At 36.7% G+C, this 114,739-nt stretch overlaps 8 protein-coding genes, 1 long non-coding RNA gene and 2 pseudogenes across 18 annotated transcripts in view; 4 read left to right on the top strand and 7 right to left on the bottom strand.

The window, feature by feature from the left end:
* Window positions 1-8,635: 8,635 nt before the first annotated feature.
* PEX12 (peroxin-12) lies at window positions 8,636-16,650 on the top strand. Its single transcript, XM_023691177.2, has 10 exons — window positions 8,636-8,882; window positions 9,725-9,830; window positions 9,933-10,081; window positions 10,491-10,737; window positions 13,655-13,764; window positions 14,182-14,256; window positions 14,560-14,646; window positions 14,765-14,851; window positions 15,030-15,167; window positions 16,247-16,650. Exons 1-10 carry the CDS (start codon window positions 8,775-8,777, stop codon window positions 16,316-16,318), a joined length of 1,179 nt encoding a protein of 392 aa, XP_023546945.2. The 5' UTR covers window positions 8,636-8,774; the 3' UTR covers window positions 16,319-16,650.
* Window positions 16,651-17,910: 1,260 nt separating this feature from the next.
* Window positions 17,911-24,832, top strand: LOC111805889 (disease resistance protein At4g27190). The gene is made up of 5 exons (XM_087128746.1): window positions 17,911-17,962; window positions 19,421-22,304; window positions 22,488-22,772; window positions 23,366-24,082; window positions 24,551-24,832. Exons 2-5 carry the CDS (start codon window positions 19,455-19,457, stop codon window positions 24,782-24,784), a joined length of 4,086 nt encoding a protein of 1,361 aa, XP_086984872.1. The 5' UTR covers window positions 17,911-17,962; window positions 19,421-19,454; the 3' UTR covers window positions 24,785-24,832.
* An 11,667-nt stretch (window positions 24,833-36,499) lies between these two features.
* LOC111805694 (uncharacterized) lies at window positions 36,500-38,913 on the bottom strand. The gene is made up of 4 exons (XM_023690872.2): window positions 38,609-38,913; window positions 38,398-38,486; window positions 36,924-37,938; window positions 36,500-36,848 (listed from the first exon to the last, which is right to left on the bottom strand). The coding sequence occupies exons 1-4, from the start codon at window positions 38,690-38,692 to the stop codon at window positions 36,768-36,770; spliced, it is 1,269 nt and encodes a 422-aa protein (XP_023546640.2). The 5' UTR covers window positions 38,693-38,913; the 3' UTR covers window positions 36,500-36,767.
* A 1,094-nt stretch (window positions 38,914-40,007) lies between these two features.
* LOC111805319 (uncharacterized) lies at window positions 40,008-44,213 on the bottom strand. 3 transcript variants are annotated; one of them, XM_087128598.1, is made up of 3 exons: window positions 43,932-44,213; window positions 41,642-43,629; window positions 40,008-40,744 (listed from the first exon to the last, which is right to left on the bottom strand). In XM_087128598.1, the coding sequence occupies exons 2-3, from the start codon at window positions 43,235-43,237 to the stop codon at window positions 40,358-40,360; spliced, it is 1,983 nt and encodes a 660-aa protein (XP_086984724.1). In that variant the 5' UTR covers window positions 43,238-43,629; window positions 43,932-44,213; the 3' UTR covers window positions 40,008-40,357. The 3 variants fall into 3 exon arrangements, with proteins under 3 accessions (XP_086984724.1, XP_023546099.2, XP_023546100.2); XM_023690331.2 differs by having other exon boundaries at window positions 41,642-43,564; XM_023690332.2 differs by having other exon boundaries at window positions 41,642-43,561.
* Window positions 44,214-53,103: 8,890 nt separating this feature from the next.
* Window positions 53,104-63,476, bottom strand: LOC111805374 (serine/threonine protein phosphatase 2A regulatory subunit B''beta). Of its 4 annotated transcripts, none has more exons than XM_023690433.2 (14): window positions 63,220-63,475; window positions 62,914-63,148; window positions 62,408-62,650; window positions 62,127-62,232; window positions 61,960-62,059; window positions 59,068-59,173; window positions 58,659-58,749; window positions 56,365-56,506; window positions 55,474-55,621; window positions 55,183-55,292; window positions 54,614-54,770; window positions 54,313-54,438; window positions 54,079-54,228; window positions 53,104-53,750 (listed from the first exon to the last, which is right to left on the bottom strand). In XM_023690433.2, the coding sequence occupies exons 2-13, from the start codon at window positions 63,061-63,063 to the stop codon at window positions 54,088-54,090; spliced, it is 1,620 nt and encodes a 539-aa protein (XP_023546201.2). In that variant the 5' UTR covers window positions 63,064-63,148; window positions 63,220-63,475; the 3' UTR covers window positions 53,104-53,750; window positions 54,079-54,087. The 4 variants fall into 4 exon arrangements, with proteins under 4 accessions (XP_023546201.2, XP_023546202.2, XP_023546203.2 ...); XM_023690434.2 differs by having other exon boundaries at window positions 62,914-63,091; XM_023690435.2 differs by having other exon boundaries at window positions 54,088-54,228; window positions 62,914-63,476.
* Window positions 63,477-72,754: 9,278 nt separating this feature from the next.
* On the bottom strand, window positions 72,755-79,728 carry LOC111805166 (uncharacterized). The gene is made up of 6 exons (XM_023690090.2): window positions 79,394-79,728; window positions 79,028-79,205; window positions 75,471-75,568; window positions 73,903-73,999; window positions 73,191-73,276; window positions 72,755-73,097 (listed from the first exon to the last, which is right to left on the bottom strand). The coding sequence occupies exons 1-6, from the start codon at window positions 79,655-79,657 to the stop codon at window positions 73,044-73,046; spliced, it is 777 nt and encodes a 258-aa protein (XP_023545858.2). The 5' UTR covers window positions 79,658-79,728; the 3' UTR covers window positions 72,755-73,043.
* On the bottom strand, window positions 76,042-77,126 carry LOC147790117 (uncharacterized). The gene is made up of 2 exons (XR_015422959.1): window positions 76,445-77,126; window positions 76,042-76,357 (listed from the first exon to the last, which is right to left on the bottom strand). It is a non-coding gene; the product is annotated as an uncharacterized LOC147790117 (long non-coding RNA).
* A 6,903-nt stretch (window positions 79,729-86,631) lies between the features above and the next one.
* LOC147790116 (zinc finger BED domain-containing protein RICESLEEPER 2-like) lies at window positions 86,632-87,202 on the bottom strand (annotated as a pseudogene).
* Window positions 87,203-94,062: 6,860 nt separating this feature from the next.
* LOC147790115 (uncharacterized) lies at window positions 94,063-96,623 on the top strand (annotated as a pseudogene).
* Window positions 96,624-101,223: 4,600 nt separating this feature from the next.
* Window positions 101,224-109,310, top strand: LOC111805164 (putative lysine-specific demethylase JMJ16). 4 transcript variants are annotated; one of them, XM_023690089.2, is made up of 13 exons: window positions 101,225-101,661; window positions 102,433-102,489; window positions 102,595-102,907; window positions 102,993-103,064; window positions 103,299-103,376; window positions 103,497-104,021; window positions 105,157-105,384; window positions 105,598-105,759; window positions 105,958-106,326; window positions 106,555-107,809; window positions 107,890-107,993; window positions 108,340-108,537; window positions 108,698-109,310. In XM_023690089.2, the coding sequence occupies exons 3-13, from the start codon at window positions 102,599-102,601 to the stop codon at window positions 109,007-109,009; spliced, it is 3,612 nt and encodes a 1,203-aa protein (XP_023545857.2). In that variant the 5' UTR covers window positions 101,225-101,661; window positions 102,433-102,489; window positions 102,595-102,598; the 3' UTR covers window positions 109,010-109,310. The 4 variants fall into 4 exon arrangements, with proteins under 4 accessions (XP_086984616.1, XP_086984615.1, XP_023545857.2 ...); XM_087128490.1 differs by lacking the exon at window positions 102,433-102,489 and having other exon boundaries at window positions 101,224-101,661; XM_087128489.1 differs by lacking the exon at window positions 102,433-102,489 and having other exon boundaries at window positions 101,224-101,661; window positions 102,490-102,907.
* Window positions 109,311-111,951: 2,641 nt separating this feature from the next.
* Window positions 111,952-114,739, bottom strand: part of LOC111805754 (isopentenyl-diphosphate Delta-isomerase I) — a 6,310-nt gene continuing 3,522 nt past the window's right edge. For both annotated transcript variants that reach the window (XM_087128517.1, XM_023690973.2), the window contains 2 exons: window positions 112,766-112,903; window positions 111,952-112,369 (listed from right to left, as the gene is read on the bottom strand). In XM_087128517.1, coding sequence (XP_086984643.1) covers window positions 112,116-112,369; window positions 112,766-112,903 — 392 coding nt within the window. In that variant the 3' untranslated portion in view covers window positions 111,952-112,115. The remainder of the gene's footprint in view (window positions 112,370-112,765; window positions 112,904-114,739) is intronic.

Raw genomic sequence — 114,739 nt, 5'->3', positions numbered from 1 at the left:
ATGTTAGTACTGTGTAGCGAGTATGTTGTGTTATAAAACTTACCACTTGTCACAATCGCACTTTGATGGCAGCAGACTTGCGGTTGTGCAGCACTCACTTCTCAGCAACAAGTGAGTTAAGTCTATTCGTTCTTGCGTCGTCTACGGTCAAGCGACGTATGTTCAAACCTCTGGCCCCAGGTCAAGAAGAAAGTTTTAGAAAACGGGGGCAGAGAGATTTCGAAGGAGAGTTTTGAAAGCAAGATTTAAGAAATTGAAATGTGTGTTATATGGAAATGTAAGCAAAAGACAACAACAACGGCTTACTGCATATAACCATCGGATAGGGCGAAGTTGACAATATGTTATGTTATGAAATATCATGTTGACACTTTATGCCATTGAAAATTGTGCTATGTTATGAAAGTGTTATACCATGTTATACTCTACGTTATGAGATGAAATAAAATGATTATGTTAAGAATGAAATGAACAAAGAAATAACTTGCATCATAGCTACATGTCATGATTCTAAATTATGGGGACTCATGCATATTGTATGTTCACGTGCATCGGGATACTTTCCCGCTATGATTAGTATGGATACGTACACTACAATATTATGATACGGTATCATGTACAACATGATACTATGTGTGCTCCATTCGCTCCATGGTATACCAATAGCGTGAATGTACGCTAGTCGAAGGCTAGGTCCAGAGGTACATTTACAAGCTCGTCCAGGGTCCATGTGCGCACATGTGAGCTATGTGTAGAGAAGTACTATACATCCAGTTATGCTCGTAAATAGAGACTACGGTCATAGGATTGGATTTCTTGACCTCAGTAGTGGGGTTACTTAGTATTTCTTAAAATACAAACCACATGCTAGACACTTATGTAAGAATGATAACGACGCTACACTGATGACCACGGGACTGAAGTTAGGATAGATGCATTCATGTTATTTGTAGCACCTAGATTAGATGATGATATTCTTCTTTTATTTAAAAATTCACAGTATTTGTTCTTTGTTATATTGTTTAAAGATTTTATTACAAACATGCAAGTTCATGGCATCATTTATGAAATATTAGTAGACTCAACAAAGAACTCTTTGTCTTTGTCCGGAACTGTTGTAAGAGGGTCAAGCTACTAGTCTCTATTAGAGGAACCTCGTCAATGGCCATTTAGCTATTCTCGAACAAGAGAAAGCAGTCTTCAAATCTCAATCAATACACAAACAAACAAACTACCGTATTTCTGTTCTTCTGCAATCCTAAGGCTCTACAGTGAGCTCTCATTGGTTCTTTCAACTTACACTGAAGAGGAAGTGAAGCTAAGCTCATTCATTCACCTATCCGTTCATCGCCCTTTGGTCGAGCGGTTTCACCCCTCTCCCTTTGGTCGAGCTCTTTCACCCCTCCCCTGACGAGAATGAAAGGAAAGAAGGTAAAGAAGGTCTCTCTTCCAAGTCTTTTTGCTTTTTCTCCCCCTTTTCTCGTCGATGTAGTAAGAATCAAATAGCTCTAAGAGATCGTAGTCTTTATATCTAGCGCTTTCCTCGCTGAGCATATGATTGCCCCGCCCACTTTGCCACCAGGAATTGCCAAGCAAGCCCTAAATGAGTAAAGCCAAAGACCCCAAGAGAGAGTAGTCCCCACGTCAAGGGTTGCCCTCTCCAGAGGCTTGCCGTAAGGTTTCCGCCCGAGACGAGTAGCTAGTTTGTTTGTCAAAGAAAGGCTATAAACTCCTGTTTTGGCTAATTCAATGTAACCCCATATAAACGCCATATAGATCAGACATATGACCTTCACCCCGGGAAGGACATGATCCATTGAATAGAGAGAACTCCCAGGATACAACATATTGAAATCAAGGAATCGGTGTATCTCTCCCATCAGCCAGATCAAGGGCACCGGGCATGGGATACACAGGCAGGAGAGCTGATTTGACCGGGCATACCAGATGAGCGAGATTGATTGAAAGCGAAAGCGCCAACTTGCGTACAAGATTGATATATGGATTTGAGACTCTAGGCAAATCCTCTTCAACAGTCTTTTCGTACAAGCTATTCAACAAGGTCTATTGGCTTTCTTGCTTATGCGGTACTTGGCTAAGCCTCGCTTATGCACCAAGAAAGATCGTCGATAGGAAAGCTCTGTTACCCTCGAGCATGTTATCTTCCTATTTTGGATTTGGTTTATTCGGCAGCAGCAGTAAAGCGTAAGTCAACACTACTGCGACAAAATGAAAACCTCGAGCTAGAGGGCGAAGTTATCCCACGACCCACTTGTTCTATAACTATTGTATTGAAAGATAGACTTTTGTCTTTTCTTCAGACAAGTTGAAAAGATACCAATACAACACATATTAGACCAAAACAAACCTGATAGATGGAGAACGAAAGAAAAGTACCCAGCCAGATTTGACGTCTTATGACATGTATAAGAATGGGTGGGGGATTATGGGACAAAAAGGAAATCAACTCGGTTTTAGACTTGGTGTAACCCAAGGGCATCATTCTCTTTGGTTTGCGCACCCCAAGATTCCGAAGGTTTACAAGAAGATCAAAAAATACGAGATTGTATCTGAAATTGAGTACAAAAAAACATGACAAGAGTCTCGAGAATTGCCACGTATCGAAATGCAAAAAAGAATTGATCTTATATTCAAGTGATAATCTTTATGGGATTCCCAAAGTTATTAATAGAAGGTGTGTCTCGAAAAAGAAATAGAAGAATTACAGATGGATGAATGTACAAAAAGAATGAAATTCTGTGAACCGAGAAAACTCAACAGTGCTTTTACAAGAATAGCAAACCCTTATGGACACCCTAATATTCTCGCAGAATTGTTGAGGCCTATGTTGTATGTCCCATATAGAACGACCATTCTTGCCATATAAGGATAAATAATTTGGTACTTGAATCTTTCGGGAAATGAATTCAATTGGAGTATGAGTATGATATAGCGAAGAGCTTCAGTTCGCACGGGATTTAGGTTACCATAGAATTACTCTTAAAGGATATTTGTTTGAGGATCAGTCAAGTACTTTCGAAGGTCTCATCTACGACCTCTATGAAATCAGACTAGAAACTAAGAAAAGAAGTCATGAGCCTATGACATTTGTTTACAAGCTATTAATGAACTCGCTCTATGGTAGATTTGGTATGAATCCAGAAAGTACAGTAACCGAAATCCGCAATCTAAATCAATACGAGGATTTGATGAAGATGGAGAATTTTCAAGCTCAAGCCAGGAATCAGATTCTTTCACCAAGCCAAGTGGGATTCAAGTAAAGAAAAGGGGAAATCACATTCTTCAACCCAAAACTGCCTGCCCTAGATCAAATTACTCTTCTCGCTTCTTCTCCAAGCCAACCATCTGATCAAGCAGGAGTTGAATAACCAGTACAAAAAAGATGTTCTCATCCCAGGGAAGGTGAATATGCAGTGGGTCAAGAGTAGGTCGGTCAGTCTTCCGGAATCATGGAGGAAGAGAAGCAAAGACAGACTCAAAACAATAATGTCAGACTCAAAGCTCTCTCTTGAACAACCAGCTCTTGAATTAAGGAGAGGCGAGACTTGAACCACGGGCGGGCTTACCCATTTATTAGTAGTAGTAGATCATGCCTCTATCTCCGTAGTTTTTGGTATTTCAGCCTGCCATTTCCCATTTCTCTGTGACTGAAGGAACGAATGAATGGGATTTCTACATCTCCAACTTGACTAGAATCAAGGAGGGTCGGCTGGCCTGTAGCCCGATAGCTATTCCTATGCCCCTTTCTAACTCTGACGTAGCTCAGTTACGAATAAACATCCTATATTTAATGCTTGATTGATCTCTTATTACACTATAGAGTAGATGAAGAAGAAAGTGACGGTGATGCAAATTCAATTACGTGGAATGAGATGAAGAAAGATCATGCTTTGAACAAGTTCTTACAGAATGACCCTTTGATTCTACACACGGAGCATTTCTACTCAATTCCCCTTTGAGGAACAAGGACAAGAGCGCCGGAAAGGTGTAGACAAGAAGTCAGCCAAACTGTGAGAACTAAAAGAATGTGAGATCACTAAGTTCTTTGAAAGCATTCAGCTCTCAAATCATTCTGTAGGAGCATGGTGACAAGACAAGACGGCTCAGATTATTACAGGGATTACTTCCGAATTAGATAGAGAGAGTCATTGGGCTTGGGATAAGCGCGGACCCTACTTATTTGCTTTTGGAAAAGAATACCAGTAATGGGTGCTAGGGGGGTGGTCATCCCTTACACTCAGTTATACTATACTCGACGTGGCTACATACGGTAGAAAAAAGAGAGTTGCGGGACAAAGGAAACCTCCTTTCGGCAAACTCGAGTAAGAACAAAAAGAGATTTCTCAAGGGGGAAGAGAGTATAAGGAGTGTTTGAAGGTCATATCGGTTCAGGCAGAAGAGAAGAAGAAAATGAAAGAAGGTGAATGAGCTGATCTTTCTTTCATTTCGATAGTCTTGACTTCCGACAATGAATAGCTGAATAAATAGGTTAAGAAGTTAAGTCGAATGAATCTCTTCTCTTACAGTTCAATAGGAGTGAACTCTCATTAATAGGAGTAAGTAGCGAGACCGATAGGCAGAGGGGCGAACGAAGCAGCGAGACGAGAAGAGGGACAAGCAAGAAGGCGAAGCAGCGAGACTCGAAAAGGGAAGATTTCATTCATTTACTCGACTACTGTAAAGTGTCATATCGGTGAAGGAGCAGAGCAATGAGACCCAGAGGGAGATGAGCAGAGCAATGAGACTAGAAAGAATAAGCTCAGGAGCTTGACCTCATTCTCATCCTAATTACCTAAAAAATAGCCCTAAAAATAAGGGAGAGATAGAGTTTGATCCCAAAAAATAGGGTAAAGATAGAATGAATCTTGAGAATCAGAGAAAGAGGAAGAAGGAATCGAGAGGAGAAGATCAAGATCAAGAAGGAATCTTTCGGATTTACTTACAGTTAAGTCGAATTGATTCTTCGATAGGATTGACTTTTACTTATTAATTACCTCGGCCCTAAATACCTCTCTTTTATCCCTCAAAATACGGGGAGGATAGAATTTCTTTTCTTTCAGCTGCTTTCCTTAGAGAAAAAGCTATTACAAGGTTTTACAGTTACATGAGATAGAATTTTTTTTATTGAAGCTGCTTTTGTTAAGGAAAAACCGATTACGAACTTTTACAGTTATATGGGGATAGAATTTATTCATTAATGGTCCTAACAGGAAAAAGAGTGAACGAAGTAGGAGTCTTTGTCTTTGTTTCGTCTCCCTTTATTCTTGAACTGTAAAGGAGATCTTGTCTTGCTTTCGTCTTGACTGACAGTGAGCTCTAACGAATAAGTCGTGTTTACTGTTTCATTCATCTTTCGTCTTTCCTTTCAACACTTTCAAGTTCAGTAGTTCACTCTCATTCATAAGTCGTCTTTCTTGCTTGAGTCTTTCAAAGCAGCTAATTCATTCTTTCACTGTTCTGTCTCATTCCTCTTGAGTTTCGTCTTTCCTTCCAGTTCACTCTCATTCATCTTTCGTGTCGTCTCCCTTCATTCAAAGACTATAATATCGGTTCCAGTTCAGGTTTTCTCTTTCGTCTTTCCTGACAGTGGACTCGACTGTAAATTAATGTTTCGGCCTTCCTTAATAATGAATTACCTTGACTCTCTTTTATCCCTCAAAATAGGGTAAAGATAGACTTTTTCATCCTCAAAATAAGGGAGAAAGAATCTTGTCTGTCTTGCTTCAGTCTTTCAATTCTCTTTTCTTTACTATCCTATAAAGGTGATTGAGCTTAGCTTCTCTTTCTTTCTCGTCAGGTTACGGTTTAGGGCAAGGAGTGAAAGAAGGTTCATCAGTCATAGTCCAGGAGTTTACTGTAATAACAAACAAGAAAGGTGATCTCGGTTCAGTAGCTCAGAGAATATTGGTTCAGCGGAGTGAAGCTCGTAAACAACTCTTGAGTCTTGTTTACATTGAAGGGAAAGAAAAGCAAAGCAAAGATTCTTCACCGAGGTTACAGTTTAAGAAGGGAAAGAAAAGAGAAGAGACTGAGTGTTTGAGTTCAATCTGGTAGAGGAGGAGAAAGAATCAATCAATAGGTGAATGAGCTTTCCCTTGTAAAAGAGTGAAATGCCCTATAAATGTTTTCGCACTTAAATAGTCATGTCATGCATGTGTGATTTTATTGTAGTAGAAAAATAGGGTTGTTACATGTTTGGCCATACACGTTACGTAGACCTGTATGTTCACTCTTTTGCGACTCTAGTAGACTTACCTTTGCCATATGCATATGCATATACATATACCAATCGCACTTTTAAAGACAGCGGACTTGCGATTGTGCAGCACTCGCTTTCCAACGACAAGTGAGCTAAGCCAATTCGTTCTTGCGTCGCCTACGGCCAAGCGACGTATGCTCGAGCCTCTGGCCTCGGTTTTAAGAGATGGTTTTAGAAAGCGAGGGCAGAGAGAGATTTTTGAAAGAGACGTTATATAAGCAAGCAAGAGAAAAATAACAACGGCTTACCGTATATAACCTTGGGAAGTGGAAGTTGATATATATATATATAATTTTAAATATATGTTGAAAATATATTTATATTGAGTGGGGTGAGGGATGAGGATGAGAATGACGATGAAAAATATAATTCCGTCCCCGGTCCCATTTGTCCAGCGAGAAAAAAAAAACGTTTCGTACTTCCTCCCTTATTCTCTATCTAAATGCGAATCCCTACCCCGTTCGAGGTGGGTCTTCGGTCTCATGGGTAAACTAAATATCTCTACTAGGAGCCCTACCTAACGGACCCTATCTCTTACACTTTTGAAACCATCGTTGCTTTTAATCTCGCATATGCCTGAGCTAGCTTGGCTATCACATAACTCGATGGAGCTTGTGCACGATTTTCATCACCATCGTTTTTTAATCCAATTTTAGTCTAGGGTTTGTGTTCGTTCTTTGGTTTTTGACTACGGGTGTTCCACGTCTCTTATCATAAGACTTTTCCCTTTAAGGAGATCATGAACAACGTTTCATCTAGTCATGATTTTCTCAATTTTGATATGCACACGTTGATCACACTCATATAAAATTTGGATACAAAAATATGTTTAACTTGATTCAACCAAATAGAGAAAACTACTTATTGGAATGAATTAAAAGATAATCGAAAAATCGGTAGCACTTGAGGCCCCTAAAGAAAGAAGGAAAGACAGAATCTTACGAGAAGGAAGAAGCAAGAAGTGGAAACAAGTCATCCTAAGACAATTCGTTCTTCAAGGCTTATTGAGAGGTTTGCTTTCAGTGATTGTATCCGATACTGCTGATAGATTAGAAAGTAGAACATTGAGTGACGATGGGACTAAGACTGCTTTATGATCTCCTAGAAGACAAAAAGTAGGGGTGTACATGGTCCAGGTTGGGTTGGGTGGAAGGATTTTTTTTTACCAAACCCAAAAGTTTGAGTTGGTTGGATTAGTAACCCAACCCGAAAATTTTCACAACCCAACCCTCTATTTTCGGGTTGGGTTGTCGAGTTGTTATTTTTTTTTTTGTTAAGTTTTAAAATTTTATAATTATTCGGATAGAATGTTAGATAAAATTATTAAAAAGTTCACAAACAAACACAAATCGATCTATAATTATTCACATAAAAAAATCAATAAAAAACAATAAGGAAAAATTTGTAACTATTAACATAGTTCAACATTGTCATAAAATAAAACTAAAAACAGTTAAATAGGAAGTTTATTGAAAATTGGTTAGAATAAGAAAAATATGAGAATAAATCTTCCAATTAAATAAACAATAAAAATAATTAGTTTAAATAAGAAAAATATGAGAATAAATCATCAAATTAAGATGTTGTATATAACAAAAAAAAAAAAAAACAAATTAAATAAACAATAAAAATGATTAGTTTAAATACGATGTATGTAACAAAAATAAAAATATTATAAAATATTTTAATTGCTATATGGTGTGACGTAGTGCTAGACTAAACAAAATAAAAAATAAAAAATAATATAAAAGAAATTAAACAAAATAATAACAAAAAAAAAATATCCCTCGAGTAGGTATTGTTAGAGAGGTTGAGGCACCAACAAACCTATTAATACGGAAAGGTTCGTAACATAATTTATATATTTTTATTTTGCTCGGGTCAACCTGAAGGTTTTATCTACGAACTCGAAACTGAACCGATTTAGTTCGGGTTCAGAAAAATGAACCCAACCCTACCCGAAATGCTAATCCAACTCAACCCAACCCAACCCAACCTTTATAGTTCGGATTGGATTGGTCCGAGTTGAATATACACTCCTAATAAGAAGACTAGAAGGCTAGTTCTTATAAGACATCACATTTCCGTGCTCGAGAGAAGTTACCATAATAGAGTTAGCAATAATTTATTTTTAAGGAGAATAACACAAGATTTCTCTTTTTTTTTTTTTTAATTGCGAATTTATTTTTATTTTTAGTTTTAAAAAAACATTATTTTTACTATAAATTTATATGCTTTTATTTCCGTTAATAATTATAAAAAAAAAAAAAAAAAAAAATTTAAATTTTTAATTAGAATTAAAAAAAAAAAAGAAAAAGAAAAAGACGTCAATGGATAAAGGCATCAAATTTATGATTACAATTTGCAACTCATCAAAATCGGATTCCATCGATGTTTTGTGCGAACAGTCTGCCATTTTCGCTTCACGAGCTCTACTTTTTGCTAGGAAGCACCGCGTTCCATCACAGCCTCCATTGAAAGAAATTCCACAACCATGTTGTTTCAGGTTGGAGGGCAAGGGACTCGTCCCACCTTCTTCGAGATGGCCGCCGCTCAGCAGCTCCCTGCTAGCCTTCGTGCTGCTCTCACTTACTCCATCGGCGTATGATTCTCTCTCTCTCTCTTTTCAAACCATCTCTTCATTAACTTCCATTTTGTGTATGCGTTCGTCGGAGACTAGTCAATCGTGAATTTTGACCTGCCATTTCTGTGGCAGTTTTGGTGTTGTTCTCTATTCTTTGCGAATTTGGACTTCTTCTTGGTAGTTGCAAGTTATCTGCGGTTTTGTGTTGTTGTGTATTGATTCGAGACAAGTGGGGTTCTATTTTGTTGAGAATGGCTCATTGAATTTCCCCATTTCGTGCTCTTGTAATGTTCTTCTCTTAATTTGGAATAGGGTATAGGGTTGAAAATTTCGTTGTAATTTGTGTGCTTAAGGCTCTTGGCAGAGGACGTATGGCTTGTGTCAAAAGTGATTTTTGATAGAGGATATCTTGTTTCTTTAACCATTTACAACTGGTTAATTACCATCAACGATTTTTTGATAAGAAACTATTTGGTTGAAAGTATGGGCATACGAAAAGGAGAGGAGGAAAGCTGCAGACCAAGTTATGTTAACACAAAGGAGAAGGCTAGGATTTAATATCCTACAAAGTTACCCTTTGCAACCTAATATATACGGTCACATAGTTGCATCGTAAGAATAGTGAAGATACGCAAGTTGGCATGAATACTCACGGATTTCCTGGAAAAAAAAAAAGTTAACACAAGGAGAAACTAACCCATAGTTACAAAATTGAAATGTATTGATCAGTCTCCTACTGAATTCATGATTGTGCATGTTATTTGTACTTTCATGCGTCTGTACACCATTCCTCACTGTAATATTGTTATGTTGTTTAGTCCTATTGCTTAAATTCTTCTGGGTTCGTTAAATTTTTTCAGGTTTTAGCTCTAAGAAGACCATTCTTTCATAGGGTGTTAGACTATGAAGATGAGTTCTTTTCTTTGCTAATGCTGGTTCTAGAAACACACAGCTTACGAACTACAGGTGAATGATGGCTATATCCATAAAGCACAAGATTTTAATTTGAACATTGGTGTTCCAGTTTCTATTTACCTAATTATTATTTATTTTCTACATATTCTTCAGATGCTTCGTTTTCTGAATCTCTTTATGGCTTAAGAAGAAGAGGTGTAAATGTAAAAGTAAAGAAGGAAGATTCTCGTTCAGTCTCTGGAGATGGTACTCAACATAGAGGATTGGCAAAACATCAAAAAGTTCTTTCTGTTGTTTTCTTGGTATGATCTGATTCTGGCTTTTTTTTTTCTTTGTGCTTTTGACATTTAGTTCTTGTTTATCTGCTTGGAAAATTTGATCTTTTGTACACTAAGCTCTCTCTCTATCTCTCTCTATATATAACCTAGTTGGTCTATGAGTATGTTAATTACTACCCATATTCTCTCAGCCTTTTGTGCATACATCTCTCACTAAACAAGGGCATTGACTCTAAATGTGAGATACTAAAGATTGTTTTGTAGCATATTGCCCCCATAGAGATTTCAGAATGGTTTTTTTTTTTTGTGTATAACTAATAAGTTTTCATGAACATAAGTTTAAAATGAACAGTATTTCATGTGGATTCAGACTAGACTTCCTTGCAACACACTGCATTTTGAACGACTAATACAATGAATATATAATTTTCAGGTTGTATTGCCTTATTTCAAGTCAAAGTTGCACGCAATTTACAATAAGGAAAGGGAGGCTAGGCTTCAAGCAAGTTTATGGGGTGATGATAATGAAAGGTTTAATGATGCTGAAATTTATGATGTAAGAGGTGATCTTGTTCCTACTAGAACTTCGAGAGTTGAAGCATCAGTAAGAGAACGGGTGATGAACAAATTTCAGAAAATTGTCGGTGCTTGTTACCCATGGCTTCATGCAAGTAGTGAAGGTAATAAATACATTGCACCAACAACATGAAGTTATTGTGGTATTTTCATACTTTGAGCAAACAAGTGTTCAGAAAATTTGTGATCCCAGTTATAGCTTTGATTGTCATAGATCAGTTGTAAAATTTAAATCTGATTAACAATTGATTGGTTCAGTTTGGAAAAAAAATGTATGGGATTATTATTTGTTTTTCTAGTTTTTAGTCATCTGTGGGGTGGAAGATCAAGCTAGAAGGGCATGGAACCTGACAAGAGTCGGCTATTTTCTATTAAGTTTCTTTTTGCTGCCCTTTGAGTAGGTTCATATGTCCTTCCCCAGCTTTCAAAGTCCCTTTGGAAGCTCAAGATGCCTAAGGTTTTCGTGTGGCTTGCTATCCTAGGAGGTCTCATCATGATGGCGTAAGTCAAGAAACACAATCCCTCCATGGCTCCTAAATCAAATCGGTAATCTTTATGCAGATGTGATCGGAATGCATGCCCAATCATTGTTTTGCTCTTGCCCATTTGTTTCCTCCTCTGGTTCAAGCTTCTGGAAGCATTTGATATGAATTGGGTTCAGTGTTTTTTCAAATCTTCAGCGGTTAACCAAACCGCCATTAAAGATGCAACATTGATTGAACCCCACAGCAAATGCCTCTTAATTCTTGCACTCTTTCTGACAGTTCTTTGGGTGATATGGAGATAACATTTACAAAAAGGATTTTTTTCATCGATCAAAAGACCCCTCTGCATGTAGGTCTCCTCCACATCATTGTTTGGATGACTCTGATGTGGCATTAGTAGTTCGCGAGAGCAGTGTGGAACTAGATTTCCATCCTGTGGAAAATGTTTTTGTTCTTAATCTTTAGGATTCAGTTGCAGACGCTTTTGGGTTAACTTTACAAGATGAAGGTCAAGAGTCTCCTTTATTAATTCCTCCCACCTCTTTTTCAGTTGATTATCCGTTCTCTTCAAGTTCCATTCCCATCAAATTTTTATTTCTCATTGAGACATGTGATCTTCAGTTACAAGATATCTATTCATTTACAGAGAAGAATCGTGCATCCATTTGAAGTTTCTTATTTAAGTGATTCGAAGTTTTTTCATGATTAATGAGATAGACTTTTTACTTAGGGGTCTTTCAAGTTTCCTCCATGCATGCGTCACTTTATTTTCTACTCTTTCTGCAGTGGTTAAAGTTGTCCTTTGAAGCTTGCTTTTTATTTGTTCTAGTTTTATTGCATTTTAAAGTGTTTGTGGCTGCCTTAATTCACTCAATTCCAGGACTGTGAAGCATTATGTCAGCATTAATTTTGATGAGGCTTTGGCCTTTGACGTTTGTTTATGAGAAAAATTTTAAGCTCTTTAATATTTAATTGTCCTTTCATTGTTTGAAGTTGCCTTTATTAGGTATTTTTACGACATTAAATTTCAGTCCAACTTTTATTCTCCAGCCAACCTAAGTTTCAAGTTGGTTCGGTTTTCAACATTATGCATAAGGATGAAACTTTTATTCTCTTTGTTTATTAAAATTCTCTTTGTTCTAGGTTGCATTAGTATGCACGAGGAGTGGAATATTAAGTTTAAAGTTTTGAAGTTGTTTCCTTTCCAATAAAACTTTTGACTGTCTTCATTCAAGATTGCACTAAGTTCTTGTATGACAACATTAAATTTGAATTTGGATTTTATTCTCCATGGAGCCCAAGTTTCAAGTTGTTCTGGTTTTCAACATTGTTCATGAAAATGAAACTTTTGTTCTCCTTATTTATTAAATAAGTTCTCTTTGTTCAAGGTTGTATTAATATGCACTTGGAGTGAAACATGAAGTTTCAAGTTTTTATAGTTTTTTTTTTCAAGAAGACTTTCCGTTGTCTTCATTCAAGAGCTGCCAATTTTGCACTAATTCTTTGGAAGTTTAATGGTCATTCATTCACATATTTATTCATTTAGGAGCTACATGAAGTGCAAAGTAAAAGTTATAGCGAAAGATTTAGAAGACCTTCCCTAGTTTTCTCAAGTTTCTCAAAATGGTAGCAAAAGTCAATAATAGAGTCTCATTTCTGATAGGGGGCATATTTTGTTAGGTCTACAAAAAGTTCTTGTTCTCTATATAGTCGTCTTTGCTATTTTTTTATTTTTCTTTTTCACTCCCTTTGGGAGTTTGTTTCCTTGAACTTTTGATCATTTTCATTATATCAATGAGAAGTTGTTTATTGTTTTAAAAAAAATCTTCAAGGGTTAAGATTCCCGTTCCTTGAAGAAGGAGAACACTATGGATCGTTTGGTCATAAAGGAATTGAGCGAGTTTATTAAAATGATGAGAAGACTAGTGATCAATTTTGGTTTAATACGATTTCGTGTCTTTTTGGGCTCTTGTATATGCATGTGCACAAGGCGCTCCGAACAACTAGTAGGCAATGAGGCTCAGGGAATAAAAAAAAAGATTGTCCAGGAAGAACGTCGTATGGCAGGAGCTGGAGCTTGTAATCACTAGTCTTTTATCTGTGGGGAGTGTCCATGTCCATTCTTGCTGTTATTAGGAGAGTCAATATGTCCTATTCTGCCACCAGACTTACGATTTATCTCAAAATATGCAAATATGTTAGTCATATTTTTAGAGAGTTAAATGTGCTCAGTATTTGGAATATAGTCAATATGAAAGATTCGCTTTGGATTTCCCATTCAAAATATTTTTGGAATGTTAGTGATTGGAGGAATTATGGTTCATTTAATATCCAATCCCTTGAATGATTTCATATCTCTTATCAAAGTACTTCGTTTCATATAAGAGAAAAGTACTTTGTATTTATTTTCTGTAATGGTACTTCTTCAAGTTTTATTTGGAGTCAAATACTATTACGGTTATCTATATTTCTTAATCTTTGTTTTATGAACTCCTGAACGTCATTTTTAAGGACTATCTTTATGATGATGATGCAGGTCTATCGTTCACTTATCAGCTGTTATATTTGTTGGATGCTACTGGATTCTATTCACTAGGACTGCAGGTCATTGGAGTTCATGTCTGTCGAGCTACAGGACAAGAGTTGGTAATTCGTTGACTATTTACTGTTAGTTTTTTAAGGTCGTAACTCCTTTCAATAGAAATAATTATTCTACTTTGTTTCATACAAATCAAATACCCTTCTTTATATAGTTTCACACATTATAGAATCATGGATGCTTTATAATTCAGTTATTTTATTCTGCAGTCTTTGTGTGGCACCTGGTGAACATGCATGTATATGATTAGTTTGTTAATGAATTCTGACAACTACTGGGATTTAATTTTTATAATTTATGAGAACATTAAGCAAAATAGTTGATGCATTTTAAATGTTTGTTCTGTTATTAGATTGAATGTATCACACATTTGCATCCTTGTCACTTTTTAGTTCTACTAGATTCTTTTTTTCCCATTCTTTGTATTCATTGTTTTCTTTACCCTTTTTGTGACATCAAGGTAGATGGACACATCATCTAGAATTTCGAAGATACGAAGCCACGAGCGTGAGAGACTACGTGGCCCTCCTTGGTTGAAGGTATAACTTCTTTGATAATTGTTGAAAGTAGAGTATATTGCTCAGGGAAAAAGAGATCAATTATTGCATCCAAAATGATTATACTTGTTTGGTTTGAATTTTGGCATCAGCCAACTCCTGAGTAAAGAGGCTGGTCGACTAGTTTTGATGGCTAATCTGCATGTATTAGTCTCTGGATTTTCTCATTGTTAGTTTAACAGTGTTTCTTTTCAACTTGTAGAGTAAATTTCTTTTTTTACTCTTCAATCTGTTATGCTTGAAGGGTACTTTATTCATACCAACATATTACATGGTTTGACACAGGCAATACAAGGAGGAATCCTCACTTGTATGTACACGATGCTAGATTATGCGCAGACCGGGCTAATTGCAGCAGTGTTTTTCTTCAAAGTGAGTGCTTACTAATCCAATATTGTATGTTTTGCTTTAAATATTTGTTTTATAGTCTAATAATATGATAACCTCTTATTTTTACATTGCATAATGACATGTGACACTATCTGATTAGATGATGGAGTGGTGGTACCAATCTGCTGAGGAACGAATGTCTGCACCAACGGTATATCCCCCACCACCACCTCCTCCTCCTCCAAAGGTAATTACTTTTCGCTTAATTGAACTCTGTATCACAGGGTTTTGTGCTCTTTTATGAAAAAAGTATATTTGTATTTATGTGTGAGGGTGTATGTGTATAAAATTGTTACATATGCATACATGTATATAAGTATGTATTGCCCATTCAAATACGAGGTCTGAAGTGTTGTTACGAACAGGTAGCTAAGGAAGGGATTCCACTGCCGCCCAACAGAACAATTTGCCCTTTGTGCTCAGAGAAACGAGCTAATCCATCAGTTGTTACTGTTTCTGGCTTTGTCTTTTGTTACACTTGCATCTTCAAGTATGTTTCACAGGTAAGCCCGTAACTACTGTCAACTCTAACATGTATTTAACTCTTCTTTTCTCTTTACTTTTACCTTTTCATATATGAATCTTATTTGAGTAATTTGACTGCTGAGTAAGGAGGTAGAAAATAGAGTTTTTGAGGAGTTTATATATACTTGCATGAATTCTCCGGTGGAATTGAGGTATTGATTAGATTACCCACCTAAGAACATGGAGCATACAAATGAGGGAGCGGCACCTATTATAATTGCGAGATCCTATCACTCTTCTCATAGAAGGATGAAATGGAGAAGCTCTTCTTTTAGGAGATATTGATTTTGGGAATTAGTTGGCTAATTGTGAGCACTTTTTGTAGTCTGAAAGTGTAACGGCCCAAGCCCACCACTTGCAGATATTGCCCTTTTTGGACTTTCCCTTTCGGGTTTCCCCTTAAGGTTTTAAAACGCGTCTACTATGGAGAGGGTCTAACCCTTCCCCGACCAGTGACCGGCTCTGATACCATTTATAATAACCAAAGCTCACTACTAGCAGATATTGTCCTCTTTGGGCTTTCCTGCAAGATTTTTTTTAAAACGTGTGTGCTAGGGAGAGATTTTCACATCCTTATAAGCAATACTTCGTTCTCCTCTTCTACTATAGTGTGCTAAACAAGGAGATAGCAAGTGATAAATTTTCCTCTCCGGTCATCGGGGAGCTATTGTTTAAGCTAGCTCTTTAGATTGCCACCAAACTAGAGAGCTCACATTTGAGACATCCCTGGTTAGTTCAGATAAACTTTCAAGTGTTGGTTTGATAACATTTTCATTTTTCATTTCTGTTGTAAACAACCCTTTTACTAACATTTTATTTGTTCTCTTCTAATATCACTTACAATTTGGATATTACGGAACATAATAGACAAAACTGTTATCAAACGAAATTTAAGAAAGTGAAGGGAAATTGATTCCATAATATGAGATGAACGCTTTGTATGCCTTCTTGTTTGAGCAAATGTTGATCGAGCTTTTAGCGACATTACTCGTGTAATCTTGTTTGAAATCGCATCTAATGGTTGTAATCTTGTGTTGTTCATGTTGCATTGGACCAGTACAAGCGCTGCCCAATCACATTAATGCCTGCAAATGTTGATCACATCAGGAGGCTCTTCCATGATATGTGAAGAACCTTAGGGACACAATAATGCAAGGATTAATGGCTGCCATCCTCTCCAGGATTCAGGGGGGCTTCTTCTTCTTGTCAAATCTGCAAACTTGAAGAAATAATTTGTTGTTATAATGTTCTTGATGGTTGAAAATGTGTAGATCATAGGGATATAAAATCACTGGTTATAGTCACTAGTAATATGGTATTTAGGATTATAATCAAGGTTACCAAATTTTGAGAATTATTGATGAATATGTCAATAGATCAGATATTCTAAAGAAATTATGGAAACCAAGAAACATCGATCCATCAGTTCAAGCAATTTGAATATGGATAAGATTTGATCAATTGTTATACATATATATTCTCTTACTTAAAGGTTTTTAGGGATTGGTCACACCTTGGCCTTGACTTCCTCGACCCTGACCGACCCATGGTTACACTTTCCCAAGGCTCTAGTTAAGCCTCGGGTCTTGTTTCCTGGGCTCGTGTGCTGGTTAGGCTACTCTACCTTGATCTTCTTCTTCTAGATTCAATGTTGTTAAACTAAAATAAATAAATGTGTTTGTGTACGTTAGAATCATATAATATATAAATAGACTTCAAGCAATATTATTCTTATTTGCCATATTAAATCAATAATTGAAGAGTTGGTTTCGTGAAAGTTTTGAAGTCCATTTTTTAAATTTCAAAATCATAACATGTCATCTCGTCTTCGTGTACGTTAGATATTTTAAATTTAAAAAATGAAAATTTCGTGGCGACGTGAATGAAACGGGAGTGGAGCCAAAGGCGAGAAATTCATCCCGTTCTACTCCATGAACATCCTATCCAAATATAAATTAAAAGTTTAAAATTACTATAATATTTAGATATTAAATATGTTTGTCAACGAAAATCAAAATTTGAGAACCGACGATTGCATTCCATATTGATTCTTTTTATTTTATAATTTTTTTAAGCTTATTTCTCTTTGTTCAATTATTTGTGTTTTGCATGTAGTTCGTAGTTTCCTTTTTCATTATTTCTTTATTTATTTATTTTTATTATCAATTTGAGAGAAAAAAAACAAAGGAAAAATGATAATAAATTAAAATAATTGTATTTTACGTTGAATTTTTAAAATATAACGTATAATTAATTCTTCAATTTAATTATTAAAAATAATCATATTCAATAAAAATAAATTAATTAACCATAATTAATTATTTAAAATATCTTAATATTATTATTATATTTCTCAAAATTGTCAATCTCCACAAATTATTAGAAACGCGTCATAAATATAATTTAAAAATTTCAACACGGGACTAAATTGAAACTCGAATATTCCACAGAAACTTAACTAAAGAAAAGATCGGGTACGCCACATATTATTTAATTTAATTTAATGTATTTAAAAATAAAATGCAATATCAATTGTTGAGGGAGAATGGTTCAAATTTGACGAGTCCCAAACAATCTAGATTTAATTTTTCTTGAACAACAAGAACCCTAATTAAATTATTAATTTCTTTGAAATTTCCTTTGTGCCTTTCTCTCTCTATAAATAGAGCTAAGCTTATGATTATTATGGCCTTCTATTTTTTTTATTCTTTTTAGAGAGAGACAGAGTCCAAAAAGAGGAGAGAGAAGGAAGCTATCATATCTCAAAATTAAGGTATGCCTAATTTTTCTATTATTTATTATTATATATTTTCTTGTGATATTCCATAGAAAAATAAAATATTAGTAAAAGGGTAGTTTGGTAAATTTTCGAATAATAATTTAGAGTTTGGATTTTTTTTTTTTTTTTTTTTTTAGCATTTTAAAAATTAAAGTTATTTTATCATTACAACATCATAATAATATTACGATTAAATTGTAATTAAAATTATGCTCGAAAGGTTGAATCTAACAAAAAATTGACTATTTTTTTTAATAAGTCGTTTGAATTTTTAATCTAATAATATTATTCTTTATAAAAATAAAATTAGACGATATTTAAGTATTTAAGTCTTGTATTTATGTAACGATATGAATATGAGTTTAATTAATCCATTTAATTGAATTAAAGAAAAAAAAAAGAAAAAAAAAAAAAAAGAGGTAGTGGTTGTCATAATTTGAAGTGGCCTGTAGGGGAAAGGGTTGAAAGACTTGAGAGTCAACTCATTTAGCCGCCACCATTACTATCGCTTGCTTGGAATTTATTTATTTATTAATTAATGGATAAAATATTGCATTTTTTTTTTAATTTTTTTTAATTTTTTAAAAATGTATTTAAAAGTTTTTTTTTTTTTTTTTTTTTTTTTTTTTTTTTTTTATAAAAAAATGTATTTCAAATTTTCAAGACTATTTCTTGTTTGATTTTTTTTTTTTTTTTTTTTTAAATTTTGAGGAATTTTATATTTTATTGAAAATCATGATATTTGAAATATGAAAATGTATTTTCGAAAAAATTATTATAAATAATTATAAACACTCGGACAGAAATGTGTGTAGACATAAAAAATCACACAGTCTTTCATTCTCTATCTCCACGAAATTTACAAAAATTTATGGGGATCGAGTTATTACATGATTTAAAAAAAAAACATAATTTTATAATATAGTTCTTATTAAAAAAATGTCAATAAAAATTGTAATATAATGTTTACAATAAAAAAAAAAAAAATATATAATAGTTACCAACAAAAGATTTAAATTTTTCTTTTTTTAATATTATAACGTTTTTTACCTTAAAAGAAAGTTTTAACTTAAATATTTATTATATTATAGTCAGTAACTAATAATATTTATAAATAACTCGATATTTGGTGTTTTGATTTTAATTCGACAATAAAGTATATTAGATTCGAGAAAGTTATAAAAATGTAAATGTAAAATAAAAATATTAAAAAAAAAATTAATTAATTTTTATGTGTAAGAAGGTGAATTACAGTAAAAAGATATTTATTTTATTATTTATTTTATTATTATTATTATTATTATTTGGAGATAGACACGTAGGTACGTTTACCTTGTTGTGTTGTGATATTTTAATGGTCAAATTCAAAATTTCCGCGCTTGATTGATAGCGTGAACGCTAACAACGCTACGATGAACTGCGTCTTCTCAATTCTCACGCATTTCTCTGCAGAGCCGAGGAAGACGACGACGAAGAAGAAGGAAAAATGGAGATTTGTTCTGCCGCCATTGTTGGTCCAATCGGGGAAAAAATCACCAACTGCACCGTGGATCCAGTTTTCCGGCAGCTGGATTATTTGGTCCACTTTAGAAGCAATGTGAATAATCTCAGTGATCAGCGAAAGAAGCTGGTAGAAACCAGAGATTTTGTTCAACACGCTGTCGATTCTGCCAAAAGCAATGGAGATGAAATCGAAGGTATGGTTGTCGAATGGTTGAGCATTACTAAAAAATTTAGTGATGAAGTCGATAGGTTTTTCAATGAAGCGAACGGCCGAAGTCTTCGATGGTGGAATATGCTATCGCGACATCGATTTAGTAGAAGAGCCACGAAGATGGCTATGGAGGTTGTTAAGACTATCGAAGAGGGGAGATTCGAGAGGGTTGCGTATCGTATACCTCCACAGGGGATTATGATGCTAAACAATAGTAAGAAGTTCGAAGCCTTTGAATCCAGGGTTCTGATTCTGAAGGAGATAATTGAAGCGCTTGCTGATGCTAATGCGAGCGTGATTGTGGTTCACGGGATGGGGGGAGTGGGGAAAACAACTCTAGTTGAAGAAATTGCAAGATTAGTCATCGAGGGAAAGCTTTTCGATGCTTTAGCAATGACGACTGTAACGCAGATTCCAAATGTCAAGAGAATACAGGGGGAGATTGCCGATCAGTTAGGGTTGAAATTTGAGGAGGAAAAGGATCGAGTGAGAGCCGATAGACTACGTCGAAGATTAGAGATGGAGAAGAAGGTGTTAGTGATTTTGGATGATGTCTGGGCTAAGCTTGATCTGGAAGACGTTGGAATTTCTAGCCATCACAAGGGATGCAAGATTCTTGTGACTTCTAGAAAGGATGATTTGTATTTCGGTGATTTTGGTACTCAGAAAAATATCAAGATCGATGTTCTGGCAAAAAAGGAAGCAAGGAATTTTTTCAACAAGATGGCATGTGATTTTGTTGAATCTTCTAACGATTCTGATCCTGAAATGGAAGCTGTTGCTACTGAATTGGCAGATGAATGTGCAGGATTGCCGCTTGCTCTTGCCACTGTTGCACAAGCCTTGAAAGGTAAAGGGCGGCCAATTTGGAACGACGCCCTGCATGAATTGAAGTTTCCTAGCCAACCCAATAACTACGGGGTGAACAAAGAGGCATATTCTTCATTGAAATTGAGTTATAAATCTCTAAACAGAGACGAAGCCAGGTCATTATTCTTACTATGTAGCTTATTTCCACAAGATTATCAGATTAACATCAAATACTTGTTGATGTATGCCATGGGTTTGGGGTTATTAAATGGAATGAATTCTCTAGCAGCAGCAAAATGGAGAATACTTTCTTTGGTTGATGAACTCAAGACTTCTTACTTGTTGCTTGATGGGGTTGATAGCGATTTCGTGAAAATGCACGATATAGTTCGAGATACCGCAATTTTGATTGCGTCTAAAATGAAGTCCAAGTATTTGGTAAGACATGGTGCTGGAGAGAGTCTGTGGCCTCCAATGGACGAGTTCAAAGATTACACTGCAATCTCATTAGGATGCAGTGATCACTCTGAACTCCCAGAGTTTATCTGTCCACAGCTTAGGTTCCTATTATTGGTGGGGAAAAGAACATCCCTACGTTTACCTGAAAAGTTTTTTGCAGGTATGCAGGAACTAAGAGTTTTGGACTTGACTAGCTTATGTATTCAGCAACTTCCATCATCAATCGACCAACTGGTAAACCTTCACACATTATGTCTAGATGATTGTGTTTTGCCTGACATGTCTATAGTTGGTGAATTGAAAAAGCTTGAAATTCTTAGCTTGAGAGCATCTGATATTATTGCACTCCCTAGAGTAATCGGGGAATTGACCAATTTGAAGGTTTTGAACTTGTCCAATTGTTTCAAACTCAAGGTGATCCCTGCTAACCTGTTATCCAAGTTGACAGGATTGTCTGAATTGTACATGGACAATAGTTTTAAACATTGGAATGTAGGACATATGAATGAGGGAAATATTAATGCAAGGATTTCTGAATTAAACTACCTGCCACGGTTGACCACTCTACATGTACACATTCCAAATCCCACCCTGCTACCGAACGCCTCGGTTTTCGGGAACTTGAGTGGTTATAGAATACTAATTGGAGATGGATGGGATTGGTCTGGAAAGTTTGAAACTTCAAAGACTCTAAAACTCAAGCTTGAGAGAGGCATTCAGAGAGAGGATGCAATTCAAGCACTACTAGAGAATACTGAAAATCTATATCTAGATGAATTAGGAAGTGCGAGTGCGAGGGATATTCTATATAGTTTAGACCATAAGGGCTTTCCGAAATTGAAGTGTTTGCGTGTCAAAAACAATTCTGAGATTGTGAGTGTTGTCAACTCAGATGGTATGCAGCATCTACACAGTGCCTTTCCATTGTTGGAGTCCTTGTTTCTGAAAAATTTAGATGAACTTGGAAGCATTTGTCGTGGAAGACTTCCACAAATGTCCTTCCGAAACTTGAAAATAGTGAAAGTTGAAAGCTGTAACAGATTGAAATTTGTTTTCCCATCTTTCATGGGTAGAGGCCTTATACATCTTCAAAAGCTGGAAATTAGTGAATGTCGAGCCATGGAAACAATAGTTTCCAAAGGCATTGAGACACAAATGCAAATCAATGGTGATAAGTGGGATGAGAAGAACAAGATTGAGTTCCCTGAATTGCGTTCTCTGATTCTCCAACATCTGCCGGAGCTTATGAGTTTCTACAGTTATGATAGCTTAGCAGTGCCTTCAACTAAACGGGATTCAGATCAAATAATTTCTGCCATTAAGACTGGTTTTCATCCACTTCTCAACCACCAGGTACGCAATGTTCCAATCTTCTGATAACTCACCAATTATCGTGTCAGGACATTTTGAACATTTTAAGACAGTTCGATTCGTGTTTGCTTCTGGATGGATGTTTCTCATACTCATTCTCTTAATTCTTTATTGAGAAACAAATTGTTAAAAGCTGTTTTGTTTAACTTGTTGAATGTCTTGCAGGTTTCCTTCCCCAAATTGGAAACATTAAAATTACACGCTTTGAATGCGGGAAAGATATGGCAGGATCAAGTTCCTTCTAGCTTTTCTGGCGTTAAAAATCTAACTTCTCTGAGTGTGGTGGATTGTGCTTCAATAAAGTATTTAATGACAATCACTGTAGCACAGAGCCTTGTGAATCTTGAACGCCTTGAAATAAACAACTGTAAGATGATGCAAGCTATAATCATTTCAGAAGATAAAGATCTGGACAACAATCACCCTTCCAAATCGATTTTGCAGAACCAGGTACATTTCTTAAATTTAGTTTCTAAATTTTTGAGCATATTGTTCTTCTTCCAAAGATTTCAATTAGTTATGCATCTATATTTAGTTTCTATTGTCAACATGAGCAACAAAATGCTAATACAACATTCATATTAGATATAACATCGTTTTCTTTAGCATAAGATAATGAACAAATGGTAAATACAAGTGATCGGACGCAGTTAGTTCAGTAAACTTATTATGTTTGTACCAACTTTTGCTAAGATATGCCAAATCATCTAGGTTGAAATAGCGTTTTGGTTCATGCAGATTGGTTTTCATTTCATTTTAGTCCATGTACTTTCATATGTATTAGTTTAGTCTATATACTTTCAGTGAATCTTAAAAACAGTCGTGTCTTTACAAATTTTGTTGAAAGTACAATGACTAAATTTAAGATTTATTGAAAGCATGTGAACCATAGGAAAGACCAAAATTGTATTTCAACTAATCATCTAATATTTTTATAATCATGCCATATCAATATTCTATAGAAGGAATACATGGTTATATTAGTGTTAAACAATCAGAGCCTTCAATGGATAGAATATGATTGAGACAAATGCTGAATGCAGAATGTTTTTCCGAGCCTGGAGTCCCTTGTAGTCTCTCGCATGGATGCTTTGGAGACATTATGGGACAAGGAAGCTACTTCAGGATCCTTCACAAAGTTAAAAAAAGTGGACATTAGACATTGCAAAAAACTGGAGACGGTCTTTCCGAATTACATGCTCAACAGACTGACAAATCTCGAGCGATTAAACGTTACAGATTGTAGTTCCGTAGTGGAGATATTTGAAGTGAAAGTGCCTGTTATCAATGGAAAACAAGTAGCAGCCATTGCAGCAAACCATTTGAAAGAGTTGAAGCTGCTTCGTCTACCTAAACTAAAGCACATATGGAGTACAGACCCACAAAGATTCTTAAGCTATCCATCTCTGCAACTTGTGCATACAATTCATTGTCAAAGCCTTTTGAATATCTTCCCAGTATCCATAGCTAAGGATCTCTTTCAACTTGAAGAGCTTAAAATACAGTTCTGTGGAGTTGAGGAAATTGTTGCAAAAGGAGGAGCTGAAGGAGATGGAGATGAATATGAAGATGCGTCGTTCGTGTTGAGTGGGTTGACATCGTTGTCTCTTTGGAATTTGTTCGAGTTTAAGAGGTTTTATCCAGGGAAATATACTTTGGATTGCCCATCATTGACATTGCTAGATGTACGCCATTGCAAATCATTCAAGTTGATGGAAGGAACTTCAGAAAGTTCAACGCTCTCCTCCGCTCTTGAAAAGGTATTTACATTCTCTAATTCTTATACAGTTTAGTGTCCTTTTTCTGATATGCCGACTCAAAAGGATCATGCAGGATTGATATCAAACTTATTTAGTTATCTATAATAGTGAAAATGTTCAACCACATTTCAAATTATAAAAAACACATTAAACAACCACAACAACAATATTTTAAAAAGGAAGGAGATGTCTCTATCCTCGTTTAGCTTATGTGGATTCTTTTTTCTTCCCCTCCCTCGTTGATATAAGGCCTTTTGGGTAAACCAAAAACAAAACCTTGAGCGCTTATGCTCAAAGTTGATAATATCATATAATTGTGGAGAGTCGTGGTTCCTAACAGTCTCTTGATCTCTTTAATATCAACATATGTCAAATCTTTCCCTTCTTTTTGACATCACGACTGTTCATTATTAAAGTAGTCGAATAGGGGTGATTGATTTGGATTCATGGTTCCAATAATAATAATAGGTTGAAGATGATGAATCCACCCAGAGAGGGAAGATAGAAAGAAGAGAAGCAGATGTGTTGAAGGAGGAGACATCCACGAGAAAAGAAGAAATAACGACGACAGTGCAAGATAATGTTGAAGCTGAGTTAATTGAGATAAGAGCTCAATTGCAAGCTCTTGTGGTGGGTCAAAATCAAATGATGGAACACTTGGCCCAACTTACAACAATTGCTCGTGAGGGTATCTCAAAGTGATTCCTAATGAATGCTTGGATAATGTTCCTATTTCTGGTTTTTTCTTTTTTTTTTTTTTTTTTTTTTTTAATAAAATAATATAACTTCAATAATTAAGGTCTGTTTGAATAAAAGAATCATTATTTTTTTTATTTTTTATTTTTATTTTTGTTATGGAATGTAATGGTAATCCCACTTCAGTTTTCAAATTTCTTAGTCAAATTTTAAGAACAAAAATAAGTTTTTGAAAATTAGCTTTTGTAGTTTTTAAAATTTTAGTTACTTCATATATATATTTATTGATATGAGCATATGTGGAATGAATATATTTCTATTAGAGAGTACTCTTCCACATGGTTTCTTTCAACATTACATAAAAAGAAAAAGAAAATCTGATCTTATTGTGAAGAAGAAACGTCATTTAAGGAGGCAAACCGATAAGTTTTTCTCCGATCTGTTCTCAGAAAGAAGGGAGAAAATGACGCAATATCTACCACTCAAAAGTGTGCATAGATATGAAAATATTATTACTCAACGAAAGAATACAGATTTAAGAATGAGAAAAAGAATTGGGATCGAATGTTCAATCTTCATTGATATTCACAACCTTTAAATAGGATACAAGATACTAAATAATATCTACAAAGAAAATATAAACTAACTAAATCCTGATAATAGAATAAAATATACTACTATTCAAATTTAACGGATTACGAATATCTAAGATATATTTCCTAACTAATATATTCTTCAAGATTACGAATATTATATATTCTATAACTAATTCAAACTAAAATAAGTTGCACTAAATTGTGACAGAAAAATCGTAAAAAGGAAAAAGGATAGATTGGAGAAGAAGATAGATTCCGAAGGTAGGAGATCATGAAGTCATCTTGATCATTATAGATTGGTTCTCGAAGTATGCCACCGTTGTACCCATCTAAACAATGTTAAGCTAAATTGACTTTTCAATTCTTCTTCAAACACATCGTGAAGTTGTGGGGGATTCTAACAAGTATCATTAGGGATAGAGATAACTATTCAAGTATCATTATTACTCGAGCCTATCTAGAAAAAGCTTCTAACACATGAACTAGGTGGAAAGGAAGCGTCGTCCCCTTGAGTTTCAAGCTAGAGATCAAGTTCACATCGAACTTATACTAGAACAGATTATGATCTTGTATAAAAAAAAGATTAAGTAATCCATGTGAGTAACATAAGGTCCTACAATCCTAGAAAAATCTCCCTATAGAGGAGACAAGCTGCCCATATCGAAGACCTGAAATCAACCGCAATCTACATTGCGGAATTCGAGCATCATCAATTGATAGGGATGTTAACTAATTAGGTAGGAGAGGATGTCACGGTCATGTTTGTCTAGGGCATGTTGTATGTGGTCACATGCCCATGACATGTCAAAACCTTGATTTTCCCAAGGCTACTTGTTCACTAGGTTAGAACAAGTGTCACACAATTGTTGTTTTATTGTCAAAATAGTGCGATTGTGACACTGTGCACCTTAGTAATGGTGGTTGAGAGAGGCTACTTAGTTACTACTTCTATCTTTGCGAGGTTTATGGAGACACCGGATGACGAAACCACATGTTCAGGAAGGTCCCTTGCAAGCCAAAACTCACATTTGGAGAACTTAGCATACAACCTATTTGTCTTTAGGCTTGTCAATACACTTCTATTGTGATCCTCATGCTCCTCGTCTATTTTGGAATAGACTAAAATATCGTCAATGAATACAATCACGAAATGTTATCAAAAACTCTTTAAACACAATATTCATTAGACCCATTGGAAATAGATAGCGCATTAGTCAACGCAAACGATATCACAATAAACTTGTAATGTCTATACTTGGTTCTAACAACTATTTAGGAAACGTCACTTTCATTTATTCAGTTAGGCCATTCAAATTTCGTTGGGCCATTCAATATGAAGTCTTGAAATAGAGGTTGTTCCTAGCTCGAATGTTAGGAATCACGATCCACCACAATGGTATGTATGATATTGTCCACTTTGAGCATAAGCTCTCATGGCTTTACTTTTGGCTTCCCCAAAAGGCCACATACCAATAGAGATGTATTCGTTACTTATAAACCCATGATCATCCTCTTAATTAGCTAATGTGGAACTCCCTCCCAACAATGTTCACTATTGTAATTAATGATCGTGATGGAAGATTCACTTGAACTTTTGGATTGAAATGTTTAACCAGTTACCACCAGAAGAGTGGAGAAAACTCTCCGAGGTAGCTCGTGCTTACAAAAAGCATCAAAACAAATGAAGAAATTGGTCGATTTGAAACACAAGCCAACTAGAATTTCAAATTAGGAACAAGTTCCGATCAAAATGAGACTAGAACAATTATGATTTCGAGGCAACAATGATCATTGACTAGTAAATATTTTGAAGGACTACACGAAGTCATTTAGATGGTAGGGAAGAGATCATACAAGATTCAATCGACTTCATGGATGAATATTCACTCTGATCCAGACGCAGCTAAGGTAACATATCTCTCGTCATGATGAAGAATATTGTAAAAAAAAAGAAGTTTAAGAGATCCCAACTTAAAAGGACGCTACGAGTCGGCAAGCCAAAAGAGATGTGCACGAGTTCCTTGAAAAGTGGAAAAGAGTCGAAGTCAATCATTGTTCACAATGTTGAGTTCGAGCAGAGTTGGTTTATAGGGACATCGACCAATTAAGTGGAGGGGATGTCACACTCATGCTTGTCTATGGTGTGTTGTCCATGATCGTATGCCCATTTCAAACCCTTTTATCTTGCCTTTTATTGTATATGCTTCATTCTAGCGTATAGCGATGTCTACACCTGCCAAATTCAATTTGCCTCACAATATACAATAGAAGGATGCTACTGGTTGTCAAATCTTCCTACCTAGATTATATATTATCAATGTTGTTAAACCCCATCTTCTAAACCATTTTTCAAGAATGTGGTGGTTTTAGCAAATATTCTCACTTACAAAATCACGGTGAAGAATGAAATTTTTAGTCTATGTGATTTTAGTATACATCAAGGATATGCCTCCTTACGAAGGAGGAACTAGTATTCCCAGGGAGTCGGAAAGACCTACTAGAGTTCAATGATTGTGTAGCAATTACTCTTGCCCTCGAGTAAAGTTAACTAACCAAGTTTTTGTAGTTAATAGCCGTTAGTAAGTGAAATGAAATTTTTATCATGTCCTTAATTATAGTTTACCATATATATCATATTTGATCTTTTATTTTGACTTCTATTAGACTTACCATATTCTTTGTCCTTTTAATATAGGTAAAGCAAATATAGGTAAATATATTGTATCCATTTATTGTTCTTTCCATATCTTTTATAATTTATATGATTCTCTAAATGATTATAAATAGAGAACTTTCACGAGGTTAAAAGTCACCCGAGGGGGAAATAGATAATTTTGTCCCTCCAGCCGCTAAAGGGGTCCAAATGGAACTCTAGCAATTGTGTGACAAAAGAGGAAAAGTGAGGAAGAGAGAGTTGAGGGAAAACCTATTGCCATAAGTCGCCGCCAGCCACGATATAATGGCAAGGACTTCTTCTTGGAAGGAAGAAGAAGATGTTGGCGTTCAGAGTCACATTTTTCGTCAAGAGATCGAGAAAATCCACAGCGTAAGATCTTGAACGTTTTTCTTAGATCTACGATTTTCCTTTGTGAATCAAGATTTGAAATCTTGATATATTCATCTAGGAACAACTCTCCACAGGGTCTGTGAATAAGTTTGGCTGAAACCTCGATCTGAAGGCGAAAATTCGAGAACCGTCCAAGAACGGAGAGAGAAGAAATTTCGGCAGCCACGTGTCGACGGTGGGCAGCGATACGCTGCTGGGTAGGTAGGGGACATGTGTCGAGCGTCGGTTGGAGCCACGCAGCTCCAGCGAGACGACGACACGTGTTGCCTTCAAACCTAAACCAGCCGCGGCCCACATGAGCAAATCGACCCATTGACTCGCCGAGCGAACCGACCCGAACCAGACCGCGACTACGCAGGAAGAGCGCGTGGTACTCGCGCGTGAAACTCACGAGTAGACCTTCTCCCAGCGCGTGGTGGCGACGCGTGGAAGCGCATGAGGGTTAGTTTTTGGCCCGTTCGACTTCTGTTTGCCCGATTTCTGTCCCAATTCCAATTCTAACGATCTTTTTATGCAAATAGGGACCTAATTGAGGAAAATCAGTATTTTTTAACAACTTACGAGCATAGAAACACTAGTGAAAGGGCACACGTCAACCAAGTAAGTCACCACCTGGTATTTAGGAAGAAATACTTGTATGATTTGCTTGGATTGCATGCATGCTAGTATATTTGCCTGCTTTCCATGAATGAGATTAGGCAGGTCGATTGTTATGGGTGTATTGGGGAGAATTATTTGGGTGTTGCTGGTATGTTTTAAGCTTCCGCTATACGTATGCATATGTTTAATTCATGTCGAAATTGTGAACTCTGCGTTCCGAGCGCCCGAGGGATGACGTCGCCCCCTGAGCGCGAACTCCGTGTTTCGGGTGCTTGACGGAGGCCATCGTCTCGTGACGCATGCGTGTCTAGTTTGCATGAGTTATGTATGATGATGTTAGTCGACGGTTGCATGTTATGTTCCATGACCCATTACTATGATAAGCCTAGGGATTTATAGTTAGGAGCAACAAGTCACTCAGTCTTCCCCTAGGAACCTAACAGATTACCACGACGAAGAAGTACCTGAAGTGTTCTTAGACTACTAGTTGTCTGAACGGCCTCTATGGCTTTGTGGGGGGAACTAGAGGTTCATGACCACTTCTTACTGCTCCTAGCCGTTTCGCATGGGAAATGTGTCCCCCACGTCGTACAACCTGTTAGTTGCACGAGAACGGGTTGGGTCGCGCCCCCCCCCCCCCCCCCCCCCCCCCCATGGGACTGTCATGGGCTAGGTACTCAGCACACCCCTAGGCTAGATACCATGTAGTCTCAAATAGCCATGCAGAGGTAGCGCCTCATAGAGAGACGCCGGTCAAGTCAGCTTAGCATAAGGGACTCTTAAGTACCAAATGAAAGGACAGAGAACTAGTGGAGCTCCACAGAGCAAGTCCCAAGGGGCGAACCCCAAAGGGACTAAGACCAGAACCGTGGGGATTCTGTTAAGTTAGGATGCGATGAGAGTCTACAAGTAGGTGGCTTACTGAGTATAATTTTTATACTCATCCCATTTTTCCTTTTTTTTTTTTTTTTCAAGTGTTCGTAGGCTGCCGGTCGAGGTAGAGGAGCGTTCAAGAGCTGTACGGACACAGAGGGGTCGTTCTGGTGCATCAGTCCCTTTTCGATCTGTTGGAGTCTAACTTCTCTGTCTTTGGTTTTAAGTCTTTAATGGATTTGCCTCTTTTATTTCCTTTCGTTTCTTTTAAATTCTTTATTTTTAGTTGAGTCGTGACGAATTGGTATCGGAGCCATTGGGTTTTAGATTTTGTAGATTTTTTTTAGGATAGAGAGTTGTACACCTTTGTGACTCAGCTCGACGACATGCCTTGCCGCAACCAGGTATGTAGTCTAACTCTGTTTAGTAGGCTATGATATGTTGTAAGTTTGTAATAACTTGATGGTAACTATGGTTACGCCTTAGGGTGTTTATAGTTAATGTTCACTCAATTACTGTCGGTGCTAGATTTGAGTTATTGTGAGGCCGAGAGGGCTCACGTTATAGCTTACTAGCCTTAGGAAGATAAAGGGGTGACTCTGCAGATTGCATGACGTCCAACCCGTAGAGAGATGTACATCAGAATTTCTAAGGTCTAGTAAGAGATGGTATACCTATGGCTCAGCCTCCCATGACCATAATTCTAGATGTCAAGCATGCCTCCGTTGTGACCACGTTGTAGGCCTAGACAGTATAGAACATGCCTTAGGGCAAACCACATGGTAGACCTTACTGACAAGGGCGACCCTATAGGAGTTATGCACCCCCAAGCAAACCAATTTCACAAGTGAGTTTGATTAAGTTGGAGGTTGAGGAATAAGATTTACCAACATTGAGAGTGAAGCTAATGGAGGTCATGGCTTCAAGGTCGGTTGGAATCTTCACGAGCTAAGTTTCAGTTATGGACTTCCAAAAGCATGATGTGCACTTTGTGCCACTAATGAGATATGGGGTGTAGGATATTCCTATTGATGGATCACCTAATAGATAACAAGTCACTTTAGACCTTGGTGGAGAGAACTAAGTCCAAATGTAACACGTGGTTGTTAAGACCATGAAACCGAGTTCTAATATATCCCTTGGTTAGGACAGGCATGCTCACAAAGTAAAGGACGTAGAATTGTCAAGGTATTCCAGTGAACCTCGGGGTTGAAAATAGCAGGAAAAGAGGTCAAGCTATGGCCACGCTATCATCGTCTAGAGAGAGAAAGTCCAGATGCGTGTTAGTAAGAACCTACCCTCGTATAAGTCACCTGGATTGCAAAGAGTAGGATTCTAGTTACACACAAGAGTGTGACGCCATATTTGTGAAGCATTCAAAGACAAAGGTAGAACTCCAAGACAACGTGTTGCTGAAGACCACCTGAGGGGCAATGAAATGGTGACTTGTAAACAAGTAAGACTAGTAGGGACATGATAAGTCTTAGAGGAAACACTGGACATAGGGGAAGCATCCTTAAAGTTGAGGGAGGCTAGCTACCAAACAGGACTTTTCAGAGAGTTCCCTAGGATCCTGTATAAGAACTCGAAAGGTTCACATGCTCGAAAAGGTAGTGATAAAATATCACTAGGAGAGGAGTTGTGACTAGCTCAGTCATAAAAGATCCTATAAGAGCTAGCCTAGGTGAATTTAGAGAACTTATACAAGGATCCCTTATTTCCAAAAGAGCCCGTACGTAGTAGCTTAGATGAGTATTAGTACTCAAGCGAACTACGTGACGGGGCGTCTCACCATGAGGGAATACCTGTGTTACCCAAATGAGATGCAATTACAAAGCCCTTTTTGGTGAAGAAGTAAGGACTGTAAGGATCTCAACAAGGTCAGGATACCTCCTATGAGGATCAAAGAGAGGGACATGTCGAGGACTGCCTTCAAGAGTCATGAGGAAGACGAATTTACTGATAAGCCCTTTCGACCTGATCATTGCCTTGTGTAAGTTTAAGTTTAGACAAATCGAAGGTTCGTGAGACTTTCTTGCTATTATCATTGTAGTCGCCTTTGACGATATGACAGTGGACACTTGAGTGAGGTTTTGGTGGTGTCATGAACACATCAATCATACGCTAAGTTCTCCCAAGTGCCAGTATTGGCTGTCTAAGATGACATTTGAGGTGTTATGTGGTGTCAAGCAGAGGGTTCATAATGTACATCGCTAAGATTGAAGCAGTTATGAGGTGGCCAAAATTGACCACAATCACTAAGGTACAAAGTTTCTAGAAATCTTTCGAAAGACTCGTACATGATATTTCCAAGATCTCTGCAGACCTACACGGTTAACCAAGGAGGGCAAGCCCTTCGATTAGATACCAGTAGGCGAACGGAATTTCCAAGAACTTAAGTAAAGGTTGGTGACTATATCAGTTCTAAATGAGCCAGACAACCTTGTAACGTATAGAGACGCCTCATGTAAGGGCTTAGGGTGTGTGCTTATGCAGAAGGATAAGACAGTAGCTTATGCTTCAAGACATCTAAAAGAGCACAAACAAAATTACCCTACCCATGACCTTGAATTAGCAGCAGTTGTGCTTGCCATGGAGATGTGACAACACTACGAGCATGGAGAAAAGTGCAAGCATACACCGATTAAAGAGCCCCGAGTACCTATGCAAATGGAATGACATATATGATAGTGAATATGGTCGAAATTGATAAAGACATCGTGATTCTATATCATAAGGCCAAACACTGTAGCTGATGCATAAAGCAGGAAGACCATTCATACTTCTGCATTGACTACCAAGCAAGGGAAGTTACAAGAGGAGAGAATGTTAAAATCTAGGTTATTGTTGAAGGTGGTACTGCTAAGATAGCCATCGACCGAGAGACCAGTGGAGTGTCCCATCTCCTCATACGGGGGTTTGCTAGCAAAACCACCTGTGTATTCCCCAAGACGAAGAAATCCTAAAAGCCATTATAGCTAAAGCCCACAATACATCTGGTACGTTCCACCTAGAAAGTAGGAAGATATCTGAAGGGATGCTATGGGTGGCCAGGGATGAAGAGAGACATGGCGAATTTCGTAAGACGATACTTGACCTGTCACCAGGGGAAGGCCCCGAGACCGATGAGATCAGTTATATGTCAAAGAGGTAGTATGCCTATACAAGTACAAGTCTCTATTGTGTCGGACCGTGACAATAGGCGCTTGCGCAACGAACTGACTCCCTTAGTAAAAGTCTAACGGCGTACCACTGTGATAAAGAGGTGATCTGGAAACAAGTAGAAGACAGGAGGAAGTCCATCCCGAGCTTTTCCAAGAGATGCCAACTTTTAGGGGCGAAAGTTTCTAAAGAGGGAAGAGTTTGTAACACTCGAAAGAAAAAAAAAAAAAGAAAAGAAAAAAAGGGTTAAAAGTCACCTGAGGGCAAATAGGTAATTTTGTCCCTCCAGCCACTAAAGGGGTCCAAATGGAACCCTAGCAATTGCGTGACAAAAGAAGAAAAGTGAGAAAGAAAGAGTTGAGAGAAAACCTAGAGAGAGAAGGAAGAAAGAACCATCCGAAAACTCATCGGACCACCGTCAGAAGTCGCCACCAGCCACGATTTAATGACAAGGACCGTTCTTGGAAGGAAAAAGAAAAAGGGTATGTGAATAAGTTTGGCTATAACCTCGATCTGAAGGTGGAAATTCGAGAATCGTCCAAGAACGGAGAGAGAAGAAATTCCGGCAGCCAGATGTCAACAGCGGGCAATGAGACGCGGTTGGGCAGGCAGGGGACAGGTGCCGAGTGTCGGCCAGAGCCACGTGCCGAGTGTCACAACCTTACTATGAAGAGAGTAGGTTGTGACCCTCACGCCATGACAAGCAAAGGGGTGTCCCTCAAGAGACGCCCATCCGGCCATATGCGGGCCAACGTAGAAGAATGCCATGATGCGATCGAGGAGGACGATGCATCATCCAACACACCACCACGCAAAGTGGGTATTGAAGACATGTTGAGACACAAGCATAACAGAGACATCAGCATAGACATGAAGGACAAGATAGGCTTGTCGAAGGGCCGGGTAGGGCCCCGGGCCTTAACCTCAAAAGTCGAGGTTTTGGAAGGAATTTGGTCATGCGGTTCGGGAGTTAAGTCCGTCCATATAAAATATGAATGCTCGCCAAGTTTGGTGTCAATCGGACATTGGACGGACAATGCACGACACCGTATGACACCTCACGAAAATCATGTCTACTCCTGGTAGAATGAAAATGGCTCAAAATGTACTATAGGGGGTACCATGGTGTTAGCTCTCCACCACCCCTGGGCCCTGTGGCCTAAGTGAGCTACCCTGTGGCACATACGTGTGTCACAGTGTGGGCGAGCGTGCCGAGACGAGTGTCTCGGGCGACTTCCTTTGAAATGGGTTTTTGAAGGACAGTACCGGACGGCACGGGTGTGCCGGTATTGCGCCCTAGCCCGCGTGTTGGAGGTTGCTACATGCACCCGCTATCCGGTACGGTATCCGTAAATGACTCGGCATGGGCACGGGAGGGCCTATGCCTCGATAGAACCCGGATGGATGGATGTTCGGGAAGCCCCGATGAGATGAACGACACGCGGGCCCATTCTCGATGGCACGACTGAACGAGTTATGATGGACGACGACATCCCGAGACTCGGGATGGCGTCAAGACATATGGACCCCGTCGATGGGGATCGAGATGGCAAGATGAGATGCGACGTTGTATTGAGAGACCTTGGCCCGAGTAGAGGCAAGGTCGAGCCGAATGAGTTGGCCTAGCGTAGAGGCAAGTCGGATGTGTCGCAGACGATTGAACATACACGCGCAGGCGGCGTGTGTGGTTGAACAAGCTTGGATTCCGCACAAGCGATGTTCGATTGGCGAAGGCAAACCTCGCCTAAGGTCCGACGAAGCCACAAAGCCGGGGCGAAAAATATATGGGGCTTAGTCCCCCTTAAGGCTGGTCGTGAGCGTGTATCGGTCACGACGCCGCACGGTCAAGAATGTTGGACCGTGACACCGAGCGTCGGCTGGAGCCATGCAGCTCCAGCAAGACGACGACACGTATCGCCTTCAAACCCAAACTAGCTGCGACCCACACAAGCGAACCGACCTGCTAACTCACCGAGCGAACTGACCCGAACAAGACTGCGACTACGCAGGAAGCGCGCACGTGGTACTCGCGCGTGAAACTCGTGAATAGACCTCTCGACTTGTGGCGGTGTGTGGAAGCACGTGAGGTTAGTTTCCGACCCGTTCGACTTTTGTTTTCCCGATTTCTATCCCGATTCCAATTCTAATGATGTTTTTATGTGAATAGGGACCTAATCGAGGAAAATCAGTATTTTTAGACAACTTACGGGGCATAGGTGCTAGCGAAAAGGCACACGTCAATCAAGTAAGTCACCACCCGGTATTTTGGAAAAAATACTTGTATGATTCGCTTGGATTGCATGCATGCTAGTATATGAACTCTGCATTCCGGGTGCCCGAGGGATGACGTCGCCCCCTGAGCGCGAACTCCGCGTTCCAGGTGCTTGACGGAGGGCATCGTCCCGTGACGCATGCGTGTCTAAGGATTTGTAGTCAGGAGCAACAAGTCACTTAGTCTAGATACCTTCCCCCTAGGAACCTAACAGATTACCACGGTGAAGAAGTACCTTAAGTGTTCTTAGACTGCTAGTTGTCTGAACGGCCTCTATAGCTTCGTGGGAGGAACTAGAGGTTCCTGACTAGTTCTTACTGCTCCTAGCCGTTTTGCATGGAAAATGTGTCCCTACGTCGTACAGGTCGTTAGCTGCACGGGAACGGGTTGGGTCACGCCCCCTAGGGGACTGTCGTGGGCTTAGGAGATACTCAGCACACCCCTAGACTAGATACCATGTAGTCTCATAAAGCCATGCAAAGGTAGCGTGCCTCATAGAGAGACGACGGTCATGTCAGCTTAGTATAAGGGATCCTTAAGTACCAAATGAAAGGACGGAGAACCAGTGGAGCTCCATAGAGCAAGTCCTAAGGGGCGAGCCCCAAAGGGACAAGACCAGAACCAGACGTCCTAAAGCCAATTAGAAGACCGTGGGGATTCTGTTAAGTTAGGATGCGATAAGAGCCTACGTAGATGGTTTACTGAGTATAATTTTTATACTCATCTCATTTTTCCTATTTTTTCAGGTGTTCGTAGGCTGTCGGTCGAGGTAAAAGAGCGTTCGAGAGTTGTACGGTCATAGAGGGGGTCGTTCTAGAGCGTCACTCCCTTTTTGGTCTTTTGGAGTCTTATAAATTTCTTTTATATTTATATTTTCTCTTATGTTTTAAATTTGAATCTTCTTTTTAAATATTTGAAAATTATCCTTCTCCTCCTATTTTAATTTTATTGGATTTTCGTTTTTTATCTTTTACTCTTCTTTTCTCTTTCTTTAGGTTTGTTTTCAATTTTGTCTTTTGGGTCAGGGTCCGAATTTTGAAGCCTTGAAAATCGGGTCGTGACAATGCAATGCATGTCATTCTCAATTAAAAACTAAAAAAAACATCTGAGGGTCAATTCTCAATAATATGTATGTATGAGCCTTCATAAGATTTACTCCAACGGCTGACACCCAATCATCAGTAAAACTGACTCACTTCGAAAGACAGACATGCCTTAGAACATGTCATGTTTGTGAACAAAGCAAACAACAGAAGAAGGAACCTTATACTTATTGTATAACATACTATGAACTTATTTTTCTAATAGCTTTTTACATCTAAAGAAAAGGTCTCAGTTCTCCAAGACAAAACTGAAATGACAAAAGACAGTATATATAAAGCAAGATCACACACACACAATGTTCTAGTAAGAGACATACTAAACTTCAGGAGAGTTTGATGCCAAAGCCGTGTCCAACCTTTCTAGAAATGGGGTCGAATTGCAGTTGACCCTCTCATCCTGAAACCACAAACAAACAAACAAGTTAATATCACCACTGGAAGATGGATACATTTGGAAGGATATCAAAAATACCTCTCTGAGTTTCTTCTTCGTTTTCGTCGATCCCGAACAAGAGGAGCGTGCAATGGAATCTGCATACTCTTCCGTATGACTCCAGTACCTCCCAACAGTGCCTATAATGGGGATCTCCTCAGGACTCCGACTCCTATATTGCGCCCGAGTCGAAAATGCAGAGAACTGTCTAAGCTCTTCAAGAGTCAATGCTCCTAAAATTGGCCTATCTTCATAGCTTCTGGCTGAACTTGACCACATAGGTGAGTTTCCAATAGAGCTAGAATTACCAACGGATTTTGGTGTGGTTTCAGATTCAACCAACCAGTTTGAAAGGCTGGTATTGACCGTAATCTTGCCCTCGACGTGCTTTCTATTGCTACCGTCTTCTTTCAACTTTCTCATTGAACAAAAAGTAGGTTCCGGACTGATGAGAACATCAGAATCTTTGTCTAAATGATTAGTATTCTCCTTTTCTGGATGATCAACTGGAGGTTGTGCCATCACTTTTGCAGCATTCAAAGAACGAGTATCATTCTCAATTGGGTTACGAACAAAATCACCATTCTCGTCCAATGAAGCATTGTCAGGTCGAATATTAGAACAACGGCTTGGAACCGGACTGTAAACCTCATTCTCTCCAGCTTCAGATGCAAGAAAGTATCTTGTTGAACCCATTGACAAAGAAAAGAGAGAATCTGAAGATACTTGCTTACTTAATAACTTAATTTTTCTATTCCCATCACCAGCATCATGTTTTCGTTCTTTTTCATCTAAACAGCCCCCATTTACTACATATTCTTCATCATCACTGTTTTGGTAATTTGAATACCTATGATTGAGAGGTAAGGAAAATGCATTTGATATAGTTGAGCTTCTTCTTGATTCATCATATTCCATTCCACTCTTCTCCTTTTTCTTAATCTTATCCAAATTATTTTCAACATTCTTAGTACGAACCACTTTTACATTCTCAACAATTGGGTGTACTTTTTCAGTTGTGTGACGCAGATCAATCTGCTCTTCACGTTTCTCTCTGTTTATTAAAGAACATCTCCAACAAAATTAGAACCACACCCCAAAAACTTTACTCCAAGAACACACAAGGATGATGATTGAGGTGAAAATCCTTTTAGAAACTGACCATATTGTAACTCACATGCAAGAGCAGGATTTCATAGAATTAGGAAATAACCTACTTATTTGATATCGAACCTTAATTTTCTATTGATAAGTCAATAGAAAAACTTAATTTCATTCATTTTAAATCTCTCTAGTTCCAAACAAGACAGAGAACTTGAAATTATTCTTGGATTTCAGATCATTTCTTTAACTTTCTGTACTCTGAAACTAAATTCGAAGAACAAAAAATGAATCTCAAAGAACAAAAAGTATACATAAGTGCAAAGGAGAATCAAACTGAAAATCGATATGGAAACTAAACAGAGAATCAACAAAATTCAGTACATGCTAAAAGAATCTCCAAAAATCTTACAGAGAATTCTTATTTAGGTTAATCAACGAAGCATCAGCCACTTCCTTCGCTTTTTCCGATTCACGAACACCTTCAGAAGCATTAACAATCTACAAAAACACTCGACAAAAGATAGAAAAACAAATACACCGATCAGTAAGAAACAAAAACAAAAACAAAAACAAAATTAAAAAAAAAAAAAAAAAAAAAAAAACAAATCAAAAGCGATTACATGATTTGGAGGGGAAATTCCGACGGCAGACTTTCTCGGTTTTCGGCGCTTCAATCGACCAAAACAAGATCGAAAGCAGCGCATGATTAGGCGATGAAGAGAGGCGAAAAGTGGAAATCAAATAATACAAAAGTAAAAAGAATGGATGAAAGAGGAAGAAGAGAAGAAGAGGATTGGATTGAATGGGAGTGGAGTTTGGGTTTAAAGGGAAGAGGAAATGAAACGGCCATTGATGGTTTTGATGAATCTCTATGGAGAAATACGACCGTTGGGAGGGTTGGAAAGGGCTTTTTTAGGGAGTTTTTTTGGGTTTCATTCATTGATCCTAAATTTTTTTAATAGTTTGTTTTTTCACTCTTAATTTTTTTTTAATTTTATTTTATTACGGTTTTACTTTCAGAACGTTCCATTTTAATCTATACAAATGTTTCTAAAATAGGGTTATTTAAAATTAAAATTTTATCGAATTATTATAAATTCATACTAAAATAATTCATTATATCAATTTAATATTTGACTAAGATTAAATTTATTTTTTGATACATTTTTACTGCTTGAAATGTTAAAATAGGATATAATTAGACTAATTTTACTGGAACTATTAGTAACACGTTTAAATTATTTAAAAATAGATAAAATGGGCAGAAGAAACGTTTAAGTTATTTAGAGAGTGATTTCGTTTTTGGTGTATTAACATTAAAAAAATTATTCAAAAAAAATATATATTAATAATTAATAAATATATATATATATATATATATATATATTGTTGATTATAATTTTGAATGCTATTCTCCCTTAGTCCCAAATGATTTAAATCTCAAATTTATTTTTATAAAAATATTTAACACGTATTAAAATTCTATTTATAAATATTTTTTTCATGAAAAATAATTTTAGATCTCTGTACCAATTACATGTTCCAAATGTCTTACTAAACGGGCACTTCCAAGAAGTTTACATGAGTCCTACACCCGTTGTGTAAGGGACAAGAGAACAAGTGAGGTCGACTGTAGTAGAAGTCAAATAACAAGGCAAGTTGAAACTTGTCGGACTATGTTTTCGTATCATACCATCGCAGTACTAGAAAATTTCTCGATACTCAAATATTGAACAAAAAGTATCAAATAACACTCATTTTCTCGATACTCAAATATTGAACAAAAAGTATCAGATAACACCCATTTTCTCGATACTCAAATATTGAACAAAAAGTATCAGATAACACCCATTTTCTCGATACTCAAATATTGAACAAAAAGTATCTGATAACACCCATTTTCTCGATACTCAAATATTGAACAAAAAGTATCAAATAACACCCATTTTCTCGATACTCAAATATTGAACAAAAAGTATCAAATAACACCCATTCTCAAAATTTTACGGCGCACACACATGAAGCGACTAGTACTATATTCATGTCAAGGGGTCCATAAGAGTTTCTCTTAAAGGAGTCTTAGTTTTTTTTTCAAAACAAAGAAAACGTAAAATTTATACTTGGTGATGATCTGGTACAAAGATTGGGGTCTAATTTTGACTTGCACAACCAATCTATAATTGAAAATCAAAAATAGGAAATAAGCTACAAAAGAAGAAGAGAGTGCTAAAACCAGTGGATCCTCTATGCTCATATGATCTTTCAATGTGAAAAATAGAGACAAATACAAATAGGAGATAAGCTTACCTCCTTGATCTGTTGCAGGAGGATCTCAAAGTGGCAAGGCTGCAGAAATCACCTATAAAAGATTACTCTTCTACGTTCTCACTCATTTGAATTCCTCCATTTCCGCCCCTAGCAGCTTGTTTCTTAGGCTTCTTGTTCTTTGCTTTCTTTGCTTTCATGCGGCGTTTCTTCTCGTTGGCATCGACCCATGTGTAATCGGATGGTATGTGAAATGGGTCGATTTCATCTTTATATCGATTGCTGTCGCTGTCGCTGGATTGCCCGCCTCGGCTTCCTTTCATCCATGAAATCCATGATGATGATGAGGATCCCTCTGATTCCTTGGACTTGGCATCCTGGAAATGTGCTGGACTTGACAGTGGGGTTGCAAATTCTTCAACCGGATGAAGCTCCTCAAATTTTGTGAAAGTAACAAGTACTCTAATAGTTGGGACAATGGGAATGGCAACCTACAGAATGAAGCATATTGCTTTGTTGTTATTATTTAATACGAATCCAATTTTGTTGATAAGAATTAAGATGGGAACAAAAGGATGGGGAACACTTTTTCCTAGTGTGTAGTGTTGTCAAGAGCTGACCCTTTTTTGTTTCTAGGAGTTTCATATGACAAGGTCAGATCTGAACTTATTAAGAACAGGAAAGAAATGATGTTACTTAAATAGGATTAATGGGGTTTTTTCCATTTAGTTAATGGACCAAGCTAACTTTTAATCTCTCAACAAGATACGTTAACACTTCTTTTACGGGAATTCAAAAAAATGTCTCAAAGAAAACAGACCCTTGAGATCCCACATCGGCTGAGGAGGAGAACGAAGCATTCTTTATAAGGGTGTGGAAACCTCTCCCTAGTAGACGCGTTTTAAAAATCTTGAGGGGAAGCTCGAAAGGGAAAGCCCAAAGAGGATAATATTTGCTAGCGGTGGGCTTAGGTCGTTACAAATGGTATCGAGCTTAACACTGGGTGATGTGCCAGCGAGAATGCTGGGCCCTGAAGGGGGATGGATTGTGAGATCCCACATCGGTTGGGAGGAGAACGGAGTATTCTTTATAAGGGTGTGGAAACCTCTCTCTAACAGATGCGTTTTAAAAATCATGAGGAGAAGCCCAAAAGAGAAAGCTCAAAGAGGACAATATCGGCTAGCGGTGAGATTGAGCTGTTACATACCCTAACTAACATTTTCCCGACGCAATGAACCTTTTTGGGTAAAGAATAAAGGAGCATGTAATCTCATGGAGTGGTTCACATCACAGAATAATAGAGAATTAAAGCAATGAAAGAAAATGATAAAAAGAACATACGTGATGAGGAATTGAAACCTTAGCACGAAAATCTTAAATTAAGTTACCTTCACTGGAAATGTGCCATGAGGCAGTTTGGTTGTTAAAAGCTCTCTTAGTCTCCTGATAGCTTTTACCTTGTTGGCTAGGATGTCAAGAACAGGCAGAAGCTCATCTGTTTTTAAGGTAAAATCTGGTGTCAACCATAAGACTGGTCTTAAACCCTTTTTATACTCACTTTCATGCTTAGATTCATTGGTGATTCCTTTCTTCTTTTTCTTCTTATTGCTTTTATCTTTTCCCTTCTTTGCATCCCCCATATCTTCTGAGGATAATTCAGAACCCAATTTTTTAGGATCAACTACTTTTTGATTGGCACCTTCCGGAGCTGATTTTGAAACTTTCTTCAAAATCTTTGGATCATCAAGATCATCGTTACTTCCCTTGCCACTCTTCTTGTTCCAACCAAACCAACTCTTCTTCTCCTTAGTAGCACCATTTGGGTCAGAGTTTGTATATGAACTTACTGAACCATTTTCTTGGCTTTCACAGGCAGCATGTTCCTCATCCTCACCCACATCATCAGAGTTTCCCATTCGAAGCGCGGAATCCAACTGCATTTTCTCTTCTGCAGTCAATACATCATCAAACTCATCATTTTCAACACCATTGGCTAACCTTTCTTCGTCATCACCAGCAAATAGCTCCTCATCGGTCATAGCTCCAGGTACCCGCCTTGACTTCACACTCACCATCACATGAGGCATATCGTATATTTTCGCCTTCCAATTTCCGACCATCTCAGTCCTCTCCTGGCGTCTCCAATTTAGATGGGGAACAAGCTCTGCTTGAGTAACATCAATGCCTGGCCTATACATATTTGTCTGCGACATAAGGGTCACTTCATGGGCAACTTCTGCTTCTGTTGGTTGAACACCAGCTCCTTCTAAAGCATTTGTAATTTCCTTCTCCTTATGAGCAAGAACAATCAATGAACCTGGAGATAGCTTCACATTACCATCCTCTGAACTGTAACCCTCACCTAGAAAGAGAAATGTTTGATCAGAACGCTGAATTCGAAAACCATCGAAACCAGCAAGGGTCATATCAGCTCGGAGATTAGAACCACGCTTCCAAATGCGGTAAGTATCTGATGGGGCGATTCGTCCAATAAAAGGAATAACAGAACTCTCGAAATGAAAAGTTATCTCCATGTAAAATTCACGAATTCGGGCAGCAGAAGCAATAATACGAGGAAGCCTACGACACCATTTTGCCCAAGCCAGAGGCTGGTAGTGTCTAGCAATTATCATCGCTATTGTTTCTTCTCTTGTACAGACTGCTTCCTGGAGAGCATTCCAACCATACTCATTCTGAAGGCTCCAATCAGCACCGGCTCCCATCAAAATTTCAGCTGAAATCGGGTCTCGAAGCCGTACTGCAAGGTGAAGAGGGGTCTCCCGACCAGGAACATCACGGCGATCAATAGCAGCAGAGACAGCATCAGCTTGGAGCTCAGCAGAAAGAGATTCCTCTTCTGTATTAACCTCACCGGCCTTCGCTAGCCGAGGTAGGGATGCAACAATGCACTGGAGAGAGGCATAATCTCGACGAATAACAGCTAGATGAGCTGGACTATGCGAGTATTTCGAAAAGTCTTCCATGATGTTCGGCTCTTGTATATCACTAACTTTGATTCCTAAATCACCACTGCTCTCATTCTTGGGAGAAACTCAAATTCAGATGTCGAGCTAGTTCCTAGCTCGAGATGCACAAGCAATTTCTAGAACTTAACTCAAAAACCAGCAGACATTAGGCATTTTCCAGCTACAGATTCTCTGAGAATCTCCTCTGCCCGTAGCTAGACAACAGAAAGAACCTAAAATCAGATTGCTCACATACCCTCGTCGTCCTCAAATCTCGACCATTTTAGCAGCGAACTGAACTGACAGATACCACTCAAACAGCCTGATCTCGAACTCTGCTGCCTACTGCCACACAGTGAAGCAATCACAAAACGAAATCCATTCGTTTGATGAGCAAGACACAATACAAGCTTCAATTCCATTGACAAACATTTCATTATCAAAAAACAGGATTAAAAAAACACTCCACCAAAACTCAACAGAACAACAAACAAACTGGCACCAACAGTGAGTTCCATTCAAAATCTCCGAACCAAAAAGCAAAAAAACAACAGAAAAGAGAACAAAACAGTTCCACAATCTTCCACATCGACTTCCGCAACAATCAATCAAACAAACAAACAAGAAAAAACACAATTATCCCTGGAAATATCTGAAGAAATTAAAGGAGAAAGCAAGAGCAGTAAAGTAGAGTAAGAAGAAGAAAACAGACCGCAAGAAAATCGGGAAATTGGAGGCGGATGAGTGTGGGGTGGTCAGTGTGGTTGCGTGGCTATCTCTCTCCTCTCCATTGGATTGAGCTCCGTGAGCTCATGAGTAAACGAAACAAACCTAAAGAGAGCGAATGAATCGGACGATTTGGATCTGAGAGAGAGAGTTTGGGTCCGGACCTTCTTCGCCATTTATGTTCACAAGTACTACGTTTTGGTGCGCAAAGCGATCCCCCTCTAGCTCAGATCCCCCCCTCCCTCTCTCTCTCTCTCTCTCTCTCTCTCTCTCTCTCTCCTGCTTTCAGAGAGATGGTTACACAGTTGACCTTTATATCTCCGCATTTTACGAATATGCCACTAAGTCTAACTAAAATTGGATACATACTACTCCTTCCTTCTCCATGCATGATTCACACATCTGCCCATCGAACTCACTATGCACCATGTCGGGGTTACGTTCATGCTATTAGAAACCAACCAAAGGGAAAGAGCACATCATGTCGGGGTCCAAACAAAATGTACTAGGGAAGTATTCCGTGTTCGTGACATACAATATGAATGAGGTCTTGCATTTTCAAATCATGGTACATGGTTATGATGCACGTAATACTTCTATACTTTTCATGATAGAACACGTACATGGTATATCATTCGTTCTTAACATACATAGTTCATCAAGCGTCTCATAACGTGGACATGGTATCATAGCATACATGGATTGACATACTGGAAATATATGCATATCATAAAAAGTTCACGTAGAAAAAAATAAACTTTTGTCCTCGAAAGTTCCTCATACTTGAAATAAGTCAGATTGCTTCGGCATCATCTCGTTCTCGTTCTCTCGTTCCCATGTAGCTTCCTCCATCTATTGGCTTTGTCACGGTACCTTGGAAAAAGTTATTCCTTTGGAATGTAGGGTCTTTACTTCTCGAGCTACAACTCTTACCGTTTTTCTTTATAGTTCAGGCTCTTGTTCTTTATAGCTGAGCGGTCTAGAGTTTTGTTTTTTTTTTTTTTTTAATTTTCCCTTTTCGGGCCTTCACACTTTGACTTTTTTAGTCACGGTCGAAATTCAAAACTTCAAAAATATCAGGTCGTGACATTTCTAAACTCTTCTCCTCCAATCTATTGAAATTTTCTTTCAAGAGACTCCCATAAACCTTGACTTTGTGTTCGAGTCACAGTGATGAAGACCGTATTAAAGAGATTCAACCATTGGAGAAACGGGAAAAAGTAGATTAAAGATTCCCACCAAAACTTTTTCCATATTTTTTAAAATAAGTTTACCTGACCTTTTCGTTTCGTTTAAACCTATGCGTGAAAGAAACATTCATTCCCAAGAGAGTTTGCTTAACCTTGATCGTTTGGTTCGCTTTCATGATAAATGTTTGTCAACACAAGTAATATTTCCTCTAATCCAGCTTTCTTTATAAGTGTATCTGAAAAATTAAGACGTTTAAACAAGTATTTTTCAACACTTATCAACCGTCGGTGAAATGTCTCAAGCTAGGTGCATTTTTATCCACCGAAATGTCTCAAGCTGAGTCTTTCTGATATGTGGAAATCACTACAAGGGGAGTAAGATTCGAATTACCTTCTTGATCGAATATCTCAAGACAAGAACATTGTTTGAGATTCGAATCACTCCACAAGCAAGATCGATCATGTCTAGCTTGAATGATTCTTGTTGATCAAATATCTCACCGCAAGAACACTTGTTTGAGATTCGAATCACTCCACAAGCAAGATTGATCATGTCGAGCTTGAATGATTCTACATGCAACCTAAACTACATAGAATTGCAAAAAAACTTAGCCATTGGCTAAATAAGAGCACAAGTGCTTCTTTTAGTACATTTTTACAAGTCTACTTACAAATACAACAGACATGGCTTTATATAGCCTCAAAATGAAACTATTAAAGGCATTTCAATAGTTGTAACCTTCATACTTTATGGCCATAATTAAGCCTTAGGTAATTGTAACCTAAAGTAAATAAAGTCTTAAAATACATTAATAAAATACAATAACTCTAAATTGAAATCCACCCAAAATTTATAACATGAAACTTCATTCTTTTTCAATGTGGCATGAATTGAAATATCTTTTGATAATTTCAACAATATTTTCTTCACATCTTCGTTGAAGCATATTGTATGATTGATGTCTCTTGGTTCATATCACTTTCTTTAATAAGATTGTTATATCAAATTTACAAAAGTTGCAATCATCTAGGATGAAATCATCTTGATTTGAGGGTTTTATCCTTTGTGATTTAGGGGTTCGGATATCCAGGTTCACGAGCGTTCTTAAATTTAATTGGTTAGAGTTTTTAGGAAATTTTTTAGTCGGAGATCCCACGTCGATTAGAGAAAGGGGATTGAAGCATTCTTTATAAGTGTGTGGAAACCTCTCCCTAACAGACTCGTTTTAAAAACCCCGAGGGATAGCTCGAAAGGGAAAGTCTAAAGAAGATAATATCTATTAGCGGTGGACTTGAGTCGTTAGAGTCGAGCAGTCCCGTTTGTAAGGCATATGTCCTTAAGTTTGTAAGGCATATATCCTCCATCTTATTCAAAGGTCCACATCGATTAGAGAGGGGAACATAACATTCTTTACGAGGGTGTGGAAACCTCTCCCTAATAGGCTCGTTTTAAAAACCTTGAGGGAAAGCTCGAAAGGAAAAGTCTAAAAAAGATAATATTTGTTAGCGGTGGACTTGAGTTGTTACAGTCGAGCAGTCCCGTTTGTAAGACATATGTCCTCCATCTTATTCAAAGACCCACATCGATTAGAGAAACATTCTTTTATAAGGGTGTGGAAACCTCTTCCTAACAGACTCGTTTTTAAAATCTCGAGAAAAAGCTCGATAGAAAAAAAATCTAAAGAAGATAACATCTATTAGCGGTAGACTTGAAACGTTACATTCAATTAGTAATCGCATGTGTCTCCCCTAAGTTTGTAAGGCATATGTCCTCCATAGGCCCACCAATGCCATCATTTCCGATGCCACAAGGCCTACATTCTGGCAGCCTGTCTTACAGCAGTCCTCCAATCAGCCCCCTCTGACAGCGGCAAGGTCTATCCTATCCCCTGTTCTACTAAACACGCTTAATTTTGATAATTTTTTTTTTATTATTATTGTAGTTAATAAATAGTTATAAATTTAAAATTATTGAGACAAAATTATTAAATATTAGAAATTTGATAGTATGATTAAATTGGGGTAAATTAAACTTTTAAAATGTGGTTTATTAACAAATTTAATGTTTTTCTTCCAAATTAAATTGTTATTATTTTCTATTAACATACGAACATATTCGGAGAGTTAGGTTTTAGCGTAGGGACGTGAGGATGTCATTTTCTAAAATTCTTTGTCCCGTTACGATCACGACATTAATAACTAAGATGTGACCTCGAATGATGAATTTTGTACTTTTTTTTCTTTAACGATTGTGGAAAGGAAGATCGATGAAATAATATTTACAGTAAATGCTCGTACAATAAATATTTCATTATTTTAAGTAAATTTTGGTTCAAATAGAAAAAATATTAATTTTAACAAAAATTGAATTTTATTCGTGTGACCAATTCACTACACATTTTTGATAGTTTGATTTTTTTATTTTTGTCTCTGAAAATATGTGAGAGTATTCTTTGATTATACACTCAGGATCATTCCCTAAATTAGCCGATGTGAGACTTCATCATCCAACACCTCCCCTTGAACAAAGTACGCCTCTCCTTAATCGAGGCTCGACTCCTTTTTCTTTTGGAGTCTTAGTCATTTTTTACTATGCCTTGGAGTCGGCTCGACTCCTTTTCTTTTGGAGTCCTTTATTCGACATTTGAGAACTTACCAATCTATTGGCACCACTAAGTTTAGGGCATGTCTCTGGTACCATACTTTGCACAATAGTAAGATATTGTCCACTCTGAGCATAAGCTCTCATGGCTTTACCCTGCGCTTCCCTAAAAGGCCTCAAGCCAATGGGAAAAGTATTATTTGGTTATAAACCCATGATCATTCCCTAAATTAGTCGATGTAGGACTTTCATCATCCAATACCTCCACTCGAACAAAGTACGTCTCCTCTTAATCGAGGCTCAACTCCTTTTTCTTTTGGAGTCTTAGTCATTTTTTACTATGCCTTCGAGTCGGCTCGACTCCTTTCCTTTTGGAGTCCTTTATTCGACATTTGAGGATTTACCAATTCATTGTCTCTGATACCATGTTAGATGAACACAACTCTGCACAATAGTAAGATATTCTCCACTCTGAACATAAACTCTCGTAGCTTTGCTCTGGGCTTCTCCAAAAGGCCTTAAGTCAATGAGTAAAGTATTATTTGATTATAAAATCATGATCATTCCTTAAATTAGCTGACGTGAGACTTTCATCATCCAACAAAAAAAAAAAAAAAAATGACGGTAAAAACGAAACATTATGCAAAAGAAAATGGTTTTGAAGGATAAAAAAAAGGGTATTGGTTTCACCCCTTTAGGGTAACAAAAGAAGCAAAGAAATAAAGTTTTGGTGTATTGTTGGTGTTTTATGCAATGGTGAGGCCCATCCCATTTCATTGTTATCAACAAATATGCCCATACCTTGTCCCCTCCTTTTTTGCTTTTCAATTCATAATCACTTTGAGTTTGCTCCCCATTTTGCCTTACTTCTTATTCTCTTTTTGCCTTTTCCTCTCTTTTGTATGCCGATTACTCGTGTCTTTTTCTTAACGTAGAGACCCATTTTGTTGAACACACCTGTCTGTGGGAAACACTCGCACACTTTATTAAGACCAATCGAGAAGAAATACTACTTAGAAACTACTACTTTGTATTGTTTGGAGTTTTTGGGATGATGAATAGGGTCGAGCTGTAGATATAGTAGGCCATCTATTCCTAAAATTTCTCAACCTTTTCTTTTCTAAAATATCTAAATCATTTTCTTAACCTAAATAAAATTACTGATACAATGGTTCGGCTTAACCTTATTGGGCTAGTAATGATATTTTAACACTCCCCTCAGCACTAGTTCTGGAGAGTCGTGATTATTAACATTGTTTGGGTTGGGTTGGATTCAAATAAATGAATGTTTTATAGATTCAGTCAGTTCATGGGTTCCATTCAAACTAGATTGAGTTAAACTAAACTAACTCGAATTTATTATTAATTTTAAAATATACATTTTTGCTTACCATATTTATTAATTTATTAATTATTTTTATTTTTTAAAATAATTTTTAACTATTTAAAACTTCTCAAAATATATATTCAAAATTGAGTTGCAAATTTTAATTAAATGTTTTTGTAAAGGTGTAAATAGATATTTTATAAATTACGGTTTTACTCTTATTAAAAATAAAAATTTGAATAAATGGTCCGAATCAACCCAACTAAAAAAAATTAAAATTTAGTTAATTATTTAATAAGGGTGGTTTGGATTTAAAAAAAATTAAAACTAAGAACAATTGGATTGAGTCTCTTAACCTGATCTAACCCAACTCACGAACATCCTTAATCTTGATAATGTTTCAATCATTTGCGTGACATCAAAACAATTATACGAAGAACAATGTAAATTGTGAGAGCCCACGATCCCACATTGGTTGGGGGAGAACGAAAGACCTTTTATAAGGGTGTGAAAATCTTCCTATAGCAGACGAGGGTAAGCTCAAAAGGGAAAGTCAAAAGAGGACAATATCTGCTAGCGGTGAACTTGGACCGTTACAAACATTCGGGAGAAAGTTGACTCGTACCCCGTCCATTTATCTAAAAAGAGGAGAAAGGGATGGATTCAATGATTTGAAAGATTAATGAGTGGTAAAGTAAGTTTTTAGGTTATAAAATTGAAATTTTGTTTGTGGAGAAAATTGAAGGGTAAAGTGGTAAAAAACCATTGCTTTGAACATTGTTAGTGAGGGGACATTATTTATCAACCATAATTACTCTCACTAATCTTCACTTCCTTTCTAAGGAAATGGGCAATAATTTTGAGGAAAGTAAGAGACTAATTAATGAAGCAACTAAATTTATTTATTTATTTATTTTACGTGTTAAGGATTTCCGCTAGGGGTGTACATGGTTCGGGTTAAGTTGGATTGAGAGATTTTTTTGACCCAACGCAAAAGGTGAGTTGGTTGGATTGGTAACCCAACACAACCCTCTGTATTTATTTATTTATTTTTACTTATGAAGGGATTTCCGCTAGGGGTGTATAGGTTCGGGTTGAGTTGGATTGTGAGATTTTTTTGACCCAATCCAAAAGTTCGAGTTGGTTGGATTGGTAACCTAACCCAACCCTCTATTTTCAGGTCGGATTCCGGTTGGGTTGTCAGTGGTCAAATTTTTTCTTTTTAAGTTTTATTTATCCACAATTTATGAATAAAATCTTACATAAAATATATTAAAAGTTTACAAACAAACACAAATTGATCTATAATTATTCACGTAAAAAAATAAATAAATAACACCAAGAGAAATTTGTAATGGCGTGGATATCCTTAGAGAGGACGAGGTACCACTCTGACAAACTTATTAATACGAAAAAATTCTTAATATAATTTATATGTTTTTATTTGGCTCGGTCAACCCGAAGGTTTTATCCACGAACCAATGCAGTTTGGGTCCAAAAAAAATGAACCCAACCCTCCCTGAAATGCTAATCCAATCCAACCAACTCTTATAGTTCGGGTTGGGTTGGTCCAGGTTGTCGGGTTGAATGTACACTCCTAATTTTCGCCTTTCTATTCTTTCCTTCTCAATCATCTTTGTCTTAAGAATGTGTGCTATAAATATTATGACTTGATTGTCCGGAGGTTGAATATCGTTATGAAAGTAGACGAATAAAAAAATAAAATAAAAGCAATAAAAATACAATAAATTTTGTGAAAATTAATCCAAAATCCAAAACTTGAAAACACATGTTCTTCAAGTGGTTTTGGAGAACAAGAATGGGATACAAAAGTGTATAAAAGATAACCCATGAAAATACAGACTACACTTACGTCTTAGGTCGACACCTCTCTATAACAGCGCAGTTCTTGAGCACTACCCCGGGTAACTTATGGCCACCTGAAGAATAAAGAAGGGGGAAGAGGTGAGTATAAAAATATTCGGTAAGCAATCTATTTGTAGGCTCTCACCACGTCCAATTCCTAATAGGTTTTCATGTGCTTTATTTAGGATCAACGAACTCAGTAAGCATTCTGAGCTTCTATGTAGGTCTTAAAGTTCTAGGAACAACCAACCTGATTTAACTATTGTGTAGTCCCGAATCTCTCTTCAAGACTGATTTACAGAATCACAACATCAATCGAGATTTCTCTTCGAAATTGGTTTACAAAATCGCAATATCAGCATTGATCCATTTCTACACACAATAGAAACATTTGTTGAGGATTATTGGGAGTGAGTCCCACATTGGTTAATTTAGTGGAAGATCATGGATTTATAAGCGAGGAATACTATCTCCATTGGTATGGGGCCTTTTGGGGAAGCCCAGAGCAAAGCCATGAGAGCTTATGCTCAAAGTGGACAATATCATACCATTGTGGACTTGGTATGAGGCCGTTTCTATACACAAAGAAGAGCTAGCTACCTATGTGGTCTCACGTCCCTCTTCAGGATCGATTTACGGAATCGCAACATCAGCCTTGATTCGTCTCCACACACAATAGTAACACATATTTTTTTTTTTTTTGATGTCTAGGCAGCTTAAATCTCGCCTTTCATTCCCCGGACGTTTGGGACTAACACCTTGGGGTTAATCCAACTTCTGGGTGCTCTTAGATCTATACCCCTAATCGTCACCTAGAATTACCTAGAATTCTATGGTGCTAAATCTACTAGAAATGTATTATCCTCGATCAAATTGAAAAATCGCTTTAGCTCTAGCACATGGATCATATTTAAAACATTCATGCACGCTTAATAGAGAGATATTCCTATCAACGACTTGAGCACAAAATTTATCACCTAGAAACATACAAACGTACTCAACAAGAAGATAACATCCATTAAACACTCAGAGCATAAATTACAGTATCTCATCCTTCATTATCATAGTAGAAAGCATTGAAGTAGAGATTCAAGAACTGACTCAGTACCTAAGTGAATTCATCACTCATCAACAATTTTCAAACACAGAAAAGGAACAAAATTCATCTTGTGAAATCATATTCCTAACTCCCATTTGATTATTTCGTTCCTAAAATGTTAGGTTTATTTGACTTATGTAGCTATAACCGTTTCTCCTTCGGGATCGAACTCACGTACATTATTGTCACTATTGCCCCATATAAGTAATGAATACCATCAAAACTCACTTATAATGGAGGTCAACTTTAATGGGCAACAATGATTATCATAGTCTAATATTATATAATTAACAATGGTCTATCATATTGTCACCTTCATGTTCAAATACAATAATAATACATGATAGCGTAGATTATAAAACTGTCTCTAACTTTCACAAAACGAGCAACGAGTAACATTACTAATATGTTTGAAGTAAATTATTATGGTAAAGACATGCCACCTTCTTTCATATATTACATTATATTAATTATTTTTCTTGGGAACATGAATCGAATTCAACTTTAGAATCTAATATAGTAGATAGAATTTTAGTAGGTTGAGACAAACACAATGATATTTCTAGTCATTTAATTACAAAAATTAGAAGATTTATTATATGACCCAAATTTCTAACTATTAAACAAATGACTAATAATACGAATATTAACTGATTAATACAAGCTAGTGGCATTACTGTTTCCACGAATTCAAAACAATTTGAAAGTGAATTTCTTCATTATGATTTAATAAAAACTCATAAATAATCTATATGATTTGATAAAACACAAAATAAATTCCTACTTAGGAACCAAATTTATAATGACGTAAACTTACCAAAACTTCAATATAAAAATGGTAACTCTAACAATTTTTTTGTCCTCAACGCCTCTAAATTTTCAAGATAAACAGTTCGTTATTACAGGTAATTCCTACAAAGGATCAGACTAATGACGTATACAATACTTGAATTCTCAATGTAGATGCTAGATAGTTGGTTCTCATCATTTAGAGACTACGAGTGTAATAGAAACATCCGTCGACAAAAGGATCATCACGGAGCATAAAAAATACGTCTTGATACAAAGACGGGATAAAGAAGAGTGCTTATCTAATGCTTCTTTAACGTCATGAGAGTAATGTTTTATTACATGAACTTGTAAAAGGGAGAAAAGTTGAAATGAATATTCATAAATAACAAAAATTCCCAGCTCTTACACAGAAAAAGGATATAGAGACTGAATGACTGACTGACTGAGCTGCCCATTCACTCAAAAAGAAAAGTCATACAATGAAAAGCATCACAGAACCACACCCAAGTCACAATTAGGGGAAAGGATATATATTTTTTCTTTTTCATTTTGAGAAACAGAATAGAATTACAAACCAAAAAAAGGGGCTTAGATGACGATGATGATGATGATCATATCTATCTCTATATAAATAGGCTTAAATTGAAGGTGGGGAAAAAGGGGAAGGCAGCATATTATGAACTAAATAATAAATGGCCTTGAATTATTGACCTGTGCCAAGCAGACAACACTTACAGAATGTTGTTGTATCAGTACAATCTACAGGGATGTTCCACGCAAATAGTAGCATTTGGTCAAAGCAGCGATCGGAGACCTGCGATTCGTGTTCGAGAAAGCACCACTCTGCATTCTCGTTCTTAAGAAACTGCTCCGTCCGTACACATTTCTTCATCTGGTGGCCAATTTTAAAACGTTACTTTTCAAGCTCCCTGAAAAAAAACAAAAGAAAGGCAGAATGGAATTATCAAGAACTCTGTCTAAGTCGAGAATAGTAGTACTCGTGCTATTCATCGATACAGTAATCGTACGATCATGTCTGTCCAATGGCGTGCCATTTTGCTATTGATCGAAGGAAGCATCATAAAAATTAGGTGCATAAACAGAACCAAGCATCCCTTGTTTCGTCTCTGTCCAAAAAGTTCGACCTCAAAAATGACATTATCACGTTCAGCCTTAATTAACTATTCGACCTCGTTAAGATTTGAACTGAATCTCGACTAATGGGTATTAATACAGAAATAAATTGTCCTAGCTTACCCAACTCACTCAGAATGGGGCTTCAAGAGACTCATCCCAAACTTCTGCACTTCCATTAGAGGCATCTTCCACATCTTCTTCCATTGAAAGCCTAATATATTCTCTATGCGCAAAACGATCCCACTCTGTCAAAGTAGGATTCTCGCGCTCCTGCAAGCCACAAGCTCAAAATTATCACTCACCTGGCATAGCCGATCGCAATGCAATGGCCATGTAAAATAAAAGCTCACGTACCTGGCGGATAAGAAATGGATCACGTGTTTCAAAGGCCATAAACTTATTCAGATTAAAAAGAATATTAAAAACACTTCCAGAAAGCTTGCAGCCTTTCAGATCCCGTAGAGTGATATAACTTTCATTCTGCAAGAAGGAAGACATTGTGTAAAGCAAAACAATACCCTTTAGTTCACAACGTTTTGGAGAACCTTTCAAAGATGATAATACCAATGGATATCTTTTAATGATATTTTTCGAGAACTTTGGACACACATCGTAACACAGGAGAACAAAACTATTAAAGGAGTAGAAGATGAACCTCAGGTCCAATCATATCAATTATCTGGCACAAAATATCCTCAAAAAGCACAGGTTCTTGAGCCATGCATTCCATACGATGTAATTGCTCCTCATAAAAGAATTGCAATTCATTCCGTGTTAAAATTCCATTACCATCCAAATCTATGCACTTGAACCTAGGAAAAACCACAAGGCATCATCATCACAATAGGCTGATTGTCACAAACTTGGTCAAGAAATAGAAAACTGGAGAAGACAAACCAAAGTAAATAAACAACAAATCATACCGGCTGCAACTCATAATATAATGACTAATTCTCAAGTATTTTGTCAATGATGCCTAAAAAGAGCCTACACTCTTGTTACCAATTGGAGAAGTATTTTGTCATTCCTTTGGTTTGGAATTTTTTTTCCCCTCTTTTACAATTTCATACATCAACAAAATTGTTTATCATCAAAGATAATGATGATACTAATAATGCCTGAAAGCTTGAGCCATCTTACAAACAATTTATATGACCTGGTAAAAAAATATCAGGAAACGCCAATATTCACTTAAAAATTAGAGAAAATGAGGACATAACATACCAATACTCAAGGCTAGGCTCAGATGATTTATCTTCCTCAGACAATATAAAATAAACAAAATCTTCGTATCCCATCCTACCTTCAACTTTACTAGTAAACTTTCTTGGAACCTAGAATCACATGAAATCATTTAGAGAAGTTAATGCCAGTACTCACTTTATAAATGAAATAAACAAAGCAATAGAAATGGAATAAAATCTTGGGGATTCTAAGGAAGTTCCATTTAAAACTGAAACCTGGAATCAACTTAAATCAATTCTAACAAAGCAATGTCCCAGATGATTCACAAACCTGAGAGAATATTCTATCAACAATACGGTAGGTAAGCGCATGATTTCCATATTTGATAAGGTTCTCCTTGTCAATCAAGAAGTCGTGGTCCGTGTCCAGCTCCCAAAATTTGCAGTATATTACATAAAAATGCTCATAAGAAAAGTACCTACAATTAACAATTATTGCACATTGAACGACAATCAATAGGATACCTTCGTAAGAATACATACGATCATAACATAAAAATCCAATTTGGAAGTAACATATGTAAGAAAGAAATATAATTAAGAGGTTCAAATTGATCTACTTTTTCTTCTTATGCCAACATTATAATAAATAAGACTAAATCCTTAGGCCATCTCCTCTATCTCTTGCATTTTTTTAGTCTGCATCTAGAGAGAGAAAAAAGGGGGATTCATATCGGTAGGATCTGTTTTGATGGTTGGACCCAACAAAATCTGGCACAAAATAGAGATACAGTTCCCGAATTGCAACCAATGCAGAGATCACCATCAAATTCGTACACTCTCCTTCGTTGGGGATACTAGCAAGACTAAAACCCTTCTTTCTCCTTTTTAAGAAACCATTTATTAAGTATTAGCTCAAAAGTTACAAGAACGGCTAGAATGAAAATCCACCATGAACCAATCGCTTATGGGAGCTCATGGAGAACTCTTCGATGGATTAAAATAAAAAAGTAAAAAGAAATTACGAAAAAGAAGGCTTCCTTTTGACAAAAACTGAAAAAAGAATGATAAAACCATGAGGGAGATACGATAGAAGAAAGAAAGAGGTTAAGCATAAAAGGGAAGATGAAAATGATAATGCAGAGTCAATGAGTTAGGTCTGGGACTGATTTATGAATTGAACTCATGAAGACAACAAATAAGTCTTCAGTCAAAAACCTACCTCAAAACTTTGTTGATGTCCTCTTCTTCATCAGCATGTTGCATTGCATCAATCAAATTACCACGTTTGAGCTCCCTAAGCGAAAGCTGACCATTTCCAGCTCTATTTATGTAGAAATATATCCTATATGTTACTGTTTCAGCTGGTTTACAAAATAAAAGTTCATTAAAAAAATGAACAACAAATTATAAAGTGCTGTAGTCTAATTTCATGATAAAAGGTAAATTTAAAAAGAATCTAGAATCAAGCAGGTTTACGATGATTTATCATAGCAAGAAGCCTTGAGGGAACCCAGTATCAAGCCCCTGCCTGAAACTCAAATTGCTTACAACAGCAGGCATCTAACATGGACTGCAAGGTCAATTCCAATGCACACCAGTGCCTAACCAACAATGCTAATGTCAACTCAACAGATGCAATTAAAAAGGCCAACAATCTGTACAACTAGATGAACTACACCGCAAGACCATGGCAAACTAGTGCCATATGCTTTCAGAAAAAATAAACTGCATTGCAACCAAAGAAGAATGCAAGACAGAGGAGAGGATAAAAGGCCCCACTCTAGTGCCATATTCTTTCAGATAAATAAACGACCACATTGCAAATGAAGAAGAACACTAGACAAAGAGGAAAGAGTAAAGGGCCCCACTATAGCTGATGGACAAATGGTCTAGCAATATTAAAGAGCCTCCAACTACTCAATTACAAAACCTTTTGTACCGGAAAACCATTTAGAAACATAAAGATTCAAATCCTACATGTCATCAAGCTCTCAGCCGTCAACCTTTTAAAACACTATACATTCAAAAGAGGAGCAACGGATATAATAACCATTGCCAAAAGAGGTAATATTGAGAGCATTGATGGGCCTTGAGCCTGGATGATTTTAACGTCAGGTTTCTTTTTATAAAGGTTGAAACACTCTCAAAGAAGAGGAAACTGCGGAGGTGTTCCCAATGCTTTCTCAGAATGCTATATACATTGGCAACCAAAACTGAAACCAATTTAATGGTACACTAAGAAGTTGTTAATCTCATCCATGACATGATCATGGACTATGCCCTATCCATGAGGATTTTGCACGCCAGAAACCTTCCCCACTCCTTCGAAATACCTGCAAGATTCTACTGTTTCTCTCTACCCATATATTGCATAAGATTTCCTCTACAGCAAGATTCCACAAAACCTCAACCTTTCCCTTGAAGAACGTACCATATAATAGCCACATCATATTCTCCTTCAACTAGCAAGGAAACACATAATTCAAACCAAACTACAGGGCTAAAGACCACAATTTCCAGATGAGAGCTTACAAGGAAAACAAGTGATGCACGTTTTCACATTCATTAAAACAGAGCACACACTAAGAGACTAGAGAACCATTGAAGGACATCTTTCATGTACTTTTTCTCCACTGTATTCAGAGTTTCTATACAAGCTGACCATAAGAACGCTTTCACTTTTTTTGGACAACATCCTGTCAAACAGCTCTGTACACCTCTTTTCTAAAGCTTCATCTGAATCTTTTGAAAGTCTGACCAGGGAACTAACAGAAAATTGTCCTGAATAATCCAGTACCCAAATTCTTTTAATGACCTCCCCAATTAGCTCGAGTCTTCAATAAATCCAGGAGCAACCTGTTCTTCTTCATCTCTTAAATTCCTTCTCGAAAAAAATGTTTTATCCCCCACAATTGAAGCCCACACCTCCTTAGTAATCTTATTCTTTAGACTTCAATGTCATTGTCTTTGTTGGTTGTATCCCTCATAAGGCAGAAAGCGTAGTGGGTGTTTAATGAATTTTATTATGTCTTATGGAATGGTTTTTGAGTTTTTACTATATTTTAGAATTTTATTGTTCGACTAGTTATATTGTACTAATGGAAGTTGTCACTTCAGTAATTTTTCGTTTTATCAGCAAAAAAATTGTCCTTTGTCAAAAAGTAGGTTCCAATGTTAAGTCGGTAGGCTCTTTTTCTTTTGTTCTATTTTGTTTGTAATGTGAAGGAGCAATTATTAAGATTGTTCTATTTTGAGGATGCCTCATCCTCCCCCACAAACTTCCTAGTGATCCTTTCATATATCAGTAAAGTTCTGGTTTTGTTCGTAAGGAAAACAAATATATTATATTTTATATAAATATCATGATGAAAGAGATTTGATAGCTCAAAAATTAAAGAAAGAAGTTAGTTAAATTAACCAAAGAAAAACATGATTATTACGAAAAACAAAATACAAAGCAAACCAGGAATACCCATCAAATTAAAGCAGGAAAATTCAGACAAAGGCACCAACCATATCTTTCCTGAAATTCTGGAGTGCTCTGAAGGAATTCTAGCCCTGGGTGCGTTGCTAAGAGTTCTCGAAGCACAGGTTTGAAGTCATCCTGTCATAAAATTATAATACTCAACTTCACCGAGATGTGGTTACTTCAGATGATATCAATTTCATTTAACCATTTACTAAATATAATCTTTGGGTTACAATAAAATATGTAGGAAATAACACAAGGTAATTCATAGAAAACAGCTTGTCATTCATGGTGCTATATTAACACTAAAAATACCTTTTTTTTCTTAGAAACAATAGTCTAAAGAATACTAAAATTTTGATAAATATAATAATCGACATTTATTTTTTCAATACAATGATCAGGACTCAAAGAAGAAGAAAAGAAAGGAAACAATTAAAAATAGAAGGAAACCTGAGTCAGATACTTGAGATCCGGCTGCTTTAAAATCCTAAAAATTTGGGTTGCTATATCCAGTGTCAACATGTTTCCATTGATCCAATACTCAATAAAAGCATCCCTGAAACATAATAACGATGATCATTTTTTTTTTTTTTTTTTTTTTTTTGATAAATGATGATGATGATGATGATAAAAAATCTTGAGAAGAATATTAGACACATGCTGAGTAGAGAAACCAAGTTTATTTTTTCTAATCATCAAGTGTTTAGGTTTGTTTGTGTGTGTTTTAACTAATATCACGAGACAACCAATAGGCCTCTAAAAATCATATTATTCATCTCAATCAAAAGGATGGAAAGAAAAAAGCGTTGCATCATCTCCCAGAGGATGGATTTTGTGTAAAACATAGGAGGATTATCATTTGCATTTCTTTATGCTATTCCCCAATGCTCCTGTGCTCGTTAGTCAAATCTCTTCAAAGCATTTGGCTAGAGCTGCCGCTGACCAACGATTATTAATGTTGCAGTTTTCTAACTTATTAATGGAAGCCCTTACTTGGTCAAGCTGGAAGAATTTGGTCAACGCTATGCTTGATTTTTTTTCTTTTCTTTTTTATTTTTTTTTTGGAGATTGTGGCTTGAGAGAAAGCTGAAAACTTTGAAAACGACTGATTCTAGTTGGAAGAGTTCCTGGGACAATGTTTCACTCAAAGGTATACTCAGCTCCTTAACCAACTCTAAAGAAATGAAAATGTGCATTACGCCTATCCACGAATACAACCATGTCTTAATATGCCAGTTTCTCTCACACTTTCATTCATCCTGATGTTTCCTCTTCCATTCTTTGCATTACTATTCCATCATCTCCAATGCCGCTATTATCATAAAAATCATGCACCGCCATGACTAGCAGTTTTTTCTTTTTGGAAGGAAGGTCAAATCAAATACTTTTGTCCCTTGTCAAGCTTTGTTTTGTTTTATTGGGAGTCTTCTGTCATGATCGAAACAGAAGGAAAAAAAAAACAAAAAGTGGACCATCTTACTTTGGTATGATGTGTAACCAGATCGAGTGATAATGGACCACGTTGCTGCCACCTTGTAGCTAAGGAACTTGGAGTTTGGAGAGGAGTTTAGCATCCAAGGCCACATTGTTTCCTTCAATTCTTCAGGCAGCTTTGCATTCTTGTCCTCAATTCCTTACGTTGTTTCCATTTGCTACACCTCTCAACAAATCCCATAGTTCAACCTAGACCACCTCTATCAACTCAAGTTCATTAAAATTCCTTCTAGAATCAAGCCTCCAATACTAACTTAAAAGCATTCCAGCACTAACATACCAAAAGCCTCTTACTTCCAATCCGACCAATGTTTTAAAGGTTACTGAGGGTTATGCCTTGAGGCAAGGCAATAACTTTTTAACCTTGAGAGTTACGCCTCCTTTGAACCATAAGAGGCTTGTGTCACTATGAAAACACGTTGAGGTTTAAAATATCTACACCTAATGTAATGAGAAGAATAATATTAATGTCTCATTCTTCCAAAATATAAAAATTTGAGTTGTGACAATTCGAACTATTACTACTTTCGCCAATGTGACTTTAAAAGCATTGAAGACAATTTATAGAATAAGTCAATCCTATTAATGATAGTTGTAGAGAGGTTAAAAATATCCTTTTAGAATTTTTGTTTAAGTGGAAATTGACAAAGGTGGTTTTCGTTTATGCTTTAATATGACTACTATGTTTAACACTTGAAACTTATGCCTCGCCAATTCAAGAAGAAAAGCTTCAAGGCCACCTTTAGCCTTTTAAAACATTGGATCCAACAAGCGAAGCAAATAATAGTGATGAAAGAGGGTGGGAAGGGTTTTTGTTCAACCCAAAGTCCATGGATCTTCCAAAAGATCTACACTCTTTGCCACTCCCCAACCTAAAACTAGACACTTTACTTTCATTTCTTCTCAATGATAGCTCAGTTATTCATTAAGAAAAACTAGTCACATGTCACCCACGCCCAAGATTTACACAATCATTCATTGGTTATAGTTACTATAGATCAACTTTGGCAAACAAACTAATAATTATAATCGTACCACTAACATAATAATTTAAAAAAAAAAAATCTACATGTCCTATAATTTCACATATACTTGACTTTAACATAAGCCAATCTACTCAAACTACATTGGGGCCCAGAATACGAAGATTCTCTCATCCACTTCTAGATTAGTATTATCAATCATTGTTGGACTGTAACAAAATACCACCCAAAGACTACATTTTCATCTCAGGAGCTGCCTTTTGTGAAGAGCATCACTGGTGTAGCCTAATGGATTAAAGCAGAACTCTCTCCAAGAAGTCTATCTCAAATCTTTATCATAGATCAAAGGATAAGAATAAACCAAGTATTTAAAAGACTAAAAATTACTTAAAAGGAATAAATTCCACAAGTATTATCTAATCTCCCTACATCAATCACATCCATGGACAGGGAAAAGAAGAAGACAAATTGAAGCTCTAGATTCTAATAATTAAATCCAAAGAGGACTAAACAATATTATGATCTAATTTAAGGAAGGCCTATAAAAATTGAAATTCGAAATAACAAAATATCGATTAATACAATTTTCTGAAGGCAGCGTATTTCTGTATGGTCTGGCTTTGGAATCATTCACTCTTCCGCACAAAGCCATTCCTTATCCCAACACACACGCGCACCAAAGAAAAAAAAGATAAACACAATCTTGAGCAGCAAAGTCAGGCATTAAGTAGCATGAACAGTTCATTGAAAAAAAATACAGAATTAAAATATTTACTGATAAACCAAAGGAGACAAGGAAACAGAAACAAAGTCCAATACATACGTCATGCTAGAACAACGTTCTCCAGCAACAAGAGAAACCTACCTTGTCACAGTGCCAGTGCTATTAACATCTATCTTTCTGAAAAGAGAAGTGGAAAAGAATGATGGCAGCTTGCATACTTCTTTTGTAACTGCCCTAAATTCTGGCATAACAAAAGGAGAGTTAGTGTCCATTGGAGAAATGAGACGTAATTTTTTTAGATATCCTACCATGGATCTGTAACCCATCCAAGTGTCCATAGAAAGCCTGATTGGCCCTGAACATGCATTGCTCTTTCAGGTCAACTGGTGGTGGACGTCCATTTTGGAAGTAAAACTGTAATAGTAAAAGTTTTGCAATTAGAAACTATCATCACAATTCCATAATATCAGATTCAACTGATAAGACTAAAGGTTAATAGATAAAAGACGAATAAAAATGACCCATAGCTCTGAATTTATTGTTAATGAATATAACAGCAAAAGATAATCAAGTACACACGCCACCTAACCTGCGGAATTGGTTCTTTAATTGGCTCACTAATCACTTTCAGTGGGGAGCCTAAAATAGAAGGACCAACCCTCGGTCTCATCACCCGAGGGGAACCAGATATACTTCTCGGTGATAAAGGAGGAGCACTTCCAGCAGGAAATATAGAAGGCAGTGAATTGGTAGCAGAAGCATGAGGACTAGAAGAATTTCCAGGCACATTCAAGGGTACACCAGCCTTTGCATCGTTTAACAATGACGTGACCTAAAAGATACAATAGATAAACAATGAATTCGAATACATTCGATACACGTGCAAAGGACTGAATACATTCCAGCTAGGGATACGATCTTTTGGGCACATAGAACATGTTCTGGAGTATCTATGACTTAAACAACTGGAATTCACAAGTTTATAAATCACAAAGCAGCATTTCCATGGAAATATCAAAATCCATGATTCAAGAATTTCCCCAATTGAACGAACTTTGTAATGCAAGGAAATGAAGGTTAGAAGACGAGGAGTACCAGGCGATTAGTGGCAGGAAGCGAAAGCCACTGCTCAAACAGCTTCTCGACAAAATCAGGATTGGATTTAATCGCCAAAGGAGAGACCTCCGCCAGCTGCAACAATTCAGCGTCCAAAGACGCCACATCGCAAGAGATTTCCATATTCATCGAAACCAGAGCGTGACTCTCGCATGAACTGCACAGATATCAAGCAGCAAGACCAATCACTTAACCCTAGATGCCAATTCCGACCCTGGAAAGGCAATATATGTCAAAGCATCCTGAAGAACAACAAATCAAGATTAAACAAGGAATGCAACCCACAAATTTGTTGATCAGATTTAGAGCTACAGAGGACAGAAGAGAGTCCCAGATCTTCAGGAAGTGAAAGTGGGATTGGTGTGTCTGGCAACAAGAGGGTGGAAGAAGATTGAAATGGTTGATTGGAGGCCGAGAAAAGGAGGGAAAGCGAGAGAAAACTGTTTGAGAGAGATCGATTGCGATTTCAGGGAGATGGGAAAGCTTGTGGGAGAGAGAGAGAGGGTGATTTTTCTCGGAAAAATGGAAAATCGGAGAAACATATATATATACACACACACACATATATACATATATATATATATATATATATATATATATATGTATATGTATATGTATATATATAATGACACAGCAATCTGAAGCAATACTTTTGTGAGAAATGGAGAGTGGCTAAAGGAAAGAGGAAGCGCGGTTCCCCATGGTTTTTAAGGCATCCAAAATACAGTATACCAAATCACGTGCGGTTGCCACGTGCTGGTTTACCTTTCGGATTTTTTTTTTTTTAATTATTTTAAAAGTCGTTAATAATTAACCCAAATTTATCATTAATATTTGTTATAAATTTTAAATACTTTTAATTTTTATAATATCTTTAAAATAAGGTTAGATTGATTTATAACCTTATTTGTAGGTTGGTCGGGTTGATTATATCAAAACAATGTCGACGCTCAAAGTGATTGAATTTTTTATTTTCTAAAAATTCAACCCAACCCAAATCGAAATAATAAAGAAAAAACTAACTCAGTTGAATCTTAATAGTTTTGATTGAATAGTTTGAGCGGATCGGTTTCTCAGTCGTATGAATATTATGATTAAAAATTTCAAAAATAAATAAAATAATATATATATGGGTAACTATATTTATGTTAAGAAAATGATTTAGAATTTTAGGAATAAATTTAGAAAAATGATTTAGATATTTTAGAGAAAACTTTAAAAATTTTAGGAATAGATTGACTACAGATATATCCTTTCACTCTCTTTAGTTATCATCCCAAGAAATCACAACCAATACTTTCATCTAGTATACTCCTCCGCTGTACTTAGTTCATCATCCCAAAAAATCACAACCAATATGAGGTAGTAGTTTATACCGAGTGTCTTGTATTCTCTTCTCGATTGCGAGTGTTACCCATAGAAAATTGTGTGGAACAATAAATATATATATATATATATATATTAGTCGAGCGAGTTCAATTATCTATAATTTTTAGAAATGCGATAATCATTTTATTATAATTTTTGAAATTTTAAAATTACAGCTTTTAAATGATTTTTCATAAAATCAAAATTTTAAAATTTTTAATTTAATTTCAATTTAGTTTCCATCATTTTTACCTTTTCAAAAATGTATTAAATAAATAAATTTAAAAGCTCTAAACATGCATAATAATTATTTAAATTATTAAGAGAATATTTTTATCTTTAAATTTTAAAATTTATTTCAAAATTACTGGAAGAGTAATTATTTTGACGATGTATTATAAAATAAACTTAATGGTAAAAATGGTCTTGTTCTTTTATATGCCGTAAATAATATATTGTACGACTTTTAATTTTTACACCTCAGCTGTCACGTCAATCCTCATCATTTATTTTAATAGAAAAGATATTGTTGGAATAATTTTAAAATATAGATCATTTTTAAAAGAAATTAAATATAAAATTTTAATTTAGGGGTAATAAATGAATGCTATACATATGCTTTGAATGAGAGGAAACATTGCTAGTAGTTTAAATAAGAGAAAAAGAATCTAAATAATTAATTAAAGATGGTGGGTCTCATTTATTAGATGTGAGATAAATAATAAGAATGAAAATTATTAATGAAAACATAGTGAGACACATTGAATAAGGAATGTGTATGAAATTGATGAGGTCTTATTGGAAGGAATGAGATTGTTTTTTTTTTTTTTTTTTTTTTTACGGGTAGACGAGTCCTAACATTCTCATTTCTCGATTCTCATTTGCCCTTCAATAAACGAGGCGTTAAATGTTTAGTATGTTAGAATTAAACAGTCATGACCTGATTTTTTAGGCTTCGAATTTTGGACGATAACTAAAAAGATAAAGGCTAAAAGCAAACAAAATAAGAGTCTATTCATAAGAGTCTCGAGAGAGAGCTGAACATGCGAGAGAATATAATAACCTAAAGAAAATTAAAAGGAAGAAAAATTGTCCGAGATTGCCTAAGTTGAATAGTGAGGAGTTGGCCACCACTAAAGGGGAGGTCACTCACTTCATTTTATCATCCCACTTGAATGGTTCGAGCCAGTGGGAAAATACACTTTTTGATGGCTTAAGACTAGCATTTTGGCTGATTTGACTTGAGTTTAATATGTTCGGACCCTTTTCTCATAGTTTCAATTTTTTGAAAGCATTCAAGGTTAGTATGACATTAGACTTAGCTAGTTTAAATTATTAGGAGTAAGTTTAAATTATTTTATGCAAAAGTAGGTGAGTCAATTTCCATAGTAGAATTTTAATTTTTGATTGTTGAACTCCTTAGGTTGAATTAAATTTCAGAAAGCAACGTTAAGCTAGCATCAAGGAGTTGTAGTAGCTTCGATCTAAGCCAACCAGGTAAGTGGCCTTACTATCGGCTCAGTCAGAAGACTTGTCTTATGTATGACGACACGTGCCCAGTGGAGACCACCCCTATGATGGTGTTGCCCAAAGGAGACCAACCCTATGATGGTGATAAGGATCATGGTGTTCCAACTGGACCTATTACACGATCCAAGGCCAAGAAGATTCAACAAGTATTCATTCTTCATCTACAAAATTGGATAGGTTCGGCTCAATCACTATTTCATGTGTTACAAGCTTATTCGATTGAGGAAGGACTATTTGGAGCTTAAAAAATGAATATTTGCACAGTTGAAGTAGCGGATGAAGTTACTATAAATTGCACTTGAATGATAAGTTATGGTCACTAAATTCGTTAGTGGGCATTTGAAAAATTAAGAGTTTCTTTTTTTTAGAGAGACTTAAAAAAAGAAAATTCAGACCTCTCACCTTTAGAAATTTGAGCATCATTTTTGTTATTTCTATGTTTCATGTCATTGTTTTGGCAGTTTGAATTTGAACCATTCAATCAAGATTTGATCAAATTCGATTGTGGAGTGACTCAATTTAGAACAAGACTCCAAATCTTGCTTCTAGATATTTTAGGGGTAATCTAATTCTAGGCTTATCACTCGGTTCATCCGAATTTTGTTGTAGGAGGTGTTAATTTCTTTGATTTAAGGATTCTTGCTTCACCATAAGTTTGGATCATTGAGCTAAGGATTAGGGTTTCCTTATCAATGGTTTTAATTATAGGTCCGAACATGAGTTGCAATTGCTTGCATTCCCTGACCCCAATGGTGGGATCACTTACTAAGTATTTCTTAAAACACACGTGTGGGTCATGTGTTGCTTCTATTTCAAGTAAAGGCAAGGTATCTTTGTACGACTGACAATGACATCGCAAGTAGAGACCATGACACATGCATAGTATAATGGTATTTTATTTTCGTAGTCTTAGGTTAGTACATGGTGTTTTTACTTTTATGTTTTACTTGTTTTATTTAGTATTTCTTATGTTGTTTTAAAGATGCTTTTGAACATGTAAGTCCATGACAATGTTTTATGATGAAGTTTTAAAGGTTTAATTCTGCATAAGAGCATAGGAAATGATGACGGTAGCAACTTTAGGTTAGCAGAAATCTAGGGTCGTTAGAGAGAAGATTGTTAGAGTTGGTGAAAGATTATGACATCAAGATCCTTTACCACCAAGTAAGGCTAATGTTGTAGTAGATGCATTGAGTAGGAAGACAACTCATACCTCTGCATTGGTCACCAAACGGAGCAAGTTACCAGATGAGATCTGACAGTTCAACCTACCCTCCATACATGTATTATTGACACACAGATTACAGACATACAGTTCAGCAAGGACTATGATATGCAGGAGGTAGAGAGAATCGAGAGAATTTCACTTTCTTCAGATAGCGGGTTCTTGTGACAAGGTCATCTGTGTGTACCTAAGGATGAGGGAATTTTGAAGACGGTCTTATATGAAGCTCACAATACATCCTTGACATTTTAGCCTGGAAGTACAAAGATGTACCAAGACCTGAAGAGTTGTTATTGGTGGCCTGGAATGAAAAGACATGTTGCAAAGTATGTGAGCCGTTGTTTGACCTGTTAATAAGTGAAGGCTCCGAGACATCACCCAACAGGATTGCTACAACCGTTGAACATTCCCTAGTAAAAGTGAGAGGAAGTGAGCATGGACTTCAAATCGAGCTTACCTAGAACCAAGAAAGGTTATGATGTGATCTAGGTTATAGCTGACTGTAAGAACCCACACCCACTGCTAGTAGATATTATCCTCTTTGAACTTTCCCTTCAAAGGCTTCCCATCAAGGTTTAAAATACGTCTACTAGGTTTTCACATCCTTATAAGGAATGTTTTGTTCTTCTCTCCAATCAACGTGGGATCTCACAATCCATCCCTTTGGGGGCCCAACGTTCTCGTTGGCTCTGATACCATTTGTAATAGCCTAAGTCCATCGTTAGCAAATATTGTTCTCTTTGAATTTTTCCTCCAAGAGATTCGTCTCCAGGTTTTAAAACACGTCTACTATGGAGAGATTTTTACACCCTTAAAATGAACGATTCGTTCTACTCTCTAACGAATGTGGGATATCACATTGACAGACTCACCAATACATCTCACTTCATACCAAGCAAGAGTACGTTTCAAGTGGATTGATGGGCTCAGTTGTACATTCGGGTAGTTGTTCGTCTACATGAGTTACCAGTATTAATCGTGTCCTACCTCTTATGGAGTTTGCCTATAATAACAGCTACCAAGTAACGATTCAGATGACACTGTTTGAAGCCTTGTATGGGGGAGGTGTTAGACACTTATATTCCAAAAAGAGGTTGATTCGCAACAGCTCATGGGGCCGAAGGTTTGTTTGCTATAGCTCATGTGGCAGTGCATAAGATTAGATAGAGGATACTGACAACACAAAGCTGGCAGAAGAGTTATACATACTCTCGTAGGAAGGACCTCGAGTTTGCTATGGGTGAACATGTCTTCCTAAAGGTGAGACCTATGATAGGGGTGTTTCGGTTCAGGAAGATGGGTAAGTTGAGCCCGAGATTCATAGTATCTTTGAGATCCTTGAGAGGGTAAGACTTGTGGCGTATAGGGTAGCACTACGACCTGCCCTCGCCACTGTGCACAATGTTTCTATGTATCTATGCTACAGAAGTACACCCCAGATCCCACTCACATCATAGAGCATGAGACATTTTCAATACGGGAGGATTTGTATTATGAGGAGATCTCTGTCAAGATTTTAGCACGTTATGTCAAACAGTGGAGAAGCAAGAAAATTCCCCTAGTCAAGGTATTGAGGAGTAACCATCAGGACGATGTAGTGACCTTGGAACACGAGGAGGATGTCAAGGAATCCTAACCCAAGCTCTTCTAGGGATAGCGAACTTTCGGGGACGAAAGTTTCTAAGGAGATGAGACTTTGTAACACCCGAGGCCAACATGTACGTAACTGTTTCTTAATCCCTCTTTTAAATTTCTAGCTTTCATGATTTTATTAGGAGTCTTGAAGAGTGAATATCTAACGGATGCCGAAGGAAAAATTGTTTGGGATGCCTCGAGGGACCTATAAAAAATATTATAAAAAGATGCCAGAAAAAAATAAAAAATAAAAATAAAACTAGGAAAGAGGTAAAGTAGAGATAAGGAGAGAGACTAGGGTTTGAAAAGGAATAAGAAGAAGAAGGAAAAAGCTCGTACCATTGATCGAGTTCGATGTTGGCAAAGAAAATCTCTCAACGGTTACTATCAAGAGAGAAAAAGCTAATTTCGTGCGATCAGATCATCACAGCATTCATTTTTTCCAAGAACAAAGAAAAAAGAACAAAAGAAAATCTTGTGTGTTTTAGTTTCAGTTTTTTCGAAGATCCGAGAAGTTTTGGTCATCTTTAAAATCTAATGTTCGGATATGATGATCTTGGATAGGAATCACACAAGTTTGGTGTTAAAACTCGGCCAAGATTGCAGTCGGACTTGGAGTAATTGGAATCACACAAATTTTCCACAAGTTTGAACTCGATTATATAGGGTTGAGTATGCCTAAAAATTACAAGAAAATCGTATTTGGATAGGTAGATTATTGGTCTATAATTTTCCTCAAAGAACTAATCCGTTTCGAGTTACGGATTCGAATATTCAAAAATCGGAAGAAAATAGTTCAGTAATCAAAAAAATGAAAAACTCATCAGATTCTAGAAAGCAGGCTAATGGCGAGTGGACAACGGATACATGTTACGCAATTGGACAAAGAACGCGTCTGAATTAGCTGAGGACATGTGTCACCCTGTGTTGCTGGAGTAATGCGTCAAACTGTCTGTGGAGATGCGTCACCCAGATCTACCCGACTCAATTCGAGGTCCTAAAATTTTCGATCTGCGATCCAACCGTAGACTCGTGCATCGGTTGAGATACTGTTTGTCCATTTCGCATGGAACACATGTCGTAACCACATAATCTAGAGGTAAAAATTGTGTTCATTGGGGCTTTGCCCATGCATGTGGGCCCTAATCGTTGTCATGCGTCTTCGTGTTTTGAGACATGTGTAGGCATGTGGGCTCCCATTTTTTGCCCGTTCGATACTCACTTATTTATTTTCTATCTCAATTTTGATACTAACCTTGTTTTAATGTGAACTAGGACTTTCTAGAGAAAATTTGAAATTTTTGGACATCTCCATGACTAGAAATCAAGCTCGGGAAGGCACAAGTAGTTCTACAAGGTTTCGTGGATGCTGATTTTAGTGGAGATGTAGACTCTAGCAAGAGCACATCTGGATATATCTACACTATTGCTCTTTCATCTACTGAGGCTGAGTACATGGCAATAGCTGAAGCTGGAAAGATGATGTAGATGAAAGACTAGATATAAGAATTAGGCACATATTGACCCACCAAGCAGACTCGTATACATACCCCCTTGCCTTATCTAAGAGCTAGTGTACAATCACACTGCTCGGAGTCACAGAGAAAAAGAAGTGCGCGTAATATCATGGTGTACACGTATATACTAATAATAATGGGGAAGTATACTGATGCACATGACATACAATATGCATGAGGTCTCATAGTTTTAAATCATAGTACATACTTATGATGCAAATCATACCTCCATCCATTTTCATGGCACGTTCCTATGAGACATGCATGTATATATTGATATATCTCCATGGTTAATATACATGGTTTCTCAACGTCTCAGAGGCATAGTGGGAACATGCTAACATAAGATATGTGGCATGACATATGAAGATTCATGCGTCATATAGCATTCCTATCGTAACATAGTTCATATCATATCATAACTCATGTCATAACATAAATTGTCACATAACATAACACACATCATATAGCATACAAGTCATCCAAACAAGCCCGTGGTTTAGGGGTATATATAATCTAGGTTGGGTTGGATATAGGGATTTTTTTGGACCAACCCAAAAGTTCGGGTTGCTTGGATTGGTAACCCAACCCAACTTGAAAATTTTCACAATTCAACCCTCTATTCAAATTGGGTTCGGGTTGGGTTGCCGGGTTGTTAAAAAAAGTTTTATTTATCCATAATTTATAATTATTCGATACAAATCTTATATAAAAGATATTAAAAGTTCACAAACAAATCTATAATAATTCAAAAAAATAAATTCATTATCAACCATAACATAATTCAACATTATCATAAAATCAAAGACAACTAAATAACAACATTTATTTATAATCGGTTACTTCTATCAGTAATAGAATAATAGAGCATGATTTTAAAAAACAATAAAAATGATTAGTTTAAAAAAATTAAACCTAACGAAAAGTTAAAAAAATAAAAATATATATAAATTATAATATGATGATCTTAGAAATAACCAACAAATTAGAATTTAGAATTATATTTCTCAATTTCCTAAGAAATTTTTCAAATCTATTGAAACTAATTTTCTAATATGGTTAAAACACTTAAAATAATTAAGAATTTTTTTTTTTTTTGTACTCGTACTAAAAGTTGATCCAGGTACAGTAAATACTATAATGGTCAAAATATTTGAACAATTTTTTATAAGACTCGATATTTAAATTTATTTACTTTCCACCAAGTTTGATAACAAAAAATGATAGCTGGAAAGTAAAAATTATAAGATGGCTTTCCAACGGACGAAAATATAGAAATTCTCAATTTCAAAAAATTCATTTAGAAATTTATAAAATAAAAGAAATAAAAGAAATATGCTTTAAAATTACTCGATGTAAATCATATTCAATAATCTATTATTAACTATATTCTTAAAATTAAAACAAAATCTTATAGACGGTTGTTTGTTAGTTATAGGATTTTTTAAAATAGTATTAAATGGTGGAATTTTTTATACTTAAAAAAGAAATTAAATAAAATAATAAAATAATTTAAAAGAAATTAAAAATAATAATGTAATAAAATAATTATAAAAAAAAAAACATGGGATAAAGAAATTCTAGTAACTCAAATTATCACTCTATGAGTCTATACTAAACTTCTTAATGTATTTGATAATTTTTTTCTCGGTTCGGATCAAACTGAGGTTTTTGTTTTATGAACTCGAAATCGAACCGAGTCAATTTTGATTCAAAAAATTAACTCAATCCAATCCGAAATGTTAATCAAACTCAACCCAACCCAACCACTATAATTCGGATTGTGTTGGTCCAGGTTGTCGGGTTTTTAAGTTGAATGTACACTCCTACTTTGGATGACCAACATTAGAATCACTCACTTGGTTGACTTAAGTGGAATGACTTGAAGTTAAGTTGAAGTTACTAAGCTCCTTAATGCTAACTTAAAACTGTTCCTTAAATCTAATTTCACCCTAGAAGTCTTGCAATCATAATTTACTAAATTATAGGGAAATTGACTTATCTAATTTACATAAAATAATAATATATACTTAGCTTCAAATAATTTGAATGGTCTAAATAATAGACCTTAAATGCTTCGAAAAGTATCAAAAAAGGGTCCTAAAAAGTAAAAAAAAAAATGGTACAAAAGGGTCTAAACATATTAAACTCTAGCTAGATCAACAGAGAAACCAAACTAAAGCCGTCAAAACATGGATTCTTCAACTGGATCTAAATGGTCTAAGTGGGATGAAATTAAATAATTGTTGTGCGCAATAACCCCTCTCTTACAGTGGAAAAATGCCGAAAACAAAGAATATTGAACCTTAATAAAAGCATAAGCATAAGTATGCTCATGCTCCTTTAAATCCAAATTCTTCTTATACCATCCCTCGAACCAGCAATATTTAGGGTTTTGAGGTAGGGAAGGATTAAGATAAGTTGTATTTATCTCATCTTCAATTCGTTGAGGATATTATATTCTTCTGCTTAAACAAAGGGGAATCGTTCTTCTTTCTGAATCACATTTAAGCGTCGTTTGAAATAAGATGTGATGTCAGATCAATGGTAAAGAACAGTGAAAGACTGTTGATTTCCATTCCTTCATTAAATAGCCAAAGAGAATGGAGAATGCACAACACTTTACAAGATCGATTCCTTCCAAGTAAACATCTTCTCTAGTGCACAATCACTTCATTTAAAAAAGAGTTGCAGCAGCAGAGAACAGAAAGCTCACTCAGATACTAACTTCACGGCATTCCTGAAACACTGGTTAGACATCCGGTACCGATCACTTGAGTGATCGACGATTATACTCGAGGAGTAAACAAAGACAGCAAGAATGTGAACGACCTCTACTTGTGCAAGATACTCTTCTTTGGAAGCTTTGATTTCTTTTGAGTGTGGTTCTGTCATCAAATTAGTTTATCAAAAAAACTGAAACGTCGAACTTAAAAATAAGCAAGAAGTAACAGTGCATACGAACACCGAACGTTATTTACCTTGTGTCTTTCCAGGGCATCATAGTCTGTCCTCTCCTTCCAATTGCTCTTTCTTAATTTTATCGGCCTATTTCCGACATACTTGCCTGCAATCAAGAAGGGTCTAAGCACATAAGAATAGTTTCAGAGATTTTGTAGAGAACACAAGGAATTAAAGAATGTCAAACTACCAACCATTACCACACATCCTAGAAGACACATAAGCTTGAGGATTAGACCATAAGATTCTTGACCACGCTAGTTCATACAGATGGGTCTAGTTCATAGGAAAGATTATCCTTTCATTGGAGTCTATCTAAAGATTATCCTTTAATTTGTTTAGTTCTTTTAGAAAGTAATTCGGTATCGTACATTTTAGAAATACTTTAAAATCTTGACCTGAATGCAGAAAAACACTTGTTTTTTCAAAACCTACATTATAATTCTTACAACTTTCTTCAAAATGTTTATGAGAGAGAGAAGTAAAACAAAAAAGAATTGTAACTTTTGAGCATTAGTCATTTTCATTATTTCAGTAAAAAAATTTGTTTCTCGTAAAAAGAAAAAGTTAAATGACAACCTCATTAAACTCGTTATCCTATAGCGTTCCACCAACGAGGAAGGTTTTATTATATTACACAGTACATGTCATGAGAATTGAACAGGAAGCACAAGTCCAACAGAGAGATGAAAGAACTGCAGAACCCATATAAAACTAAAATCAGCATATTACCATTCATTTCCTTGAGTGCTGCAGCAAGGTCCGTAGGATTGGAGAAGCTAACAAACCCATAACCCTTGGTCTTACCAGTTCGCTTATCTCTAACAACCTAAACAAAAATTATATGCATATAGATCAATTGGTAAGTAGAAAATAAACCATAAATGGAGTATCAAAATATTTTAGGTCAATCCGCAAAGTTATGAAATAGTATATTTTTCAAGATACAAAGTTGAGATTGTTTCTTATAAAAGTGCATCAATTGGTCCAAACCACTTCCAAAAAATTATGCCATAGAAATCCTTATAAACAATTGGGCAATGTCCTTGAAGTTAACAATGGTTCAAAAACTACAGATGTTGGTGAGAATTAACTTACGAGTTCAACCATAAAATATGCATGAGCAACAATAACACAAATAAAATAAATCTTCCATGACAAGACCCAATACCAGATGAAATGGTTGTAAAGCCTATGTTTAATGGCATGACTATACAATAACCACAAAGGAGGGAAATCACAGGGCCGATCACTTTAACAGCGAATCTTCAAGAATCGTGAGTGAATACCAAAAGAAAAATATCTCCAATCATTACTAGAAGTCAAGAGCTCACACAGTCTTCAAGTCCCTCTGTTGAAAATTTTGTGGATAGTTTCGTGCACAAAATTTTAAGGGACTTTCCTCATACCCCCACACAAGCAGTAAGAGAGTGAAAATACCAAGGAAAAGAATAACCACTTTTAAAAGCTCGAGAGCTAACCTGTCTCTGGCAAGTTTAAATGACCCAACCATGTTACAACTCAAGCTAGTCTATGAACTTGGTAAATTCTAAGGGATACAAGCTCCATAAAGAGGTTCCAGCTGCATAACTCCCAATCAGATGATCGCATCTTTCTTAAAGAAAATTCTTAACCTCATAAATAATTTTTAAGAAACATAAAAACAGGTTTTAGTACTATTTTATTTCTGGAGATATTATACTTTTTTCATTTGTCTTCCAGATGATTCTAGTTTTGTCTGTCAGCTTTGCATAAAAAATATATTTTATCAGTCATTAGTTTTGCTTTAATTTATAAAAATCATTTAACAGAAACTTGATTCGACTTTTGTTCCTAAATCTGGTGAGTGTCTGTCTACTAGGTATGTTTTTGGGGTTACACAAAGCAGGTTAGCAAACTCCAAATGATCAACAAAAAGAATTAACAGAAATGACTAAATTAGTTTATTATGCATAGTTTCAGGGATAAAGTTGATAGCTTAATGACCAAAACAGAATATTTACAAGTTTAGAAGCCAAACAAAATAATATAAAAGCTTTTTCGCCAAAATAGAACTTAAACCTTAAAAAATATAAAAAAAATATATTACAATTCAAGGAACAGAATCCTGTGGACATATCAGAAGCCTCAAATGCAATCAGAATCACATGTAAATGTACAAACAAGACGTACCTATAGATGCATTGCGACCTTTAAACAGACCAAATACTTTCAAGGAAACTAACCATCATGCAGAATGCCAAGAACAAAAATTGAAAATAAAAATGAATTAGGTAGAATATTGGACTCAATAAACTTACTCTAGCCATGTTAAATGAAGGAAATCGTGAGAATGCTTTAGAGAGAACATCATCATTCACTTCATTGCCAAGATCTCCACAAAATAGACGGTAATCATCTGCAACAACAGGAAATTTTCCTCAGTAATAGATACTTCCAGCTAAGATGAAAGCCATAGATACAAATTTAAAAAGTTAGAGAGAGTACAGCATAGGAACATTACATGCACTAATTCAATTTCTACTCTATAGTAGTCATTATTTCTACAAAGCCAACAGGAAAAGGAAATCCATCAAAATCGGTGGAAAAATATAAGAATCAAGAGTACGGCAGATCAGTAACTATTTAAGAAACATGAAATATGTCACCAATAAAATGACTAACACGGCAACATGATAAAAAACTAGGACATGATATATTGGGGTTATGATAGTTTTTTTTTTTTCTTTGTAATTATGTGCATACACGCAAGCCTATGACCACTAATATTTCAAAATTCTTAATAATATAAAAGTAAATATAATATCTAAGAGTCAACATCAAAACAAAATTAAATTCATCAAAACAGTGATAGACAACCAATAATATTCATTATCCAATAAGGGTGTATTTTCTTCTCCTTTTTTTAATAAGAAACAAAAAAATATATTGATTGGGAGGAAGTAGTATTAGGTAGATGAATTATCCCTACTAGGCCAAAGGGTCACAAAAAAGGACTCCCAATCAGCTGAAATATGCACAAGATCATAATTACAAAAAGACTCTGAAAGAGAACACAGATGGATGCAAAGAGTTTGATGGAGTCACAAAGCTTGTAAAGGTTAGTCGTCTTCTCTACAAAGCCCTTCTAGTTCCTCTCACGCCACAGTTTCCACAAAGTCCGAACCATAAAATACGACCTTTATCCCTGAAAGGAGTTCCAAAAATAAGCAAAAATAGACCCCATCATTTCTTTCAGGACACACCAGCTCCCCAAAAAGTTCAATAATCTAACCCGTAAGGAGTTTGCCCAAGAGCAAAGGAAGAAAAGACGATGCCGATTTTCTTCCTTTGATCTGCACATCATGCACCAATTTGGGGGCATGGATTATTCAGTCGTCTTCTTTGTAGACATCCCTTGTGTTTAAATTCCCTCGGACAAAGACCCATATGAAGGCTTTCACTTCCTCTTAGGGACTTTAGCCACCCAAATCACCTTTGATGGATTAATATTGACAGGGCCTGATGAGTGCTTAGCTCAAAAGTTAAGGAATTAACCGAAAATCAACCATCTCTTTTGAGGGTCCAAGAGAGAGGATCTTCTACATGAGAAGGACATTGTATATAAACGAGGCTGTAGAGCTTGATCCACTCAAGAATTTCATCAACGGTCAAATTCCTAAAAGGAACAATCCAACCATAATTGTTGGCAATTACCTGCTTCCAAGGACCTTTGCTTGGCTCATGGCTATTCAGCTTTGGAATCTATTCCTCCATAGTAATTGTTGGCAATTACATCCTTCCATAGGGCATTATTTTCTTCCATGAATTTCCACCCCCATCTCGGAAGTAGGTTGATGTTTTTCCAAGTTACTAGAATGTTTTCATATTCTTTTAAATCCTTCCTATGGCATTAAAAAATAGAGAGATGATGACTGGGAAACTAGAAAGTAAAGCATTTGCGAGGATAAGTCCACCCCCCCCCCCCCCCCCCCCCCCCGCCCGCCCCCTAGAGCATGGAAGATCGCCTCACTTGCATATGTCGAGACTATTTTCTCCTCCACTGGAGCAAAAAACAGTTGATTTTTTCCCCCCTAATAATCGGGGTCTCCCACACTGAGCCAAAAACGATTGAGTTTCAATAAGGTTTATGGAATAAACTTGAAAATAGGATCAAACAAGTGGAATTGCTCTCTTATTTTTGACATATTAAATTTAGGTATTTTTGCTCTCTTATTTTTGACATATTAAATTTAGGTATTTTTTTTAAGTGGGCACCTTCATTTTCTAGTGGGTATTGGGCTTTCAAATACAACAAATGTTGTACTTTGTTATACTTGCTTTTTCGAACTAAATCAAGAAATTAAAATATTGAATAATTGGTGATGTGAATCCAACCTTCGATCCATTACTTGTACCTGAAGGAGCTATTACAATGAACAAGGCAAAAAAAAAATCAAAAGGCTTCTACATTGTATCTTCAAAAACTAACTAATGCACAAGGAGAGAACGAATGTTGAACCCTGATTTCTTCATAACGTTATTTCGACAAGTCAAAAAGTGAATGAAGTAAAGATGGCATGCAAAAGTAGTGTAGTTTGGAAGATGGCACGATGGACAAAAAAAACTACGTAGAACCTGTGAAGAGATGCCTTTCCAAATTGCACCTCCTGAGAGTTTATGATGTTAAAACTTGTCAAACGTTCTCATCAAGTCAAGTGGATCCTACCATAGATATTGAAGACAATTTAAAACATTTCTACATTTTTTTGTTCCACATTTAGACTTCTCAATTGTTGTGCAATTGAGCTTCATTTCCTAGGTTTTATCTTCTCCAATTATCATTTATTTGTCTTTGAAGGACTTGATTCTTGGGAACTTGAACGGCCATTTGGGCGTATTTAAGGGCATGTAATACTTTGTATTTGGAAGACTTTTTTGCAACCAAACAAAGAAACTTGGGTTTCTCAAACCCATCTTGGTGCTGATTTTTTCAAATCTTGCTCTGTGTTTGAAGTTTAATCAATTCTTTGGATTAGCTTTAATCAATCTAATTATAGGGTGAGTCGTCTAGGAGTAACCATCCTAGATTCTATGTTAAATCCAAGAGTTCTTCTAACTAAGCTCTTGGTTGGAATCTATTTGATAAGGTAGCCTTATTTGTCAATATTTGCAAGGATCCTAGAAGGACCTCTAGTTTTGTAAATCCAACATCTATAGCACTTATCAATTAGACTTTTTTCAATTGTCAGGTGTGTTCAAGCATGTCCATGTATGATAGATGTCCGATACTCTGCAAAAAATTGGAGTGTTTATACTTCCTAGGTATGAACATAAGCCTTGCTACCTTTGCAATTCGATGTCCCTCCCATCACCAATTATCTTAGAGGTGAATTCTTCAAACCTTGGTTTCAGCCTCTTTATTCTTTTCCATTGGCTCCTTAGGCTTCTTGGAAAACCATATATCTCCCTTATTTCCATTATAACAGCAAAAACCTTATTTCTCCAGGCTCATTACCTCCTAAAGAAATATTCAAAGTCATTTAGCTAAAAAGATCTTTTGTTTTATTGTATTTAATTTTGTTATACTTTTTTCCAGAGAGGAACAAGAAACTATTTTATTGATTCATAAAATTACATAAAGGAAAACCCAACCACTCGTGGTGCATTACAGAAATTATCTAAAGTCCAAAGCCAAGTATCCAGTCCTTGCTTGAAATTTGCCATGGTTACTATGTAATACGCGTAGTAACTAAAAGAAACATCCATCGGTTCAAGCTGATATCAGAGGCCCATAACAATTAAAATTATTCCTAGAGATCACAGCAAGCCCAATGATTGCAAATACGTGAAATTAAAGAACGTAAGTAATGCATACTTTCAGGCCACTCAGCAAGTGTTGGATCCTCCCAAGATTGCCCGGCAGCCTTGCGAGGAATAGCTTTCTTTTTTGTTTCTGCTTTATGCTCGATCTCACTACTTGCAAGCGCAGCTTTAACACTCTCGAGAGCTTCCGGTGTTATCGTTTGGGCATCCCTTTGAAACAATTGTTGAGCCTGTTCATAGTAGGTAAAACAGGGGGGAAAATGCTACAAGCATGCTAAAGCCATAAATTGAACCAAAAAATATTCCCTTATCCATCAGAAACGTCAAGCTCCATAATAATTTTCCCTAAACCATAGCAAAAATAGAACAAAACCAGAACTCCGCAGTAAAAATTAAAATCGTATGCATGTTATGCGACCTGCTGGTATTGAGGGAGAGTATAGGCAGCGGGAGCAGGAGCCGGATAAACAGATGTGACGGGGAGCGGAACTGCTGGAGGACCTGGAGCAGCGACATAGGGAGAGGGATACTGGGGGCCTGCCGGTGCCGGAGCAGACTGCTGGAGATGGAAAGGTAAAGGAAAGTAGGAACCGTTTGAATACGTAAATTGGGAACCTGATGAGGAAGAAGGTGCTGAAGGAGCCGAAGAAGGTGCTGAAGGAGCCGAGGAAGGTCCCGCCATGGCCAAGAGCAGTAAGAACTTGAAATGGCTTCAAAATTAGGTCTTGAAAATGCTCCGATTGTCACAAGCTTGGCCTGGTAGCGCACTGTTCCAGCTTCACGTTATATTCTAAAGTCTCGTAATTAATTATTTTATTTACGATTTAATATTATCTATTATATCAAAAATTCAAGTAAATTAATGTAATCTTAAATAATATGTGATTCACATAAGAACATCAATAACTTAAAGGGTCTGTACTATGTGAATAAAGTCGGGTGTCATGTCCTAATAATATTATTGAAACGGGTTGTTTTTTTGTTATTACAAATGATTTGCTTTTTTTATAAATTCGTTAGTTGAAAATGTTAATATTTCACATGATGATCATATCTGACTCGATTTCAATTTCAAGTGAGTTATGAGCTCCTTGCGTATGAAAGCTTATCATTTGATTTGCATGGGTGAATATGATTTGTAACTGATTCAATGTCTTATCATTTTCGGGATTTGACAAAATAGGAAACTGATTTCGAAACTTGCACAATAGGTCTCCCACTCTCTCAATACCAGGGGCCAAGTGGATTTAGTTCATGATTGGATCATAAATAAATTATTTATTAGAGAATTAGTAGTACTTTATACAAATTATTTAAATTAAGAATAATTAATTAAATAGTTTAATTAATTAATTTTTTATAATTGGAGATTATAATTTATGGGTGAGATTCAATTTAGTTAAAAGATAAAAAATTAAATATTCAAATTAATAAATAAAATATTTAAATCTAAAGGTTTAAATTAATATTTAATATATTAAATATACATAAAAATAAAATTATATTTATTGCATTTGTTACATTAAATATTAAAATAATTAATATATATTAAATATATTAAAGCATGACCTTTGTGTTTTCATTGGGCGAACAAAGCGTTCAATAACGACCCTACTTTTCAATAACCTAAAGTCGCTACCGTATGTATGACATAACTTATTTATGTAGAAACATTTGTTTAATACGACTTCATAAGACGATACCATAAACTTATACGTTTAAGAAAATGTCTTAAAATAATACAAAATAAATATTAAAATAAATCAAGGTAAATATAAAAATAGTAATGTTCGATATTATATGCAACTACCTTATGCAAGTTTTATGGTCTTTGATGTGATGTCGTCGTCGTCATCAACCGTGGGTGCCTTGTCTTTACCTAAAATAAAAAAAGTAACACATGTTTCGAGTATTTTAAAAAATACTGAGTAACTGACTCCACGATTGGAGTAAGGGAATGCAAACACATGCAATCATAATTAGGGACCTATCATTGAAAACCATAGTCTCTTAGGTGACCTCCAGTTCGAACAAATTGGATGTGTAGTACTTCCCTACACATGACCCACATGTGTAGGCCCAGCAAACAGGCTCGCACACCTCATAGGCCTACATGGTCGAGCTAGTTGGCTGTAGTCGGATGTTTGGAGGTACAACGATCGTCGTGTATCATGCAAAACATGATAATCGTCGTCGTCATCATCATCATAGTGTATGTGTTCGTACTCATCATAAAAGGAGAAGTATCCCGATGTAAATGAATATACAATATGCATGAGATCCATATACTTTTCATTTTAATTGTTCATTCGACACAACTCACACATTCTTCACATATTACCCTAGGTAGCTTGCATGCATAAACTTTCATAAATTCATCATTCATAACATTACTTAGGGATTGTCCATAAAAAAAAACTCTTTATTATCATTCATGTCATATCATAGTGCAACATAACATTTCATACATTGAATATTATCTTAGCATAAAGTATCATCATACCATATCATATTATTATAGATCTCATGTCATAGATAATAGGTCTTAATTATATTTTAACTTTTTTCTCATCTTGTGGGCCTGCCGGAGTGGTTATCGAGCATGACTAGAAATCATGTGGGCTTTGCTCGTGCAGGTTCAAATCCTGCCGCTCATGTTTTTGAGTTGTTCACAAGAGTTGCTCAATGGGCTTAGGTGAACCATTATGGGCTTTTGAATCACTATATTTGGATCAAACGATAGTGTTCGACTTAACTATATTTTTTAGTTGTTCACAAGAGTTGCTCAATGGACTCGGGTGAACCATTATGGACTTTTGAATCACTATATTTGGATCAAACGATAGTGTTCCGACTCAACTATAGATCATTCTACTGTACATTTATGTTGAACTTTTATGCCTGATATGACAAATGTGTATTAATTGGTATAATCATTAGAAGCAAGTTGATTCTTTAGATCAAATGATTTATGCCTGATCATTCTACTTTTATGCCTGATATTGAATCGGTTACAAAAAACGTTCTCCCTCATGCAAATCAAAGAATAAGCCATCACATGAGCTCATAACTCATTTAAGATTAAGATTGAGTCGCATATGATGATCCTGTAAAATATTAATATTTTCAATTAACAGATTTATGAGGAGAGTTCAAATATCTAGTGGTCCAGTTTTGTACAAACTCATTGTGTATGATACTCTCACTCACATGTCTCCACATGAACGGTTTGGATCTAATCATTTGTAATAATTACAAAGTGGGCCGTATCAATAGTATTACTAATTTAATGCCCCGTTAGGTTATATATAATAATAATATTAAAATAAAAATAATAAAATAAGGAAAAAAAATAAAATAATAACTGACCACCTCTCAATCCCTCCACCTCTCCCCTAAAATACATCTCTAAAATACTTCTTTCATCCTGTATCAATAATTCCGTGCTGTAAAACATTTTATGGGAAGAAGAAATAAAAGATTTTCGGGGAGAAAGGCAGATAACTAGAGATGGTTAGACAGATAAGGGAAGAGATATGTCATCTGAAAATGTTAGTAGTCAGATTTACCTTTTCCGATTTCTTTTATAAAATGATTCTACTGCAATTATTTAGATATGAGTTAAGATCGTAGCAATGACAAGAGATAGAAATACAAAGAAAGAGAGGAAGATTGGAAAAATCGATCAAATAAAAAAAAAAATCCCTAAGATTTGGAAACATAATCAAAAGAGGGGAAAAAAACTGAAAGAAATACAGAGGTTTTCGAATCAAAGAGAAAAAAAAAAATAGAAATACAGGGAAAGAGAGGAAGATTTGGAATGTAACAACCGCTCGTCGACAACACGACTCACAGGAGGTACCGTCGACACCGATAACAAACTCCGACAATCAATCATAAATTTAGAAACATTTCTATAAACATCAACTCAAACCTTTAAAACGAGTACTATTTAAAACATTAAACAACAAGGTAAGTTTTAAATAGTGAGAAGCATAACTACATAAACAGACTCAGACATGGATTTTCAATGGTCCCTTGCGCTGGTCTCGTTCTCGGTTGGCATGCATCATCTAAATCTGGAAAGAAAAGTTATCATAATTTTGATGAGTAATTAAATTACCCAGTAAATAGCTAACTTACCTTTCATGTCCTGGTGTTTTTAAGTTTAATTTGCCAATGACTCTTAGTTTCTCTGACGATGGTCTGTTCATTAATGAGTATATCAGCTAACTCCAGCTAGCTTAGGTTACTGACTCTCTATATGCTTATCCATAATTTTTAGGCTCGTATGTAAGACTTGCTCTCGGTTAAATACGGCCCGTCTACTAATTTTTCTGGCAGCCTGTTTAACTTACATACCAACGGTCATGAGTACTCATTCTCTCTGACTTAGCACTCAACGCGTTGGTCAGGAACTCTACGGGAATTAGTAGACTACAATACTCATATAAATAAGTCATGGCTCAACAACCAATAAACATATCCCAGAGTCATAACCTTTCCATAACATACTCACATCCAATGCATGCTTTAATACATTTATAATGTTCGCCACATAAAACATTCTAGTAATCATTTATAACATGCTTACATCACAAGCAAGCAGTCACAATATACAAATAGACATTACATATCATCAAAGCTCATATTAACATGTTAAGCTCTTAATCATGTAAACAACATACTCACACGTTGTAAAACAAGTTAAGAACTAGTTTAAAGGACGATATGCTACTCATTTGGTTTCGAATCCCTTTTTCCCTTGGTTGTACGTTTAATAGGGTATTTCAACCTAATTTCTTTCAATTAGACGTATATTTCACACTTTTCAAGATACGTATATACCAATTTTGATAGGATAGGTCAAAAGGAGTCGAACGAAACAAACCGGGAATCAAAATAGCATCACACACGCCCTCATGTGCCTGCACACGCTCGGTGTGCTTTTCTCACGCGCCTGATCTGTGCATAGTCGCGCTCTCACTCGCGGGCTCCCACGCACCCTGTGTGTACTGCACGCGTCTCTCTTTCTTCCTTGCATTTTCTGAAATTTTGGCAATTTTTCTATTAATACCGATCATGTCCCAAAGCCATATTCCACCTCTACAGCCCATATTTCGTCCCGACTTCTTCTACAACTTTATAAATCACCTTATTATGATTCTAACAAGCTCTATTTCATAACTTATTACGCAATATAGATCAAAATATCGAGATTTAAAAGTTCAGACAAATGGGCTTTTCGTTACCTTTGGGATAAAGGCTTAAATCAACTTGAATCCATGAACTCCTCTTTATTCAAAATTATCCTTAGATTTGCATGAGTGAGAGTGGCTCGAGTTCGCCGACTCAATAGGCCTCCAATTTCAGGGGTAAGACTAGGTGAATGGCTGGGGACATGGGGTACAAGATGGAATTCCCTCCTACACACTTTTAGGGATGGAAGAGAGGTAATTACTTTAAGTACTGACTCCAAGTCTTGAACAAGGGGCCCCACCCTCTCATTGGCTGAGAGGGATTCGGTTTACTGGTTGGACCACAAACCAATTGTTCATTAGAGGATTAGTGGGACATAAGAAACAAGAAGTAACTTCAGGGGTAAAACGGTAAATTGACCCAGCTCTAGTTACGAACAACCTGTGAAGGATCGACTTACTAATCATGGTTATATTAAATGGATAGAAATATATCTATAATGAGGGGAGTGCAACTACTAGGCTATAGTGGAGTGTCCTAGTAGTTAACGAATGTTGGTTAACAAGGTTAATGAGTTTAGCCGGTTAATCTTGGATCGTTGGAGCCCATGATCTATAGGTCCATTAGGTCCCCTTGCTAGCTCATATCGAACTAAACCATAGAATAGCGTGACGAGTGAGTTCGAAGTGTTCGAATTCAAATTAGGGAATATGTGCTACATATATACGATATATTTAACCACATTTTTGTTTTATTTACGAAAAGAGAGCACCGAAGATATTGATTAGGGATTGGCATTTGAATCAACGTTAAATATTAATTAAATAGTTTAATTAATCATTTAATATTACTCTAATTTGAAATTAATTATTCAAATTAATTGTTGAATTAAAATGAAGAAAGTCAAAAGGTTGACTTCATTTAATGGAAAAATCCATGTTTGAGGTCGTGGAATTTTGGTTTAACCAAACTTTCATGCTTGCCAAATAAACCCCAGAAATTTGGGTGGAATTTTGAGTATCAAAATTTGGGTAACTCAAACTTACATGCTTGACACATAATCCCAAACGTTTAGTAGAATTTTGAGTGTCAAAATTTGGTGATCTCAAATTTGCATGAACATGCAAATATGACTCTATAAATAGGGTGATCAAGGTACATGTAACTTCTCCCTTGGAAAAACCTTGAGAAAAACATTCACAAACTCTCTCTCCATATATACTAAATCTCTTCCAAGTTTAGTCACTCACCGGATTCCACAATCTCGTTCTAAGGCTGGAGAATAGTAGAGAAGACACTAGTGGTGGTTTGAAACTGGTTCGTGAGGAAAAAGAAATTTGAACTACAAAAGGTTAGTACTTAAACTCCATGAATTTTAATACTTATGAAGATGCTAGTTATTTACTATAATTGATGTTCTAAAAGTGCCTAAGATCCAAATTGCTTAAGCAGGTGTTATATTAACACCATCCGCTTGAAGGTCTTAAATCATCCGAAAAATAAAATATAAATTGTGATATAACAATATAGAATACATCCTAACAAATAGACAATAAATAGATTTAGAGTTACCTGTCTCAATCTTAAAACAAATCTCCAAATCTTCGTTGTTAAGGAATATCTAACGATACTGACTTTATACCGATCCAATTTTGTGTACATATCAGACTTCCACTGTTTTAGGTGTCAAAGAACTCCTGAAAGAATCAAGAATCCTCTCACCCATACTAAATACTGATTCAGAAGATACAGTCGACACTGGAACAGCCAAAACATCTTGGGCAATTTTCGATAAAACTCTATATTTAAACTCATTTGCTTTCCACCATGCCAAAACATCAAATTTATCATCAAGTTCTTCACTAGGGTCAGATAAATATCGATCCACATCATTCTTTAACTCGAGTGAATTTTACTCTTCTCTTCTTCGTTTGTATCTTGATAATACTAATATCAAACCACTCAAATTCTCTTAATCAATTGTGTCCATCTCCATATTCATGGACTTAGAAGTGAGTCTTGATGCAGATTGATGATGATCTTGAGCATTATCATAAAACTTGTAGTAATCGTACAAACAAATTAAATAATTCTTTATGCCATCCACCATCACTTTAGCCATAACATTTTCATAAATATTAAAAAAGCAAAATGATATGTAATCCAATTTGTAACGAGGATCGAGTACCACTGCTATGAATATCAACTTATTATTTCTTTCCACTGAGCCTTAATATTTGTCATACTTAACTTTCATATTTGTACTCATGTTACTTAAAACAGAGTTCACATTTGTACTCCACCGAATTAAAAGTTCTCGAATACCCCAAAGTTAATGAAAATAAGAATTAGAAGTCACATATAAAGAACCACTTATCTTCGTAGTGACATCATAGAAAACCTTCAAAAACTTTACAAACACTGCAACGTTTTTTCCAATCATCAATGGTGGTGGCACTATTCTTTTGTTTCCATGATCCTCTCTTTGAAGTAATCAGCATAATCTAATTCTTCTTCCTCTAATACTTTGAAAGCTTTTTCAAATTTCAAGGCATGATCAAGCATCAAATAAGTGGAATTCCATCGAGTCGCACATCCAAACAAACAAGTGCTTTACATTTAATTTTTCTTGTTCAAAACGATCTTTAAATTTTGTCAATCTCTTGGGAGATGATCTAACATACCTCACGACATTGCGAACATTAGAAATGGAGTCATGCATTTCTTTAAGCCCTTCATACACAATCAAATTAATTATGTGAGCATGACACCTCATGTGTAATATTTCTCCATCTAAGACAAGTGAATTCCAACTTCTAAGCCTTCTCATAATATATGAAATAGTTATATCATTGGAACTTGCATTATCAACTGTGATAGAGAAAACCTTATCGATTCTCCATTCCAATAAACAACTCTCAATAATCTTGCCAATAGTCTCTCCCTTGTGGTTAGCAACTTGACAAAAGTTGAGAATTCTTTTATGCAAATTCCATTGTGAATCAATAAAATGTGCAGTCATTACCATGTAATTAATGTTTTGCAACGAAGTCCATGTGTTAGTGGTAAGACAAACTCTCTTGGAATGACTGACTAAAAAATCTTTGGACTTCTTTTTTCTTCCAGATAGAGCTGAAATATATCTCTAGTAATGGTTATTCTTGACGGAGGGTCAAACTTACGACATGCAATACTACAAAACAATTTGAAACCTTCATTCTCTCCAAATTTAAATGACAATTCATCCATAATTATCATCTTGGCACATGCTACTCTACATCTTGTTTGACTAAATAATGAAGTAACCATATTACTACCATCCTTTCCGTCCATTGAACGTTGAAAACTTAGAGTGGTTTGTTCTTTATTCTCCACCTTATATGTGTACTTTCTACACTGATTTTTTAAGTGCTTCCATAACGTGCTAATTCCACAAGAATTAGTATCACAAGCATACTCCTTAGAACAATAGTTGCCCTTGCACCTCCTATTATTGTTCTCTAATCATGTAAAGTGATCCCACACGGTTGATTTACTGGGTTTTTTCTTCTTAAATTCAGATTGTGCAACCAATGGTGGTTTCGATGCATTATAATTACTAGAGCTACTCGCACATACAGTTGCACTATTGTTTTCCATCTATAAAAAGTAAAATAGAACTATTATGATTCAAACATTTAACCTAATATGAACAGTTATCAATAGAATGCATCAAAGTTAAAATATACGATCGGTCTTTGCAAGGGAATATAACAAAAAGAGAAAAAGTTTATCCGTTATAGCGTTCTAGGAGACTAAAGAGAGAAAGACAGTGCACGAAAAAGAAACAAGATAAAGAACGCGAGAAAATGCTATTGAGATCAAATTCCTTGTGAGAAACTAAATGTCGAGAGAGATTTGTATTTTGAGTGAAGGTTTGTATTTTGGCGTGGCTGTGAAAGAGAGAAAGAGAGAAAAAGGTTGTGCAGTGAGGTTGTGAGAGAAGAGGCTGAGAGAATTTTGTATGGCTGAGAGAGAAGGAGAGAGCGAATCAGAAAAGAGAATAACAAAACCGAGGTAGAGAGAGGTAGATTTCCTTAGCTTTACGTAGAACTTGAGCTGAGAGATAGAAATGACACAGAGAGGTAGAAATGGCTGAGAGCAGAGAGGTAGTGGAGAGAGCAGATGGATTTACGTAGAAATTTAAAATAACATGATTTTAAATAGCCATTTCCCTTGCAGAGAAGAGAGAGATTGAGAGGGTGCCTACTGCTTAGGAAGCAGAGCAGATAGAGGGAGGGAGAGGCTTGGGCATTTGTCAGAGACCAGACAAGATTGGAGATTGGGCTTTAACTTTGGGTCTTTGGGTTGGGTTGGGTCGGGTTGACCCAATCATTTTCTTTTGGTACCCGAACCCAACCCAAATAAGATCGGGTTAAAAAAAATGGATCCAACCCAAACTCAAAATCCAACACAACCCAACCCTTATATTTCGGGTTGGGTTGAGTCGGGTTGGGTTCTCGGGTGTTCGGGTTGGGTGTACACCCCTACTCTTCCTACTTCCACTGGGGCACATTCAGAGGTTGCAATAATCCAGCAGGTTTCTGTCTAGGTGCCTTAACTGGTTGACAAGTTAAACACCTACTCACATATTCAGCAACAAAACACCTACTCACATATTCAGCAACATCTTTCTTCATCCCAGGCCACCAAAAGCATGGTTTCAAGTCTTGATACATCTTTGTGGCACCTGGATGTACGGTATAGGGAGAATCATGTGCCTTAGATAAGATCTTCCTCTTGATCTCTACATCGTTTGGCACACAAGTTCGATTTCGCCACTTCAAACATCCATCGCCTGTCATAAAAAAATCCTTGACTCATTCAGTCTCAAGTTGCTTCACGACTTTTGCAAAATAAGGGTTCCTCTGCGGACCCTGAGTAATTTGTTGTTGCAACGTCGAGCAGATAGTCATAAGAGCTAGCTGAGCTGTCGCTTCCCTGACCAACACAACTATCTGAGCCCTTTCAAACTCCATCTAAATGTTGGGTTGTCTCGTCAACATTGCAGATGAGTGAGCTGTCTTACGACTCGTCATCAGCTACAACATTAGCTTTACCAGAGTGATGTAGGATCTCCATATCATAATCTTTCACTAACTCCAACCATCGACGCTGCCTCATATTAAGTTCTTTCTAGGTGAACAGATATTTGAGACTCTTATGATCTGTATGTACTTGTATCTTGTCACCATACAGATTATGTCTCCATATTTTCAGAGCAAACACCACAACAGCTAACTCTAAATCATGAGTTTGGTTGTTACGTTCATAATCCTTTAATTGTCGAGAGGTATAAGCAATAACTCTCCCGTTCTGCATAAGTACGCAACCCAACCCATTCTTTGAGGCATCACTATAAATTACTAGATTTCCAGTACCGTCGGGTACAGTAAGTACTAGGGCTAACGCCAATCTTTCCTTGAGTTCCTGAAAACTCCTTTCACAAGTTCGACTCCACTCAAATTTTTTTCCTTTACGAGTTAACTGAGTTAGTGGCGCTGCAATCTTTGCAGAGTCCTTCATAAATCGCCTGTAGTATCCTGCTAAACCAACTTCTCACCTCAGTAACTATAGTTACCCGAGCCCAACCTATAACTGCCTCCACCTTTGCTGGATCAACAGCTATACCATCCTTGGATACCACATGACCAAGGAATATTACCTTCTGAAGCCAAAACTCACATTTCGAGAATTTGACATATAGTATTTGTTCACGTAGAACCAACAAAACCTTCCTCAAATGTTCTGCATGTTCATCGTTTGTCTTGGAATAAACCAAGATATCATCAACGAACACAATGACAAAATAATCCAGAAAATCCTGGAATACCCGGTTCATCAGCTCCATAAACACTGCAAGGGCATTGGTCAAGCCAAAGGACATTACAACAAACTCATAATGTCCATACTGGGTACGAAAAGCCATCTTCGGTATGTCCTCTTCTTTGACTCTTATTTGGTGATAACCAGAACGAAGATCAATCTTCGAAAATATTGCTACCCCTTGGAGCTGGTCAAACAAGTCGTCAATTCGCGGCAAGGGATACTTATTTTTAATGGTCTCCTTATTTTTAATGGTCTCCTTATTCAGCTCCCTATAATCAATACAGAGACGGAGTGTACCGTCCTTCTTCTTCACAAACAACACCGGAGCTCCCCACCGTGACACACTAGGTTGTATGAATCCTTGGTTCAACAACTCCTGCAATTGCAGTTTCAACTCTTTCAATTCTGCGGGGTCCATCCTAACTTTAGAGATAGGTGTTGTCCCTGGTTCAAGTTCAATGACAAAGTTGACTTCCCACTCTAGTGGCAAGCCAGGCAACTCATGAGGGAAGACATCCAGGAACTCATTCACCACAGGTACAACTGTTACATCTGTAGCAGCTCGTCTCACTTCTACCATACTAGTCAGGAATGCCACAACACCGTGACTAATCAACTTCCTAGCCTTTAAAGCAATTATTGTCTTGGGAACACTTCCCGACTTCGTACCTTGAAACCGGAAGCTCTTGATACTGGAAGCTCTTTCCCATTGGTTGGTGAAATACTATCTCCTTCTTGTAACAATCGATATTGGCATGATGAGCAGATAACCAATTCATGCCCAAAATAATGTCGTAATCATACATATCTAGCACCATCAACAACACGTCTAATGGTTGGTCAGATACTTCTACTTTATCCAGTTTCACCTTTTCACGAGTCATCAATATGATTCCTGAAGGTGTAGAGACCATAACCTCATAACCTAAAGGTTCTACTCGAAGTCGGGCTTGACGAACAAGCGATAATGATATAAAAGAATGTGTAGAGCCAGAATCTAACACAGTATAAGCAAAGTAGCCATAAATGGGTAAAGTACCTGTCACCACCGTGATGGTATCCTCCGCTGCCTTGCTCGTCGTGGCAAAGGCTTTACTGCGAGCCTGAGGCGGTCCCCCAGCACTCAACTGACCTCCTCCTCCTCCTGGAGCGGGTCTCTCGGGGCGTGCAACATTAGGATTCTTTGCATTATAGCACATTCTAGCGAGATGCCCAGTCTTACCACAGTTATAACATGTCTTGTCTGCAACATTACAAGATCCCGCATGAGTTAACCCGCACTTACTGCAAACTGCCTTCCCATCACCTGAGGAAGGCCGACGATCTACTCGTAGCGGTACTGCCTGTTGTTGCAAACTCGAGGATATTTGGGTAAATTTTCATTTACCGCTTGGCAGTACTTGACTGCTGGAACCCTGATTATTCCTCGAGGTAGTAGCATCTAATTTCACAGCAGCATTATAAGCAGTAACGAAATCTTGAGAAGCATAGGCAGACACGGATCCCTGTATATCTTGCCTTAAACTCTGGATAAAAAGATCCGTCTTCTCTTCCTCAGTAGCAACCATAAGAGGAACAAATCTAGATAATCGAGTGAATTCTGTCTCATACTCCTCTATTGACATATTACCCTGTTCCTATTGCATAAATGCCTTTCGGTTTCGCAATCTCGCTAGAGCAGGATAGTATTTCTCACAAAATTCATGTTTGAACGCCGCCCAGGAGTTTGGGGCTCCACCAGCCTTCATCTTCGGCTTCTTTGATTTCCACCAAAAATGGGCTGGTCCCTCCAACAAATACGTAGCACACAACACCTTATGATTCTCTGTGTAGTAGTAGAATGTAAACTTTGTTTCAATACATTCTAACCACCATTCAGCCGCCTCAGAATCAGTCCCCTTTCCTCCAAAAGTTGGCGGGGTAAGTTTCATAAAATCTCATATGTACTCACTTTCCTCCGTCATACATCGTCGCCCATAAGTTACTACCTGCGGCGGTGGTTCCTCTATCACCACTGCTGTACCAGGTAGCTTTGTCAAACTTGTTGGAGGTATTACTATCTGAACATCTACTCCTAGTGCTTCAAACACTAGAGTCGCCTGGCTAGATACAAGTGTTGTCGGAGCCGCCTGGCTTCCAAGACCAGCAAGGCTGCCTGTACCGATTGATCCACTCGGCTCTCAATCAATGATTGCAATGCCTCCAATGTAATCACAATAATTGACTGATCTCTAGTTGCTGACAGAGCAGGCTCCGGAACCGCCTCTGCTGGAGCAGTTCCTTCTACAGGCTGCTCCTCATTCCCCTAGACCACATTCGACGTACCAGGGTCTAAACTCTTAAATACTACCATATCTGTCACACACATAATTAAGTGGTCATAATCAATTCTTTTAAACTTTTCATACTATTCTTTCATACAACTTAGTCATGCATCACTTACTTGACCGAGGCGAGATACCGCTGAGCTGGACTAAAGGAATCCATACTGTCTATTCTAGACTATCTACAGAACCTATAACCTAGGCTCTGTACCAACTTGTAACAACCGCTCATCGACAACGCGATTTACAGGAGTTACCATTGACACTGATAACAAACTCTGACAATCAATCATAAATTTAGTAACATTTCCAAAACATTTCTATAAACATCAAGTGAAACATTACAAACCAGTACTATTTAAAACATTAAACAACCAACGTAAGTTTTAAACAGTGAAAAGCATAACTATATAAATAGACCCAGACATGGATTCTCGATGGTCCCTAGCCCGCTGGTCTCGTCCTCGATTGGTGTGCATCATCTAAATCTAGAAAAAAAAAGTTATAATAATTTTGATGAGTAATTAAAGTACCGAGTAAGTAGCTAATTTATCTTTCATGAGTTATAACTAATATTTCCCGGTGTTTTTAAGTTTTATTTGCCAATGACTCTTAGTTTCTCTTATGAGGGTCATATGTTCATTAATGAGGCATCCCAGATACATATCGTTATTATTATTATTATTTAGATTATTACATGTAAATAACAAAGGAAATAGAAAATAGAGATTTGGAAATAACAAAGCCAATAGAAAATAGAAATACAGAGAGGAAGATTTGGAAAAAACTGTCAAAATTAGTGCAACTTATTGTTAGATGGAATTAGTGAAGTTGTTAAGGTATTCATTTTTATTAGAAGTCAACCTAGATGTGTATTTCAGGCGAGTCTTTGTAGGAGTTATTTATAGAATTTATTTATGTTTAAATAGAAGCGTTACTCTTGCTAAAACACAAGTCACAGTAAACAGTTCATTATTTCAGTTGTCCCTGTATCATCTTCTGTGAGTAATAATAATTTCATATTTATTCACACCTTTGAGCGTGAGATATTGTGACAGTTGTTATCAGAGCCAAGTTGATACAGTTGATATTATTACTCAACGAGATGAATGATGGAAGTGCTTTTATGGGTATAGCTATGTAAAAGCTTGTTGGCAATAACTATAGTTATTGGAAGTTATGCATGGAAGCTTATCTAAAAGAGCAAGATTTGTGGGATTAATTGAAGGTGATGACACAGAAATTCCCGCAGATACTCCACAGAATGCAAAATTACGCCAACAATGGAAGATCAAATGCGGAAAAGCCTTATTTACGTTGCGAACTTTGATTAGCAAGGAGTATATTGATCATGTTCGTGATTTAAAGTCACCCAAGCAAGTGTGGGAAACCCTTCAAAAGTTATTCACTAAAAAAAATACAGCCGATTGCAATTTCTAGAGAATGAACTGGCTGTGGTAACTCAAGGTAATTTTTCTATTGAAGAATATTTCTTGAGAGTGAAAAATCTATGTTCTGAAATTTCAGATTTAGATGCTGAGGAGCCAGTGAGTGATGCTCGATTACGGGTTATCTTATTCGTGGATTACGAAAAGAATTTATGCCTTTTGTTTCCTCAATACAAGGGTGGGCAAATCAGCCTACGGTAATTGAACTCGAGAATCTTCTTTCAAATCAGGAAGCCTTGGTTAAGCAAATGACCAACAGCAACAAGTTTTCCCCAAAGTCAGAAGATGCGTTGTATGTCAAAGATCAAAGGAGACAAAATTTTCATTTAAAGCCTTCATCAAGTAATGCGAATCAATTCAGAAGTGAGCAGTCGTCAAAGAAGCCATTTAAAGCTTGTTACAGGTGTGAAAAACCTGGCCATTTTAAACGAGATTGTCAGGTGAAAGTGGTGTGTCATCGTTGCGAAAAGCCAGGCCATATTAAGCCAAATTGCCGAATCAAAATGCAAGAATCAGAAGCAAATGCGTAAGAAAAAAAAAATTCTTCCGATCCAATTTGGGAATACTGCTTAACCATTGGAGTTCTTGACCAGCCAACAAACGATGTACATCAAGATGATGTTTCTACAGAAGATGCCAATTATGCCGCCCCTAGTGACCCTTTCTGTTTATTTCACGACCTTGGATTTGGGATTCGACGAAAATGATGATTTCGAGCTAACCTTTGGCGATCTTGACGGTCTTTTCCTTTCCTATGAGGCTGACTATTTCCTCATCTCCGAAGATTTGGATCAAACTACCAATTCGTTAGACTTGCAGGCTGACCGGGAAGCTTCTAGGGGCGCTGCTGTTCGTGCTTGCAGCTTTGCATGCTCTCCAGGAACTAGAAGCTCTGCGGTTTCATGCAAGCAGTCTCCCAATGAAGGTGAGTTTCTAAACTATCAATCTTCTAAATTAAGAGTCGTAGGTAGCGAGTGTTTTTCGACCCATTCTGGTGGATGGGACTCAAAGAGTCCGAGGACAGTAAATTGTCCTTCTCCGGAGTATGGTGGCGGTGGTAGTGATCATGAATTCTCAGGTGAGCTAGCGTCGTCTCACAGCTCGGGTTTTGGAAATTTCGGTTCTGGCGTCTCTGAGGGAATAAATTGCCCATCTTCTAATGCGGATTTGAGATCTTCCAAATATCAAAGGTCATGATAAGCGCCAACAATGCTCGATTTTTGCAAAGCTAGAGGTCCTTCTAGAATTCTTGCAAAACGTTCACAGAGAAAGCTAACTTAACGGATTAATTCCAACCAAGAGCTGGTTAGAAGATGAATGACTCTTAGATCGAACTTGGAATCTATGATGGTCACTCTTAGATACCAAGACAATTCACTCTAGAATTAGCTTGATCAAAACTAATTCAATGAATCGGTTTAAACATCAAATCTAAAGCAAGGTTTGAAAAAGAATAACACCAAAGAGGTATCAAGAAAACACAAACGTTTTGTTTGTATTCAACAGTTCCATTTCATTCCCAAACATTGAATATTACCTGCCTTTAAATAGGTGCACAAGATAACCCTAACATAATAAAGTTCAACTACCAACTACAAATCACTCATAAATGCTATTAAATACAAAGTGAAGAAAATAAGGCATTCATAAATTGTCTTAATTGGTAATTCAACTACCAATGACAAGTCTTCTAATCACTTTCCAATGTCAGTCACTCCATTATTTTCTTGATTTGATACTTGAATCTTCTTTGTATTGCTTCTTGTAATTGCTCGTTTGGGTACATGGAAGTGATCAGTTGTTGGATTCATATCAGGTCATCTATTCCTGTAGAAAGTATCAATCCCCAATTGAGTTCCAGTGCTCTAAATGGGGTTGAAGAGAAGAGGACGGCGAGGTTGATGAGGAATAGAGAGAGTGCACAACCTTCCAGACAGAGGAAAAAGCATTATGTGGAGGAGTTGGAGGATAAATTGAGAAGTATGCATTCAACCATTGCTGAATTGAATAGTAAGATATCATATGTGATGACTAAGAATGCAGGCCTGAGACAGCAACTGAGTGGCAGTGGTATGTGTCAGCCTCCTCCTGCTAGGAGTAAAAAGAATGAGAGTAAGAAGGCGGTGGGAAGAACTAAGAAGGTTTCCAATATTAATTTTTTGGGTCTATTGTTCTTTATTATGCTTTTTGGTGGTCTAGTTCCGGTAGTGAATGACATATTTGGCAATGTTGAAGGAGTTCCTGGCACGTTAGCATTTGTTGGTGATAGGTTATACAATCAAAATCGAGGAAGGGTTTTGAGAGTCGGTAAGTATTCGAATTTATCTCGTGAGAAATCTGATACTTCGAATCTCTTAGTATGTGAGGAAATTCATAGGAAAAAGGCGGACAATTTCGATGCCTATTCTGATGCAGGCTAGTCGAGAGAATTGGGGATGTCTTCGGAGCTTTTTCAGAAGAGGGTTTTCTGGGAGGAGTCCGGCCATGACTATGCTTCGTTTCTCAAGGAATTAGGGGTTTTGAGAACTCGAGCAGATCGAGCGCGGTCTAGACAGGAGGCTTTTGATGGGCATATGACAATTGGTAGGGTTTTATATGAGCACCAACTCTTCAAGGAGGCTCTTGTTAGCTTCAAGAGGGCTTGTGAGGCCCAACCTACTGACGTGAGGCCGCATTTTAGAGCTAGGAACTGCTTGTATGTTCTTGGAAAATACAAAGAGGCAAAGGAAGAGTTTCTTTTGGTATTGGAGGCGGTGGAGATTCTTTGTCCTACCCATTTTACAGCTTTGAAACTGCTGGGGAGTGCTTTATTTGGGGAGTGCTTTATTTGGAGTAGGGGAGTATAGGGCTGTCGTTAAGGCCTTGGAAGAGGGCATATTCATGAAACCAGATTATGCTGATGCTCACTATGATTGTAGATGCTTTGTATAATTTGGGTGGATTTCGCATGGACTTGGGGTTGTTTCTCGCCATTCTTACTCCCATTTGCACAGGTCCCCTTGAAAAGAGAAAGCGGGTGGCATGCGATGCCCTTGTATGGCAACCTGTGAACGATTGTGGCACTTAGATCAGAAAATTTGATGGAGTCGGGTGTATCAAATTGTTGAGGGCCATATATGTTCCTAGTCAAGGATCCAGTGAGATAATGGAAGTCCATGGGCAGACATACGGTTGCACCAAGTTGAATTTCTTCGTAGTCTCGGAGTTAGAAATAAGCTTGCACTAAGGGAGGCTGTCAAAATTAGTGCAACTTATATTGTTAGATGGAATTAGTCAAGTTGTTGAGGTATTCATTTTGATTAGGAGTCAACGTAAATGTGTATTTAAGGTGAGTATTTGTAGGGGTTATTTATAGAATTTATTTGAGTTTAAGTAGGAGCGTCACTCTCGGTAAAACCATTATTTTAGTTGTCCCTATATCATTTTTTCTGTGAGTAATAATAATTTCATATTTATTCACACCTTTTTAGCATGAGATATTGTGACAATAACAAACGGTAGAAAATGTGAGAATAGAATTAAACGTTGTAAATAACAAAGCCAATAGAAAACCTCAGAATAGAATTAAAAAAAAAAAGAATTAAAAGAGAAAAAAAACGAAAGAGAGGAAGATTTTAAGAGAGGAAAGAAAGAAAATTAAATTGATTTAAAATGGGCTCCGTTCATAGATTTTAGGAAAGAAAAGAAACGAAAGAGAGGAAGATTTTAAGAGAGGAAAGAAAGAAAATTAAATTGATTTAAAATGGGCTCCGTTCATAGATTTTAGGAAAGAAAAGAAACTAAAGAGAGGAAGATTTTAAGAGAGGAAAGAAAGAAAATTAAAATGATTTAAAATGGGCTCCGTTCATAAATTTTAGGAAAGAAAAGAAAATTAGAATCAATTGAAAATGATTTCGGTTAATTGCATAAACATTTTAAGGAAAGAAGAGGAAATCCGATATGGCAAGTACCGTAAACATAATTAAAAAAAAAATTGATGATTCATTCTTGATATTTTTAGGAAAGAAAACAAAATCAGAATCAATTAAACTAGGCAGAACAATAATTGTAAACTGAACGAAAATATGAGGAGATAAATAGAGTGACGGTGAAAAAATGGAAGATATGAAAAATTATTATAACTTGTGCCTATTAAATATAATATTATAACCAACCATATTTGGATCGAATGATCCAAGCCGCATGAAATATTAATAATATTGACATATTTCTAATTTAAGTTTTATTGCCTAATACAATTTAGAAACAATGAAAACATGAAATTCGATTTTTATTGTGGTCGTTTTAGAGTCGTATTTCACATTTTTAGTTGGATTATTAATTAAAATGTGAAATACTAACCAAAGGATGACGAACGGTGCGATAGGAAGTGAACCCCGGCAACATTTGGAGTAGCTCACAAAGAATGGGAGCTTACGTTAATTACATTAGGGAGTACTCCGGCTAAGGCCAACCAAGTAAGTGGTCTTACTATATGATAGACTAAAAATTGTATGAATTATAATGATGTATGAACTGTGTCGTACGATGTCGTATGATAGTATGTGATGATGTATGAGTTATGACGATGTATGAACTATGTCGTACGATGTCGTATGATAGTATGTGATGATGTATGAGTTATGACGATGTATGAACTATGTCGTACGATGTCGTATGATAGTATGTGATGATGTATGAGTTATGACGATGTATGAGCTGTACCGTATGATGTCGTACACTAGTATATGATAATGTACGAGTGTATGATGATGTATAAGTTATGAAGATGTATGAGTTATGATGCTTGATGATCTGCGTAGTATATATATATTTCGATGAATGACGTACTTGTATGCTTTATGCACTTTATGGCAATATGATGAGTATGATGATTGCATGATGTTTACCTTAATATGATGATGTTTTCCATATTGAGCATGCTATATGATGATGAATGTCATATTGCATCATGTCGTTAGATCGACATAGGACACAACCCAAAGAGCATGAAAATGATATTAATATAAATATCCACGAGTATGTGTTACCTAGAGTAACAAAGAGATGAAACTAGAAGGTTGTGTCAGAAGAGACATTAGGATGGATTTAGAGGGACCTCATGCATATTGTATGTTCATAAGCATAGGGCTACTTCCCCTAGAGATGACGAGTGCGAACGCGCATAGTATGATGATGAGTGCGAATGGGCACAGATGAGGGTGTTCATGAGGCGCATGACACTATGGGGTTCCGCTGACCTTCGGCCGTCGCTAGAGATTAGCTCGACTATAGGGTCCAGGGGGTGTGCGAGCGCCCTGGAGATTCACACTCGCACGTGTGAATCGTGTGTAGGGAAGTACTACACATCTAATTTGTCCGAGACTAGAGGCCACCCTTATGATGATTAGAGATAGGTCCCTAAATCATGATTGTATGTGTTTGCATTTGCATGGCCCCTTATAGTGGGGCCACTTACTGAATATTCTTCGAAATACTTAGGTCGTGTGCCACGTCATTTTTCAGATAAAGGCAAGGCGCGCTTGTACAGAGGACGGCGACATTGCGAGCAGAAACTATGACACGTAGATAGGGTAGACTCATATTTAAATTTCTAGTTTTAAGTTAGAATAGTTGTTTTGCATTTCATTGTTTTTAATTATTTTGTATTTGTTTTTTTTCTCTCTAAATTTTAGTATTTCGTATTTAAATACGTAAGACCATGGCTGTGTTTTCGAGAGAAGAAGTTGTTTTAAATGTTTTTTTCGAAGTTTAGATTATAAATGATGTTCATGTAAGAGTTCTATTTCCGCATTATGGATGAGAATGAGACGTTAGTAGCGACTCTGAGTATGTGGAAATTTAGGGTCGTTACAACTAGAGTAACACACCCAACGTCATCCATATACTATAGACTATTTAGGTTAATACTTGAACATAATTCTACCGTATGTTAACTACATATTGTTCAAGACTACAATAATAACTTTGGATCTTTTATAAAATGGATAATATTAAATTGTAAATAAAATAATCAAAATTATTATTAAAAATTATATAACTAATTACCGGACTTTATGGTATAAATCCCAAACTCACATCTATTTTAGAGGGTGAGGCCTCATTCATCAAGTTTCCAAAGTCAGTCTACTCCAAGAAAATTGAAAATGCATCAAAATGAAACTTAAGGGGAGACATGGTGTGCTCTCTAAGACCTATGGGCCTTGTGGCCTAAGTGAACTTATCTTATGGCACATATGTGTGTCGTAGTGAGGGCGAGCATTGCGAGACAAATGTCTTGGGTGACTTGTTTTGATATGGGTGTTTCAAGGATGGTGTCATAGTGCCGACATTGTGCCCTTGCCCATGTGTTGAAAATTGGTATATGCACCCGCTATCCGATACAGGGTCCGTAAATGATTTGACATGGACTTAAAGGGTCCAATGCATCAATAGAACCTAACGGTTGGATGTTCGCGAGATGGGTCTTTTCTCAACGAGCATGACCGAGTGAGCTATGATGGACGATGACATCTAGACATGTATGTCATGTGTAATTGGGAACCAAGTTGACAATACGAGATGCCACATTGCATACGAGAGACCTTGACCTCGAGTAAAGACAAGGTTCAGCCATAAGACTTGCCCTAGTGTAGAGACAAGTCAGTTAGATTGTAGACAATCGAACATGCCATACGACAATGTGAGTGATCAAACAAACTTAGATTCTTTCGATTGGTGAAGGCAAACCTCGCTTAAGATCTGACAAAGTTACAAAGACGGACAAAAATATATATGAGGTTTGAGTTTCCCTCCAAACTTGTCATGAGCGTGTCATGATCACGATACCACACAATTGAAAATGTACGATCGTGACACTCAACCCCTACTTTTATCAACTCCTATTGTCACCAATCCTTATAGGATCGAGTTGTAGCCCTATTTTTAGGTTAAGCGGGTTGACCCGACCAAAAAATTATCAAACCCGAATCAACCCAGATTTTTAATTATCCAATAATTAAATCCAACCCAAACGGAAGAAAAAAAATATAACCCAACTCAACCTTTACGATTCGGGTTAGATAATTCAGATCGACCAAATTTTCAAATCATTTGAACACGTTAAAATATACTTCTTTTATTCATGTTTTAACATATCATTAAATATCATATTAATTTATTTTATGAACTTAGCCTTAATAATTTTATTTTGTCAAAAAAAAAAAAAAAAAAAAAAATCACAAATCTTCCACGTTACGACACAAGGTTCATTCCACGTGTACGATTTGTGGGCCCCACACAGACATTTTCCTCCTCTTTTTCCTTCCCTGATTTGAATAGACAAAATAATGGAAAAAAATATATCAAAATATATCAAAATATTTTTTATTATTTTTTATTTTTTTTTATTTTTTTGTTTTTGACCAAATTAAGAAACGCTCATCCCTTTTAACACTCCCTCTCCCCTTCGCCTTCCCTTCCCTTCCCTAGATGAAGAAAAAACACAAAATTTAACGAATTAATCTGAATTAAATTCTCGTTACATTTTTTAATTTCCATTAATCAAATCCCTAATTCCAAAATCTCCTTTTGTTTCTTCTTTCTTTTGTAATGGCTTAGTATTTTAATTAAACCCAGAAGAAAACCATGGAGAAAAGGGGCATTTAATCTGTTAGGTATACATAGTTTACCCCTTTTTGAGTTTAGGGTTTTTTTTTTTTTTTCTTTTTCTTTTCTGGGTTGGTTGTTTCAATGAAATCTATTTCCATTCTTCCGGATGCTGTGAAAAGCTACTAATCTTCTCTTAAACTTCCGTGGATTCTTGGTGAATTTTCGTGGACTCGATTGTCTAGGGCATGCCCTGGAAGGTTTGTCTTCTTTGTCTTATCTGGGTTTTTCTTTGTTCTATTTGGGTAATTACTGTTATGGTCGTTTTTGTTGGATTAGTTCTTAGGGTTGGATCGGATCATTAGGGTTCTAACAATCCCTTCATCAGTTTTGATTTTGATTCCCTTTTTTTGTCCTAATTTAGGTTTTCCTTGTTCCTGATCGAGTGTTTTGTTTTTTTTTTTTTAAATATAAAAATGGGTCTTCGTTGGATTGTTCTGGGTTGCATGAATGTTACTGTGTTGTTGCTTTGGCCAATCTCTGTGAGCTCTGTTAGTAATATTTTAACCAAAATTCTCAGTTTCTGATCCTTTTTTTTTCATTCATTTTATGAAAAGTGTGCCATGTTCTTAGTTGTTGTTACTGCCTCATTTGGTAACCAAATAAAGAAAAGCTTATTTATTATTATTATCTGGATGGTATGTCCCATGATCATATTATATGTAGATTGGGGAAGTATATGATGTTCTTCAGTTTTCTTTTTCGCCGTCGTCGTTTGTTCTTGATCAGTTATTTGGTTTTTACGAGAATGTGTCTTATTACTCGAGATTGTTCGATATATATTGTCATTTCTTTTAGTGTTCAAAGTGCTTGTTTTTGTTCATGGCGATGATTGTTTGAGTTTGAAATGAACATGTTTATCGTTCTACGATTTTATAACTTTGCGAGTTACTATTTCGTGAGCTGAAATTGTCGATGATATTACTTCTGGTGGGAGTGGGGAGGGCTGAGTTGTTTGATTCGTCTTGCAGATGTGGTGGTACTGGATACTGTTTTTCTTACATACGACATAGTTGCTCTGTTTTCAGGTAAGCTGTTTGTAGCTCAAAAGTTAGATGTGGGATTGTTTTGATTGATGAATTCCTTGTATAGTGAACACTTCGAAGAATATCGTTACTTTTTTTCGTGGACAGTGATATGGGGACAAAGCTTATAAGAGCTTGCGTTGAAGAAGATAGCGATGATTTTCCATCGGTTCCACCAGGTTTTGAGTCATATATATCCTTTTCTCTAGGGAAGGTGCAGGATCATGAAAAACAAGACGGTTGTGTCCCTGCTAGTGTGTCGGCAACCGTCTCTGAATCACAGCCAGTTAAAGTGGAAAGTGAGGTAGAAGTTGCCAATGTTGCAAAAGTAACGAGATCCCTTCGGCGTAAACCATGTGTAAACTATAGACAATATGATTACTGCTCTGATGACGAGCTTGATACAAAGCATCTAGATCAGGTTGGTTTTTGGTTGTTCTCTTTCATTGTTGTTGTGATATTCTGCATTATGGTTTAATATCGATTTCCTTTGGTTTCGGTTGCAGAACTTTTCTTTAAGACCTTCTCTTTCGAAGGGAGTCATTCGTGGATGTCCACATTGTAATAATTGCCAAAAGGTCATCACTCGAATCAACCTTCATTTACAACTTTTCTAATTTATTATATCGCTTTTTCACTTTTAAGCACAATTCTTAATTTAGCTTGAAACATAAATCGATCAGGCACCGGGTTTTGAGTTCAAAGAATAGTGGGAAAGGCTAGTAGCTTGAACTGACCTACTACCCATTTTTGCTGCTCTTTCTATCAATACCTTTTCTTGAGAATGTTTGATCGAGTAGAATCTTGAACAGGTTATTGCAAGATGGCGTCCAGAAGAATCGTGCCGACCAAATCTCGAGGATGCACCTGTGTTTTATCCAACTGAAGAGGTGTTTATCAGTGCTTCTGGATTCGTGTATCATCACATTTTTCCCTCTACTTCTGTGAAGTGATTTTTAAGTTTATTGTTGTGAATTATCTGATATCCGAAACTGTCACAACTATGGCAGGAATTTGGAGATACTTTGACATATATAGCGAGCATTCGAGCAAAAGCAGAACCATATGGGATTTGTCGTATTGTCCCGCCTTCTTCTTGGAAGCCTCCATGTCCCCTGAAGCAGAAACATATTTGGGAGAGTTCTAAATTTGCAACGCGTGTCCAAAGGATTGATAAGCTTCAAAACCGAGATTCACTAAGAAAGAACTCTCGGTTTTGCAGTCAGATGAGGAGGAAAAGGAGGAGGGGTAATCGAAAGGGGGTCGATGTTACCATCTTAAATGGAATAAATGGAGATGCTGGGCCTTATGAGGCAGAAAGATTTGGATTTGATCCTGGTCCAGATTTTTCTTTAGCTTTGTTTCAAAAATATGCAGACGACTTTAAGTCTCAGTATTTTAGTAAACCACTCGATGATACTTCAAAGGGTTGTAACCCATCCATGCTGCCAGAGAACGAACATTGGAAACCATCTTTGGAAAATATCGAGGGCGAATATTGGCGGATGGTAGAGAAACCAACGGAGGAGATTGAGGTTTGTATTTGAGTTTTAATGTTGGAATTCTTTTGTTTTTCGCTTGCAGATTTATTTATTGGTTTAATTAGTTCCTGAATTTTCAAATTTGTGTCTACAAGATCCCGGTACCTTAAAATGTGTATAACGTCAAAAATCAATAGACAAAATTCCTTCCTAGTTGACGGGTCTCCACTCTTTTTTTTTTTGTTGCCTGTCTATTCCGCATGCGCTTCGCGCAATTCGGAAGTGGCTAAATCTGTCGAAGGAAGGTCTATGAACGAAACACTCTTTATAAAGATGTGAAAACCTCTCCCTAGTAGATGCGTTTTAAAAACCTTGAGGGAAAGCCCAAAAGGGAAAGCCCAAAGAGGATAGTATCTGCTAGCGGTGGGCCTCAATCGTTACAAATGGTATCAGAGCCAGACATCGGGAGATGTGCTAGGGAGGAGGCTGTTCTCCGAAGGGGGGTAGACACGAGGTGGTGTGCCAGTAAGGACACTGGGTCCCGAAGGGGGGTGGATTTGGTGGGGGTCCCACATTAAGGAACAAGTGCCAGCGAGGATGCTGGGCCCTGAAGGGGGGTGGATTGTGAGATCCCACATCGGTTGAGGAGGAGAACGAAACACTCTTTATAAGGGTGTGGAAACCTCTCCCTAGTAGACGCGTTTTAAAAACCTTGAGGGAAAGCTTGAAAAGGAAAGCCCAAAAAGGACAATATCTGCTAGTGGTGAGCCTGAGCCGTTTCATGTGGGCTCACAGATCCCTGAACTTCAAAAGTGTCTAATAGGTCTTCAAATTTTCAATTTTGTTTTAAGATCTTGACATGTTTGAAGTTTATAAAAGTTAATTGATCTATTAGATATAAAGTTGAATTTTAGATTTAATAGATCTCTAAACTTTCAATTTTGTGTCTAGTAGGACTATGAATTTTAAAAAACGTTGTATAGATCAAGGATCTCTAACACACTTGAAAATTTAGGGACCTATTTGAAACAAAGTTGGAAGTTCACGGACCAAACAGACACACCACTAGACACTTTTTGAACTTTAGGCACCGACCGATGCTAATCTGAAAGTTAAGGGACTAAACTTGTAATTTATTTGTACTACCCTTGTTCAGTGATCTAAAATTTCTGGTTTCTCTCTTTGCTAGGTTCTCTATGGGGCTGATTTGGAAACTGGAGAGTTTGGCAGCGGTTTTCCGAAGAGTTGCAGTCAAGAGGGCTCGACATCAGATGAAGAGAAGTACGTAAAATCTGGCTGGAACCTCAACAACTTTCCGAAGCTTCCTGGATCAGTTCTTAGCTATGAGAACAGTAATATATCTGGAGTCCTGGTACCGTGGCTGTATATCGGGATGTGCTTTTCGTCATTTTGCTGGGTGAGGCTACTTGTGTCTCCGTTTTGTGGACTCTTTTTGTCGGTCCTCTTTTGTTTCTTCATTTATTTGAACGAAACTATGACGTGAAGGCTGATGAACATTAAATTTGTAGATTACTACACAAAAATCCCTGGCATGAAGTGTTAGTTTATTTCTTTTCGATAATTGCTTGAATTGATCGCTTATGTTTTGATTTTTCGCTTCAATTTGCAGCACGTTGAAGATCACCACCTCTACTCTCTGAACTACATGCACTGGGGCGATCCCAAAGTCTGGTATGGTGTTCCAGGAAACGGTGCCAGTAAACTAGAAGACGCTATGAAAAAGCATTTACCTGACCTCTTTCAAGAACAGCCCGATTTACTCCATAAACTGGCAAGTTCCTTCGCTAATCTGATAATGTCGTCGGTTTATATGGAATTTTTCCCCCAAGCAGAAAGCAGTGCAAGTTTTGTCACATTTAGATTAGTATGTAGTAGTGTGTATTAAAAATGGCAATAATATTTGCAAAAATATGATTTTTCGTAATTATGTTTGGCCAAAATGTTCGTCTAAACTTCTATCCGTGCGCAGGTTACACAACTTTCTCCATCTATATTGAAAACCGAGGGTGTGCCCGTATATAGGTGTATTCAGAATCCCGGAGAGTTCGTTTTGACCTTCCCTCGTGCATACCATTCGGGATTCAACAGCGGTTTCAATTGTGCAGAGGCAGTTAATGTAGCTCCAGTCGACTGGTTGCCCCATGGTCAAATTGCTGTAGAATTATATCGTGAACAGGGACGAAGAACTACTATTTCCCACGATAAGCTATTGCTTGGCGCCGCACGAGAAGCTGTGAGGGCACATTGGGAACTAAATTTTCTGAAAAAAAATACTTTGGATAACTTGAGATGGAATAATGTTTGCGGAAAAGATGGCGTCTTAGCAAGAGCATTCAAGGTAAACCATTTCTCTCTCCCGGTCACTCATAGTTACGGATTATCGGAAAAGAGGTTTCTTTGTCCATGTATGATAAACGTACTTGGCTGCTATTGTCTGAATTCACGAATTTTAAAACTCGTAGTTCTAAGAGACATGAATGAATCGAGTATGAGTTCTATTATCGTTTTCAAACAACGTTCGGAGTTGAATATTCATATCATCCCTAAAAATTGTTTTGTTTGGCAGACTCGTGTCGAGATGGAGTGTGCAAGGAGGAACCTTCCTTGCAGTTCTTCAACGGCAATTAAGATGGAGAGCAACTTTGACGCCTCTAACGAGAGAGAGTGCATTTCATGCCTCTTTGACTTGCATCTGTCGGCCGTCGGGTGTCATTGTTCACCGGATAAATATGTATGCTTGAATCATGCAAAGCAGTTGTGTTCTTGTGCTTGGGAGAAGAGAATTTTTCTCTTCCGCTACGACATCAGCGAATTGAACGTTCTTCTTGAAGCATTGGAGGGTAAGTTAAGTGCAGTATACCGGTGGGCTAGGCAGAATCTCGGTCTGGCGCTCAGTACGTCAAGGGAGTTGAGTACTCAATCATCAACCATGGCCCTTGGGAAGCCTCAATGGAAAGAAATCTTGAGGCAATCTTCATTATTGCCCGCTCTAACGGCTATTGACAGCGCTTCTCATCATGCCAAAACGTTATCTACCGTTAACGGTTCGGGAAAGGTAGTTGAGCAGCAAAATTATAAATCTGAGGTGAAAAATGAAAACCATGACCTTGTGGCAACGAATTCGAGGCATACCGATTCGCAGTCCTGTAAGGAGGATACAAATGCTCTGAATTTGGATAAAATGTGTACTGAAAATGTGATACTACTGAGTGATGATGAAGGTGATGAGCATAAGAAGACGATTTCAAATGGCGTAGCTGAAAGTTTATCAGTAAAGCCGCTCGAAACTTCAAATCGTTTCGCTGATATTGATTCTAAGGCTAGCCTGTGCAACTACAATGATAATACGAGTCTGCACAGCCCGGTGACTGATGCAACGGCCATCGAAGAAAAGGAAGTCAACTTGTTGAGTGAAAGAAAATCGAATAATTGCCAATCGAGCGTTATTCCTTTGAATAGAAACGCAGCTAATGCTATTCAGAACAACAATTTTTCAGAAGCTGGGTTAGGTCATAGTAATAAAGTATTTTCAGCTTCAACGGATATCGATTCTCGAAAATCACAGACTTGTGGCTCGGGAAAACCGAATGAGGGTAAGCATGGAAACGTGGGAACAAGTGCTACCTCTTGTGTGTTAGACCCTAGTAGAACCACTGCAAGTTTGTCCTGCAATCAAGCTAATATGGACAGATTCTTGAGGCAAAAGGGTCCTCGAATGGCGAAGCTAGTTCGGAGAATTAACTGCAACGTAGAGCCTTTAGAATATGGAACCGTGCTCTCAGGAAAGTCTTGGTCGAACAGTCGGGCCATTTTTCCGAAAGGTATTAAAATCTCTGCTTTCGTGTTTTAGTTAGATATTGAAAGACAGATCTTGACCAGATATTTATGTTGTATTTTGCAGGATTTAAGAGCAGGGTCAAGTATATAAGCGTTTTAGATCCATCAACTTTGTGTTACTACGTTTCTGAAATTCTAGACGTCGGTCGGGACGGACCTCTTTTCATGGTAAATTTAGGAGCTTCTCGGATAGGGCTATTTTCTGCTTTTCGTCGTGGTCGTTTTTCATAGTCAGAGTTTTCTTCATCTCGGCTCACAGAGAGTGGCCTTTCGTGTCGTGTTTTGGTCATTATTTTGTGCCTGTTTCCAAGTTCAAATGATTTAGGCCATGGCTAAGGCCAGCCACCTCTCTTCCGTTGGGAGTCTTGTAGTTGCGTGATTTTCTTTTATTGAACTGCAATCGAGTTCCACCCTCTCGTGTCGGTCGTGTAATCTTCTGTCTGATTGTTCAAATGTGCGATCTTTGATCGTCGCCGGAGATGTATCGTACTTAGATTCTTTAATATCTTGACAGGTTGTTTTGGAGCATTGTCCATCCGAGGTATTCGTTCATGTTTCTGCTGCTAGATGTTGGGAGCTGGTTCGAGATCGAGTTAATCAGGAAATTGCAAAGCAACATAAGTTGGGTAGAATGAATCTTCCTCCTCTACAGCCTCCTGGGAGCTTAGATGGCTTAGAAATGTTCGGATTCACTTCACCGGCAATCGTGCAGGTAAACCCATTACTTAAAAACTTTCGATACCTCATGGACGACCGACCGACATTGTCGAAAACTCGCAATGAGCTTGTTCCGAAAGGAGAACTTGTGAACTCTGCCTATTCATGGTTTTTCATGCATTTGATATAGGTGCATTTGCTTTCTACTTATGCAGGCCATTGAGGCAATGGATCGAAATCGAGTATGTTGCGAGTATTGGGACTCTCGGCCCTATTCTCGGCCTCACGTACATAGTACACAACTGTCTCAATCGACAGAAATGAAAACGACCGAAAGGAACCATAGGGGGGTCGATCCTAGGCAAGCTGGAGTCGATATAATAGTACTTAGGGGATTGTTGAAGAAGGCAAACATTGATGAACTAAACTTACTCTATACCGTTTTAAATGATAGTAGTAGGGCAACGGTCGATCAAGGCGCGTTGACTCGGCTTCTTAACGAAGAGATTCAAAGTCATCGAAGATGATTCATTGTTCGGTTTTTCTTTTTTGATTGATTCGACTGAAATAGGGCGGCTTTAATCAGAATTTTGTGTAAATACAGAGGGATGGTGGTGGGTATCAGGATGAGGTCCTTTTTTGTTGTACATGCTTCTTTTAATCTCTTATGCTCATATTCTAAGTTCCAAAAAGGGATTAGAGTGTAAGGTGATGATACCCAATACGTATAATACACATTCTCTCATAACTTTTTTAATTATTTAAAGGTTTAGTGTAGAACAAGTCAAATCTTTTGTGTTCAAATTCAATAAAATCCAATTTCTTTTACATTCTTTGCTTATATACTTTGGATACCCATAAGTTCTAGCTAATCGTTGTTACAAGACATGTATGTTCTTTTATCTTACATGTTTTCTAATAACTTGTCACTACGTGTCAATGTAACTGTCTCCTAATAATTGCTGAATGTGCATCATAAATATCTTGTAATAATTGCTGGAGGTGCATCATAAGTATGTACAATCATACCCAAAAGACCTTCTCCGGGATTCACTCGGAAAAAGAAGAAAGAAAGAAAAGGGAGGAGAAGCGCGATCTCATGATCTCGAGACAGGACTAGTGAGGACGTAAGCTGCACAATAGATATATATATATATTTTTTTTTTGGTGAAATGGGTGGAGCAAGGGTGAACAAATTTGGAAATGGCGGTTGGGATCCCTGTCTCATGATAATCAAGTTTTTTTTTTTTTTTTTTTTTTTTTTTTTTTTTTTTTTGTCGTCGTCGTTGTTATTGTTGAGGAACTTTAATTAGTTACTTGCGGTAGATTATAGTGAGTTGGAGCAAAAAGAAGTCCAAACTAGTTGAGCCAAGCACATGTTGACTGGAGGGAGCGAGTCGAAGCTCGAGCCACGACGGAGATGGTGGCTAGATCGAGTCCCATGCGTTAAGAGTTGGCTTAGATTGGCATGTGGGTCATAAATTCGGCACGGATCGCATTGGCTGGAGTGACGTCTGGGATATGTTCATGGGCTTCTACATATGGGATGAGTCGTCAGGTCACGTGAGATGCTGGATGTCAAAGTCATGCTAGTCTAAAGCGTTTTGTCCATGGACATATGCCCGTTTCAAACCCCTTTTACTTGCTTTCTTGTGTAGTTAGATTTTTAAAATTCCTATCATGTCAATACGATGGTGTATGACCGTTTGCCAAAATCATGTCTACACTCACTACGGCTAAATGTCCTAAAGTTCTATGCTCTCAAGCATGTGATTGTTACTTTATTTGTTTTTACTCTTTACTCTGTAACATTACTTTCTTTAAAACTATTTCCAACCCATTTCTTCGCTCAAATTTTATAAAATATTTTCAACCAAACACAAGAAATAACATACTTGAAAACAAAAGAAATATCGAAAACAAAAAAAAAAAAAAAACATCTATCGAAGTTTAGAAATAAAATGTTGTTGGTTTATCATAACACAACGAATACAACTTAGATGCAAAAATTTAAAAAAATATTAAACCGTGGATTGAATATTTAAAAATACTCAATAAGTGACTCCACTGTTGAGGACAGAAAATGTAATCACATGCAACATGGTTCATGATGAGATCTAATTTTCGTAACTATTCCTCGAGTGTATTTTCTTTTTTTTAGTAGGGTTGGATGCATAGTATTTTTTTTTTATACATGGCTCACGTACACATGCATGGACCCACTAGGCATGACTATGAGCTATTATACACTCATTTCGTCGAGAACCAACGAAAAGAAAGGAGTGCATATCATATCATATCATGGTGTACATCTTTGCATAAAACATACTGAGAAAGTATCTCGTGCTTAAAATACAACATGCATGAGGTCCCATATTTTTAAATCATTGTACATAGGTATCATGCACATCATACTTCTGTATTTTTATGACATAACCTTCATATGAGACATACATATGCATGCATGACATATCATTCATTCTTCGCAGACATGGCTCATCATGTGTCTTATAGAGGATAATGTGAACATGGTATTATAACATACATGGATAAACATACTAGAAGGATGTACACCACATAAATTTCATAAACATAACATAATACAAGAAATAACATATACATAAGTTACATAATATGTGTTGTTCATAGAACATACAATTTACCTGACCTAGTCCGAAGACATTACTAGTCCGAAGACATTCTAACAGTAAGCAGATGTCACTAAATTTTCTTAGCTGTTACTAGCCTAATTCAGATCGTCATGGTTCGATTCCACTTATGATGTTCCATAACATTAAACTTAGAACATACTTGAAGAACTAACTTCACCTAACTCTTCTAATTAATCCAAAACAACTCTAAATATTAAATTGACAAAACGACAACCTTACTAACCTCAAATACTTCCTGTCTAAAATAGTAGAACAGAATCAAAACGACAACCTTACTAACCTCAAATACTTCCTGTCTAAAATAGTAGAACAGAATCAAAAATAAAAAAATAGAGTCGTCTAAGTTGTCAAAGTTGTGATAGAAATGAGCCACTGAAGATATAGCCAAGTCGGTTGCAAGGGGCTTGACTTGTCCAAGCCGTATGTATACCATTTTCAGAGAGCATACCGTGTGCTAAGCCGTAGAAAATAAAAGAATAAACACCTCTTAAGACAATTGAAGGATGGTTGGAATCTAAATCTCAAAGTAATAAAGAGTAACAAATGTTAGAATCTTTACGAACGAATCTCACTTTCAACGTTGATCGTGAAATGTAAAGATCGAAATGAGATTTTTTAAGGGAACAATGAGGAAGGAGTGAGATGGAATGGAGGAGATGGTCGAGTGATAACTCTTAAAAGAATTACATATCTATTCCTTATTTGGTTAAGTCCCTAAAATGGTAGACGTATAAATTGGCTACAAAAGTCATTCTTACTCAGAGTTTACTCATTCAAGATCAAGATCAAGTCGCGTATGGTCGTAAATTCAGGTCACTTGTGGACCAAAGTCTATGAATTTCTAAAATTTCAAGCATTTTGGTAAGAAAAATGTTACATAAATAGTCTACCTGTGTCGATATCCCAATTATTGAACTCATCTTTGTTCCTAAAGCATAATAACCACACACAGTGAATGGTTTCAGGTAAGCTTGTGAATGGTTTTCATGTCAACAACTTCATTGAGAGTTCCTTTCTGAAGATGATCCCACCATTTATACAAGAAGCTGTTCACAACTAGCCTGAACCAAGGTGAGAGCTTCAGTCCACCCTCTCCAGAATCTGCTTTCCTCACCAGTTCTTTCAACTGTTCCTGGTTCACATATTTGATATCCGCCACTTCGTCCGGGTTTGGATTCACATGGACATTCCGAACCACGAATAGGAGATAATCGACTGCAAGCAACAACATATATGGCAACGGTCGAATTATCAGGATACACAAAATGGTTAAACTGTTTATATATGTTCTTAACAGCCTCTACCATCTACGGATCAGGAATTCGCAGAAAACCCGACAAGTGAAGAACCTATTATAGGAGTTTGAATGTAGATCCTTTTTTAATGCCATATTTGTCACTAAACTCGACTCAAACTTAAGAGCTTAAACTGATAGGCTGAACGACACGAACTCAATTCAAGAGTCTAAATATAGTGCAATAACTAGTCCTCTGATCATCTAATCAAGGCAGGGATCAAACTAAAAGACTTCCAGAATCAAGCAGACGACATGTCAATAAATTCAGAGAACAGATGAATTCAAAACGATAGCAACAGAGTTGGAATATTTACGCTCATGCTCTCCCCATTTTCCATCAGATGGAGCCTTATAGAGAATGCGACCAATGGATGTGAATTGATCGACTGGTACGTCTTCAGCAGCAATGCCAAGTTCATCAAAAAGTTTTCTCTGTGCAGCATTCCTTACTCCTACAGTTCATCCATCAACCAATAAGGAAAGAAAAATTACAAATATAAATAAGGGATATATACCTAATACACAAGCAATTATACAAAAGAACATAAAAGGAAATCCAACACTTCTCCTCAAGCTGGTTTGTAGATATCCTCCATAGTCAGCTTGTTGATAAGTTATCGAATTGTCGTTTTGACAGATTTAGTTCACATATTGAGTCGTTTGTTCTGTCGTCGGAAGATAAGATATGCATATTACATCATCAATCTTCCCTTTTATGAAATGCTTGTCAACTTCATTTGGTTTGTCCTATCTTGTAGGACAGGATTATGTGTTATGGCGACGTCACAATAGACCCGAATAGGTGTTTTTTTAGACAATTTCAATTCATTAAGTATTGTGATAATCCATATCATTCACAAATTTCATACGCTAAGGCTCTAAATTTTACTTCGGCACTACTTCTGACCACTACATTTCGTTCTCTATTATGCCATGAAACTAAATTTCCTCCAACAGAACAAACTATAACCAAAAGTAGATCTTCTATCCATAATGCTTTCAGCCCCATCTACATCAGTAAACACTTCAACTTGAAAATTATCATGGTTCTAAAATAATATACCTTTGCCTAAAGTTCCTTCCAGATATCTCAAAATTCTATCCACTACTTCATAATGAATCGGTTTAAGTGAATGCATGAATTGTCTTTGGCCTAGCCTAGTCACAAGCTTTTGGTATATGTCTTTGGCCTTTAATTCTTGCATGACATTCGGTTCGATAGGAGTTCTTAGCAAACTCCATCTCTAAAAAGTATTTCAAGGTCCCCCAAGATTCTTATTTGAAACTCACTTGCAAATTTGTTCTTAAAATCGACTTATCCATCTTCATCATTACGTGTGATAATATCATCAACATAGACAATTAATATAACAATTCTATTATGACTATTTGACAATTCTGCTTATGAGATAAGGTTCAAGTACTTTTCCTAATAGCAATAGGAACATCAAGATAAAAAAAATAATAGGAAAGGCATTTTGAACATCCAAAAGATTAGGAAGAACGTTAGAGGGACTAATAGACCTTCGTTCCTTTGATCGACTGCTCTTCTAGTGTAAAACTTTAATTGAGGAATTTGACCTAGAGTCATTTTGTAGTATTATTCCTCCTAAATGAGAAGTTTATATACTTGATATCAAAGGACTAAGGATAGACAAGTCGAGATGAATGACATAAGGAAGGGTTCAAATAGATCCCACGAATTATCTTCTATATTTGATTCTCCCTCGAAAAAGAATTTTAGGTCAAATATGGTTGGTTTTCTAAAAAACACACGTCATTGATCATATAAAACCTTTTTGTCTAAGGATCAAAGCATCTATACACCTTTTGATTAGAAGCATAACCCAAAAATATGAATTTAGTAGCCCTGTGATTAAGTTTTGATAGTAAAAAAACTAGTATGTGAAAAGAATGCGTACGACCATTTGGAAAATCAGTCTCAAGGCATTCAAGAGATTTACTAAAACTTAATACTTAAACAGGAATTTATCAGATAAGTAGCAGTGAGTATAGCTTTCTCCCATAAATGCTTAGGAACATGCATAGAAAAAACTATGGCATGTGCAACCTCTCGTAAGTGCCTATTTTTTTTATAATCAATCCCATTTTGTTGATAGGTGAATTCAACAAGTAGATTGATGTAAAAAATCATTCAAGTACCCGTTGAAATACTCAGTTTTATTGTCAGTGTGTAAAATGTTGATTGTTATTTGAAATTGGATTTCAATCAGATCATAGAAATATTTTTTAACCTCACACTTTTACCACTGAGTCAAAACTCAAGG

This window comes from Cucurbita pepo, chromosome 11 (assembly GCF_057944985.1).
Source record: "Cucurbita pepo subsp. pepo isolate OVF chromosome 11, ASM5794498v1, whole genome shotgun sequence".
NCBI classification, from domain to species: Eukaryota; Viridiplantae; Streptophyta; class Magnoliopsida; order Cucurbitales; family Cucurbitaceae; genus Cucurbita; species Cucurbita pepo.
Note: the sequence above shows the minus strand (reverse complement) of the source record. Positions and strands in the feature narration are given on the sequence as shown.

Coding starts and splice junctions, on each gene's coding strand:
- PEX12 (XM_023691177.2), top strand. CDS start 8,775: ATGTTGTTTCAGGTTGGAGGGCAAGGGACTCGTCCCACCTTCTTCGAG. Junction 8,883..9,724: donor CTCTCACTTACTCCATCGGC/GTATGATTCTCT, acceptor AAATTTTTTCAG/GTTTTAGCTCTAAGAAGACC. Junction 10,738..13,654: donor GCTTCATGCAAGTAGTGAAG/GTAATAAATACA, acceptor ATGATGATGCAG/GTCTATCGTTCACTTATCAG.
- LOC111805889 (XM_087128746.1), top strand. CDS start 19,455: ATGGAGATTTGTTCTGCCGCCATTGTTGGTCCAATCGGGGAAAAAATC. Junction 22,773..23,365: donor AATCGATTTTGCAGAACCAG/GTACATTTCTTA, acceptor TGCTGAATGCAG/AATGTTTTTCCGAGCCTGGA. Junction 24,083..24,550: donor TCTCCTCCGCTCTTGAAAAG/GTATTTACATTC, acceptor TAATAATAATAG/GTTGAAGATGATGAATCCAC.
- LOC111805694 (XM_023690872.2), bottom strand. CDS start 38,692: ATGCGCTGCTTTCGATCTTGTTTTGGTCGATTGAAGCGCCGAAAACCG. Junction 37,939..38,397: donor AACCTAAATAAGAATTCTCT/GTAAGATTTTTG, acceptor TTTAATAAACAG/AGAGAAACGTGAAGAGCAGA. Junction 36,849..36,923: donor CGAAGAAGAAACTCAGAGAG/GTATTTTTGATA, acceptor TTGTGGTTTCAG/GATGAGAGGGTCAACTGCAA.
- LOC111805319 (XM_087128598.1), bottom strand. CDS start 43,237: ATGGAAGACTTTTCGAAATACTCGCATAGTCCAGCTCATCTAGCTGTT. Junction 40,745..41,641: donor ATGGCACATTTCCAGTGAAG/GTAACTTAATTT, acceptor TTCATTCTGTAG/GTTGCCATTCCCATTGTCCC.
- LOC111805374 (XM_023690435.2), bottom strand. CDS start 63,063: ATGAATATGGAAATCTCTTGCGATGTGGCGTCTTTGGACGCTGAATTG. Junction 58,750..59,067: donor ATCTCAAGTATCTGACTCAG/GTTTCCTTCTAT, acceptor ATTTTATGACAG/GATGACTTCAAACCTGTGCT. Junction 55,293..55,473: donor TTGATAGAATATTCTCTCAG/GTTTGTGAATCA, acceptor ATGTGATTCTAG/GTTCCAAGAAAGTTTACTAG.
- LOC111805166 (XM_023690090.2), bottom strand. CDS start 79,657: ATGGCGGGACCTTCCTCGGCTCCTTCAGCACCTTCTTCGGCTCCTTCA. Junction 73,277..73,902: donor AGCACTCAAGGAAATGAATG/GTAATATGCTGA, acceptor TCTTGATTGCAG/GCAAGTATGTCGGAAATAGG. Junction 73,098..73,190: donor ATGCCCTGGAAAGACACAAG/GTAAATAACGTT, acceptor ATTTGATGACAG/AACCACACTCAAAAGAAATC.
- LOC111805164 (XM_087128490.1), top strand. CDS start 102,599: ATGGGGACAAAGCTTATAAGAGCTTGCGTTGAAGAAGATAGCGATGAT. Junction 102,908..102,992: donor ATACAAAGCATCTAGATCAG/GTTGGTTTTTGG, acceptor TTTCGGTTGCAG/AACTTTTCTTTAAGACCTTC. Junction 103,065..103,298: donor ATTGTAATAATTGCCAAAAG/GTCATCACTCGA, acceptor AATCTTGAACAG/GTTATTGCAAGATGGCGTCC.